At 43.8% G+C, this 142,103-nt stretch overlaps 7 protein-coding genes across 10 annotated transcripts; 1 reads left to right on the top strand and 6 right to left on the bottom strand.

The window, feature by feature from the left end:
• Positions 1 to 22,111: 22,111 nt before the first annotated feature.
• PCBD2 (pterin-4 alpha-carbinolamine dehydratase 2) lies at positions 22,112 to 44,435 on the bottom strand. 2 transcript variants are annotated; one of them, XM_068697995.1, is made up of 4 exons: positions 44,277 to 44,435; positions 42,150 to 42,281; positions 24,429 to 24,509; positions 22,112 to 23,833 (listed from the first exon to the last, which is right to left on the bottom strand). In XM_068697995.1, exons 1-4 carry the CDS (start codon positions 44,367 to 44,369, stop codon positions 23,738 to 23,740), a joined length of 402 nt encoding a protein of 133 aa, XP_068554096.1. In that variant the 5' UTR covers positions 44,370 to 44,435; the 3' UTR covers positions 22,112 to 23,737. The 2 variants fall into 2 exon arrangements, with proteins under 2 accessions (XP_068554096.1, XP_068554097.1); XM_068697996.1 differs by lacking the exons at positions 42,150 to 42,281; positions 44,277 to 44,435 and adding an exon at positions 36,736 to 36,880.
• An 847-nt stretch (positions 44,436 to 45,282) lies between these two features.
• TXNDC15 (thioredoxin domain containing 15) lies at positions 45,283 to 49,565 on the bottom strand. The gene is made up of 5 exons (XM_068698240.1): positions 49,355 to 49,565; positions 48,339 to 48,805; positions 47,683 to 47,846; positions 47,028 to 47,158; positions 45,283 to 46,238 (listed from the first exon to the last, which is right to left on the bottom strand). The coding sequence occupies exons 1-5, from the start codon at positions 49,548 to 49,550 to the stop codon at positions 46,042 to 46,044; spliced, it is 1,155 nt and encodes a 384-aa protein (XP_068554341.1). The 5' UTR covers positions 49,551 to 49,565; the 3' UTR covers positions 45,283 to 46,041.
• A 4,110-nt stretch (positions 49,566 to 53,675) lies between these two features.
• C14H5orf24 (chromosome 14 C5orf24 homolog) lies at positions 53,676 to 67,010 on the bottom strand. Of its 2 annotated transcripts, XM_068697893.1 has the most exons (3): positions 66,797 to 67,005; positions 58,042 to 58,471; positions 53,676 to 56,067 (listed from the first exon to the last, which is right to left on the bottom strand). In XM_068697893.1, the coding sequence occupies exons 2-3, from the start codon at positions 58,466 to 58,468 to the stop codon at positions 56,027 to 56,029; spliced, it is 468 nt and encodes a 155-aa protein (XP_068553994.1). In that variant the 5' UTR covers positions 58,469 to 58,471; positions 66,797 to 67,005; the 3' UTR covers positions 53,676 to 56,026. The 2 variants fall into 2 exon arrangements, with proteins under 2 accessions (XP_068553994.1, XP_068553993.1); XM_068697892.1 differs by having other exon boundaries at positions 53,676 to 58,471; positions 66,797 to 67,010.
• Positions 67,011 to 70,597: 3,587 nt separating this feature from the next.
• DDX46 (DEAD-box helicase 46) lies at positions 70,598 to 93,824 on the bottom strand. The gene is made up of 23 exons (XM_068698615.1): positions 93,661 to 93,824; positions 91,618 to 91,806; positions 91,197 to 91,337; positions 89,161 to 89,278; positions 88,045 to 88,210; positions 87,603 to 87,754; positions 87,198 to 87,311; positions 86,381 to 86,546; positions 85,762 to 85,882; positions 85,244 to 85,419; positions 84,669 to 84,790; positions 83,950 to 84,028; positions 82,043 to 82,125; positions 81,129 to 81,293; positions 80,655 to 80,817; positions 79,502 to 79,695; positions 78,777 to 78,914; positions 77,962 to 78,111; positions 77,123 to 77,320; positions 76,294 to 76,512; positions 74,091 to 74,235; positions 73,326 to 73,399; positions 70,598 to 72,603 (listed from the first exon to the last, which is right to left on the bottom strand). The coding sequence occupies exons 1-23, from the start codon at positions 93,675 to 93,677 to the stop codon at positions 72,556 to 72,558; spliced, it is 3,138 nt and encodes a 1,045-aa protein (XP_068554716.1). The 5' UTR covers positions 93,678 to 93,824; the 3' UTR covers positions 70,598 to 72,555.
• A 420-nt stretch (positions 93,825 to 94,244) lies between these two features.
• CAMLG (calcium modulating ligand) lies at positions 94,245 to 100,915 on the bottom strand. Its single transcript, XM_068698616.1, has 4 exons — positions 100,579 to 100,915; positions 98,808 to 99,262; positions 98,010 to 98,075; positions 94,245 to 96,838 (listed from the first exon to the last, which is right to left on the bottom strand). Exons 1-4 carry the CDS (start codon positions 100,736 to 100,738, stop codon positions 96,647 to 96,649), a joined length of 873 nt encoding a protein of 290 aa, XP_068554717.1. The 5' UTR covers positions 100,739 to 100,915; the 3' UTR covers positions 94,245 to 96,646.
• Positions 100,916 to 102,854: 1,939 nt separating this feature from the next.
• On the bottom strand, positions 102,855 to 125,266 carry SEC24A (SEC24 homolog A, COPII coat complex component). Its single transcript, XM_068698614.1, has 23 exons — positions 125,102 to 125,266; positions 120,627 to 121,139; positions 119,305 to 119,469; positions 118,031 to 118,108; positions 117,553 to 117,719; positions 116,779 to 116,951; positions 115,203 to 115,305; positions 114,274 to 114,400; positions 113,871 to 113,980; positions 113,366 to 113,478; positions 112,361 to 112,479; positions 111,656 to 111,711; positions 111,114 to 111,320; positions 110,676 to 110,796; positions 109,966 to 110,124; positions 109,298 to 109,471; positions 108,723 to 108,833; positions 108,162 to 108,337; positions 107,876 to 108,013; positions 107,172 to 107,276; positions 106,941 to 107,033; positions 106,279 to 106,382; positions 102,855 to 105,908 (listed from the first exon to the last, which is right to left on the bottom strand). Exons 1-23 carry the CDS (start codon positions 125,169 to 125,171, stop codon positions 105,794 to 105,796), a joined length of 3,297 nt encoding a protein of 1,098 aa, XP_068554715.1. The 5' UTR covers positions 125,172 to 125,266; the 3' UTR covers positions 102,855 to 105,793.
• Positions 125,267 to 126,486: 1,220 nt separating this feature from the next.
• Positions 126,487 to 141,888, top strand: SAR1B (secretion associated Ras related GTPase 1B). Of its 2 annotated transcripts, none has more exons than XM_068697873.1 (7): positions 126,487 to 126,677; positions 131,250 to 131,323; positions 135,541 to 135,660; positions 136,434 to 136,499; positions 137,073 to 137,176; positions 137,656 to 137,787; positions 138,518 to 141,888. In XM_068697873.1, exons 2-7 carry the CDS (start codon positions 131,266 to 131,268, stop codon positions 138,632 to 138,634), a joined length of 597 nt encoding a protein of 198 aa, XP_068553974.1. In that variant the 5' UTR covers positions 126,487 to 126,677; positions 131,250 to 131,265; the 3' UTR covers positions 138,635 to 141,888. The 2 variants fall into 2 exon arrangements, with proteins under 2 accessions (XP_068553974.1, XP_068553975.1); XM_068697874.1 differs by lacking the exon at positions 126,487 to 126,677 and adding an exon at positions 128,722 to 128,797.
• The last annotated feature ends 215 nt before the right edge of the window (positions 141,889 to 142,103 follow it).

Below are 142,103 nucleotides of genomic sequence, written 5' to 3'. Positions count from 1 at the left end.
GGCAAAGAGAGACAAAGCAAGTGGGGAAGCTCATGGGGTTGGGAGCCGAGGGAGAGCTGAGGACCCACACACCCCAGGAACGTTTGCTGAGTCCTTGCAAGTCGGGCAAGGAGGGCAGGAGCCGGGAAGCTCTTGGGAAGGTGTCATAAATACCTCCCGATACGCGCCGAGATAGCAGGGCCTGGACAGGCGCTGCCGGCCGCAATCACCCGCCTGTGTCAGAAATTGTTTGTCTTGGTCTTTGTATCGGTAAATGCCCAACCCAAACTCACTGATAAAAGCAGACACCCAAAAAAAAAAAAAAAAAGAGAGAGAGAGAGAGAAAAAAAGAGGAAAAAAAAGGAAAAAAAAAAAAAAGAAGAAGAAAAAAAGACAGAAAACAACCCAGAGACAAGGTCTCCTTGGGCCCCCAATCAACAACAAAAAGGCAGCAAGCAGACAGCCATTTAGTGAGCATCTCAAAGCTATCTACTGTCTGCTGGAGGGGCTTTAAAGACATCAGATTTGTGTGTTTGGCTCAAGCCAAGTGAATTGTAGTCTAAAGCTTTTCCTTGAATTCAAGGCTGTGTTTACTGCAGTCAGGGCAAGGGGAAGGAGGCAACCCCAAAGCCCTCCCTTCTCCTCTTCCCCCACCCTGCAAGCCCCAGGCTTGAAACTTGATTTAAAAAAAAAAATACAAGATTGAATTTCAGTTTGCAGGATTAGGGAGACGACTTTTAGGGGCTGCTTGTTGGAAAAAAAGCAAAGCAAAGCAGCTGGGAGGGATTAGGCTGAGCTGGCGTCTGCACTTTCAACTGATTCAATTTTGCTCCACAAGACATTGTATCTGAGCCTTTCTGGAGACTATTCAAAGCAAATCATTTTCATTTTACCATTTGGTAAGTGATCAGAGTCTATTTTTAGTGTCTTGGAAGCGTCGGGTTTTTTCTCTCTCTCCTTTTCTTTTCTTTCCTTTTTTTTTGCCTTTCTCCCTTTTCTTCCACCATCGTGTATCTGCATTTGGGGTATCAAGAATGGGCATGTTTTGAGGGATTGTTTACCACAGCCAGCAGCTCCAATTTATTTTATGCCTCACTTCAAGAAGAAAAGGCACCAGAGAGAGCTTGGAGCTGGCAGGTCTCTCAAGCCACTCTCAGAAAACCCAGGCTCTGCACCAGGTTGTTTTTTTTTTTTCAGGTGATTCCTTACAATTTTGGCAAACCCAGCCAGTTGCAGGCAGGTCCCTGCAGCCTGAGGGCTGCTGGCAGGGGTCAGGGTCCCCCGCACCAGGCAGGGAGAGGCTGGAGGAGGGCGGGGGGACGGGGCAGCCACTGAGGGTCCCAGCTGACATTTTTCCAGCTGATCTTCCCCCCCAGTTGATTTGCTGACCCTGTACTGTTTTGTAAGAACTGTGTTGCCCTTGCTGCGTTTGTCACTGAAAAAATAATTATATATATATATGTATATATATCAGAAAATTATATATATAATATATAATTATATATTTTTATATATTACATATTTTTATATATTATATATTTTTATATGAGATTTTTTTTCTGGCATATATATATATATAAACCAGAAAAGCTTTATAAAAATAATAAAAGGAAGAAAAAGTGGAAAAAAAATGTCCATACACACTTTGCAGGGGGCAGGGGGGAGGTAACTGAGGAAATTCTTTTCCTTCCAGTTTAAGTGTATGTTGGCACATGGTACTTTTTCTAAAATTTCCCTTTACCAAATACTGATTTTTTGCAGAGTATTATCTTTTTTTTTTTTCCTTTCTTTTTGTTCTTGGACCTGTTTGGTTCATTGCTCCACGAACCAAAGGGGCACAGTGTGACAATGGGGATGCCACAGCATCATCCTGCATGGCCAGAGCACGTTCCTTGGGCTTTGCATGCCCTCCCCAAACTTACTGCCTGGGAAAGGCTCTCGCAAGCAATGGTTAACAACAGCTCTCTTGCTGGCCCTGCCACAGATTCATTGTGTACCTTTAGGGCAAGTTATTTATTCTCCTTGCATCTTCCCTTGTACAAAATGCCTGTAGCAGGGAGCAGAAGACGATAAAACACTTGGGCGTCTTCCTCCCAGACTGTCACAAAATAGCAGCGTGCTCCAAGAGCGCCTTCCCCTGCTCCCTAACCAAGAAGTAACAGATAAAGATAACACATTTTCAAACACTGCCTTTCAGAAAGTCAACCTCTGGAATACATTCCAGGATGAACGATTTCCCTTCTCTTTTATTCTTCAGGAGGTGTTTTTCCTATTAGTGATGTCCGTAAAGCACCAGATTTGTGTAACAGCCCGCAGTCTGCACCCCAAACAGCACAGGTGAGTTTATTCAGTTTAGTTTGCCCAGCTGCAAAATAGGGACAGGCACCGTCCCTCCTGGATGGGCATCCCCAGAGCAGTGTGAGCTGTTTCAAGGGGTGCTGGCAGCATCCCCCATGGGACCACCGGTCCTTAGGGAAGCTCAGGGCTGCCCATCATGAGCACCCAGGCTGGCAAGATGCAGCTCAGGAGGATGGACTGAAGCCACAAGGAGAAAAGCAATAAACCACTGACTCTGTGCTGGGGAGAGGGCAGTGCAGCAAGTCCTAGAGGCACAGGACCCAAAACTGAAGTGAGGTCTGCGAGAAGCAGGGGCACTGGCAAGGAGAGCACCTCCTGCCATGAGAAGGAGCTTTAGGTGAGTTGGTTTGATTCTGCTTTTCCTTAAAAAGCACCAAAAAGGCCTTGTCCTGGTGTCCTGGGCTGAGAATGTAATCTGGCCGTGTTTTTGCCAGAGCAACCCCCTACCCCACAGAGCCAGGCAGTAAGAGCTGCTAGGTATTGTAATAGCAACAATTATTTATTCACAAGCTGGAGCAAAGAGGAATCTGCAAGCAGGGGGAGGGAAGGGGGAGCAAAACACAACCTGATCTTGTAAAAAAGCTCCTTAAAAATACCATACATGAAGGTCCTTGTACAAGGCTTTTATTTATCAGTCTGCAGCTAGAAGAGGAGAATGCAATAAGAGCGTGGCACACGGGGAGCGGGGGGTAGGAGGGTCTCTTATAATAAAACAGAACGGGTCTGAACAAAGCAAAAAGTTCTGCTAAACTGATGGTGGCAGATGGCATCAGCCCCACCATGTTCCCCTTCAATTGCGGGAAAATATAGTAAAGCAATTTAATGAAAACGCTTAAATAAGCAAACAGCGCAGTTAATTGAACCCATATGCATTAGGAAGGAAATCTAAAGTATACTGATTCATTAAGTTTTATATAACTGTAAACCCCCAGAACCTAAGAAGGAGTAAGAAGCCATGATGAAGTGCCAACTAGAAGGAGACCTTCTCCCAAACTTCACTTCGATCTGTTTTGTTATGACAAGAACAAGTGGTTTTAACAAGTACGCCGTAAATCAGGAGCGCGCGCGCCCCAGCCCGGAGTCTTCCAGGTACCAAACTGTGCTGCAAGCTCGCATTCCTTCTCTTCTGGTCGGGTTTTTCATTTTCCAAGACAGAAATAACTGGAATTTGGATGCTGCCATCTGCAAGGAAAAATAAGTAACAAGGAGCTGGTCCTCGAGGCTGTTAGTAGAGCTGTTATTGAAGAAAGCTTACAGCAGGCTCTAGCCGACACTCTCAGAGTCTTGTTTAAGTGAAGGCCACAGGTTCACCACGCTTGGCTTTGGTCTGTAAAACAAAATCCTCTCTCTGGCAGTGACCGTGTGCCTCTCTGGCCACCACTCCTTGTGCAGAGAGCTGCTGCAGGTGGCAGGGGCACAGCAGGTTTCTGTCCAGCCGGCTCCTCTCTTCCAGAGAGTACCCTCAGTATGAAGACTGCCCAGAAATAAGGTCTTGGGGGAACACAGCTCTGGCCCCACTGAAGCAGGTGATGATAACAAGGCCAGAATTTCACCTACAAATTGGGAAAACTATGGAAAAGTTTGGTTCTGGGCTCTCCTCAGATGGTTTGGGCCTGGAGGTACCAGCACTGTTTCCTTCCCTTGCCGTGTTCTGGCCAGCCTGTGACACCAGGTTTTCTCTGCTTTCATGGGAGCCTGATGTGCTGCAAAGAAAAGCCTACGAGCAAATGATTAAGATTTGATCCCAAGCCACAGAAACGACTGCAGGCTCCTCGTGATGCTGATTCAAGTGCCAGTGGCCAGGAAGGGGAGCCTTCAGTCCCAGCAAACTCTGGTTGGAGGTGAAGGTGAGAGACCTGCAGCCAAGAAGAGCCCAGACTGATCTTGGAGCATCCAGAAAAAAAGTCTCAGGCTGACCCTAGGGCATCCAGGCTGGCTTAGGAGGTCACTGGCAACCCATGAGGGCTTTTTCCATTCATACCTGCCTGCTGATACGCACTGCTCAGTGAATGGGGGAGGTAGTAAGAGAAAAAGCTACAAGAGCAAAAAGAGCAAAATTCAGTTTTCATGCACTAAGTCTTGACCAGAGAGGCTAAATCATTGCACAGTGCACCTCTTGGTCCTCAGGGTTAAAATAATAATAATAATAATAAAACTAATAATAAAGCAGAAAGTAAAGAAGTATATTTAAAAAACAGACAAAATATTACTGAAAAATATCTCGATTTAAAAAACAATCAAAATAAAGAGAGATTACTCCTAGGAGGGATTTTCATCGGGGTTTATGAGCATGACAGTTCCTCGCCAGGTGATCCTATGGGGCGTGGGGCTCCCCAGGAGTGATGGGGCCGTGAGGATGCCCAGGACACCCTGACCCTGCCACCCAGAGCACAAAATCGGTGCAGCCACCCTCCGGAGGATGAAAGCAATGCCAGTAGGTGACTGCAGCGGTCCCTGTTTGAGTTTCCTTGATGTCAGGCATGGTTAATGTGAGTGAGACAGAGGGAGAGCTGAAGTGTTGGCCCCAATTCAACAAAGCACTTAAGCACGAGCTTAACTGTAAGTGCGTACTTAAGTCCCTCCTCGTGCAGCAGGACATATGTTGACGCCCGCTGAAGCCCGCGCTAAGTGCCTGCTTAAAGTTAAGTGTCTGCTTAAGGGCTTTGTCGAGTCGGGGCTGTTGTTTACTTCCAACAATTGATGTCTCCTGGAATATCCACGTTTCTGGTCGCAAACCTGACACATCTGTTTTCTCTTAGCGTTATTAATAGAGCCCTTCTTTAAAAAAAGTACCCGACGAGGCAATCTGTGAAAATCTGCTATCAGGAGATAGCAGAGGAGACCGAGTAACCAACAGGTTCGTAGCACTGCCATGGACACCCCCAGCGTTTTTCACATGGGCTGTATTTCCATTTTATTCGAGGGAATTTCAGGAGAAGCAACAGGGTTACAAAACAATCTGGGGTCACCAAATAATCTGAATTTAGCGTGATTAGAAAAAAATGTGTTACTAATATGAAGAAATCTTGAACTGTCAAAGATTGCCGGTGTATAAACTTGTAAATTAATATTTGATTCTTAGCATGCGTGTGAAGTTAATGTACACATATAAATATCATAAATGCACGACTCTTCTCCTAGAATAGCTGTGTCAGGAAATCCTGAGCTGTGAGAGATTCCTGGAATATGGCTTAACACCACCATCAGGCTGCGGAGGGGACGTCTTACAGACACGAAGATAATTCACAGCCTGGGCTCTTCTCAAAGACACCCACCCGTAGCCGGAGGGATCAGCCCCCGTGGAAACAACTCCTCCCGAAGCTCCACTGCGGTGTGCCCACCACCATGCTCTTGGGCTGCTGAGGCAGGTAAGGCACGGAGCAGCATTTCGTGGTTCTGCTCATCCTTTTTTAACATTTATTTTATTCTCTCTCCTGCATCCTGCTGTCCTGTGGGAGCAAGGTGGCTCGCTCCATCACCCCGGGCGGGTGCGGATCTGGCTCAGCCCTCCTGGCCCTGCCAAGTGGTTTCCCGGCGATGCTGGAGACTTAGACCACAATAGAAGGAAATCACTAAAGCTGAATTGCTCCAAGTAAGTCCTCAGCAGGGTTTGACTGGTAAATATTTAACAAGGAGAACTCCCTATCCTCTCCTGGTACGTATTAAACTAATACATTTATTTTAACAAGGGAAATGGTTTCCCCAAGCTCCTGCTCAATTTGAGCCCCCGACTTCTACAAAAGCCTAAGTAAGGGAGGCTTCCTGGGGCTCGGTAATTCGCTGGGACTAAACGAGAGATGGCTTCGAGCCACGAACAGGGAGCCTGGAGGCAACAGGACCTCCCCGGGGTCAGGGAGAGCTTGGTGCTGGGGCTTCCATGGCCACCCATCCCCAGAGAGGTCCCCGTCCACCTCCAGCATCCCTGCTGCCACCACTTCCCAACCGCTTCAGCCATCTCATGGAGCCAGGTTGATCATAACCCACCGATGGTATCCTTGTGCTGGAAATGGTTCCTACACCTGCAGGTGGGTTTTGGGGTTGGTTTGGGGGTGAGGTCCCAGGCAGAGATGCGATGCTGCCTGCAGCACAGAGCCAAGCAGAGCCGTCCCTGCTCCGGGACAGGTGATGCTGAGGCTTCACCCACCCCTGATCCCACTGCACAGAGCAGAGGGGAACCGATAAACCCCAAGAGCCAAACACACTGCACAGACTGAGGCAGCAAAAGCTGAAAACCTGCTGTATCTCCTGCTCTTTTCCCAACTGGGCTGCACACAGGCAGGTGCCCAGTGTAGAGGAACCACTGTGCCCCCTGTGCTCTGAGCAGGAAGGGGATGGTGGGGCCGGATCAGCCCCATCTCTGCGGTGCTGGCACGACCTCTGCGGGTGCAGGCAGGCCTCAAGGCAGCAGGAGGCTCTCCTGCTCCCGCGCTTGCCATTCTCAGACTTGCCCGCGAGGAAACGAAAAGCTCGGAAAGCAACTCCCAGCTTTGCATCTTTGCTCAGAGCCATCCCATGGCTCCGGCACTTCCACTCTGACTCACGGGCGAGAGGGCAGGTTCCAACAGCTGTGGTCGCCTCTGCCAAGGCAATTACAGCTCCTGGCGTCACGGCCCAAAACTCTCTGGGAAACTTTCCCCCGGCTCAGCTTACCCCGCTTGCTGTGCGTGCGGCGGAGGCTCCAGCCCGCGAGCAGCCGCGGGCAATGCCCGGCGTTCCCAGGACGGCGCGGGCGCTTGGAGGTGCAAATGGTAGATATAAAACCTTGCTGCCTTTCTAAGAGCAAGCTGGTACCACCGAGCATCCTCTGCTCCACAGCCCATGGAGCACAGAGGCTGTGCCTGCAGCTCTTTTGGTGCCCTGTAGGTGGGTGGTGTGGAGAACCCTTGTAGATGGTGCTTTGAGCATGGAAACATCCAGAAAAAAAACACTTTGGCCAGCATCTGATCTTTTTTGGATCAGATTTGGTCTTTTTTGCATCATGGTCTAGCATCATGTCTACCCATCATCACCATCAAAAACTAACCCATTAAATGTGCCTCGAGTATCCCTTCTCCAAGTAGTGCAGCCTGTCTTCAGTCCTTTGCAACATTTAACAAACCTACCCCTCAGAAAGAGTAGAGACACGTGGAATACCTGTAAGCATTTCCTCACCCTCCTGAGCACGCAGAGACCCCGACCCTGTCCCCCATCTGCCCCAGCCTGTGGCAGGCCGAGGGCTCTCTCCCACCACCACCAGGCTCAGCAGGAAAATCCTTTCCTCTTTCTGTTTTTCTGGGACTGTGCTTCCAGCACAGAGCAGCTTGGCAGTACAGTAAATAAGAAACAGATTTCCCAATGTTTTGTTTTACCATTTTCTTCCCCGTAGCACTGGGCGCAGACGCCGAGGACCTGGCTCCCCACGGCCTCCCCCTGGCTGGCCGAGCTCTGCCCCCCGGCAGCCACCCCGCAGGGTGCAGGAGCCAGGCACGGGCTTGATTCCCAGTCAAATACAAGGGGACAGGGAGCCACCTCGACCCCCAGCTCATCAGGTCAGCAGAATGGCACAGACAAGTGCTCGTAAGGGCCCAATTTCTATGCAAAATGGAAAGGAAGCCTCTGGGCCATACCCCGTGCCACGGACAGCAGGAGATGAAATGTTCGTCACAATCCCTGCTGGGCCAGGGCTACAGCAGTTTCTGTGCTGGTCTGAGATTCTATTTTGCTTCTTATCCTCAAGAACTTTGCTCCCATGTGCTCTCACACCTCCAAGAATTAATGTCAGGTCTGAAAACTCTGGGACTGACTCTCCTCCCGTGCCAGGATCAGTACAGAATAACTTAACGGTGGTATGCTCGTACACAAGAGGAATATGAACCAATTAATTCATCTTTTGGCCAGGTAGTTGTCTCTATTATGACAAAAATATCATTGCAGGCCTTTTATTAATCTCCTTTTAACCCACCTCCCCAGTGGGTCCCCACCGAGACCGACCGTGGGTCCCACATCATTCACATACCAGAGCGTGGTGCTACTGCGAGCCTTGTACCAAACACAGCGTCCCTCTGGAGAGTGCCTCCTGTGAGGGAGGAGGCTGGACTCACACAGTAGCACAGTTTCAGAACGAATTTGGAGACTTCCAAGGAAAATCCCTCTGGGGTAGGGTGATCTTGTCCAATAAAGGCTGAATCACACGCAGGATGACTAAGTACACAAAATATTCCTCAGCCCGTGTGCTACCCACAGGTCTTTCTGCCGTGTCCACAGCCAAAAACCGTGGTGCACCCAAGTGATTGCAGAGGGCAGTGATGGTGGGGATGGCCCCGGGTGTGCCTTACACCTCCACCCCCCCACGATGCCATTACCAGGACCACTGCTGTCCCCATGTCACTGTCCCACAGCACTGTGGGGTCCTGAAGCCCCGCAGGAACACACGTCCTGAGATCCCGAGGGAGCCAACACCAGCCTCTGGTATGTATGCAAAATCCTCCAAACGTCTTTATCCTCATAAATGGATACTTCCCTTTTAAAAGCAACGTTTCACACATCGCAGATTAGTTTTCAGAATACATCAGAGCCGGTTAATGAGGCAGATTAGCCCTGCACTTGTTTCAGCTAGAGCCAGAAGTGGCAATAACAGCAGTCATCCAGCCTCTATCGCCAGCACGCCTCCGGGCACCCCCAGGAGCTCTTGTGCAGGGTTGACTTGCAAAGCAGGCAGCTAAATTGCGTGCTTCTGAGCTTGGCAATGCCGGCACTCGGCCGCTTGCCACGCTGTGCGGTAATCGCTGAGGATCACAGAGGTGGCGTTAGGAGCAGAGAGCTCCACGGCAGAGCCTGGAGGCTGCAGGAACCGATGCTGGCGTGGAGTAGTTCCCAGCTATTGCTCTCTCCATCGGCGTTTTTTGTTGGTGTTTTGGATTTTTGCTGTCACAGCCATTGCCTCCAAGTCACCTGGCGGAGCAGAGGGAAAGCAGAGCAGCAGCACCGCTGCTACAGGGGATGATCCCTCCTGTGCACCTCATCCAGCCACGATGGGAGGGAGGACCCCGAGCTCAGCACCTTCCACTGAAGGATCTCATCTCCCAGTTGTGCTTTTCCCAGTGTGGAGACCCCTTTCTGAGCCTGGAGCTGCAGACACGGGGGCATGGAGCCTATGAGCAACAGGCCCAGGCAAGGAAGTTATGGTGGGCAGGGGGTTGTATTAAATAGACACGATCCTGTTGGGTTATAAGACAAAATCAACATCACCCTGCTCAGTGACTTAGGAAGTAATTAAGAGTGGTTTTATAGGTACAAGTTCCCACTGTGCAATAGAACAGTAAAACCGTGTCTGAGGCTTCTGATGGATGCGTGCGAGGACGCGTGGGACACGCGGGCTGGGCTCGTGCCATGGGTGTGCCTGCGCCTGATCATCCCCAGCTGGTCAGAAAGGCATTGGGGACTTTTTATGGACCTAAATCCCCGTTCATGTCCATCCAGTTCACACAAGGGCATGGCTCCATCCGGGCTTTTTGGGTCAGCTTGGAGAGAGGTGCCCGGGGACCCCTCGTGTCCCTAGGGGCTGGTCTGCAAGCTGGGCATCCAGGATCGGAGGCAACCAGCAAGAGCCAGGCATTTCCCCAGATCCAAGCTCCACTCTTTAATAGCTCAACATTAGCAGGACGGGCAGGAGGACACTTCCAAAACGCCAGAATGAAAGGCACTGATGGGACCCACCAAGGCACGAGTCCCTCCTTCCCCAGGGCTCCAGAGCCAGCCTCCTGCTGGCAGAGCCAGGCGAGGTTTTTTCCACGCCGGTTTCAGCCATGAATTATCATCTCCACAAAACCCTCGCAAGCTTCCAAAGCTATGTAAACAGAAGCGAATTAAAATTATTTTTTCCATCGCTGTTTAAAACGTGCGATGTGTTCTCTAAATGGCCCCACGAGCAGAAGGCAGAGAGGGTGAGGCTGAAGCGGCCCCCTGGAGCCTGGCCAGGGCCCGGCCAGTGCTTTATATTTCACTCCGAGCTGGTCGGAGCGGAGGTTTAAGAGGCTTTGAACACAAACAGCACGAGGTTAGCCGAGTCCTGCTTTGACCAGCGCTGAGCGTTGGAGACATAAACAGATTTCATTTGAACTGGGCTTAATGTAGCTGGGTTTACAGACCCGCAGCCCATGTCGCCATACATCAGGGGTGTTGTATATTTAGCCTGGTCCAACGGCAAGGGCGAGCGCGGCGCTTTCGTAGCCGTGTCCCAGCGCCGCCACTGACCCCTGCACCCCTTGGCAATCCCGGCCCTTCCTTTATCTGCAAAATGGAAAGAGCTGACCTACTTCACAGAGCAAACCTGGAATCAATTAATGTCTAGCCTGCATTTAGGAGAGGCAAAACACTATATAAACATTATGTATCATTTAGCTTCTGAGGAAAAGCCATCGCCTGACAAAAGGGGCCTCTCTTCTTTATTTTATGGAGGCCGGCTTACACTGGTACAGCCCTCCTGACTTCTTTGGCCTGGTCCTAATTTCCACCGGCCTGAAGAGCAGGAGAAGCACACTCACAAATACATTAATTTTCCTCGTTAATATGTGGGTCTCTTTGCTGAGCACCCACAGGTCTCACTTGGTGCCCTGGGACAAAGCCGAGGCGCAGCATCATGCTGCGTGATGCTCGGCCCTTGGGCTCTGGTTTTTGGCCACTTTAGCAGAGAAATGGGGTCATTTCTGGAGAGGAGGAGCTGTGTGCCCAGCTCAGGGGGGCTGTTTGGCACAGAGGGAGGGGAAGCAGAGCTATGAAGCTGCCTGCCCAGGTGACTCCTCTGGTCTCCAAATCGCAGCCTGTCCCCTAGCAAGCCTCCTGCTCCCTGCGGGTTATTTTATGTAATTTACAGGTTGCTCTGCCCATGTACCACACATCCCCAGGTGCCATACAACATCCTGTCCACTCTCGGCCCTGGTGTTGAGGCTTTTCCCACCCAAAAAGCTGCCCACAGCTCACACCTTTCCCCAGCCCTCTGCAGCTCCCAACCTGGGACACACACACACACTCCGCACCGAAACAAGAGGCTGAGAGGGCTCTTCCCAAGCAGCAACATTTCTGGCCATCAGGCACAGCCACAAGTATTTTAAAGAATCTGAACAACTTGAAAGTGCTTTGCCTTTTCCAGCTGCAGATCAGAAACCCAACAGCAGGTTGGAGATTTTAACACTCTCCACCTCTTTGGTTGCTACCTGCGACTGCTGTCCTCTACGTCCATCCTGAATCACACAACAATATCCCAATATCTCTGCTGCACTTCCCTGGCCTTAGACTTTCATTTTCAGTTCACCGTTATCCCAAGCCATTTGTGACTGGCATCCTTTTGCACTGGTTTCTGTCCTGCAGCCTTTGCCTCCTGTGTGCCATTTTTTTAGCCCGCCTGAGCCCTTCTTATAAACACTTAAGAGGCTTAGGATTGTTTTACACGTTACACAAAAGCTTTATCTTACCATTAAAATAATGAAAACCAGGATTACACCAGCCTGCATCCCGTGCTGGGTACACCCAGCTGCTGTGGGCTTGGTGTTGCTGGTGGTGACACCGGCAGTAGGGCAGTGATGCTGTCCCACAGATGTCACAGTCCTACCCACCTTAGGGGGATTTGTTCATTCACATAAGCAAAGTTCCTGTAACCTTGGCATTATCAGCTTTGAGGCCTGCAGAAACCATCTCTCAAATGAGTGTTTGCTTCCCCCCTGTTTGGCTCTGTCCTTGGAGAGAGCACAGGAGCAAACCTGCACTTCGGATAAAATCCCAAGTGATGCTCAGGGACCTGCACAGGCACCGACGTGGATTACCTGCAGAAAAAGGGAGAAAAAAAATATAAATAATGAATTAGCAAGAGAATCTAGCTGGAGACCATGGATGCAAACACGCACATGCAGTATTTCTGGAGAGGTGAGCAGTGTGGGCACGCAGCAGGAAGGCCTGGTACCCACACTCCTCCTTGTGTCTGGGTTGGTGGAGTGAATCCCATATAGCTGTCAGGGAAAAGCAGGTTTTGATCTAGTCTCTCCCCCAAAAAAGGCCACATCGCGTACTAGAGCACCACATGTGTTTCCATCATGTTGGGGAAGTTTTAGGAAGTATCCCTCATAAAACGCAAAATTATTACAAACGAGAACATGAAAAACAAATCTAGCAGGATCTCGTGTCAGGGGTTTCTCCCCAGCCCTTTTACGAGGAGCTCCCGTTGCGGATCTGAGCCCCCTTGGGACATTTGGGGCCTGGGGCCGCTGCCTGCTGCTCTGCTGCCAATGGCACCACGAGGGATGGGGCACGGTGCTGCTGGTGCTGGTGCTGGTGGGATTTACAGGAATGTTTTCTAGATGTCCCACCCCCAAAACCCAGCACCCCCAGGTGCTTTCATCCCCCTCCAACTCTGATTTCTCGGTTCCTGACACCGTGTGCCAGCAGGGAACAGCGTGGCAGGTAAGCAGAGATGTACGAGCACGCCCTGCTCTGCTAATCCCGGCTGTCTGCACAGCCAGAGCAGGTCACGGTGGCTCGTCCCTGTCACCTCGGGCAGGTCAAGCTCTGCTCTCACCGCTGTCATACCCGGGGCAGGATAAGGAGCCGTACCCCTGACTGGTACACACCACACCGCAGGGCTCCTCTGTCCTTACCCGAGGCCACGTGGCTGGATGTGCGTTAAAACGTCCGGATGGATCCAAGCAGGTTACTCAGAGATAGCAAAGTGCATCCCAACACAGAGAGGAGCTGCTTTGTCTTGAGATATTACGACCCACTTAGCTCAGTTCTGCTTTCTGCAGCTCCGAGCAGCCCCTTAGTTCCCCCTAGCAGAGCTCTTAATTTGTCGTCTTCTCATCTGGCAAATGTTTTGCTTTCATCTCTCTCAATAAGCCAGCGAGTTCATGGTAGAGGAGCTGCAACCTGCAGTGAGAGAAGAGCAGGGTAAAAATATCCCACTGGCAGCTGGATCGCGTTCAAATGCCATGCGAAATGCCAGGGTGTGAGGCAGACAGAGAGCAGCCCCTCAAACTCCACTCCCTTTGCCCGGAGGGTGAAAAGCTCCCACTGATTCTTCAGGAGAGAATGGAGATTTTCTTTAGCATCCTTTTATCTATTTTTGTCCCCAAAATCAGGCGTGAATGGCAGAAGTGCAACCTGGGACTGGATCAGCAGCAAGTGCATTCACACAGAGATTTTAAGAAGCATTATTCCTGACCCGTGCATTCAAAATACAGGGGGAAAAGTAATATTAGGACTCCCGACAGGAACCTGGGTTGCTTGGGGAATGGGGAAAAAGGGAATTTTGGAAATAACAGTTCTGTGGCAGAGGTGGGCGCTGTGGCCAGGCAGCCTGCAGCTCTCTGCAAGCAGAGGGCAGGGGAAGCAGCTGAAAAGGTTGCAGAGCGCCAGGCCAGACCGCAGCTCGCTTAAACAATAGGTACCAAGCTGTGATCACAGGCTTGCATCGCATTAAGGTTAACCCAAGACATGTAAAATTCAGCAGTCTCCATTTGGGGGATTTGTGGGAGGATTTTCTGGTTACACGGTTTAAACGAAGTGCCTGGGGTTAGGCGTTTCCCTCAGCGGGCTGCAGCGAGTCCACTGCTGAGGCAGAGCTCCGGCCAGCCCTGTGCTCCTGCCTCCCAAACCTCCTGAATTTGGGGCCAAACACCTCCGCCAGCCCCACCGCTGTGAGTCCAGGACGTGCTCCTGCTGCTCTCCCAGGGATGCTGGAGGAGAAGCACGGGAGCCCTGCCCAACGCTGAATTTTTCAGCCACGAACTGAGCAGGTTGGTGATGGACACGTCCTGCCTGCTCACAGCCCGATCCCACACGGGCACTGCATCCTTTTCAGGCTGTCCCCAGTGCTGGGAGGTGGTGGCAGCCCTCCCAACAGCAAAACCAGTCTTATTTCTAGCACGTGCCCTATGCTGGGAGCTTCCTAGGCTCTCAGCACTGCTTGTGCTGACACCAGCAGCATTGTCCTAAGGGACTATGGTCTCAAAACCCTCACCTCTTCCGAAGGAATAACTCGGTACATCAAAAGGGCATCTCTTTTTTGTGACTTGGAGTCTCCCTCATGCTCAACATTACTGACCTGGTCATTTCGTAACCCTGGAGGCTCCGAACCACCAAACCCAGGTCAGTAAAGGAGATGCTGAAACACAATCCCCCCGTAACGATGGCATCAGAGCCACACAACCTTTTTGATGTCCTCCGCCAGCAAGCTGAACTCTATAGATGGAGTGATTTTGGGGGGTGAAAAACAACAAGCCCAGGAAAAAAAAAAATACTGTGAGCAAGGAGGAGGTGACACGGGACCATCACCTGCCAGTCCCTCTGTGGGCTTTGCCCACACCTGCACCCCATCCCCACGGTGCTGTGGGATCAGCCAGGCCATGTCCTGGTGCAGGAGGTCCCAGGGGGTCCCCAACACCCCTGCAGGTCCCACAGCCTCGGGGCCACCATCCAAAGCCCCCCAAAACCAGTGCCTTTGGCCAGTCCTGGAACCAGCAGCTCTCTGGCCCGAGGGCAGGAACCACGGAGCCATCCTGAACTGATTATTTTCAGATTACACTCGCTAAAAGCAACAAAGAGCAGAAGAGTCGGGGGAAGCAGAGAGTCACGTCGCTCCAATCATTTACATCTCAGTGACAGCTTTATGCATTCATTTCAAGTCAGCTTTGCAGAAGCCCTTTATCAAGCAGTGCAAAGCTCTCCTATAGGCTCTGCAGCGTGAGTTCCCAGCCCTCAGTAACATTTTGGATACTTGGCACCACCAGGCTGTGCAGGGAGGAGCGCGACCTCCCTCGAGCACCAGCAGAGAGCGAGTCCAAGGCGCTTCTGGACAGGGCTCTTGGCTTGACATGACCTGAAAGGATTTCTTTAACTTCTCTTTGAAGTTAAACAAACTCAGACAAAACACATCAGAGTTGATTAGGAGTTCTCCTAGACCTTTGTAATGTTTTAACCACTCCGAGCCATCGCAATACTTCCAGCTGCACATGCGACGATCCTACCAAACTGACCCACAGATGCTACAGCCTGCTTCGGTACAATAAAGGGGGAAAGGAAAGGAAAAAAAAAAAAAAAAGGAACTTTTTCCTCTGCTGAAGAGGGCTCATCCATACCTCACCCTATTAAACAGCACTGAAAATGTGCAGAGGCTGCTCCCAGCCTGCAGCTGCCCGCAGCCCACCTGCTGGCGTGACTTCGCTCACGTTCACCCTCTGCTTTCTCAGGATCTCCTTTTTCTTGGCCCAACAGGCAGCCGCCCTCTCCGCCTTGCGATTGCGTTCGTACTCCTGAGTGAAGCCCTGCCAAGGCAAACCACGGCGATGGGGCCTCCGAGCCCCGCCGTGCAGAGCTCACCGACCTCACCGGAGTTACTCACAAGTGCCACAAACTGTTGAAGAGGACAAGATGACCCAGCAAGACGAACGTGGTGATGAACAAGAAGCTATCGCTACACCCGTAACCATCCACCTCTGTCTGCAAGTCCGTCCAACCATCAGCCTGCAAATGTATTTAAGCAGACCGGGAGTTACTTCCAAACCGCAGCATAACTCATGAGCCGTATGAAGTCTTTCTCTTCTTTTTCTTTCTTTTTTTTAAATTGAACACAGTTTCTCTGTTCCTCAGAGGTTCGGGGTTAGCTCAGCTAGCACAGGCCTCGTTGCTGTTGGCTTGGGAGATTTTCCCCTCTAAGTTTGCAGCACCAGGTAGGGAAGTTTTTCTGTCGAAGGAAATTCCCCCAGGGATCTGGGACATGAGCTCGCTGGAGAGCAGTGCACGCTCCCCCTGCTGCACTCACAGGTTGGTTGAAGGCCTCCAGCAGCACTCCAAGATCCAGAGTCTCTCATTTGGCTGAGGCAGCCTGGAAAATGCTGTGCTGATGGTCACTGAACCAAACCTTTGAAGAGAGCAGCGGGGATGTTGCTGACCTTGCCATGAGTAACGCAAAAGTAAAGACATTCTGGACTTGTGGCCGGGTTGTTGGGCTTTGTGCTGAGATGGTTAAAGCAGCAAAGGCATTTTCCATAAAACCACCCCAAGCACTGTGTTTCTCCATCTACTCTTGACCTGCCAGTGTCTTCAGCAGCTGCTTTGCCCCCGTGCTCTGGCAGTCAGGATCAGGCTGCTTTAACACCCCTCCACTGCACCCAGGGAAGGCGCTCAGCAGCTCGCAGCATCCCCATGGGCTCTAGTATGGTTTTTAGCCCAATTTTGCATGAATGCCCAAGGTGTTGATGAACTCCAGCACCATATGATGCTCAGCCACAGGAGCAGCATCCAACCCAAGGACACCCCACGCAGAAACATCTCAAAATCAAAGCAGCAGCCCAAGAGCCAGCCCATCTGCTCCAAGCTCCCAGGGGATGGTGGAGCCTTGACCCTTCCACACCTCCAGGAGGGACTCACAGGGATCCAGCGCCGCTCGCCCCGGCATTTTTGCCAAGTTATGTCACGGCGTCGGGCAGGTCGGGGCCGTGGCACGTGGTCGTAAAGAAAAACAGCCACCCAGAGCTGAGGTGACGAGAGGGCCGTAAAATGCTGCCGGCAGCGGCGGTGCCTCCCGTGCGGGTCCGTCACCGCTGCCCATGGCCCCGGCGGCTCCGGGAACCACCCCGGAGCCCTCTGAGCTTTTATTAAGAAGGAGCTTTGTGGCCCACAGGCTGCACAGGTAGTAAACTACCTCAGAATTAATCCCAAATATATATATTTTTTTAAAAAAAAGCAGAGAAGTCGATTTATTTTGTTAATTTTTTCTTTTTAAAGAACAGCTCGGCGTTCTTAAAGTTTATTTTGAAATCGAAAGAAAGATGAATGGGGCCTACACGAGAAGAGGGGTTGCAGCTAACAGAACGTCTCTGTATGGAATACAACAAGGAAATTATTTCCTCAAGGTGGAAATTTATTGCTCCAAGGTGGAAGGCAGAGTGTTTTAAAGAGGTTTTTAATTAATAAAGGGAAACGTGCCAAGAATGTGTTGCATGTTTGAGCTCTCTGCCTTAAATACTGCTAACCTGTTGAGGGCTAATTTAGACTTCAATTAATAAATTACTATACACACAGAGAATAAACAGCCTCCTGCACCTTCAGCAAAATGCATTTTGACAGCCCTATCACATTTTAAACCAAATGCGAAGCCACAAGGCGCTGTCCCTTGGGACGCCAAACGGCCCAGGGCTCTTGTCCCCTAGATCAGGACACCAAGGTGGGCACCCGGTGCCCTGGGGTGGCAGAGCAGGGGCATAGCAGGGCTGTGTGCAATACTTCGAGCACCTCTGGAACAGGAAGGGACTCTGAGAGCCTGAAGGATTTTCCTCTTCAGCGTTTTTCCCCCAAATAATGCCATTCGAGGCGTTCTCGCCCAAAGTCAGGATATGGTCTCCCCACGGCCCCGGACCCTTAGGTGCTAAGTCCCGTTGACTTCCATCAAAACTTGGTTTTGCACAGCCCAGATTTTCATAGGTGTTTAGGCTCTTAAACCCGCAGATCTGTGCCACGTGCCATTTTTCAAAGCACCTCAATATTTTAAGCGCCTCGGGGGAGGACGGTGCCAAATCTTACCCTACAGCTCTTACTCTCAGTCCCCAGCTGTGGCATCTTGGGGCAGCGATTTCCACAAAGCAAATGTGCACTGCAGGGCTCAAACCAGCACACACACATGTCCTGACCCGATGCAAACATCCTCCCCATTTTGCCATACATCCGCGTGATCCCTTATTATCAGCCAGCCCAGACAGGAGCATCTGATTCACCACGCCAAAGCCACTCATTATTTCATGCACTCCTCCAAGTCCCCTCTCCCGGTGACACGGAATAATTAACATATAAAAGTCTGGTGATAAGTGAAGTTTACGATCCAAACCAGTGGAATGAAGGCTCAGAAGTGAACGTTATAAGAGCCCTGTGCCCATAAACATCCCACTTCTGGTGGGCTCCCCCGCCAATTAATCACACGCAGAAATGCTGGCGGAGCATTCATTGCCCACATAAGCTCCTTGCTGGAAAACAAACCTCCAGAGCTGTCAGGAGAATAGTAAGTAGGAGATGGTGTGCTGGAGAGAAAAATACACACCGACCAAGAGTAGGACGTGACCTGGATTTTACAGGGTGGTGGGGGGGTTTTTTGTTTGTGTGTCTGCTCTGCTGTAGTAAAAAAAAGAAAATCTCTCCCCTCTTTGGGGGAAGGAGAAACAGGGGAAATGAACGACGGCTGAGTCCTTCAGAAAATCAGGAATTACACGTTTTTCTCCTTGATTTCTGAGCTGCTGCAAGCACCAGCCCCTCTTGGGCCACAGCAAAGTGCTGCGGGGCGCTCTCTGCTAGTGGGATTGGCCAAAACTGGTCCCTCCTTCGGGTCTGGCTGGATTTATTTACACAGGGCGATTATGAGGAAGGGGAAGGGCTCTTGTGGCTCAGCCAGAGAGCAGAGCTCAAGATGTGGAGAGCCTGGAGGCCTTTGGCCACCTCCATTTGGCACCAGCAGCCGTGGCCATGGGGTCGAAATCCAGGCAGATGGCAGAGGTGAGGACGATGGCATCCAAGGTGCTGCAGCCGCTCGTCCTGTCGCTGGAGATGTCTCATCCAGCCTGGAAGGTGGGAAGCTCTGCGGTCCCCCCGTGAAGCAGCCAGGTGCTCCTCCACGGGGAATTTGCCGTCCGATGTCACCGCCTCACGAGGCCGCCCCCAGCCGAGGAGAAGACACCGGGGCCAGCTCCAGGATAAACAGAACTTCGGCACCACAGGCAGACGCTGATTATCCTTAATTAACTGGGTTCGCATCACTGAGTAGTTCAGGCAAACAATACAGCTTTTTGGCTAGAGATTTATGGAAATTGTTATTGGCAAAACTGCTTTTAATCCAGCGCTGGACCGGGGGCAGATCGCAGAGGCACTGACAGCCTCCCAGGGGCTTTGCCTCCTCCAGCCACGGGTGTAGCTTAGCTAAACTCCTAATTTGTTGAAAACAGATCAAAAATGAGAGCCTCTCTGTCTGCACAGGGAAGCTCGAGCACCTCCCCAGTGCCCCAGCATATTTCTGAGCCCGAAACAGCCCTGGTGCAACCTGAAGTGATGCCAGATCCTCCGAGGAGCATCATCACAGCAGAGAGCTGCCTCTTTTGTGGCCGGACACTGCCCAGCTCCTCAGTGCAAGGCACAGGGTGGCTGCTTGGCAGCTCCCCTTATCCAGGAGTGAGGAGCCAGGAGTTGGGGACCCTTGGCCACAGTGCCCCCAGCACTGCCCAAGCCAGCTCCGTGCTGGGATGCTCAGAAGCCACCAAACCTCCCCGCACACCACGTCCTGTCCCTGGGATGGAAACACTGGCCAAACGCTGCGTGCTCAAGCTTTACGGGGCCACCCTTCTTCCTGCTCCCACCTCTGCCCTGGGGAAGGTGAGGAGCCCAGGCACAGCCCCTGCTCGTGCTGCAGCCCCTGCTGCAGATCCGACAGCCCCACAGCCTTTAGGGCTGGCCCGGCTCGAACCAGAGCCTCGCTGGCAGCCGTGCCTGGACTATTTCCCAAGTCCGTTCGCAGGCGAGTTGTCAGCTCCTCACCAAAGGGTCCAACTCTGCAACAGATCTTCAGCATGAGCAGCGCTTACGTAAACACGGGCTTTGATGCCTGCGGGATAGCTCACATCCATGTTTGCTTTCTGCCTTGTTTCTTTGGGGAAAAGAGAAAGGGAATTAATGATTGCCAATTTATTCCAGTTAGTCAGCATCTCCGTGCCTGCTCGCCTGGCCGCGCTGCGAGCACTTGTTCCAGGACACACACGTGCTTGCCTTGTCCCGAGGCTAACAAATACTGGGTGCTTGATGCAAACAGTCATGAAAAAATGAAACTAGCTAACACGGATGATCTTGTTAGCTCCAGTTAAATGGCAGCCTCGTTAACCCGAGGTTGAAAAGGCCAGAGGAGGCGCAGGCACCTACCAGAAGCTGCAGAAAGCTCGAGGCCTTCAAAACTGTTTTGCAGGCACAGGGAGCACTCACAGGCAAGGAAGAGCCCTCACGTTGGGGCAGGAGGAGGCCACCTCCCGGCTACATCCACTGAAACCATGGCAGTTTGTTGGGCCCAGGCTCCCATTTTGGGGAGAGGAAGGGATAATTCTGGTCCTGCTCCAGGGGCCACCCTGCGAAGGTGCCATCCCCACAGGGGCTGAGCAGCAGCAGCCCCCAGACCCTACAGGACCCCAGCAGCGACCCCAAGCAAGGAGCGTGCTGCAGGCATCCTTCATGCTCTGTTCTCGGCCTTGTGGTTTAGTTTTTAATTTCCTGTGCCCACAGAGCAGCGTCACAGGGGTTCACAGGGACTGTGGGGTAGGCTGGTGGGGGACACAGTGAGGGAACAGCCAAGGTGCAGGAAGTAACTCTCAAGGAGAAGGCTGTTTTGAGATTGATTACCCATGCCACGATCAGCCATAAAGCAAAAAAAAATAAAGAAAGAATAAAGAAGAGAAAGAAAGAAGAGAAGGAAGAGAAAGGAGAGAGAGAGAGAGAGAGAGAGAGAGAGAGAGAGAGAGAGAGAGAAAGAAAGAAAGTTGGAAGGATGAAGAAAAGAAGAAGACAAGATGAAGAAGAAGACAAGGAAGACGAAAGGGAAAGGGAAAGGGAAAGGGAAAGGGAAAGGGAAAGGGAAAGGGAAAGGGAAAGGGAAAGGGAAAGGGAAAGGGAAAGGGAAAGGGAAAGGGAAAGGGAAAGGGAAAGGAAGCATTCCTCTTTCCAGAGGAATATTTGACCTGGTGGCTGCTAGCCATGCGCTGCACCTCATAGTAAGGATGGAAACATTTTCAGTTTGCAGGTGTCCCACACGAGGGTGGGATCCTGCAGGCTGATGGGGAGCAGGCAGCAGCACCAGCCCGGCTGCACTCACCTGCACTCCTCTGTGCTGTGTCTGTGCTGTGTTCATTTCCCAGGGAGCTCCAGCTGGGTCAGGGAGGCTGTGCCCTGCATCCCCTCTGTGCCCCCAACATCCTGCGCTCACCGTGCACCACCAGCAGACGCAGGTGGAGGAGAGCTGAGGAGATGCAGGAATGGGACTGGGGGGCTCCCAGCTGGCTCCCAGCAGGGATTTAGGGAACCACAGGAGAAGGAGTTGGTGCTCCCTCCCCTGCCCAGCTCTGCAGGGAGCAGCGAGCCAGGGGGGCTGCAGGGACCGGGAGTTCAGCGGGGGTTCACCACAGATTTGGGCTGCGGTTCAACAATGCTGGGAATTCTATTAAAAAAGGAAAAAAAAAATACAAAAGCACTTTTATAATAGGAGAATTCTCCAGTGCCTGCAAGGGGAGCAAACCCCAGGGCAGGGCTGCTGCTTCCCAAACTGATCCCATGGGACCGGCCCGCATGGGGGGCAGGCACCGCAGCACAGCCCAAGGGTGACTTGTGACTTGCTATTTTTATTTTATTGCCATTAGATTTGCACAGCACTGCTCACAAAAGGCACTGTCCGCTCTTCGTGATGCCCCAGAAGTTAACAGCAAGCAGCGGCTAAGCAAGCACTGACACGGAAACCACGCTGCTGTCAGCGTTTTGAAGCCCCGCTCCTCTTTTGGGGCTGTTTCTGCCTCTTCACCAGGCTGGGAGCCTCAGAACACATGGGCTGCACAGCTCCTTGCCACAGCGAGACAGTGCAGGGGAAAACTAGTCGGTGGGGATTTTTTCCTTGGAGTATGTAAATAAATATCAATATTCTAAACCAAAGACCTCCCAGTAACTAAATATTATTTATCTTAAAACTAAACAGCTTTGTCACATATGTATAATAATAAAGAAACAAATTACAAAGGAGGAATTTGATTTTATTGGTTTTATTCAAAGCGTTTGCATTATATATCAATTTCCAACAACAGAGTTTTCACAGTTCATTAGAGACATTGTCAAAACGTTGGGTGAAGCTCGTTTCACTTCCCCACCAGTAACAGGAGACATCCCAGCCTGATTGTTTGTTTTAATTGCACTCATTCCTCACAACAGCGACCGATTTCAAACCATATCAGGGAAATCAGGGAAATCCACCCCTTCAGCGGGGAAAGGCACTTCGGAGCACGGAACATCTGAGCACGCAGCCTGAATTTGGGTTTCTTTTGCATTTGACAGCCCCAGTATGGTCAGCACCGGCAAATCCCCACCTCTTCCATCTTGCTTCCCACTAACAATTAGCATGTGGCAGTATGCTCGCTAAGGATTAACAAAAAATACCTTTCTTATTTTACCGGCACGGCCATCTGCGGGTCAGCTAGTGGCATTCTGCATCCCGAATATCTGAGAGACCACACACTTCGCACACGCGCCCGATATAGATTTTGGCAGCGCCTGTCCCCTCGGCATGCACCTCATTCCTCAGCAGTTTGTAAGCTTGCCTTCGGTGCCCCTCCAGCTATGTGCTGGGCATTTCGCAGGTGTCAGGCTGGCGGCTGCACCCCGAGGGGCTCGCAGGGCACGCGGCTGCAGGCTGCAGCACGAGGGAGGCCCTGCTGCAGCCCTTCCTTGGGCTGAAATCTCCCTGCTGGCAGGGAAATCTGTCCCGGCGAGGATCAGGGGATAAAAACAAAGACTTTGAAAGCGCGGAAGAAATTATTTTCAAGCTGGTCGGAGGGATCCGCAGCTCTCGGAACAAGGCTCCCGGTGAGTAATTGCAGCTACAAGGAGGGTGAGCATAGCTTCAGCCGAGCCCAGCTTAGCAAGAATCCTGCTAATGCCTCTTCCTCCGCTGCCGGCGGCTGCGGGCGCCCGGCCAAGCTCCCCCTCCTCTCCTGCAGGTACGAGCACTGCAGCAGAAGTAACAGCTCCGTCCTGCAACGCGTGGCCATGGCCTGACCCAGCACAGCACCCAGTGCCAGGAGCTCACCGGGATGTGCTGCTATTTGCTGGAGCAGAGCTGGAATTTTTCCTCCAGCGCAGGACCCCGCATCTCAGGCCGGGGACAGCTCCCCAGCACGCAGTGTCACTTTTCCCTGACAAAGCCTGTAGGCTGGGGGCACCCCGCCTGGCCCCTATCCCATCCCCTGGAGCACAGGGGTGTGCGAACTGAGAAATGGAAGTGGGAGGCGTGGGGCATGCTTGTAGGGCAGCTGGCACCAGCCCCGACTCTCCGCTGGGCTTGGGGAATGTGGACACTTGGGGCCGGGTGCTAGCTTTCACTGCAGCTTCTTTTGCTTTCTAGGAAAGGATTGTTCCAACCCAATTTTTTGATGTTTTATCCCCTACATCCTCATGTGGTGCCAGCAGTGTAAAAGGATGAGCGCAGGCATTCAGAGGGGTCTCTCAGATAAAGGTCTTAAAAGCAAACGAAGCTAAGCCACCCTTTACAAAATCCCTTGTCCTCCCAGGGGGGTGTGAAATCAGTTACAGTCAGTGAGGAACAGCAATTAAAGACAAGATACAGACGGATGATGCGTTCAAACTCCTTACACCTGTGTTACACGGAGGCAGCAGCTTTGTCAATGAACTGAGCCAGCTTCACATCTCTCTTCGTCAGCCCACCGCAGTCATGCGAAATGAGGGTGATCTGAACCTGAAAGGGAAAGAGAGGCGTTAGGACAGCCACGCTGAGCCCAGCAAGCAGCAAGGCCAGAGCTTCATGGAAAGCCCCGGGGGCTGTGCAGGGAGCGAGCTGTGTCCCCCTGCTCACATCGCCCAGGGGAGGTGGGAGGTGAGGAGGCTCAGCAGAACCTGAGGACTAAAGCTCCACACACTAAAACTGGCTTAGCACCCCTGGGTTTCCCCAAGCAGAGGTGTCTGATAAAATAACTTGTTCTTTATGTTTGAATTCTGCATATCGGTTTCATGAAGGATTTGGGTCAAGCAGAGTCTGTGGCTCAAGTGTTTTGCTACACTTGGAGGTGACGAAATTGTTGAGTTTGTTGCAGATTAGCTCGTTGCCAGCTCTGAACCATGCAGCTGGCAGCAAACAATTGCCAAAAACGGGCTCCTGGTGCCATCTCTGTCTCTTTAACGACCCAAATCCCTTTAAAAAGGCATAGCCTCTCTCCGTTCCCTTCTCTCTTTCATTGTGTATAAGCTACAGAACAGGCACCGAGGATGTACCAGAGTTTTGGTCTCCTTATCTTGCAGTGGTGGTGACTAGGGCTGGGGGATGTGATCATTACCTTGCTGTAGACGTTAAACCATTCCGGGTGGTGATTCATCTTCTCCGCTTGTAGAGCGACTCGTGTCATAAACCCGAAAGCCTAGGAGAGAAAACAGAGAGGAAAAAGCCTTCCTCCACCTGCAAGGACATTGATGGAAGTTCCTCTAGAAGCTGATCAAGGCTCACCCCAAGACCTCAAAAGCTGCTGGAGCTGCTCCAGACTACTACACCCCATTTTGAGGTGTGTTGGAGGAGTAACTCACCTTCTCAAGCCACCGATGTGTTTCTGCACTGCCAAAAATCATCCCCTTCAGGTCCCAGTAAATCACTCTGCTCAACGTTACTTACTCCAGGACTCAAAGCCATTGCACGGGGGCAGTGATTTTACCTTTGGCATCCGACAGTGATTTTAAACATCCACCCCGAGAGCCCTCCTCCCTCGCTGCCTCTTTGCCAACGCCATTTCTAATTAAGCGCCACGCCACAGAAGTCCTGCACTGGACAGATACCATTTCCAGAACCACATCCTTTCACAGAACTCTTTTGCTATTTATTTAACTTGCAGGGAGAGAGGTGGCAGGTGGCTTTGCCTCTCTGCTTTATGAGAAAATATTTTACCTTAAGTGAGTTAAAATAGGTTTCCCAATCCTCCGCCCCTATATTCTGCACGGCGCTTTCCCCCAGGATGCAGGTTTTATCACAGGCTCAAGAAGAAAATAATAGCGTACCCTTGCCAAAATGCTTAAGAGCAAATCACTGCATTATAAAGAAAATGAGAATGTCCATGTAAATCAAGAATGCAATTACACAGTGGGGCCCAAAGGGCCTCAGTGCGTGCGCAGAACGCCTTCAAGTCAATGGGCTTTGTTCGTGCTGCGCTCCATCCATCGGGGTTCAGGACCTCAATTAACATGCAAAGCATAAGTAACATCCACGTTATAGTCTGGTTCATATTATAATACAACGATCTCAACAAAGACCTACCTGATTTAGGTAGGTTTTTAGTGCTAATTTATGGAAGAGAATGTATATAGCCCACATTCCACCAAGCGATGGCCGTTTCAAACAAACATGTGGTCAATGAATAACATATAATGGTTGATAATAGTTTCAGTCTTTTTTCCCCTCACAAATTACAAAAACCTTTAAGAAAAAAAAAAAAAAAAGAATCGGTGCCTGGATGAAGTATGACTCTGTGAGTCGCTTTGCCAGTCAAATGAATGCAAACGTTATAATCAGAGAAAATCATTCCAATGAGGTTTGTCATTTGGAAATCGCCAAACTGTCAGCAATTAAAAAGCTTTTTTCTTTGACCCAAGAGCATTCCAAAATTCGGGAAACCTAACTTCCCTTGAAGCTCTTGTTTAGTTTAATTTTGCTCGGAGTGAACAATTACTTTTAAAAATTTTCAAATGTTTCGGCAGCGCGCTTTGAAGCAGAACGCGGCAAGTTGTGCACCAGGCAGTGACAATTGGGAACACGCACGCATTAACAGTTCGAAAACAAGTTTCATTTAAATGATTTTGGAGTGCCCATGGTCTTAATAGGAAAGTTATTTCCAGCAGTCTGTACGTTTCTGCAGCAGCCTATGCGCAGAAAGGTTCCCTGAAGTTTAAAATTCCGATGCCACTGCAACTAGGCTGCCTTGGTACAAACAAACAGCGAAGGAAAAAGTAGATTAAACCTTCAAAAAACCCGACGGGGTTTGTGTGTGCTCTCCCAGCCCCCATCCACCCACCCGAGCAGCTCATCCACGTGCACACACACACACAGTTACACGGGCCAAGTGCGATTCATTTACTGCAGGACACTTATCTTGGACACGGACAGGAGGCAGGCAGGAGCTGGGCACACGAACTACCCAGCTCACTCCATCCGCTCCGCAACCTTCCTTCGTGCTGCTCGTCGGCCAGCAAACCCCTCTCTCCTCACTCCCCCGGGGCTGTGGGTGCTGGTGTGAAGGCGACGTGCCCTGCCGAGGGTCCCCGTGCCACCAGGAGGGTTTCCACGGCCATCTCCTGCCGTGCGGCCACGACTGTCCCAGCCGGGGCATCTGGCACCCTCGGGGGCCATGCACAAAGCACTGCGTGCGTGCCCCGCCGCTCTCCCTCGCTGCAAACCACCCCGAGCAGCTTACTTTTCGTATTTCAGTTTATTTTATTTCTACGCAGAACGCAAGCATCTCCCCGCTAAGAAAATGAGCTACAGTTCCAGCGGGCAATTTCAGCAGCGCAATCTCCATTAAGGTCCTAAATGCTTCCTCTGCTAATTAAATGAATTGGAACGCTATTGTTTATGAATCACCTTTGTATTTGTAGAGCCGTAACCTTGCTTTGAGAAAATACAATTGGCTCTGGAAGGAAAAGATATTTAGGCTTGATTAGATATGAAAACACTATTACATAAAATCAGTTTGGACATTTCTTCACGTCTTGAAACTTGATCGGTAATTTGGTCTAATTGGTGATCAAGGAAACTATCTTGTGATCAATTAAAGTAATTACCACATTCCGGCAACACAACCAACCTTAATTTGAGCAGGAGTCTGCACTTCTTCAACTTTAATTAAAAATAATGAAAATTATTAAGCAGTCTGCAGTGCAAGATCATTGTCAAGACTGCATTGGTGGGCAAAATTTATCAGACCATCACACATTTCTTGATGAAAGTGGGACAAGTACTTTGCTTACACCAGTAAGGCACAACATGATCACGAGCTTCTCTGTATTAACAACAGACTTCTGCAGCCCCTCAGCCACCAACGGGAACTTTTTCAGACCTTTCCTTGAAAAAGAAAGAGAAAGAGGGGCAAGAAAGGATTGGTGCATTTTCTAGAAGCCATGAAGAAGTGTTTAAAGAGAGTTTGCTGTATTAACTACTATAAACTGTGCTGACAGTTCAGTTACAGGTATATTTGGTGGGCATTTCCAGCCTAATCCTTTTAGGACATTCTGGGTGAAGTAAGACCTGGACATACAGGTTACCCTACGTAAGTTCACCACATCACCAAAGTCATGGAAGAGAGCAGAATCCCTGCAGCCAGCCAGAAACAGCAGTACAGGAGTGAGGGAAGCAACTCCGAACTGCCAAGGAGATGCCGTAGGTGTGCGGTACGTCTCTTTCCTTCGTGTCTTTTCAGGTCGTAAAACAACTGAAAACTACGGGTGTTTGAGTCGTAGCATCCCTGCTAAAATAGTTTTGAAACTCTAGCAGCCACAGTGCTTCCATGAGATAAAAATCAGAGCTACTCTCAGAAGAGTAAGTTAGCCTAATAAAGTAAAAACCAAAACAAACAAGAAAACCCACAACTTGAAAAAAACGCAGCTGTCACATCTAGCTCATAAGGGTGTTTCAGGGCTGGCCAAACCGCTCTGGAAAGTGACAAAACACGCTGCTATCACAAAATAAGACTTAACGCGACTTCTGTTGCCTGAGAATGGGAAAACCAGGGCTGGCCGCCTTGCTCTCAGCGGTGGGAGGAAAGATGAAATTCCATCCAAGGCTCTGCGCCGTGCCGCGCTTAGCAGCTCCGGGAGAATCGTGGGATCCCGGAGCTAATCTGCTATTATTCTTCCTCTCACACTTCTTAAGTGAGGAATCCATTCGTCTTAATGCTTTTTAAACGTGCTGCTTTTTTGTACGGCGCTTGCCAACATTATCTTGATGAGTTCTACATCAAAGCGGCGCAGGTCGATGTGTCGTGCTCATTTATCACCGCGCGGCGCGTCCCCAGTGATCGATCACCGCCGTGCACCTCCAGAGCTAGCAGCTGACAGTACTTGCCTCGAAAACGGAGATATTCAAGAAAAACAGCCGAAAGGCTCAACAGTGGAACCATGCAAGGTTTTTTATTTATTTGTTTTAAAATGTGCGAGCTACAAAGAGAGTACCCAGGCTTCCTAAATCCTTCAGACGCTCAGCCAAGGAAACCATATGCTAATCACGAGTACATTAAGGTTTCTGCCTCCCATCTGTCATTATAACGCTGGAGGTAGCATTAACCTTGACCTTGCGTAGTGTGAGGGCTACCTGTCTTCCCTTCCCCACCCATCCGGGCTGCGTCTGTACCATTTATCAGTGGGAAAGGAATAAATAAAACAAGTTACGGCGGTGCTGTCATACATGGCAAGAGACGACTGCTCTTTGCACATTTGCTTTCCATTCACCCAAATAAAAAATACCCCTGTGCGCAGCACGTAGCACGTGTTCTCCTCGGCAGTTTGACACTTACAACAATAAACGCAGATCATTAAGGTTCATTCCCAAGCTTGCACATAGCCAGCTTCCATTACTACCTACTGGCGAGCTATGGGTCAGCAGAGAAAAGGGAAAAGCTCTTTGATGGCAAGCTATAGGAAGCAATGTTTAGCTAGTCACGAGGCTTTAACTCAACCTCATGACGCTTTGTGGTGTGCTCACCAGAAAAACCCACGGTTTGTTTTATTTTTGTTCTACTTGCTCCATTAGGAAATACTTCTAACTTATAAATATGCAAAAATCGTCTTATAAGGAAGAGTGTTTAAGTAATGCTTGAGAAGGGGAAGGCAGCACACGAGGACAGGTATTCATTCAGTCTCAAAGCCACGTGCCCAGTCTAGGACTGGTTCCTGCTGGCACCACTGGCCTGTGTGAACCACCCCAGGGAACGGGCTGGCCTTGGGGCTTTCGTCCTGCCTGGATTCACACACGGCATGAACCAGGGGAATGCATCTGCAATGTTCTTTCCCCCTTTTACCATTGTTTCATGCAGCACCATCCCGCATAAGAACTCAACGAGACCGTGCCCCAAACCACAACAAGACTGTGCCCCAAAGCACAGCTAAACCCCAGGTGATTCAGCCCTTCCTGCAAACATGCCCTGCATCAGCACGTCCTGGAGAACTGCTCCTCTGCCCCTCACCTGCCTGCCTGGAGCCGGGCAAGCCACGTCCCCATCTCGTCCTGGGGGAGCTGCGAGCTGTGGCTGCGTGTCCCCATCCTCTCCATCCCCAGCAGGAGCCGGGAGGGCAACGGCCTCCAGCAAACTGGGGAGAAAAGGTTTTTTCTCCTCTTTAGCAGCTTGAGCAGCAAAACTTTGTGAGTGCAGGCAGTTCTCCCCTTGCCCGAGCAGTGCTCAGGATTTGGGACAAGAGCGAGCACAGCCCTGAAGGACACCGATAAAGGGAACGGGTGAAGTGGAGCGCCGCAGACATGCTGGCCTGTGCTGGGTTGCCACTGCTGTCACCATAAAGAAGCTGTATGAAACAAAGCAAAACAAAACCAAAAAGCAAACCCCTCAAAAAAATTAAAAAAATAAAAAATTCCCAACTTAATTGTCTACACTTTCCTGCATTTACAATACCCTTTTCCAACCCGCAGCCGACTGCTCACATCCCCCATGCTTAGCTGCACACATCATTTATACAAACGTGAAACGTTGCTTTGCTCTCCGAAAAAAAAGTTACCTATTTATATTCAGATGGTGGCTGTAAACACTGCTCTCCAAGCTCGCCGTTAGATCTGCGGCAGCGTATGTGAAAACCTTTACACGGCGCTGCACAAAGAACGCGGGGTCTGTCTCCCAACACTTGTTTACAATTATGTCGGTGAAGAAACTAGCTAGCCAGCTCTATATCAAACATTTTTGACAGCAAAAGCACAAACACTGATCTATTCTAAGTAGTTTGCCACTCTATGTAATCTTGGAAAAGGCATTCCTGCCTTTGATTCTAAAAATGTTTATACTTCATACATTATGCAAATAGTTTTTATATATTAAGAAATAATGCAAGCAAAGCTCAAGTTAAATTAAATTCTTCAACAATAACCTTGCCAAAGCACTGATTTTCCTATAAAAAAATTATTCCAATTTGTTGATCTTACATTGGATGAAACATACTGTAACAATCTTCATAATTTATGTCCTGTTGGGACACTATGATTTAAAGTAACATAATACAGACCAGCATCACTGCTAATCTAAACCACCTGACCAGATAAACAACAGTTTCCCCTTCTCTCTTCATCGAGGGTATTTCTGTTTATTGTCATATGATTTACCAATTTGAAGAACATGAAGAATAAATGGAGGCGAGCAGAGCCGGAGCTCTGAGGCATGGCCTTTCGGGGCGGGGGCGTTCGCTCACGCAGGTACCGGCACAATGTCAAGCGCCGCAGGAGATGACAGACGGCAGCCTCGGCAATCCCGGCCGCAGGAAAGCCGCCGGCAGCACGGGGAGTTTGGGGCGACCCCGACCAGGTGTGGTGGTGTGATGCTCCACCAAGCAGCTCCTCCACCGAGCTGCTCCTCCGAGCCCAGCATCAACCTCAGCGGTGCCAGCGGCCGGCCAGAAAGCAGGTGCAGGCCTAACCTGCACCACCCGAGGCCCTAAAATACACGTTTTCCATGGAGGCCAAGGGATACGGGGAGTCAGGGGAAGAGAAAGGGTCAGGAGAAGGTGTAAGAGCCCCGACCTGCTCCCCTGGCTCGAGCCTTTGCTCGTGTCCGCCGCCTGCGTGAGATGCTCGCCCGGCATCTGCCCCACAAATCCCGGCCTTATCTTTGGCTTAAGTCAGCGTTTTCCTAACTGCTGAGCTCGGGCCTATTTGACTGGTGACAAGATGATACGAAATGGTACATCTGTTCCCCTCTTCCTTGTCACATTTTTACTTTTCCAGCAGCGCCGGGGATCATTTTTCCCATTCTCCTTTTTTATTACAGTAAGTGATTGCACCTGGGTTTCACCACCAGACAGCAGATAATGCGCGCAGTGATTCAGGGAACAGACTTCACGCCCAAGTTAATCACCTAATCCACCAAAAAGATTTATAAACTCAACAGAGTGGAAGTGAGGTGTCTTAAACCAGCATTACAACTTCTTTCTGCGAGGGACGAAGGGTTCGAGGCTCAGCACAGCCACGTCGCATCGTGTGCTTGCAGACACATAAAAGCAATTACAGTTGCCCGTAAAGTCTACTGCAAAATGCGTGGAAGTCCCGAATTTAAAATCCCAGCCAGAGCTGGGACAAGGGCACTCCAGAACATGCTATCCCCCTGGGGCTGAGCTGATCCCCACACGTGTCACAGCCACGGTCCCATCGTGGTGCCCATCCCGACCCTACGCTCGGCACATCTCCCAGTCCCAGTAACGCTGGGTGCCTCCAGGTAGAAGTCAACTGGTTCAGGGTGAACACGGATCAATGACAGGAGGGAGCAAAAAAAAAAAAAAAAAAGTTTAGTGGCACTTTGTTCACTCGCCGCTAAATTAATCCCATTGTAGCAGCTTCAGCGTCAAACCCACAGCAGCTAAAATCAGACATAATTCCAAGGGTTTTCATACATGGCAGTTGTGATGTATTACTTTATATGGAAGCATTCTAAATAAACACCTTTTTAAAATTATTATTGCAGTTCCAGCTCCTTCAGTACTAGGCAAACATAGCCTCATAAGTATTATTTTATTTATTCAAAAATTGGGTTCAGTTGGATTTTAGAGATCTGTACCCAGTTTTAACAAGCTCCACTTGTCCTTCTCCTTAAAATCATTCTTACTTGCTCAACACAGGAAAAAGACAGAAAATAATCAGAGGTTTCAGGACTGAACTGGAACGGGGAAGAAATCCTCCAGCTCAAACAAGGAATGTGAAGGTTGCACTTAGGAGGTTTACACCAAATAAAACGGCAATTTCACAAAACGTGATTTTCCTAAATGAGCTTTTTGCACCCAGCCTGTAAACATTAAATAATACAACGAAGCCCCCATTAACTGGGCACCTGCTAAAGCAATCAGTAACTTAAAATAATAAACTCTCTTGGCTGCGCAACTGAAAGAACAATGATAATTTTACTTGTTAAAACAAATGTTTGGCCCAGCAAATCAAAACTCTAGCTGAATGAAGCTGTCACAGCAAACACTGGAAAAATAAACTAGCAGCGAGATGCCGGCAGCCCCCAGCTCCCACCTTTTCCATTCCCACCCCTGGACCCGTGCCATGTCTCTGCTCCCGTAGGGGCTTCTTGTTGCACACCAAGAGGCAGAAAAACACCTGTGCCCACGCCGTGCCAGCCCACCCCACAAAGCTGCTCTCTAACAGAGCGAATGAGAACCCAAGTAAGTGATGCCCCAACTTCAACAACGTCCCCAAACCCTCCTGTACAGAGCTCGGGTGCTTTCCCTGCTGGAAAACTTTCCTGAATTGGTGCAAAAGAGCAGGGAAGTTCACTATCCCATCGCACCGCTCTTTGGATGGAACAGACCTGGCTATAGTGGAACAAAATTCTCCTCTTTTTACCCAATGCTGCTTCTGACTTGTATGCGAAGGGATGATTTCATTCTGTAGACACGAAAATGAGGTTTGCATGCCATATATGCCGCTGATAACAATAAGAAGTGCTCAGACCAAATTTTCCTTGGTCTTTTGGCCAAGATTACACATACTACCAGTTTAATATACAAAATATTCTCTGCTGAGTATCCAAGGGCAATCATATCCTGCCGCTGATAATCCTTTAAATCTCTGCCATTTATGATCCTAAGAAAACATCAAAGAGTGATAAGAAAGGCATTGCTTTATGATGGATTAGGAAAAGCAGCAGCTGGTCTCACAATCCTATCATCCTTCACTACCCTCTTACCACTGCCCTGTGAGCTTTTTTGGTTTGGTTTGTGTTTTTTAAAGACGAGGTCAACAATTCAGACACGCGACAGAAGAAATCACGACGGAGGTGGAAGGAGTTGGAAGGGATCTCCTGGCCAAGCCAGAGCCTAAAGGACCCAAAGCCATGAAATACCACAAATAACCACTGCCTGCAAGTCTACTCAGGGATTTTACCCAGCCGAGCTGCTGAAAACATCCTCAGGTACTGTGGGAGCAAGTCTGCAGGCTTGTATGCCTCTTTTATTAGGAGAGATGTGATGAAACCGCTCTCGGTGTGATGAAACCTCTGCGGTCCGTACGAGCACCCCAACCTGCATTTCGTCTCCTGCACTTGGTGTCTGGAAGAATGGCTGGTGCAGGGAGCAGAGAAGTGGACACAGGGAGCTACGTGAAGCTGCGTTATTAAAAAAAGGATTGCTAACTGCCAACGATTTGGATAGAAGCACACAACCCGCGTTTAACACTTTCTGCTGTCCTCAGCCCTCCCTGTGCCCCACACACGTCCCTGGAGGCAGCAGGGTACATTCAAGGTGCTGTATTTTGAGAGGACCCATGGGTGCTCCCGTTGGCTGTTTGTTTCCTAAGGGTTCCCCTGGGGAACCCAACCCATTTTGTACATCCCTGCACCTGGAAACAGGCAGATGGGCTCAAGAGCAGGCAAATTCTTGGTCCTTTAGTGAACATCGAATTTCTTTTAGAAATTCATATGAGAGCACCATGAAGGGAAATCCACTGCACAGCTCTGTTTCTCCATTAGATGGGGCATTAAAAGAAGCACGCCTAAGCACAGCGAAATGAGCTTGTAAAGACAGGGGGACTTCTGCTCACTGCAGGCACCCACCTCTCGTATCACGAAATAAAGCCTCTCCTGTCAAGGTATCCCTTGGTCCTACACAGACATGGATGTGAGCACCTCCTGCCATTCTCATCGCAGCACAAGGAAAATCTCACACCAGACCCTGAAATGAATGAACGAGGACTCCGAACCTGACTCAGCACAGGGCGAGCTCTTCACTCAGCCCCACCAAGCCATCCACCAGTCCATGGTCTTCAAAATACAGGCGACTTGTCATCTTCAGCCCAACCAAGTTAAAGGAAGAAAAAGGGCAGCAGGGAGAGGGGAAAGGGAGGACGGGAAGTTCTCCCCATTTGAAGCTGGTTTACAGCTTTATGAAAGACGAATGAAAAATTATACTCACATCACACTGATAAACTGTGGGTCTGCCAGTGGCTTTTCAGAGCAGATGTAACATTTTAGCAAATGTGATTGTTTGTGAAAGAAATAATTCTGATCAAAAACGAAATTGCAGCCAGCACGAGCGCTGGGCTTCGTCACTCTAATCCGCCCTGACAGGAAGCAGCGAGTGGAGATTCCTACTGTGAGAGCAGCAGATGTGAAAGGTCAGCGCTGGCCTGCGACTTCAAAACCGTTAACGTGTAAAACAGTGTGCATTAAAGCCCGGGACGGCTAACCACCGGATTAACGGATGTCCGCTAAGTGGGTCTGATGTGCTTTTGGCAAGTAATGGTTAATTTTTAAATAGGTGCGCTGCCATCTTATTTTGGTTTATTCTGCCAGCCAGAGTCCATTTGGAATTACAGTGGCAGAGGGTAGCACCCCGAAGCACGTCTTTCCTTTGTGCTGTTTCGTGGAGTGGCTGTGAGGAAGTGGGAAAACTGCAAAAAGCAACTCACGGTCTGGAAATGTAGCCAGGCATCATCCCAGGGCATGGGGACGCAGAAAGTTAAGCAACCAAGAGGGAGAGATGTGCTACTTGCACTTAATCAGCATCTTTCCAGCACCTCTGTAAACAAACATTTTAATGCACAAGGAGTTACAAGACACGAGGTTTCCCTAAGAAAAAAGCTAAAGCGTTATTCTGGCTGAGCATCTTCTTCGGAAGAGGCAACGTGAGTCCTCCTCTGGACCCGGGGCAGGTAGTGGGAGGGAGCCCAAATTCCAGCTCCAGCACCGACCTGCTCACACTTGCTGCATTTGGGTGCAGGCACACGGTGGCCCTGCCCGTGTGGCTGCTCCAACATTTATTGCACTTAATTCTGAACCTCAGACAGAGGGGACAATCACCGTGTGCCTAACACACAGCTGAGAGGAGGGAGAAACATTTCTTCCCCTTCGGATCTACAAGAAGCCTTGCGAAACCCACAAGGCACTTGGACAAATAATTCCTATTTGCGCTTTCAGCGTAATGCCTGGAACAAGCAGCAAGCAAACGCCGTCATAATTTCTACTAAAGTGATAATAAATCCATCTTTTAAGGGAAGCCAACTGGAGAGCAGCCCGGCGGTCGGCCGGACAGACATCGGCAGGGCCTGCTTAAGTCAAGACCCAACAGGTCTGCCAGGCACAGCGATTAGAAACCCCACCACCCCCGATGATTATAAGCCATAAAACACGGGTTTTGTCTCCAGAGAGCTGTGATTTAGCTCATCAAGGACACGAGCATCCCTAATTGTGGCTAGGTCCAAGGGAAGGATCAGCGGATGCCACTCGTGCAACCCTGGGAGGTGGCACCTGGCCACGAGCCTGCTCCTGGCCTTCAAGTTCTTGCAGCACCGTGATGGGACCATGGCCGAGGAGGGGACACCCCCAGCCAGGCAGCAGCTCCCCAACACGTTACAGAACTTGGATGAAGGGGCTGAAAGGAGGGGATGGCTCCCGAGAAGCCCACCTTGCTCAGAGAAGAACCGAGGCACCAGGCACAGTGACACCCAACTGATACACACACCAGGGCTAAAACGAAGCGGGTCTTACGGCAATACCCAGGCGTGGAAGGGGAGGCTGGACTGACAAGGACTTTAAAAGACACACGAGGCAGCTGATGCACTACAGCAACTTCATTTAAAACAGAAAAAAACATTGCCAAGTGCAAAACATTCGTCTGAAAATATCCTGGAGCACAGGCTGACTTTACACATGTTTTTGTGCCCCGAGATGAAAATAAATCCGGTGTTTCCCAACTCCCAGCACCAAGGATTTACTTTCTGCCTAGACGCAACCCAACAGCACGTTTCCACCGCTGCGGCTTTGCAGTATTGCTCATCAGGAGAAAAAAACACTCGCTGCTGGCTAACTGGAAGTGTTACTGGAAACAGGACACGCTGACAGGCACCTCCTCCTCCTTTAAAGCTGAGGATGGAGATTGTTCGGCTTGCAAATGATCCACCTGCACGGCACCTCCAGGCACCAGCACCCAGCCTGGTGCAGGGGATGGATGGATGGATGGATGGATGGATGGATGGATGGATGGATGGATGGGGTCCCAGGCCCATAGCTGACCCCCCAGCCCGACCCTGGGTGCTATCCCCTCAGCCCACAGGCACCAGCTCGCTCACGCTGGTTTAGCCCACAGGTTAACCTTTGCCAGGCCCAAGAATTTCGCTATCGGTTTCCAATAAAGGAAAATGTCAGCGGGCAGATACGCCAGAAATTCATTATTTTCAGATACCAAGATTTTCTCCACTCCGTAAAGCCGCTCGTAAATAATTTTGATTTATTGCCAATCAGTTATTGTATTCATAAAGGCAGGGAAGTCAGCGACCAACGTAACTACCAAAAGAAATACTTTCATAACTTTGCAGGTGCACAAATCACGGCATATGGGAGAGGACTCAAAGGATAATGGAAAACGAAGCGGTTTAGGAAGGAGTATATGAAAACCAGCACCTACCTAGGCGGATAAAAATAAAATCGATTCTTTTCATTCAACAGGCAACCTAAGGCAGAACTCTAGCAGAGGGAGCAAGGAGACAAACACCACGTGAAAAACAGCAAATTCCCCCCCAAACAAATGAAAAGGGGCTCGTCCTTTGATTACCAAAGCTGATGAGAAGGGGCAGCTCTGCAGGCTGCTCGCTCCTTGAGGCTAACCACAACCGACATGAGCCACACCTGAAACCAATCAGTGCCCAGGCTTTGAGAAGATTCACACGCGAGGACTAAATTTGTCGCAAATGGGTTGGTTTCCGATCCTAATGTAGCCAACTTGCTTTATTCTGACCTCCATTTAACAAATCAACTTAATGGGCACTGGGAGTGCTATAAAACTTAACAATGGAGTGATTTTAACTTTTAAAATACAGTTATGAAGCAAAATGTTGGAGAGCTCCTTCAATACTGGAAATCAAATTAAATCTAGACATTTTTTAACAGTCTTGACAGATATAATCCTAGTTACCATGTAAATTTATGGTAAGCTGCTGTGATATTAGCCACAGGTGCTACTTTTAATATATGGCCCGCATCTGGCTGGGAATAAAATTTCTCAGAGGACTGAAAATGACCTCACTATCAGACAATGGAGAAGAAAAAAAAAAAAACAAGACCACTGTGGCATATAAAAAGCTGGAGATGTGGCCCACAACCGAATATTTTACATGAAATTCATTTTAACTCTGCAGACTGTAGGTTAAAGGCTATTATGTTTTCAATACGTAAAAGGCGTGGACATATTTCAGCCAAGCAGCCAAAAGATTATGTCCATAAAGCAGCAATGAAATCCACTGCCTACACATATAAAAACAAATTTTCCAATACCTTTGATCAACACAGAGGACAAAGCAACGTGCCGGAGGAGAAAAGGGAAGTATCAGCACAGCTCCAGCTGGAGCACGGGCACAGCACCGATTCCTGCTAGAGAGCTGGCAAAGCTGGAAGGGACATGCGAAGGGAGAATAATAATTTATTTAACAGCTCCAAATTTTTTGCACATCTTTAAGTAAGCTCTTAAAACACAAGGCTGCCCAACTGCAATGAAACATGTGCTTCCGCCCTCCCCGAGCCATCCTCCAAAGCGTTTCCTCACTGTCATCTCCACTCAGGCTCATCCTTCACCTGTGTCCTGCATCCCCAAAACACAAAACACGTTTAAAATAACCCTAAAAAAGTCTTAGAACGTTTGATTTCCTGTCATTTCACAAAATGACATTAGAGGTCTTACAGAGACTTCCTATGTGAAATTTAGGAGAAAAAAAAAAAAATCTTAATTAAAAACTTACCCAGTAAAAGAAAGCAGCTGTAAATACTGAACCTGGCCATCAGCAAACATGCCCACCTTCGTAATTTCCTAACTGCATTTTCTGCTTTGGCGTGATTACCTAAGGAAATGCAATCACACAGGCAGTTGCCCCTTAAGCCCTCCAGCCAAATCCAGCCAAATTTGACAAGAACCATGGAAGTCTCGGTGTTGTGATGTTCCTGCGGGTCTGGCGAAAATGAGCAGAGGGACGAGGGACCCCAACCTGCCGCAGAGATGGAGCTGGGAACACATGAGAGGAGCTGGAGGTATCGCAGAGCTGGGGCAAAAGCCATGGAGGAGAGGGGCCGGGAGGACAAATCCCTCGAAACCCAGGTCTCAGCTGTTTCACTGCTCCCAGAGCGGTTTCCTTGCTCTGCAGGCATCACCACTGCCCGCAGAGACCGTGCAAGAAACTTTTCAGGAGACTTTCAACAGAACTTTTGCATTACTCCTAAATGTACTTTGTGCAAACAGGAAGGCATGGCATTTTCAGCAGAAATTCTGCTTTTTTAAGGTCTGTCCCCTTTGACTGCTCACTCCTCCCAAAGCGTGCTGAACTGACAGACTGGGGAAACTCATGGAAACTCCTGAGATCCAGACCAGGACTCTGAGGTCTGCAGCACGCCACCCTCCCTCGATGACCAACTCTTAACATTTAGCCCTAAAGCTTCTGCAGTTTCTTGTCTGGGATCCCAGCAGCACCACCAGGGGTTGCTTGCATTTCTGTCCCTATTCTGAATGCTGCAGAGGGCTCACCCTACAGACAGGAGGTGAACGTTTTGTGTCCATCACCCAGGGATGTGCAGGCTCTGCAGCACGCCCTCCTGATGGCACAAAGAGGCCCCAAAGCCTTGGCAACTTCTTCTGCTCTTCCTTTCTCCCCACAACTGCTCTCTGCAACACATTTCAGGGGCCAGATTCTCCCTCCTACAAGAGAGAACAGGAAGAGCAGAGGAAAACCAAGAAGCGATGCGTGGGTAAGGCAGAACGGGCACATCAATAGGGCCAGCACAGCCAGACAACGTGTTCTCCTACAGCTGAGCTGCGTTTGTATTTCTTCCCTCTACTCTGCACATTCTGTATTTTCTACAAGCTTAGAGCACATACCCACCACAAGCCTACCTCACCCTAAAGGAAGACAGAACATGGATCTTTGGGGAGGATGCAGAAAATCCTTGTCTGGCGACATGACCATGCTTCACGGGCAAGCTGCAGGGGACGGGGAAGGGACATGAGCAGCAGCACCACCACGGTGGGAGAGGAACCAGCCGTGCCCAGGAAGGAGCAGGACCCAGGATCGGTGCACAGTGGGTGCCCACAGCTCGCAAACAGCTTCCAACGGGGGCTTCAGGCTGCTTTCCAGCTTGTTTTAGGGAATTGTGCCTCCAAAGCCTGTTTTCATGAAAATGTATCTTCAGACTAACAAACAGCATCAGCAGTTTCAAGCTCTGTGTTACAAAATAATTCCATAAGCCAGAAGTGTCATTAGCTTGTCAGTTGTTAAAAAGGCAGCCCATTTCTGATCGCTTTTAACCGAGCTAATCTCAGCCTGAAAGCTTCAGGAATCTAAATAACTCTTGTTTCACAGAAGTTTCATTTCATTCTCATGCTGAAAATAATATACATAAACCAAGTTCATGTCTACACATTTGCAGGACTTTATAATAAAAGTTGTGTTTATATTCTTAACATCTGTTGACATACACAGACTTTGTAAACCTGGCATAGATTTTAAAGCCACAGAATTTTCCATGCATCATGAACATTATCTGTGAGAAGCAATAAAAAAAGCAATGAATACATTAATCATACCAATATCATCTGCAAAGCATAAATCTGAAAGACCTTTCATGTCAGCTCCGCTACTCGGATTTTTACACACCTGATTTTATGCCATCTGCAACGAGCAGAAGGAAGACCACTGAGGAAATAACATTTCTCAGTGCTCTGACGTCTCCTGAACACTCACACTTTAAATATTGTAAACAGAGAACCTACTACAGGAAATAAAAGGAGTTGCACCTAAAAGCCTCGATCCTAACTGGAGGCACACAGAGGACCTGCCTCCGGTTTGCCCCCCCAGCAGAAAGCCCAGGTGGGCTCTGATGGCCCCAGCACGATGCCTGTGAAGGGCACCAAGGAACGACACAGACTGCACCAACACCTTCCAAGCAGTTCAAGTGGCTTTTTTTTTTTTTTGAGTACCATTTCTAAGATGACACGTTAGAGGTACTCATGTATACTTCTTAATTTACCGAGCATACTCAGTTTTGTATACTGGCAAACGCTTCATCAATCTTCAAGTTAGGAAGACCAAGAATATCTACCTATTTCATAAGATCAATCTGTACAGTCAAAAAAAAAAACCAACAACTTTCTAGGTTTTTACTGAAGCAGTGGGTTTTCTAGCTATCTGCTGGTGGGCCCCCCTGCCTTGTCTCTTGACCTGTCCATTGGCACACTGCCCGAGTCCATCCGGTCAAATCAACTTCTTTACTTACAGCATGTAAAAACACTTTTCATTAAGTTTAGAATAAAACTATGGTTGTGCTGAACCAACAGATTTTGACCGTGTGCTGGCAGGGACAGCGTTTCATGAATATCTGAAGCACAAAGGCCAACCCCCCACCCTGCATTGCCAAGTCTATCTCATCATGTCAAGCGTGCTGTCCTCCTCCTGGTGGTTCCAGCTCCTTGAGCTGCCTTTGCACCTCCCCAAGGTTTCATATGAGCTCCCTCTCATGGACTTCCCCATCTGCATTGCCTTATGAATTAGTTGATAGGGTTTTATTTGTTCTATATTAACCCTCAGGACTGAAGTGCGATCCAGGACAAATGTGCCCAGGGCTCTGTCTGTGCTCACCAACCAGCTCCTGGGCTGTGTTTCCCTGCCGTTATTCTCTTGTTTTCCTTCGCCCTGCTCAGAGCAGCCCAGGAGCTCTGCTGCCACCTGCTCTCTTCTGCCCCGGCTTCCCAAACCTGGAACAGCACAAACACAGCCAGCGTTACAAATCATGGTTTATCTAGCTCATTGGGATTTCCCAAAAACCTTGGTCTGGGTTTAGGCAGTGCCACATAAATTAATGGACCTCACTCAGTCACTACACACAGAAAAAGGCACAGCCTGAAGCCTGGAGCTGGCAACATCCTTCCCGCGGGGAGAAAAGGGCCACCTTGGAGAGCAATCACCCTAAGAAAACCCTGCGTGTCCTCTGCCACCAAAAAGGAAGCGCTCACTGCGCCTCAGAAATAAAGCAGAATGGGAATTGTCCTCCAACCATTCCACACTCTTACTGTTTTCTGTTATTTTTGTCATTCCCCTCCTGTCCTACTAATAAAATGTTAACATATTATAACTCTCTGCAACTTTGCTCAGAAGACTGAATTTACGCAATCTCAAGCAAAATTCAGTATTTGCAAATAAAGTTTGTAACCGATATCACAGACACGTTCTTACAATTTGAAACGTGGCCAGGACTTGGACTTCAAATACAAACCTGGCAGGGTCTGACCAGGAATCTGCTGTACCGAAGACATCACGAGATCAGCTACAACAATTCATTCAAGAATACATATCAGACTTCTGGCTTTCTGCTTAGAAGGTGAAATGCGTGCTGTTTTTCCCACCTTGTTTCCCAAAAGTTTGTGTTCTTGTATTTACCCATTTTTCTCATTTTTTCTGCACAAAAAAATAAAGAATGAACTCCACTATCCAACGTTTATGTATTTCTAGTAATAATTCAAGAGAGCTAGTAATGAAAAAAAATCAGGATTAAATATTATTTGTCTAATCCCATAATACCAACCCTGACCTTGACCCTAATATTATAATCAAGAAATTACCATGTTAGAATAATAAATCTAGTTAACAACTACAAAATGGATTTAATTTACTCCACCTAATGAGATTGGAATCAGAGACCAATTCACTGAGACAAACCCAACAGGGCTGGCCCTAACAGGATACTCCCAGCTTTCAGAATACAAATACTTTCCCATCAGGACCATATGGAAATTAAAGCAATTATATTTCCTTTATATTAAAAGTGGTATATAACAATAATTACCTGATTAAAATTTTTGAAGTTGAATTCTTTGTAGATGGCATCTCTTTCACCTAGCTCAGACCAGCCTGAAGCTTTGAGATCCAGTAAAACTTGGTTCCTCTCCTCTGTTGTTAGCCAATGAGACTGGGAAGACTATTAAAGAAAAACAAATAAAACCCATTACAGCAGTGAGACTGAGGTTCCTTTATACAACAATAAGAAAACCGCACGATGAAATGACAGTGATGTATTGTAGAGAAGTAACTATTTAAGACGCAAGAGGTGGAAAATTCACTGTAGTGTGTTTTATTTTTTATAATTTCAGAGCGCTGCTTAACTCACGGAACTTACAACACCAAGAAGCACGGCTTCTGTTTGGTCAGCTAAATTTGGATAAATGTTTTTGTACAAACTAGACAAGAGCATCAGGCTGTTTCACGGCAATGAACACGGACAGCAGCATACCTGTGCCCAGTACCTCATTCATCTGAATTGTCCAGATGCTGTAGCACTTTAATTGATTTTCAGCTATTCCACTTTGCCTTATAGATTAGAGATTATTTACATGATACGCTAAAAGTACAATTACAAGGCTAAAAGGTGTATCAGGGGGATATCTGAATTTTAAAAGGCAGAAACAACAATAATAGATAATATACACAACTTGTACTTTGTTATTCCTAGAAAAGCAGGAATAGATTTAAAAATAGCAAGCACGGTGTAATACTAAAAGCAACAGAGAGCTTCTTAACTAAGGGTGGAAAGAAATACAAATGATAACACAATTCCAAGTTACAATCTAATGGTATTAACACACGATTCTGCAGAGCACGTTTGTTCAGGTATGCCTTATTTTAAACAAAAGGAGCCCTCCTGAAGCCACTGGGACACAGACAAGGCCAAGCGTGTGAGTGGAGAGTTAGATTTGGGATCAGACTGGTCCCAAGTTCACGCTACGAAGCTAGGCTGGAAGGGGAGGATGCTCGGTGCTGGAGCAGCGTTCAGAGGGCTTGCAGGTGGGTGCGATGTGCTGGGTGTCAGGGCTCAGCACCAGCACCCCCAAAACACGCCCAGCACCCCAAGGCCACCGCCGGGGCTCTGCAGCTCGGAGATGCTGCGGGTCCCAGCGGCAGCCCCCGGGCCACCAGGTGGTGCTGTCAGCCTGGGCAGCGCAGAAATTAGCGCAATTAATGCCGCCCCAGCGAGATTTGAAGCTCTTTCTCCATTAGCAAGTGGAGCCTCGCGGGAGATAACAACAGATGCATGGAGAAAATAATTGAAACTTCTGCAATGGCCAAAGAGCAACATTTTCACCAATAATTCGGGACAGAGATACGTGGCAGTATCACTGCAATAGTCTGTGCTCAGTGGGATGCCTCATTTACAAGAGGTGGGCTTTATGCACCCCACTTTTTGCTTCAGATTTTAACTTTGGGCTTGCAGCAGCACAAGCGCTGAACGCGGCATTGCTGCAGCAGCAGGCGCAGGCAGGAATTCCTCAAGCACATGCGAGTATTGCCGAAGCTCAGCCTAAATTTGCCGAGAGGTGTTCTCTGGCAAAAGGTGAAACCCGCAGCATGTCAGAGAACTTATGGGGGGAGATTTTTGGAGGTCGCAAAGTCCAGGGCTGCGTGGAGGAGGCAGCACAAAGTCCATGCCCTGGCTGGAGGGGAGATGTCACCGGCTTGGCCTCGGGGACACCACAGCCACCTGCCCACGGCCTCGCTGGGGCACGTGGATGTCCTAAACCTGCACATGTCCCCCGTGATATAAATACGGAGCGTGATGGAGCTTTGGGTGCATGCTGATCGTGGCAGCTCCCACCATGTCCAAGCCAGCTGTGCCCACAGCCCCCTGCTTCAGCAGGGCACGGACACACAGCAGGAGCTCGGGGCGCAGCGTGAAGCCCAGGGGCCTGCAACATGCGAGGGTGCAGCAAGAATTAAGGATTTAGGGAACACACAAGCAGCAGAGCGACACAGCAGGATGGGCACAGGGGGATTAATTAGCACGCCCAATTAGCCACGCAGTCATTCTACTAAAAGAACAGCCCCAGCTGGGGCTGCCCCACACCCACACCCACACAGGGAGGAAAGGCCCCGAGATGGCGGCGCGGCCCCACAGCGCCCGGCCCCGGCCCGGCCTCACCATGGCGGCCCCGCTGCCGGCCGCGGCTCCCCGGCTCCCCGCCGCCCTCCCGGCTCCCAGCAGCAGCCGCAGCCCGGCCCCGCCGCCCCGCATCGCCCCCGGCCCCGCCGCCTGCGGGCAGCGGGAGGAGCCCGGCGGTGGGGGCGGGACGGCAGCGGGCACCGAGGCGTTTTGGGGGAGTTTTGGTCGAAATTTGTCTCCCCGAAGGTCTCCGGGGGGTTTGGGTTTATAGGGAGGGAGAGGATTGCTCGAGGCAGGAGGTCTGCAGCTCCCTCATCGCTCAAAAGTGTCAGGATTTGGGTTATTAATGAAATACTTCCCATCTTTATCTGCAGTAATACCTAAGTTGTATCGGTGCTTTTACATGCAGAAAAACATGACCTGGCCTTTCCCAAGCAGAAAGGTACAGGCAGCAGAAAAGTTCCCAAAGCATTACGACATGGGGAGAGGAGCTCTTTGTCAACAAATCTTGTGAATAGCTTTGTTGCTTCTTACTTTAATTCACACCCTAAAACTTCGTGGCAGTGTTTATATTTGGCAGATGTTTGCTGTAACACCCTGAGTGATAAAGAAAAAAAAAAAAACAAAACATATTTCTTATATAAACTGATCCATGCTAATCAAAACTCAAAAAAAAAAAAAAAATCTACATGCTTCACCTCCAGGCTTTGCAACCTGCAAACACATTAGTAGAGTTTAAATAAATCTCAAGACTTGTTTGCTAATTTAGATAGGTGATCTTCATTTCCAGTCATCTTTTCAATGCTTTAAGTGCCTTGAAAGATTACACTAAAAATTTGATTTTTTTTTTTTTTGAAAAGTAAGGACAATGAATGCAACTTCATTCTAGAGGGAACTGGTAAATAAATGAACACACACAATGAGGTAGGCCTTTAAATGGTTCTACACCTTACAAAAAACTGCCACCAAGTCAAAAGTCATGGAATACAGTGAGCACCTAACCCCCGTGTATCATAGGTGGAAAACAGTCACCTGGCAAGAGCTGTAAAACAAATTTTGGAATTTTTATTATTGCTGGTATTACTGTACCCCACAGTACAAAGCAAATACATACAGTTAATATTAAAATCTTTTTGAGACGGTGGAATAACTCATTTGAAGTACACTGTGTTTTAAAACTTATTCTGCCTCTTCGTAGTTCATTTTACTGACAAAATAATTTAGTAACATCACCATTCACCAGCATATCCCTGTAAGGTTTTATTGTTTCATGAATACATAAGCAAAAAGTTGAGTACGATCCGTGTGGGCCAATACATCCTAATTCCACCAAGCTTACCACATCGTCCATGTGGAAGCATAAATTCATACATCCATAGGTTCTGTACAAGAAGATTCCATCATTTCATCAAAGCAACTCAACTCCTGAGCCGAGCAGTACCACGAACACAGGCCGATGTCCTGTAGAAATCCTATCCTGTCTACAAAGTCTGGGGACCTCTTCAGAAGAACCAAGTAGAACTGTATCACGTATTTACATTAAAGTTCATGAAAAATAAGCAGGTCAGAGAACTTCAATAAATACTTTCTTAGTTTGTGTTTCTTCGTATTTGTTTACTTACTGCTTTAATTGCCTCAGCTGGCATTTTACAGATTCAGTAGTTGATAAATAAAGCCAATTTTGAGTCAACATTATAAATTACAACCAACAAATTCAATAGTTCATTCTTATGTAGTTCCAGTCCGCACAACTTCCCACTTAACCAACACCCAGGAAATTTTGTCCATGTTTCAGCATCTCAGGTTATTCTTGATGTTCATGCTCCTGTCCTGGGATCAGCCACCGAATGCTCTCAGTTCGAATGGTAGCATACATGATAAAGCTAGCCAGAAAGAGCAAGGAAAACAGGAGCAGCCAGTCTATTCCTTTGGTCAGGACACTTGGCAGGGGCCCAGCCCAGTCTTCCTCCGTCACAGTCACATCATTTTTAGCTTCTATACCTGAAAAAGAAAGCATTTGATCAACCCCCGTAATGATCATTAAATATAGAGAAGCTTTATGTATTTGGAGCTTTGTTCTCGTTCTCAAATTAAGGCACGTGCACAGTTAGACTCAGCATTTTGCTGACAGTCCTTGTATTTTAACACGTTGAGTATGTAGTTTGCTAATGTAAAGGCAAAATGTTATCAAAGTGTATGCAAATGTTTTTAACAGGAAAAGGGTTGTTTTGTTCTTCCACAGCAGGGCCTTTTGTATGTTTGCAGGGGGTTTGTTTTAAAATATCTCTGCTGCATTAGCAAATACAACACCTTCTGGCCTCTAATGGAGCCTGGCATAGGCCTGTGCACGGAGTTTTTGATTTTCCTTCCCAAACAGCACAGTAGGACCAGAGAGGCACAGAGCTCACAATGTGGACAGCCGTATCAAGGAAACTGGAGTCCTTTTGTCCCCTCTAGCACAAGAACCAACATTGTCTTTTTCCCCAACTGCCATGCATGGCAATGTTCCCACGGTTTACCTGCCTTTATTCCTAAATTAAATATTTGTGTGTGAATATGTGCTCAGTCCCTCTTAGCTAAACCCCTCAGTTTCCCCCTTCTCTGTGAAAGCAACCCACTAAGTTCCTGGTTTCAGCGTGCCCCAAAACCCAGTAGACTGCAGCCACCTCTGCCAGATCCTCTCAGGGTTTTCATCAAAGTCATCTTAAATAACAACCAGCAAGAGGAAGAAAGCTGCATTTGGAGGTAAAAGCCAACCTGATCTTCATGCATCAGAGCTGATTTACAAACCTGTTTGATTAAAAATGAAGTCTTTCAGTGTTTCCAGCGTTCTGTCTGTATGATTAAATCTCGCCATAGGTTTAGCGCCTTGGAAAAGGAGGATATTGGGCACAGCTACAGTTCCAAACCTAGTTGATAAACTGTCGAACACAAAGCAAATATAACGTGTAAAAGAAAAGAAATCCACTGAAGAAAGGAACAAAGATAGCCACAATGTGTCAGTTTTACTAAATTAATTTCTCCCTTCATAAGAAAACGTGTAACCACTTTGTGCAGTATTAAGGAGGTTTGCTAATGAATTATATCAATAATGCAAGATTCAGCAGTGAATCAGTATGTTGCTTCTTCACACGTGTATTGTATGCATACAAATTTTGTTATCAAAGGATATATATGGGGATGAATGGAATATTTAGCACTTTTCAGAATAATGAAACCCAAGTTAGATAACAGAACACAACTTCCGGGTTCATTATAGCTGTTGATAGAGTAGCAGTTCCTTTCTGTAAAGTTGTTCATAGGAAAAAAAAAGGAAAGAGCACAGCCAAAAATAAAAGGGACCCATAACTATTTATATTAAACATTAAAACAAAATACTCCTGTTTTTAAAACACAAAACTTGCTATTGTAAATAAGACATTAGAGGATAGGACGCGTATATTACCTGCTATGTTGTGATGCATCCAGTGCCAGGAAGCGCAGAGTTGGAAATGCTCGAGGTAAAGAATTAAAATGAGGGGCCAGGCTAACAGAAAAGCGGCACCACGGCGTGTAGAACAAGACTAAGGTACAGTCACTGCTGTTTGGGTTTAGGAACTCCATCAGATCCTTAAAGAAAGCAGAACAGACACACATAATGAAACATTTAATAGCATAATCCTACATAGAAATGCATCATTCAGCAAACAATTAGATACCTGACAAGATTTATCGAGTAGCTGCACATTTGTTTTAAAGCTTTTTAAAATAAACAGACAGGTGTTTAAGAGAACCTTTTCAAGAGGTTAAACAAATTTATTAATTAAAAAAGCATCCTTTATTACAAGAAAGAGCTAGAAATAGGCACTGGTACTGGATATAAGTGCCATTAACAATTCCAGATACACTAATGCACAGCACATGAAAGCTGACAGGCACACACAGGCTCGTGGATTGAGCCATTTCTCCACTATTTCTACTCAGAATGACACAAACAACTTTCTCACTCAGATTTTTTCCCTTGTTAATATCAGAAAGGCTGTAACGCACGGAAATCCACCAAGTCAAATACTGAAGAAACAGACACGCAGGACAGAGCCCTAAAACGGGTGGCCTGCTTACCTGGGACACGTTCAGGATCTGCAGCGTGAAGTTGCTGATCCCAGTCACATTCCTCTCCTCGCAGGCCACCTTTGGGGTCTTCACGCTCTCGGTGCTGTTGGGCTCCTCAGCAGTGCCGGGCAGCACAGTCTCCAGCACGACAGGCGAGCCCACTGCGTGCTCATGGCCCTGCGTGTCGGGCTGAGCAAGGGGAGCTGAGGGCCTGCTCACTGCTTCACACTCCCCACTGCCACCTGCTGCTGCCTCACAAGTCCCAGTCGTGGTGGAAGCAGACTCCTGCGCTTCCTTCGCATCCCCTGGCACCACCGAGAGCCCCTTGGCCTGCTGGGTTGGGAGACCGCTGCCCAGCATCGCGTCGGCCATTTCTGCAGTCCGGTACCGCACCGCTTCACCGCCACCAACCTGCGCGGAGCCAGCAGCAGCAGCAGCTGGGGGGGTCCCTGCGGCGCTCAGCTCCGTCACATCCCCTGCACCGGAATCACAGAATCATTAGGGTTGGAAATGCCCTCCAAGATCACCTGGTCCAACCACCCCCTACCACCATCACCCACTAAACCATGTCCCCAAGCACCACGCCCAGCCTTTCCTTGAACACCCCCAGGGATGGTGATGCCACCATCTCCCTGTGCAACCCATCCCAATGCCTGGCTGCTCTTTCTGAGAAGAAATATCTCCTCATATCCAGCCTGAACCTCCCCTGGCACAACTCGAGGCCATTCCCTCTGTTCCTATCACTGATTATCTGCGAGAAGAGGCCGGCCCCCAGCTCCCCACACCTTCCTTTCAGGTACCTGTAGAGAGCCATGAGGCCTGCCCTGAGCCTCCTCTTCCCCAGACTGTCCCCCCCCAGCTCCCTCAGCCGCCCCTCACAGGCCTTGTCCTCCAGGCCCTCCACCAGCGCCCTTCTCGTACTGAGGCCCCAAACCGAGCTCAGCACCGAGAGGCAGCCTCAGGCTCGGAGCACGTCATGGGGGGGACACCAGCCCCTCTCCCCGGCCGCCCGCCGCCGCCCTCACCGGCCGCCAGGGCCCCGGCGAGCCCGCCCAGCGCCAGCAGCAGCCGCCACATCCCGGCCCCGCCGCGCTCCGTCTCCCCGGACAACCGCCACTTCCGCCGGGGCTCCGGGATTCGCTTCCGCTTCCGGCGCGGCCCCCGCTTCCCGCGCCTGCGCGGTGCGCGGTGGCGGGCGGGAGAGAGGGCGGCGGGCGCCATCTTGGACGCGCTGAGGCGGGCGCTGCCCCGAGAACGCCTCACGGTTCAGGCGGGGTTATCCGCAAACCGCCGGGGCTCAGCGCTCCAGGACAATAAAGTGTTCATATAAACTGCACATAATAAAGAACTTTTACCCAATTTTCTCGCTTTTTCCCCCCGAACCGCCCCCATCGTCCCCCGGGGCAGCAGCCTGGGGCTGCTTCCACCTCCTCACGGTGGTTTGGTCCTGAGGAGCTTTTACGGACAGCCATGGGTAAAAAGCCCACAGACTACAGGCATATATATATGTGCGTGTGTGTATATATATTTACAGCTAAAAATAAAAGAGAGGGCTTGTCATACCAAGCAAAGCTTCCAAGCTGAAAGGCAAGATAAATATTATTAAAAAAAAAAAAAAATCCTGTCACAGAATTAGTTCTTACTCACTTTCAGTTTAATATTGAAGCTTCATGACTGGGACATGTCAGAACTGAGCCAAGAGCATGACCTAGGAGAGTAGGCACCACACATACATACTGGGGAGAAAAAAACACCCAGGAAAACACTGCATGCACATAAATTAATATGGATGTCAGAGCTTTATTATGGAAATGGGATTTGTGTCTGCTTTTACTGTGGGGCACATCAACTCCTTTCTTGTAGTGCACCTTTTCTTTCTTGGAAAAGTGTTTTTATTTTTCTTACCTTCCAAGTCCCATTTGCATGAATATTAATACTGAAACTATGGTAGCCTAAAGATATAAAACATAAGTGAGGCTTGCAAATAGAAAATATTTAATTAGACTGGTTGATACAGATCAAGCAAGCAAACTTGAGAGCCAACACACATAGGAATCCATGTTGCTGTGGGCTAGTCAGGAAAAAGCTCCTCCAGCCCTATTTGTGGCAAGAAAAGTGGCATTTTTAAGCTCAGCCCCATTTTCTGCCTCCTGGTGAAGGACTACGTGTGGCTGCTGCTCATGGCTCTGTGCCATCAGCCTTAGAGTCCTTCACCTATCGCTGCCCTGGGTGGTGTCAGATCTCAAACACTAGCGATGGCGTTCCAGATCTCTAACAGATAGCTTTGTGGCAAAATACCTGCATCTGAGACACTTCTCAGATTTAATCCTAACATAATATTCTTCCTACCAGAACAGAAAGCAAGAAGTTTGTGCAATATTGCGTACTTTTTATGCTGATGTTAAAAAAAGCATTAATGTAACAAATTAACTCCCAAGAGGCTTTATACCTAAGTCACAACAAATGTACTAGCCCAGTGCTTACACATTATACAGACAAGGCACATTAAGATGCCTGCCAGTTTTGTTGCATAAGTGTTCGGTGGCTTACATTTTTCTGATTTTTAATGCAAAATGTCTGTTTTAAGGAAAAACTAGTAAAAAAAAATACATTGTTTTGCATCTATTCAAAAATCTTGGATACAGTAGAATAGCTCTGTTTGTTAGGGAAGGATCTGAAATTTAGCAAAGGGGAGGATTTGCGTAACTGAGTCTTTTGTTGCATCCATGGATATACACCAGAACTTCGCGGTCATCTGTGCATCTTATATTGCAGCAGCTGAATTTCACACACTACCACAGATTTCAGTAATGCTGGGCAAGCTCCTTCACAGGCATCGTGGCAAGAAAAGGAGTGAAAGAGACTGGGACAGAGACAATGCCATGGTCTTCAAGACAAGTTTGCACTCCTGTGTAATCCTGACACGTCCTCACAGCTACAATTTTCTGTGTATTCAACAGCACAAAGATTAGGTAGGAGAAAACAAGACAAGCATTTGAGTTGGAACACAGGCTGAGGTTGCATGAACAACTTCAACCTACACCTGAATTTGGGATGTGTGCCTTTGTAATCTTTGTTTTCTCAACATGGCCGCAGTTGAATATTTAAGAACATGACCACTTGAAACAGCAAATACACTTTTTAGTTCTCAAAGGCCTACTCTAAATAATCAAACTCGCACTAATTGTTACTGTGATATTTTTTCACTAATTAGAACAAGCTTTTGTGGTATGGAGAAAAAAAAAAAAAAAAACAACATGAAAGGCAAGAAGATTTATCTGCCTCAGATCATTTAAATAACACCTAACAACTCCACAACATTTTTCAGCTTCAAAGTAGTTAAAAGTTCTTATCTAATGATTCCTTCCAGCAACCTTGCAAGATAAGCCACGTATCTATCCACTCATGGGAAAAAATGAGCCCTTGTCATCCTTAGGCCACGCAGGGAACCTGGGTGACAGCCAGCTGCAGAAGGCAGTAGCTTTCGGGCTGCCAATCCAGTATGGTCAGGCCCCACCTCTCTTAAATGTTAAACAATAAACACAGAGCCACAGGCAGAACTCTGATAAAAATAGCACACAATGCAAGTCAGCCCTTTACTTTTAGTTATTACAACTTTACATGATTAACAGTTAAAACAACTTTCATTCGTCTTGGTCCAAAAAGACACACCACTGAGCTATCATACTGCATGGGTCTGATACTGCTAATTCACGGTGTACTATTTGAGCTACTTGAAGAGATACCATCGAGACAGGTATCTTCCAAAAGCAAAAAGATGCCAGTCCAGCACCGAAGCAAGCTTTGGTGTCTAATCATACCCATAAATGGAATTATCAGAAAGATATAACCACCTTAAAGCTTCCTTTAAGACATCCAACTTGTGAAGCAAACAAGCCAACATTGCTGGTCTGTCTGCATGAATAAATCATAAACTGATTCTGTCATCAGAAACACAGCACCTGGCATCGCACACCAACTGTATACCGAGAGAGCAGATCACATTGCAATTTTTATCTTTCAGTTTATTACACAACAATCATGCAAGCAGAAAAGCAACTTCCAACACAGATAAAAAGCCTGAATTGTTGCATGGTATCATTTATCAATGACAACATCCAACGCTCAAGGTTCCATTAAAAAAACAAAACAAAACAAAAAAAACAACTCACTGCCTTCAAGAAATCACATCCAGCAACTGATCTTTAGACCAAAACACAACAGACTGTAGTCTAACTCTGTTGCGAATGTATCCAGTAAAATGAATCTGTTGAAAGCCAAACATTTACAATCAAAAAAAAAAAAAAAAAAAAAAAAAGCATGTATTTTCTGATCTTTTCTGATTAAAAGCAACTTGAAGTCTGTAAAGAAGCTTCAACTATGACTTCTAAAATGTTTCAGTACTAGAAATATTTGTGGTCTCTGGAAGGACGTGGAATAGAAAATGGATGGTGTTGGGGAGCAAGGAAAGGAAGCAGTCCTGGCAAACTGGATTGTAGCTTTGCATCCATCGGACTGCCCATCTTGCCTCATAGTTATTGAAAACCTTCAGTAGATGGGCAAAACCAAGGGGGGTCGGTTGTATGCAGAGCACATCAGCAATAAACTAGAATATTGCTAGGATGGAAGGATAAATATGGTATTCAGTAATGAATAATGACCATTATTCCATTAAAATCTAAGTGGGCAAGTACTCTCAAACTGATTCCCATGTGCAACAGAGAAAGAAAGTTAACAACTTACTACACATGCATACACAGCACTCATTCCCTTCCTTGTTTCTTCTCATATCTGAGTGAAGGGATAAGAACGATTAAGTCACTGCTGCAGTACTTTCAATTTATTGAAAAACGAGGAACATTCCTCTATTTCCGGGTACCTTGCAACCCATTCAGGCTTTTTGCCTTAATGCAAATTATGGGACTTGCCTATAATAAGCAATACACATCTCATGTGAAATTCAGAAAGCAAAGAATGCTGGAAAGGTGGGCTTCTTTATTTCATGTAATCTTGCACAGTAAGTGGTCCTGCAACTCTCACAGATCTTTGTGCATTTTTAAGTCCACACAAGCACAAACACAGTCTGTTGGAGCTAGATTCAGCTACACTTCAGGGAGGCAAGGGACAAAGCAGAACAGATCATTTGATTTTAAGCAAAATCTGTACAAGTTGTACCTTAATATTTTACACTTACCTACGACTGAGACGTCGGGAGAACAAATGGTGAAATCACTGCATTTCCATTTAAAACAGAGACAGGTTAAAGTTATTGGTCTGATATGCTGCCAATAGGAATCTTAAGCCAGAATTTAAAAAATATATATTAACAAAAGAGGGAAAAAATGGTTAGGTTTTAAAGTATTAACTTTATTAATAAATATACATCCATATGATGATGTAAATACAGATCATGAACACTACTCCATTCCCATACACATAATTGCACACGAGTAGCTCAAGTTCATGGACATAAAAACATACACAGTATCTAATCAGGCTTTTTACAGCAGAGGACAGGGTGCTGATACTAGTTATTTAACAGATTACTGTTTCCCCCAAAGTAAACCTGTGGAAAAGCAAATGATGAAAGATTAAAATATCATAAAGTGGTTCAAACTTCAGAATACAGACTTATCTATTTTGAAAAAAAATCACAAGGAGAAAGGTCTAGTCTCTACTAAAGTCATAAATATATTTAAGCAGTGTTAAAATATATGCATTAAAATAGAGAAGAATAAACTTCTTTTGTGGTCAGAAATTAAGTTTGCAGTTCAAAGTATTTACGATTATTATCAATTGTTTTAACTGTCAACTCTAGGGATAGCATGAAACGTTATTATACACACAACAAAGAACGGCAGAGTCACAGCTAATGAAGCCATCAGACAAATGACTTCACATTGCTCTCTGCCTTTTAAAGCTCTTCGAAAATGGGGGAGGGAGTTCAATTCACATCTGAATTACTCTGTGTATTGTAGTTCCAAGTAATTCTTTTCACATCACTTTTCACCGACAAGGCTTGGTTTTGTCCTGACCAAACTCTTAAGTTCTTTCAGACGAAATGAAAATATATTCATTCAGAACAGAGATCTTTAATGGCTCTCGATACATAGTTATTCTGAATAGTCTAAACTAAATCCAAGATATAAAGAACATTGCCTTAGTGACAAGGCTAACAGCTGATTTTAAAAATACTATATTTAATATCAAAGTTAGCCACTTCTGATGGTATCTGTTTTATTTCTGCCAAAATATGGTGCTAGCATCTTGAATATGTCCAGTGCAAGACTTTATAGTAGCAAAATTATTTGGTTTAAGTTTAAGTAAATTTAATCAGAAACTGAATAGTAGTTACTATATGTATATTAAACAGTGAACTTGTATAGCATCAGTAAGGAATAATAGCAAGCGAATACATTTCCTTTATGTATAAATAAGACGTTAGGAACTTGATAATTAAAAGAAATTATTAAAAAACAAACTTGACATGTCGATCTTCTGAACAGTGTTAACACACAACGGTGATCCTAGCTTATGAATAGCTGAATTATGATATATCATATAAAATAAGCAATTTACCTTACAAGTTATGTTTTCATACTATGGGGGAAAAGGCCAGTTTTCCCACTGGTACTAATAAAGTTTAGGCATTAACATGCTGCTTCAGTGTTTATCGTGGAAAGAAGAATGTTTTTTTAAAAAAAGCACAATGTATTCTCTAGATTATACATAGGCAAAGCAGAAGTATTTGAAAATTCCATTCCTTTTTCACTTTGAATCTCTTACTTCTTTTTTTTCATCCCCTCTCAGCATGGCACCAGTAAGCTACGGTCAGATGTAAAATAAACCAGAATTGGGCAATGCCCAGCAACACACTGCTGGTCTCCTTGCTAAAGCTTGGGTGCCAAGCAGCCCTTTACAGACTCCACCAACACTTTCCTACTTTATGCTCATCATTTCACAATTGACAACGTTAATTGCTTTTTTACCGGGATTATATTTCATCTGATATAATTAATAAACACTGTAATGAACAGAAATTGCTTAGATGATTTCATTATTTCATCAGCATACTTGAATACAAAATTCATTATACTAGCAGAACAGCAATACATCTGCATTATCTCCTGACACACAGCACAGCACCATTGAGTCGATGCACAAGTGAGAAATGAAACAGGAGCAAACGGGATAAACAGAAGGAGGTAAGAAGTGGAGTTTCTCCAAGGTACAGTGGTGACATGCAACACGTTCCTTGCCAGCGAGGTGTGACACTCCTGTAGTTACTACATTCAGCTGAAGAGGACTGCTTTCCCAGCTGAGTTCAGGAAAGAACTTAAAGCAGTCTTTTGTTGAAAAATCATGATTAAAAACAGCCAATACAGCACGGATCCTGAGGGTGAATTAACTCACGTTAGCATTTTGCATGTGTCAGAAGTGACATCGTTCTGAGAAAGATTGCTAAATTTCAGGCTTGCGAGTTTGTTGAGGAACAGAACGTGTAACTGGATTTCATAGCTTCAGCATGAAGAAACCATTTTAGTAGCAGTTTAGCTGCCATTAGTTCGTGTATCGACTAAGGAGCCATCCAGTACAGTTGAGGTTCATTGTCTTAGTTGCCAGTGCATACACAGTTCCCCAAAAACAATTCAACACACCTATTGTAAAGTACAGCATAAAGTCCAGCTCATTATGTGTTAGGCATCACTGGAACACCTGAAGGCTTGCTGCTTTTTTCCTGATAAAAAAGGTATGAAACATGACATCTGTTTCTTAAGTTGTCATCACTGAAATCAAGAGTTCTCATCAAAATGACAGCAGGCCAGAATAGCAATTACATTAACAAAAATTATCAGTACTATTACTCAATCAGCACAAGCTCTAATTAACCCATTTTCTTCTGCTCCCCAGATTTCCAAGCTGTATATATTCCCACCCCAGATATTTGAAGCTGCAAATTTATCATAAAGTCACATTTTACTTCAAACAACTTAAATATAAACTTTCTTCCAGGTGAAAAAAACGCTTTAATTCCAGTAAAAATAAATTTAGAACAAACAATATGCAACATTGAGGACTGATTTTTTTTTTTTTTGAGTCTAGATTAAAGTATGTGCACATGTTACACACACACACACTCTCTCTCACACTTAAAAAAAAAAAAAATTAAACACACCCAGTTGAAAAATGGAACATTTCTTTTGGAAGGAGGGAAGGTTTTAGTTTGAGTCAAGAAAGGTATTTATAGTCAACCAACAACATTTTTTTTCAGCTTGCATGCATAGATGAATTCCTATGAAGTACTTTATATCTGGGGTCTAGCAGTGCAGTAAACTGCATCCTGTTTGCATCAGCTATACAGTTTGCTTTTATAAATCATGAAAATGGTGTCCTTTGGTAGATATATAACCTTCCATAACTTAAATATAGTATAAGTGTCAAACAATGAAATATCTGTATTTCCAGGAATATCTGGCAAAACTAAGTCTGAAAACTTGGCAACAGTGTCTATTTAAAAAGTTTAATTTGTAAACATTATAGATTAATACTTTAAAAGCTATTAAACTGTCGCCACCTAAGCACAGATTTTAAAGGCAAAAAACAGTGTAAATAGCTATTTACAGATTAAGAATGTACTGTTTAATATTAACCGAGTGCGTAACTGGAATGAACAGTACTTAATTTCTTACAAAATATTTCAAATTTTAAAGAATTATTTGTGGTTTGGTGTATGTACTATCAGGCATTTCAAAATTACATAGCAGAATCATGTATCAGCATAACAAAAAGAACAGCTATCACCTAAAGGCAAACGAGCTTGTATTAATAAGGCGCTGTGAAGCTGTAATGCGCTGCACAAACTTTCAGCTTTCTTTAATCTTTTCAAAAACATTTTTGGAACATTAGTTGAAATCAACTAAATGCTACAACTCCAGAAACAAAAGCCACCTGAAATCAACACTGAAAAAAAAGGTTGTTTTTTGGTCTGTTTTTTTTTTTTTTTATAAGTTTTATAAGTATCTGTTCGAGGTCTGTAGAAGCTCCTGCAGGAGTGGAAAACATAGTTTGCTTTCTATTCCTTCCTTTTAAAAAACACACAGGAACTCAGAATTTTGCAGTTGTTACTAGTTAAACAGTCCCAAGCATTTTCTTTATCAAGTAAGAACTCATCTGGATGAGTTCCTTATTGTGAGATAGGCCACATCACGAGCCAACAGCCAGCTAATTCTATCCTCCTCATTTCAATTACTTAACGCATAATCACAAAACTAGATTTACCAGAAACTGAATGTAAAACTAGGAACACGAATATTACTCAGAGACACCATGGTATATGCATCAGTTGAGACTTGCTAATAAATTATGGTTTAAAAACAACAAAAAACCCTTTATGCCAGTGCCCTCTCAACATTGCTTTAAAAGTTACTGAACTGCACCCATACACTATGGCATTATTTGAATAAGAAGAAAATCTAGAAACTCAAACGTATGCAAATGCTACAATAAAATGCAAGAAACATGCCAAAATCCAAAGTAAAGCAGATTAGTAAGGAGTTACTAATTCCTTCCTTTCATTCATTAGGCTGTTTGAGTTTGCCACTAGTTTCACCAGCAGCATGTAAGCCTCTGTTATGCACCATAGGATAGGGAAAAGCTGCACTGCCACAAGTATAACTTAGATTTGCAAGCCGTGATAGAGCTTTAATGCTACCTGGAGGTCTGCCTGGGCTGACTTTGTATCCTGCTGCTTTAGTTGTACCCAAGGGTCTGCCTGGACTTGTCTTAAATCCAGCTGCTTTGGTGGTCCCCAGGGGTCGACCCGTGCTGGTTCGGTACCCTGCTGATTTTGTGGTCCCTGATGGCCTTCCACGTTTCCCGGATCGGTTGAGGTTTTTCTTTTTCTTTAGTTCGTCTTTTGTCTCTATATTCCTGCCGCTCGTGGTCTGCAGGTGTGATTCATTCAACGGGTCTTGTCTCTGGCATGCAATCGGTTTGTGGCTGACTGCGTGGCCGTATTTGCTTTGCTGCGTGGCGTACAAGTCAAACTGATCGGCAGACCTCACGGTGTCTTCGTTAAGGCAAGAGCTCTTGCCGGTCCCACAGAAAGCTGCATTACCGCTGGCGACAGGGTGCATCATTTTCTATCAAAAACAAGAGAGACAAATGTGTATCAGTATACAATAATGCTGCAGCGTTCCACATGAAAATCCTTGAAGAGTTACCTCTGTTTCCTAAAGTGAGCGCAAACCATTTTGTCTCTTTTCAGTAAACAGAATTGATGTCAGTAAATTACTTTTTTAAATGAAAAGTTTTAATAAGCTTTCATTTGAGGGTTTGACTGGTAACCCTCTACACACAGTTAAAAGCAACTATTTAAAATATGTATTATTCAGGTGGGTATAATTAGCGGAGAAGTACATTAAAGAACTGAACAAAAGCATTTCAGCAACCAGAACATCTAATATCCACCCATTCTGATTTCAAAACCCTTCTAACCGAATCTCATCTAACTCCTAGCTGTTCCAGTTGCAAGATCAGCCTACCACCCAAGGAAAAATACCATCTCCTCCTGATTTAGCAGATCTAGGCTCCTTAAGATTTTGTTGTAAGTGCAGCAAATTAATACAACACTGATCAGTTTTGTTGCTTCTTCTCGCAATTATGTAAGAAACACAGAAACAGGTCAGACGCGCAGCTGGGGAAGCAGAGGCACACAGTGAATCTTGCACAAAGCAGAAGATGCCAGACCACAGCAATGCCAACGCTGTCTCAGTTAGGTGAGCAGGTACAAAGTGACACAAAACTGTGCCCAGGATGTTGGGAAAAGCCATGCAACTTGTCCTGATATCCGTGTTGCCACGCACCTCCCGGCATTGTGGGGAACAAACGTGACCCACCACGGCCAAGCACCGCTTTTACACAGCCTGTGCTTTATTGGTAGGCTACCACGGCTCGAGCTGTGCTCCATTTCGGAGGCTTGCTTGTTCAAACAAGACTCATCTCCAGGAGGCTGGGAGGGAGAGGCACCCGCACGCTCCTGCATCACCCCGGGCCTAAGGGCCGGCCTGGCGGCACCCAGGCGAGGCCTCAGCCTGAACTACAGGCCGCTGCCTCCACACGGATCAGTTGTGCTACGAAATCCCTTCAGCACACATACTGGGGCAGAGTCACAACAAATAATATTACTGCATTACTGGTGGTCTACAGCTTTTTGAGTATTAACACTTGGAAAGAGCAGCTGCACACACACTGCCTCACGTTCCCTACCCGTGGAGGTGGAAGGAGGCAGCGAGGCGCACCAGGAGGATCTCCTTCCTCGCTCAATTCGCCTGTGTTGCCTCCACAGCTCAAATAAACTGAAAATACTCAGTCCAAGATAACATTTAACCATGCTGAAGACAAGATTAATGCAATCAATATCTGGCTCTTGAGAGAATTTCTGTGCCTCCCGGTCATGTTTAGGAGACTAAACATTTCTTGCTGTGGTAAATTTCTCTAGCAGATAAGGTCTGGAATATTCATGGTATTTTGCCCGCAGTAGATATGGAATATCACCTAGAACAACTACATCTAAAGTCTACCATTGATTAGGGAATTTATTTGGCAGTTGTGAAGGTCTCCTCCCAGCCAGAGGAAAAGAATACAACAGGAAGGGTCTGTTTACCCAGGAGTAAATCCCCGTGCCCTTTCCTTCTGATTATAATAGTTACAGTCCCAGCTCCTACTCCCAATTCACCTTAGCCTGACAAACGCATATTACAGCGTGTGCATTACTCCTGTGTGGATATCTGAATACAGTTTCATGACAAATAGTCAAATTGTAATAATAATATAATTTAAATAATAAAATATAATTTAAATAATAAATGGTACTAGTGGAGATTATCCACGTGCTACAGTTCTGAATGTTGAGTGGGGCTATGGTAGAACAAATACGAACCCACTGTTATTGCAGGTGTTGACTAGCAAGTGAAACAACTAAGAATACTTTGCAAGCCTGCATTTTGCAAAGAACAAAGAAAGTAAGATACAGGTCAAGAGACCAAGCAGACTTTTTGGTGCAGCAATAAAAATGAAACTTAATGTTAGGTAGCAGTCAAGAAAACATTACCTTCCTTTAACCCGGCTACAGCCCACAAAGTCACGACAAATACCTGAGATTTTTCACAATACGTAATTACAAACATAAGAGTTTCATGGTAATGTATTTTTACTGAGGACAGGGTATGCAGAGCGACTGAAAGGCTATTCAGCTGTTTGCTGATACACTTGAGGACACTCAGAGCAGTTAGTTCTAGGCTCAGTGCTCACTTAAAACACCAGAATACTGGCTTTGGCCCCAAAAAGCTGCTCCAAACTTGAGTGCCACAAGGCCAATCAGTTCAGCTGCCCGGTGTCTGAGAGAACGCACCAGACCAGGGAGGAGGCACTGAACAATGCAGGGCCCTCAAGGTTCCCACCTTCCAGATTCACTCCTGTCTATGCCAGTGTTCTTATTCGCTGCTTTTTCTCCTCATCACAACCAGACGGATTTTTCCTACTGATGAAATCATCCACCTTTCCTGGGGAGAACCACGGCAGGTCCTCAGATCCCAGGAAGGCATCCTGTTGGACCTGCCAGACCCTGGGTTTCAGCACCATACCCGTGTGTTTGTGTGCGTGTCTGCCACGACAGCCCTGACAAACACTGCTGGGATGTACAGAACTTGGCCGACGCTGGTTTACCTTGCATCTGGTGGCAGTCTGCATCACTGTCACTAACAGGGAAGGAAGAATAAATCATTAACTGTCTAACATTTCTTACAAGAGGAGGAAGCTTAAAAAAATACAGTCTGTGAAAAACTGACAACGGGTTTTTTTTAATATTTGTTTTTCTCTAGGTCATTTTCTATCAAATCATGAAAATTTCAAGTAGTATTTCAAAGCTTATGCTCTCTGATTTTGTTTTAAGACATTTTAATTAAAAGTTTTAGAAATCTTTATCTTAGTTACATTAACACAGACACCTCCAGCATATTTTTCTTCATTCTTGTTACAGTTGGGAATAAAAAGTAGGCACACTGCATGAGTCTATCAGCAGAGTGGAAGCAGGCTTCTTGGCAGGGGTACGCACAGTATAAACAAGGATTGGTATAAAATGCAAAGCTATGCCAGTTTAAGAATCCCACTCTAGCTAAATTGTATGGCCAAACGCACACAACTCTGTGTCCAAGCATTCTTCAGTAAAACCAGCCAGAAAAGTTTCCAATGAAACAAAACTTACTTGTTTTAAACCTGTAAATAGATATGTAAAAGATACTTGCAACAGTTTACTTAAATCAGTTTTAAAACTGGTTGGATGTCTCCACATAAACAAATAGTTAAGATGAGGCACTGTAGTAAACAAATTTGGTTGCATTTTGAGAAGATTTTTACTGGAAAGCGGCTGCAGAGGGTTTTCTGTTTGGATCTTTTTCTATCTGGTAATCTATTTTCATAGAAATGCTTAGGAAGGGAGGAGACAACTGGATAAACTAGCTTTGGAAAAAGAAAGGCAGCGTTAGAGCTTCCTGTGCAACGAAGCACAGGAGCTCTATGGCTGCTAGAACGAAGAAAGAAATGGGACCATCCATCTGGGACCTGCAAGGTTTTGCTGCGGGGGGACCAGAGGGCCACGGTAATGACCCCACTTTTTGCAGTATCGCTGCATCCCCACTCTTCTGAGTACCTGCAAAGTTAATTGCGTTAGCACTCTTGAGGTGAGCCTGCAGTTTTGTTTTGCTCGCAGTGCTCATCAGTCAATACACAATGTATGAGGCTGCCCTGAGGATTTTTGTAGTTCACAGTCAACCTCTTGCTCTTTTCTGCTGGGAGATGAAAACAGAAGCCATATTAAAGGCAAAGCAGACAAAAAGAATCTTAAGAAATGTCACCTGATTCCAATGATACTGTGACTCTTGGATAGAGAGAAAGAGTGCTTCCTTTTGCCCCTAAGCACAGATTAACATACAGCACATTTCTAGCTTACAACTGCTAAGGCTTCTTTTACTGGTACAGCCCATCCCTCCCTCAGCTTGAAACTATGCCAAAAAAAAAAAAAAAAACAACCACACAACAACCATGTTCTGTTTGCTATACAAGACTTTAAGACCAAAACGAGTCAAGTCTCGATGCATAAAACACCCTTCTTGGGCTATCACCCCCTTCCTTTGCCTTCCTCGTGGTTGGCGCAGGCCAGATGGCAGCTTCCAAGAGCAGAGAAAGTACAAAAGCTGACTGGAAACAGGCACTCAAACATCAAGTATTTTATAAAGTCCTGGAGCTGCGACCTGGTATCTGCATTAAACAGAACAACCCATTCCAACAGGGGAAGCAGGCAGCCCCTCTGGTCTCACCCTCGCCTGCTTTCTGCAAGGGCAGCCTGGCTCGCACCGGAGCAGACCTGGCTCTCTGCAAGCGCTGCTGGCTGCTGCTGAAATGTGCTTTGAATCAAAGCCTCTGAACAAAACTGGAAGCACACCTCCAGCTTTTCAAATGACGATACCAGGAGAGGTAAACTCCTACTGCCAACAGGAACAATTTTGATTTTAGTAAGAGCGAGCGTAGAAAACCCACTCCTATTTCTGCGATTTTCCACAGCTGAGGTTGCAATGGCTTCAACAGCACCGACGGAGCTGTAGGAGACCGTACCAGCACCTTTTCATCATCCTGCAGCCCTCCTTACAGCAAATCCACATAAAGTACATGACATCGCACTCAGCAACAGAAGCATTATTTCTGTACTGGCACCCTGCACGTCACTCCTACCAATTAAAATAGTTGGAGGGAAGCACAGGACCAACTCTGTTCAAGCTCCCTGCATAAAGAGAGCTCTATGCCACGTCCAGCAGCGCAGGGGCTGCAGGCTCCGGGGAATGCCAAAGGGCTCCTTTTTGCTGCGGGGGGAAGCTGAAGAAGCCAGAGCACAGACATTTTGCCTTTGCAGACTGCGGCAGAGATACAGTATTGCTTTCGCTCCTCCCTCTCAGGATAGTGGGTGGGAGAAATATACTTTCATCAGTCAGTAGAAAGGATGAATTATATCACATTAAACAATTTTCAAGTGGTGCTTTTATCGTCAGCCCCTTTCCTACGTGTTCACTATCACTAAAATATGGCCTCGCCTGATTTTTAAAAAACCCGCAGCTGCTTGTTTTCAAAATACTGCACCTCGAGTATCCCCATAAATGTAAATATTTTAAAAACACTAAATAAGAAACCCTATCAGTGTCACAACGTATACCATAACATCTGAACCTACATTTGAAATATAATCTACTTCTGACACTAGGTAAGCGGCTCCTCTAACCCGTGCTTATGAAGGGCTTCCCAGCGTTGATCACGTAATAGGATTTTTCTCATCTGATGAGGTAAAATATATTAAAATCAGCCCCAATATAAGACAATTTCTTTACACAAGTGGTTTGCTAGAACCGGTGCAATAACACGAGGCTGCAAATAGGAGAGAAAACGTAATTTTGGGCACAATGTCTGTCTCAGTTACTCTTTGTGCAAAAAGATGGAGGAACAAAGGATTCCCCATGCAACACGAGAAATCACAAGCACGGTCCTTTCTCTGATGACCAAAGGCCATTTTCTTACATAACCATGAAGAACGGCCAAAGGTGGGTGACGGAAGCTGAGGGAAGAGCTGTGGGGGCACACAAACCATCCCCTCACAGCCCCCGCTCCAGACCCCAAGCAGCAGCCCCCGAGGTGCCCTCTAAGGGAGCTCCGCGCACAGGCCCGGGCCAGTTCCTGCCCCCTGTGAGCACGCAGGGATCAGAGGGCCCATGGCCTCTCTTATCAACACCAAGACACCCTGAGGGCCCTCCCTGGAGCCGAGAATAAATAACGTGCACATGGGGAACCCCGGCGTGAGCGGTGTCCTGGTGGCAGCAGCTCTGGCCCTGCAGCTCTGCCCCGGGCCTGCACGGCGGGTGTGGAAATGCCCAGCTGAAAACACGGAGGTAAAGGATCGGCACACTTCTCACACGTGGAAAGCTCTAGATGTGTGACTGGAGTCAATGAAAGCTGCTTTTGTTTGCTACAATTCGAGCTCAAAAGCTTACAATACCCGGTGGTAAGAGGAAATAAGTCTTGGGGACCCCTGGAGAAGCAGAGCTCCCCAGAGCCCGAACACCACCCTGGTGCCATACACGGAGGTCAGCGCTGCCCCCACAAAGATCAGATAGTCACGCACCAACGAGGCTAATGGTGAGCTTTTAGATACCAGGATTTGATTGCAAAACCTGGCAAACAAGTAACTGTCAGGCTCTTCAGCCTTAAAAACCACTCGAGGCATACCTACGGGCTGTTTCGGCACATGCCAACATCAGCAAGAACGTCAGCTGACTTTTTTTCCACCCAGAAATTAAGGTCAGGTAACCACGGAGCGATGTGACGAGGAGAAACAGGACACTTAAAAGGGTAAAGACGGGTCCACAAAAATCGAGGAGGGCCATGTCAATGATCTCGTTAACCATGCACCGCCAATTACATCGACACAACCGCCCGCTTGGTTTCATAATCAACAGAAACCGCTCTGAATCCACAGCTTTTCTGAACAGGATAATCTTGCCCTTTCCTCCTCTCCCACATTCCCATTCCTTGTGCCAACACTAACTATTGTGCAAGAGCAGGACGAGCCAATACCCAGGTGAAAAACAATCCGGCGAGGACGAAAAAACAACAGTTGGCTGGCACTGGGGCAGGAGAGGAGGAACAGGAACACAATTTTCATCGGCACAGAGAGACTGAAGCCCTAGGTTAGCCTACACCGCGTTACCTACTGTCTACCCCCTCAGCCCCATTAAGTTAAAAAGCTAGCCAGACCTCAAAAATTTGACTTTTTGACAACACAATGAACTCAGAAGGCGTTCATGAAGGGTACGGACAAGTCCTGAACACAGCACAGGGAGCGGAGGCTGAGGAAAAGCAAAGCCACAGCTGGGATGGGGCCGCAGAGGATGGAGGCAGCCATCAGGCCAGACGGGCTGGCTTGGAGGAGCGAGGTTGTGAAGCTGCACCCTGATTATCCTGCGGTTCTGTAATTACCCAACTTCAAGGCAAGTCAAATATGCATATGAATGACGGGGCAGGTAGAGGTACATCTTTCCTTTTTTCCAGAAAGAATTACGGGCGTTTGTAAAATTGTCCGTTCATCTGGAGGAGCCGTTCCCAGGTAACACGGCGCAGAGCTCGCCATCGCCTACAAGCAGGGCTTTGAGGAGCAGGAGGTGGTTCTTCATCTCCCTGGGTGTTCTCACCCACCCGCTCCTCTCCCCAGGGAACAGAACAACAGCTCCGAGAGGCAAGAGGTGCTCATTCATCTCCGTGGGTGTTCTCACCTACCCTCTCCTCCTTCCCCAACCTCCTCCCACAAAAGGGTTTAAAGCTTAGGAGAGGGCTCAGACACCTCCTTGTCCCGGCGCTGAGGTCCCGATGGGCACCTCCGTGGGGTCAGCGCAAAAGCTCCGGACCCCCACCAACACACCCAGACACTGCCACCGCAATGCACGAGAGCAAAAGGACAAAGTCCACTTGTTGAACCTCGTCAACAGCGGACACTGGACAAAGATGCGGGGTTTTCTGGTTACGGCTGCACCTAAAAATTAAGAACATAGACCAAAAAAAAATATATAATAATAATAATAATAGTTCTACGAGAAACCCTGGTATTTAAAAATTGAAATAGGAATGGGATGTAATTTTAAAAATGGATTAAGCAGGGATTCCTCGCCTTCCTTTATTTTGAAAAAAACACACCGCATGGATCAACATAACTGTTGCTTTCTTTAGCCAGCCAGCCAGGGCGCACCGCACGCCAATTAAAGGCGCAACTCCTCGCTAATTAATTAAGGGCCACGCAGCGAGCAGGATGCACCCAACTCCTTGCAACTCCAAGCACAGCGCACCGGGGGCTCCACCCGGGGGGCTCCAGCCCCCTGCGGGGAATTGAAGCCCCCGGGGATCGGGGATTTGGGGGGGGGGGAGGCGAGGCCGGAGCCCGCCGGGGGCCGGGCGAGGGCTGCGGGGAGACAAAAGCGCCGCAGCCCCGGGCGTGCGGGGGGCTCGGAGGGGCTGGCTCCAGCCACCACCTGCCGCAGGGCGCTGCCACCGGCCCAGTACAACCCAGTACAACCCAGTATAACCCAGTACAACCCAGTATAACCCAGTACAGCCCGGTATAACCCGGTATAGCCCGGTACAGCCCGGTACAGCCCGGTACGGCTCCCCCCTGCCCCGCCCGGCACAGGGCGGCGATGGCGCTGCGGGGCCGAGCCCGTCCATCCGCGTTCCCCCCCCCCCCAAGGTCCCCGAGCACAGCGCGGCCCCGCTCCGCTCCTCTCCTCTCCGCTCCCCTCCCCCCGGTCTCCATCTTGCCCGCCCGCCCGCACCGGGCCGGGGCTCGCCGTGGCCGTGGGGGGGGAGCGGCCCGCACCTACCTGCGGGGGGGCGGCGCGGCCTGAGGCGCCTGCGGGGCTCCGGGCTCCGGGCTCCGGGCTCGGGGCGGTGGCAGCGGGCGGCCGCCGGCCTCCCCCCCACGCTCCCCGCTGCAGGGAGCGGCGCTGCGGCGGCGGCGGGCGCGGGCACGGGCACGGGCGGGCGGCAGGAGCGCGCTCCCGAGCGGGGCCGCGCCGCGGGGGCGCGCCGCGAGGTAGCGCGGGGAAGGGAGGGGCGAGGAGGGAGGAGGGAGAGGGGCGGGAGCGGCCCCGCCGCCATTTCCTGGCCGTGAGGGGCCGGGGATGGGGCTGTGAGGAGGGGGGGGGAGGTCGCCATAAAGGCAGCGGGCGCGGGTTCAGCCTGCCTCAGAGGGGATCCGCGGGCACCTCAGCACCGGCTGCAAAGAAATGCTGCTGGTTATTAGGTGTTGCACCCTACTTCATGCGCCCGGACTCTAAAAGAGTTTAATTAAGAGTTTTAAGGCTTTGTAAACGGGGCTTTCTGCCTTTGAGCAGCTCTACCCAAAGGGTTCTGACAGAAAGAGGAGGTGGAAGTGCCCAGCACTTCTCCCAGCCTGACCTTCTGCCGTCAAGGTCAGGTACAATGACACAGTGCCATAGCCCGCTTTTTGGAGGGTTATCACCAACAGTTGTTTTTTTTTGGTTTTGTTTTTAAATCTGCATCGTTAATGGTTGTAACAGCAACAGTGCCATTCAGCCCAAACCTTCCTGCCCCCATTAGTGTCCTTGGGCCCCGATAGCAGCTTCCAAATCCCAGGTTCTAAATCACCGCGTACATCCCCAAACAGCACCCGGACGAGTGCTGTGAGGTGCTCTGTGTTACTCAGATGGAGTCTTAGAAAGACCAAGAAAGATCAGACCAAAACAAAACAAAACGGCAGCTTTTGCAAGTGTCTAATTCAGTTTTTCTAAATATTTTCCTCTCCCGCTGCTGTTTGAGGAGCTGAACGCTGTGCTCCAACCCTGCGATATTCCATTCTTACAATACTCAGAGCTCTTCAGGCCAAAAACTGCTGTGAAACATCCTGCCAAGATGCTGGCTCATTTTTTCACCACTGCTTCCTAACGCACACAGGAATTCTCACTTTCAATATAAAAAAAGCAGCAGGGAAAACACCCTTTAATTTAGCAGATGATTCAATTTATCGATGAACATCTTCCTGTTTTTAACTCGTTTTGGGAACACCGCTGCAAATCCAGTGTGGTAGTTTGAGAACCTCTGTTATTGTAATATATTAATACGGACGGCGAGGGGAGTCAGGCCATGCTCGGGCTCCTGCTTTATTCAGAAAAAATTGTGATCTCCACAGAAATGCTCCTATATCACACACCAGTGAACCTGTAATTCGAAACAGGGAAGGTTTCCTCGCAAGGAGCTGTGAAACCCGAATCGGGCGGTGGTTGGGGCTATCGCTGGGAGAGCCAGTGCTAAACGTTTGACCTCGGAGCTGGAAGCGCCTTTGTGCGGGGCCGTGCCTGCATTGTGCTCTGGGCAAACTGATTCCAGATGAGGCAACGCCAGTGCCCATGGTGCTCAAATATTAATTTGGTAGCTACAGGGTCCGGTTTCCTCATCTGCACACCGCTAATAAAAACAGCAACCAAAAAGATGATAAATTTGTCTGTGATTCGTTTGGTGAAATCTTCCTGGGGCCTGAAGCATGGCCATTACACAGACTGGGAATTTGCTTCCCCCTTTTTTTCCATAATGGACTATTATCGCTAGCAATAGCAGATGATTATATTAATTACCTCTAAGGTAGAAGATGCAATGAAACACTGCCCTCCCTACAGCCAGAGTGCAAAATCCCCTTCTCCTCCTCCTGCACCAGGTCCTTTGGTGGAGCCAAATTCTCAAGGAGAGGAAAGGCCCGAGGGCACAAGTTCCTCCTGCTGCCAGCGCAGAGGCTCACAGGAGCTTGGTGCCATCCTCAGCAACAGGGGATGCCAAGCAAGCTGTGACATTGCAGGAACTTTACTGCCAGGACCAACAGCCTATTAAACAATAAGATGTTGGAGCTGGTCACTTCTATAAATTCACTTGCTCGCTAACATACACAGTCAGAGGAAATGTATGTTTTAGTTAAGATTAAGGATTTTCCGTAAGTGTAACAGTTTCCTTGGTAGGCAGTTAGTTTCAGAGCACTTACCCAGTCCTATTGTTCTGAAAAATGTTTGGGATGATAAACTTCATATTTAGCACGGTCAGAGTATATAATAATTTAAGAATCATATTAATAACCTGCTATGGAGGGAGCATAATTTCTTAGCTCACTACAGCTAATTATTTCTGAGCTACTAATTAATTTACCTCTGTTTATGCTGGTCAGCTTGACAATTTGGTATCTCGGTATGAATAAAGAAAAATATTTAAATTTGTTTCAGATGAGAAGCCTCAGCGAAGCAATGTTTGGGTGGCAATCACTCAGAGTAAGAGTCATTTATTTAAAAACAATTGTTTCCACTGTAGCTAAAAATATCAAAACAAATCTTCTTGTCCAGTATTGTATAAACATTTTACAAAATGTACATTTTTGGGACAAATTTGAGTGCAGCTGGGTGCCTTTTATCTTTACATTTCTAAGTTGTTCTCCGCCTCTGCTCCCCCCGTGCAACCACAGTTAGCTGGAGCCAGAATTTCTTCTGCAAACGCCTGAGCTCTAAGAACACGAACTTGTTTAAGCCAAGACCATATTTGGAAGAGATCTGGGTCAAGAAAAATAATCAAAAGGAAAGTGCATTCCTTGGGCATCACGTGAGGTCAGCACGCGCGCACACATCCCACTCACAGGATCAGAAGCAGCGAAGGGACCGCGCACGACGCTCACAAATAACTCACCGCGAGAAGACTTGTGGCAAGGGCTGGTTTTGCACCAGCATTCACATGCTGAGAACCACCTCCACGTATCACTTAAAGGGCATTCAGGCTGACTTAGAAAATGCTGTAAAAGAGGTGCACAGCAACAGAGCACCAAGAGCCTGAGCCCATGGCAGAAATTTTAAACTAACTCTGAGAGCTCCACAGGCCACATTCCCAGATACATGTTCCTGTTTCTCTAACCCTGGCAGCAGTTCTACTGAAGTAACAGCAGTCCCTCATAGGCAAAAACTCATTCATGACCCAAAATCAAATTATTTATTTCATTTACCCACCCAAAATACTGCTCCCTGTTTACTGAAGCACTGGAAGCACTGGGTAACCTACAAAGCCAGGACCATATCACCTTGGGCAGGTGACAGAACAAACTCTGCCCATACATATATACATATATATGTTAAGAAATACATAAAAATACAGCACCCCTGTGCTCTTCCAACAACTGGTGACAGGAATCTGTCCAGGGCCACTTCCCTGGAAAACAGCGAAATGGCAATGTTTCTAAAGCTCTCATCTATATTCCCGGACACACATGGAAAGGTAAATAAAATATAAAAATGTAACATTTTTTTAGTACTTAAAATTCTCTCTTCTCCCAATTTTCATTCTCATTTGTTTCCACTATTTTTTTTCCTTGTGTACTTGTTAATTTGGGAGTTTCTTTCTCCTGGCTTTTGGCTTTTGTTTTCATGTATTCAAACACCTTTACTGCAACTTCTTCACGGCAGCAGCTCATTAACTGAGTCTGACATGCATCTTCTTGTATTTCTAGTAGAAAATGACAAGTGATAGTTACTATACATTCTTTCTACTCCAAAAAGTGTAAGGCTAACTCATAGAAAAATGCAGAAGCAAGATAAGAGCATAAACCAGAAGTTATTCATAAAGACAGTTTCTGAAAAATATACATTGAAATTATTTTTATTTTTGCTGGAATTTAAAAAACATAGGAATATTGACATTGCATTTAAAAACCCCAGGAAGATAAAGATTACACATCGTTTCATCTCTGAAATCCAACAGTGCAAAGCTGGAAATCATAAGAATGTCTCCATCATGCCTTTTGTTTTTTTTAGGAGATACCAATATATATATATGAACATTTTGAAACAAGATTTTAAAAGAAATGTCAGACTGTCCAAACTTGAAAGTGCTCTTCACTACATACATCAGTATCTGTCGCTCTTCTGGGGGGATGCTGTCAAAAAGACAATTCACCAAACTAGTTGTATGAAACATATCAAAACCCACTTTTTAACAGAAAGAAAACTGATGGATTTAAAGGGAACCACAGATTTTTACCTTAGAGATTCCTGTTTGAAATTTTGAAATACATTATTGTGTGTGCTTCTCTTTGTTGAACTTAAGGACTTATTTGTATTAACATTGTCAAGTACTACATTACGGGTGTTTTTATCCTCAATGCGTACTGCTGATTTGGTACAATCATTACTTTCCTGTATTGAAAGTAAGATACACTCACGCTAGAATAACCGACAGTTGTATGCAAACAGAAATGGCCATTTAAATTACATGAAGTTTGGAAACAGAAGTTCTAAATTTACACAGTTATGATGCAGGTTGGCTGATTTGTCTTCACCAGGGGTAAAGCAGTATATACATGGCTATTTTAAAATGACACATTTCTTCTCCATGTGTCAGGTAAGAAAAGCTTTCTACAAAAGTCCTTTTGAAAGTCATCATCTCGAAAGTCTTGCAGCTGCCAGAATAAGACGATTCAAATTGCTACTGCTTATGCTCCAGGTAAGTAGACACATGAAAGTTAAAAGAGCAAGAAGTCTCCATCATGACTACTAATGGTTATGGGGATGAGACCTCAAAAAGAAAGGTCTTGCCTGTCCCAGTAACGTGGTAGCTTATTGACTGCAGTGATAGTCAATATCTGCGGAATTGACTCAGAAATAGTTATCAATTTTTACTTAAAGCCATGTCCTAACAGTAATAAAGACAACAACCCTGGGGACAATCACGTTAAATGTATATATAAGAACACTATAAAAAGTGACAAAGTCCTATATTAATTACAAAAGAGGTTTTCCTTTTTTTTTTTTTCTATTTCTTTTTGAACTAAACAGGCTTTCGTTCTTATGTCAGAGAATGAAGAAAAAATTCAAATCCTAAAATTCTGATGTTTAGAAAAGATGTGGAAATTATTTTCATACTAAAAAACATTTCACTTTACAAAAAAAAAAAAAAAAAGGAAAAAAGAAAACAAAAGCAAAGAGTTATTCTATTACCTGGATGAGAAACACAAAACGGGAGCTGAAAGGGATGAGTAGATCTTAAAACCAGACCTCAAGTATTTCTGGATAAAATTCTCTACTCTGATCACTGCAAGACTCTCTGACCTTAGAGGTACATTTGTACAGGGAATGAATGTGTGTGGAACCAGCCAGAGAGATGCTAAGGATCAGGAGAAAATCCTGCCTTTATTTTGGTGCTTTACCATTATTCCAGTATAAACTGATATGGTACAAATCATCCCCACAATATGAAGCAGGTACATTCTAGCAATTTCCAACACAAATCCCAATATTGTTTAATTTACTTAACAGTATAGTCTGTCAGGAAAATTAAAATCTGTTTTATTTTATATTCTTCATGGTGTAAAGTATATACTGCACTTTTAAATTAAATCATGCTCTGCCCAAACTGGTCTGCTTTAAGACTGATAACCTTAGTGGAGAGAATTAAGATGTCTCAGCAAGTAACAATTTTCTGTTAAAAAATGTCCGCAAGACAAAATAAAAAAAATCTTAATTTACAATAAGCAGTGTAAACAGCAAAAACAACAGAAGCCACAAGTTTCACACACCAGCCACCAGCAGGTAACTCCAAATACTCATAGCACTTTGTATCTTCCTTTGTTGGTTGGTTGGTATGAATTTTGCTGCAAATAAAGGAGAGGATAAATCACAGTTAAAACGGATACATGAATTGCAAGAAAACCCCACTAATAGTAAATTCCAATTGCTAAGGAACTGCTTATTTAAATGTAATCTCCTCCTTTAGAAGACATCATTAGGCAGAGGCCAACAAATTTGAGAAAAAAGGCATCTTAAGAGGAAAAAGCCAGAAAGACACTGTTCTGCATCTAATGTAGTATTACTGAAGGTTATTTCAAGAGGAAGCCAAGGTGTCTTCAACCAGAGAACTCAGAAAAACTGTTTTTCAAGGCAGTTTCTTTTATGTAAACAAAGTTGAACGCAGCTGATTTTTAGCTGGGTATACTGTAGGGCTATGGCAAAACAAATCTCTCAAGACATATGAAGTATTAAAATGAGGGGAAGGATTCTCCCCCCCCCCACTGCGTGACTGCACTGAAATTAGGAAATTAATTAGGAGCTGACTATTTATTTAAGGGGTATTCAGTCAAAAATCTCTGTTAATGTGTTATCTCCATCTGCTGGCTGGATAATAGCCGTATGCCTAGTTGATTGAACAAAGCAATATATTTTCTGGGCTGTTCAAGGAAACAGTTTTTTTAGATCTACAGGTTCAAGTCCCTGGTATTAATAAAAACGTATGTCTGAATGCCAGCATTTGTTGAAATTAATTTCATAAAGCACAAGTTAAGGCACCTTCACTCTGCATCCTGAGTATTTCACTTACCAATCTAATAAGCTCCTCTTTTATAAGTCGTGTGATTTCTGCCTTTGCTTTCTGTACAGCCAGTTCATTGGCACCTGAAGGAAAAAGAACAAAAAATCTTAGATTTTCTATCTGTGAAACCTATGGAATAAACAATGCTGACTATTTTCACAAACACTGTAGAACAAGCCAAATATCCACAAGCATTTACTGAAGAACACCCTAGTATTGCATAGACTGCCACAGGTAACAGCAGTTTGTTTTAAGGAAAATACTTAAAACAGATGTTTGTAAATTACAATGTTCAGAAATACCTAAGTGGGTTTTTTTTGTTTGTTTTTGTTTTTTAAGAAAGACTCTGTTCAATCATCACAAAGTCAAGCAAAGCTAACTTGTTGTTGATGTAACTTCTTATACCTTTAACAGCCATAACCCATAAAATCCCATTTTCTTCCTTATTTCACACGAGCACAGACAACATCTTTGTGCTTATGCTGATTGTTTTTTTCCTTTTCTTTTTCTCCTCCAAAATGATTCCCTAACTGTTTATTGTTGTTCTGGGGCAGGTCAGTGTTCTCGGGAGCAGCATGTCTGTGCTCCCCATGGATCATTTGCCAAAGTGAATGGAGACAAATGAGCATTTCCTTAGTAATTATATTTATTTGCAAAGTAACTACAGTGGGTCTGTAACTCAATATCCAAACACTATGACTTTAGAGATTCCACATCTGATTACAAAACCAGAGTAGCATCTTTAACTGAAATATTTAAAGAAAGAATACTTACTTTCTATAGCTAAATAAATCTTTCGCTCTCCTTCCTTGGGTTCTTTGCCTGGAGGGAAATAAGTTCCTCTGATTGTAATAGCAGCTTCAGAATATTCACTGATTCTCTGTAGTGCTTCTTTGGAGGTAACTTTCCATCTGGCAGTCTGCAAGGTAAAGGATACAGGAGAATCAAGAAGTAGAAAGGCAGCACACAAAGCAGCAATCCAAAGGTTAGTTGACATTTTAGACAAACAAGAACATTGCACTGTGAAAATTGATCAGGGCATTCTACTTTAAAAATAACTGGCTAGAATTTCAATCTACATTTTTATTCAAGGATATTTAACAAAACCTGCCTCTTATGTCAGCAAAATAAAGTTACTGAAGGAGAAAAAGAGAATGGATGCACAGTACCACCCAAACAAGAACCCTAAAGACCTTCCATTTCACTACACTGGAAGTTTAAAAACTGTAATTTTTTCTCGTGATTTCCTGAAACAGCACTCAAATATTTTATTCAGCACTTTTTGCACATGAATAGACTTCAAGGGCAAACATATACTGGGTACTTCCATTTAATAATGCTATTTACTTCTACACAGTTCATTGGTTGAAGACAAAAATTAAGTGAACCTTAAAATCTCTGTAACTAAGGCATAAACACTGTCACTTGTTTTTCAGGACCTTGTAAAACTGTCATGAATCTTCTCTAAAATATCCTCAAAAATCCTTCCATGTGATAAATGCATCCAATTCATTTAGACTATGAAATTATTAGAAAATAAGTAATAAGATTGCTGTAAGAGATAGACCAAGATGTTTTGTTTTTCATATGTAACTCCTGGTGAGCTCTGGCATTCAAAGGTGAAGACCTTAGGACAAGACTGGAGAAGCTCCAACCGTGTTCATGCGAAGGCAAAGCTACTTCTGGCAGGAGGAACAACCTCCATCTGGACTGTTCCTCAGTTCTGGTAGGCTGAGCATACATGTATCCGACCTTAAACAACCACTTTCCCAGAAGCCAGCTTTGAACTATGACCTAAAAAGGCAAGTTGTACGTCCCTGGATCAAAACTTTGCCTGTTACATATTCTCTCGACAGGAAGAATCACATCAGCATTAACCACACTGCAAGAAATGACTGCACCCATAATCAGCAAGGCTACACTGTGCACATGTAATGGTACTGAATGGTGGCGTAGCACTGCTATAAGAAACAGCTTATGAAATCAGCTATCATTCTTGCTTTAGGTACCTTTAGGAGATTATTTTATCTTACATTATTTATCTCTGTCGTCTCAGACCTGCATGTATATGCATATGCTGTAAGATGAGTCCCTCTCCCAAAAGGCTTATAAAGATTTTCCAGGGACGTAATCGGCAGCGATGATTCACCCCGATGAACTGCCCTTTTTACATGACTGTTTCAGAGGAGGTGTTACAAAACATTACAGAAGAAAAAGAGGACCTGGAAAGAGGTGTTTTTCCAGGTGTAGCTCTACAAAAAAAAATCTGAAGATCTAGGATTTGTTTATTTGCAGAAAGAAATACGCAGAAACCAAAACCCCTGTCTAGCTGTGATGGGTAGGCAATGTTCTGTACCTAGCAAGCCTACCTTGGAAGGGTTAGGAAGTAAAATATCCTCAGCACATATTATCAAATCTAGAACGTGGTCTATGAATGAGCAGTTTAGAATAAGAATTAAGAGCATTTCTGAGAAGAAAGGTTAATAAATTGGTAACACAACAGCTTGATTAAAAAGGCAAAGTTTTTTTTTTTTTGTTTGTTTGTTTTTTTAAAACCTCAGAGGTAAATACAAGCAATTTGTGCTTGGCACTGGGGAGCAGAAATCCTCTGAGTAACAGATGAGGCAGACTAGAGCAGCAATATTCCAAATGGCAAAAATACTCGGTTAATCAAAAAGCAAGGAGCAGTACTGGAGTCACAGCAGAATGGCCTTTCAAATAAATAGAATTCTAGATAGCAAAGATCTGGATATGGGACAAGTCAGTGGCAGAGGGTCAAAAGATTTTTGTATGGTAAGGAATGGAACACGTCCAAAGCATTGTTTATCTATAACCGAGAAGTAACCACAGATGCAGTACGTTTGTCTAGATCCAATAAGAAATAGAAACAAAACATTTTATTGGAATAACCACAGTCTAACTTGTATTTGTTAAACAACAGTTGTTTACATTTGATTATAGCAAAATAGTTACTTGCCTGTGGAAAGTCATTGATCTCTAATTCTTCTTCATATCTCTTGAAAGATTCATTTTGTCCTCCATCCTGTTTCTCTTCCTCCTGCTTCTCTATAGGTACATAATTCAGCTTAGCATTTATTTTTTCAGCCAGTTGCTCTGCAATGGTCTTGGCAGATACAGTAGGAGCTTGAATTGTGCCTCCTCTCAGGATAGCATTTGTTGCCTGCTGCATCACATCCTGTAAAAAACAACCAACCAATCAAAACCAAAACAAACAAAAAAAGCAGGTCCATGATGGAAAAAAAAGAGAGCCAAAAGAAGTCTTATATAAGCCAACACTGGTTTCATTAAAACTTTGTAGTTATTAAAAACATCCACATAATAAACACATATTCAAAATTCCCCGTTTTTTCTTTTCCTTTTCTCAAAATCTAACCCTCACATCTGCACGCAGAAAATCTGACCGGTCTTTTGAACCCTCAGTTCAAAATACCTTTGGACATTCCACACCACATTAACCTAAGTCCAAACCATGTATTACATGGTTCAGCAGAGAAAGATATTCTGCAACTTTGCTAAACCTGACAAAAACCTAATCAATTACTGATAAAATTACACAATTAACTTTTTGCCAGGGCTGACAAAGCATTTCGAATTCTGTATTAAATTAGCTCAATTACAAATCCTACAACTTGTTACTGAGTTAGCCCAGTACAAATGTGCTAATTAACGCAGTATTGTATTAAAAGTGAAGAAATGCTACATAAAGCTACATCCAGAAAACAAACTGAACACAATCTAAACAACATTTAAATAAATAAATAAAATTTGTTCTGTAAAGATGTTACCTTAAAGTGGAAGGGGACAAATACTTGTGCCTCTGCTCCAAGATTCTTCTGGGCGTTGATTCTCAAAGCCAATCTTTTAGCAATTTCCAATTTCTCTGCATTACCAGCTGATGGTGTAGGAGCATTCGATGATCCTGGCGTGCCCATGTCTTTTACTCTTTTCTTTGAATTGAACATGCTTTCAATTTGTTCATCAATCTAAAGAAAATAACAACTATTAGATCACTACATTTATCGTTAAATTATCATCTTAAAGGTGGTGAGCAGTAAGACGCAACTAGTTTACATCCTTTTGAAGAAATAAATCTTGTATAAATGATAGAAGCATGCCCAGAACTACAAATCGACAATCAGAACAGATGATCAGGAAAAGGTCTGACCACAGTATTTACTTTCAAGTTCATGAAAAGGAGTGTAACAAATATTAAGACAGAGACCTAGAACAGATTTAGAAATAGTAAAAGGCTACTATGAATTTCTTTAAAATGCTACAAGTAGAAAAAGTTTATAATTGAGGGCAATTACTCCATTTAATCCATGCAAGATTAATATTACAAGGAAAAGAACTTTCTGTAACATGTATACAACTATATACACACACACACTATTTTAAGTATAAAATACCAGTCAGAAACAGACTTTCAAGAACTTGCCATGAATCTTTTCTACGAAAGAATACCTATGGATCTACTCATGGAATTTTAACTTGTTAAATCAGCAGCGCAGGACATGGAGTAACAAAAAACCATGCATTCTGCAACATATTACATGATCTACCAGAAAATAAAAACAACACATGAATATATTGGAAATCCTTAATACAAACTTCAGGTACTTACATCAACAGCTGTATCTTCATCATCTGAGTCTTGCAAGCCAAGAGCTGCTTTCTGTAGCTTCTTTCTTTCATTAGCCAAAGCCTGTTCTGTTTCATCAAATTTAAAACCTTTGCCAGAGAATCCACTGCTTTTTTTAATCAGCTTTCCCTCCTAAAAACAAAAACAGTGCATTTTTACATATAAACAAAACTTTTAAAATCCACTTCCAACAGTCATGAAATAACTATGGAAATATACAAATAATTTAAGTAATTTATTTAACAAAGAAAACCCTAGGGTGTCTAGAAAGCTCTTCCAATTTTAAGTACTGTATTTTACAATGAAGTGCAATAAGAAATGCTGTGTTGAGTCATCAGATAGAAACAGTACACTACGGGGATTTTGTATAAGTATACATTTTAAATGTTTTTCAAATGCAGTAAAAAAAAAAAGATCTGTTCTTATATTGGAAAAAATCTGAAGTTACACTTTTCAGCATAAACAACAACGTCCAGTTGCAAGGGCTCTAGAAATAGCAATACACATTCTATGAAAGAGCTTCAGTATCTGGTATGTGCATTTTGATAAAAGCCAAAGCACCCCTTGAACAGTAGGCGTTTCCATACCAGATGACAATATTTAAATTCTCAAGAACAGTCTTGTAAATGACAGTCAAGATCCTAATCTTGAAAACACTTCTATACTCACCAAGGCATATATCTGTTCCCAATGAACTCCGGGAGATGACTCATGTACGTACACAGTGTACAACTGGACCCACGTGCGTATGCATTAAATCCAGAGCAAAGCCCACTACAGAAGAAAGGATTACTTACAGCCTTCTGCTGGTCTTTGAAGTCAGCCCAGAGCTTCTCCAAATCAGTAGGAATTGGATTCCCAGACAATTCCAAAGCCTTAATGATATCACCAGCATATCGTGCCTGATCCTCAGTAATGAAGGTATATGCAAATCCCTAGTCAAAATTAATTTAGAAGATGGTAAAGACAAACCTTTAAAGAAACCTTAAGTTTACTGTAACACTTTTGCACAGGTTCTGCTGTTCAGGTCAATAAAAGTCACTGTGATACTCATGTATGTTTTTTTTTTTCTTTTTATTTATTTATTTCTAATAGGAATGTAGAATGAATAATGTGATTTCCCAGGAAGCTGATACAGATGTAATCAGCCACAGATGGCAGTAACTGAAGCTTTTCCTTTCAATCTTGTCATGGTTGGAAGTTTGGAAAGTAGAATTTTATAAACTTAGTAGGGCTTATTTCCAACAGTGAAAAACACCAAACTTTCAGCCACAAGTAAAATTTAAAAGAACATCCATTTATCAGACAAAAATGCAAGTTCCAACTTCCACAGTGCCAAAATTCAGAACATATTTTACACATCATCTCTCAAAAACCTTTATAGGCACTCTAGAAGAAAATCCTTTTCCCACCAACAACATAAAATACTCCCTCTGTAGCTACCCCTTGGAACACCTTTATCGAGCAATAAATAAGGCAAATTTTTCAGTAATAACCAAAACAGGCAACTGATTGTACTTACTTTATTGCCAGCTCGTCCAGTTCGGCCTGCTCGGTGCACATAATCTTCATAATGGTTGGGACAACTATAATTGACCACCAGCATCAACTGTTTTACGTCCAAGCCCCTCGCTGCTACAGATGTGGCCACTAGAAGTTTGCAAGTTCCATTCTTGAAATCATTAATTATGCTGTCCCTGTCGTACTGATCAATACCTACAAGAAACCAGACAGAACAGTTGCTTATAGAGCTCTGCTCTTTATTAATTTTTATTAATTACCTTCTGACTTTGAGTCAAAAGATTTTGTACACAGGTCAAAACACCCTCCAACTTCAAACAACCCAGAGCCCATGCCAAGAACATTTCAATACACTTACTCCCAGGCACCATAAATTATCCAGAATAATAAACCTCTCAGTCTGCTATGCACAGTAATGAAACCTTTAGCTTTTCCAGTACAAAAAGATGTTTTACCATACTAAGATTTTCAAGTTTCTTTAATAAGATTTTCTATTTGACTTATGTTCAATTCAGTCCTCATCTAGAGGCTTTGTCTGTTCTCTGAAGACAATGGAAATCTCAGAAGAATGAGGGTATTTTTCCCTCTTCCACCACTGCACTACACGAACAGTGGTTTTGTACTTATTGGTGACTGTATTTTCAAGAACTCTCTATTATATAAAAATTTAAAATACTCTGTGATGGACAATATTCTAAAGAGATATCCTCTTCTTAGTACGAAACTACTTCCATTATATTATTTCTTGATGGCAGAAATGTGAAACAATAGCTGCTGTTATTGTGGAACATCAAAAAAAAGCTAACATAATACTTTCCAAAACTGGTATTCACTGCTCTACAGTATTACGCAGCTAGGAACATTCCCTAAGAGGTGTTACCATTCAGTTCACAACCCCATTGCACAGAGACAAGATTGGGCATCTGTGACACCTCACATGGAACAGTAATTACAGAAAACTATGGTGTCTATTTCAAATTAAGCAGCAAATATCTTTCCCGATTACAAAGCAAAAGCTGCTTATGAAGAAATATTCTAATCTGGAATACAGGAACCAAGCAAAACATTCCTACAGAAATTCCTAGAGAAAAACTACAGAATACCAATTTTCAAGTTTGGAGTTCTTAATTTAAGGCCTTAGGATCGCATATTACCTCCATGAAGAGACAAGCAGGGATAAGAAGCTCTCATTAAATCTTTTAACAACCCATCAGCATGTTCTTGTTTGTCTACAAATATGATAACAGATCCTTTCTCCTGATAGTGTCCCAGTAACTCTAGTAACTTTAAAAACTTGTTCTCCTCTTCTATGACAATCTGAAAAAACAAACAAACAAAAAAATTAAACACACTCAGGGTACATAGAATAAAAAATAAAAATTGGGAATAGGAGACGGCCTTTTCATGCTGCTTCTGTACCTAGTGGTAAAACTGCTGCTCAGCTACAAAATCAAGTAAAGAAAAAAAGTGATCACACTGCATTTTCACATTAAGCTATGTTTTCTTTCTGAGTTAATGTTTAATAAACTCACTGAAGATCTAAAAATAAAAGCTCCCTTTACATTCGGTACTGCTGGAAATGTTTTGTAAGCAAAGGAAGATGAGCAAGGCATATGTGTGATACTTACAACATGCTGCTCCACATCAGAACAGACAACGCTTCTGCCTCCAACCTGCACTTCTATAGGTTTACTTAGGATTCTCCGAGCTAATGCCTCCATGGCTCTGGGAAAAGTAGCAGAGAACATGACAGTCTGACGGTCAGGCCTGACGTTGTCTACAATGCGCATAACCTGGTTTAAAAGAACATTTCCTGTTAATACCCAAGTGCTATAACTGAACTTCATACACATACCGAGCTGTCTTCCTTCAAGTTGGGTGGTATCTGTATCATACAGAATACAGAACATTTCTTTACAGATTTCCTCTTGGGACTTAGGTGATAGCATTGCAAGACAGGGAAACCTTGCTGAAGTCAACAGGAAATTGAGTGGTAATATGCAACCCCACAGCAGCCCAACAAAAATCCAAAGATTTGCAGCAGAAATCCTATAGCTCAGGAGACAAAATAAAGGATTTTTCCTAATTTTGGAGGACAATATGGCCTGAAGGTAACTGAAAGAACCCTGGATGTCCAAAGCTGCAAGAAAGTATTGTTTCTGTCACTGATATTTTAAACATTCCATTCCTGTCTCCTGCAGGATGTTGCCAGGAGGCATGACAAAGTTTATTAGTAGGCTACAACTACTACTATGACACCTACATCAAGGAATTACAAAGGGCCACAGATATCCAAAACAAGCATGTAAAAAAAAAAAAAAGTATATTATAACATATTTTTTCTCTAATAACGGATTTATCAAAACCACAACATGTGAGGATAACACAAAATTTAAGGAGTCAGTTTAAACTGTCATCCACATACAGCACATGTCATTGAATGGTTACTGGCAGTCTAATAATAACATAGCACAGATTCTTGCAAAATCCTTTAAGTGAGAAATAACACACTGTGGCAGTATCAGGCATGTCGTTAAGTTACCTGAGGCTCAAAACCCATGTCAAACATTCTGTCTGCTTCATCAAGGACAACGTACGTGACTCTGCGGAGATTTGTCACCCGACCTGTGAAAGGAGAGGAAAAAACACATGGGAAACAAAATCAAAAGGAAATCTAGTTTCCCTCAGGAATATATATATATTTTAAAAGTTATATATTCTCACTATCTTCTATCAAACACATTAATTACTTTAAAAAAATTCACTAAAAGTGAATTTTAATGTTCTCATTTTAATCTCAATAAACATTCTGGGAAAAGTGTAAGTATGCACTAGGCCCTTTATTTTGTCAAACTCTTCTCTTGCATACCATCATAGGGCCAGAAGAACCTGTAAAATTCAGAAAACAGCCCTCGCCAAAACACATCATAAAACTAAGACTGAGATGAAGCAAGGAGCCACATCAGCCATTATCTGACAGCGCCACCTAGAAAAAAACATATTAGAGATTACAGCGCATGTGTGGAAGGCAAAGTCCAGTGCTAACTGTTGCAGCCTCAGAAAAATTCCTTTTACACATATAATCTGTAATGCTTCCTTGGAGCTAGAAATATCTATTTGAGGGTAATCACACTAATTCTAGTTAACTGCTAATAATATGCATAAAACAGACTAAGCAGTCTTTTCAAAATGAATATAGAATGACTATAAAACCTACCCAGTATCACTATTAAATTGGAAAACAAGAACCACCCCAAACTCTGGGACAGCTGGAAACAAAATTGTTGTATATCTGTGAATACTTTGAAAGGATGACGGACAGGATAATTAACACCCTTCCCAAACAAAACAGCTAAGAAGTTCCCTTTCATCAGAAGGATTTAACTCAAGGATTTAAGAATCATATACTTAAAAGATACAAATACATGAACATATTCAGTTCCAAACAACTGTATACTGACACTGTCGAGTGCTCTCGTAATGGAGCATAATTTTCACATTTTCGACAACCAAGACTCAGACTTGTGCCTGTCAAACTACAGCAGAATTTGGTCCTTACAGCTCCAGCAAATTGTAGCTGAATCTTCAAATTATTCTGGGGGGTGATTTAGCGCTGCCTCTTTTTTTTAATAAAAGGTATGGAATTCACACTTAAGTAACAAAATAAATATTTCTTAAAATCTACATATCTATTTAACACCTTAACACTTTCATCCCCAAATAATAACTTGGTAAATTTACTTGGGAACAGCATTAATGTACCTACCTTTGACGATTTAAGTCTTGGAAGCCCAGTTCTATATCTCTTGAAGGTACTTTTTCCACAGAAGTTAAATAATGTCAACAGTTTAGTAGAGGTTTTGATGTGGAATAATTTAATAATAAAACTTTATCTAGCAAGCATGCAATGGTTACACTAGGACAAAACCTCTTAAAGCTGCAGTGTCTCAGTTTAAATCAACCTGAGTATTTGATGTAAGGTCAGTTTTACAGTTATTTAGGGAGGGCTTTTTGTCAGGTGCTTTTTTTTTCCATTTTAAATCAACAGATAAAGGCAGTCACTCTTCAAGTAAAAGCAAGTAACTGCTGAGCTACGCTAAGAATTGTGATGGATCAACAGGCAGACACAGTAAGCAACTGTTACATAACCTTTCTCTAAACGACTTGCAAATTAGAAAATTTGAGACTACATTTTATGTTTAACTCTCATAAACATTCTCAGAAACTCTTCAAGAATGCAATGTTTCCTGTCCTCCCCCAAAAAGTCAAACCAATATATGATTAAACCTGTTACTAGTGTTATATATTCTCAGAAGCTAGATAGTGCAGCCTGAAGAGATATAAGAAAATTCCATAAGACCATTTATCAAAATACATGATCTTCTGAATTTGTTAGAATTACACAACAAATAAAAAAAAAATCTCCATAGTTAAAGGTTTTCTACTCACCATTGTTAGCTGCTAACATGTCAATCATACGTCCAGGTGTGCAAACAATAATTTCAGCACCTCTTTTGAGTTCAGCTATCTGGTTTTAAAACACAGTAGAATTAATTTAACAAACTATTAGTAAAAAAAAACAAACAAACAAACAAACAAACAAAAAAAACCCATAACTTTACAAAAATTAAAGTTACACACATTTGCAGTTACTTTCATAAGTAATTCATATTAGTAAAACAGACATATTTAAAAGATTTTACTCAGCAATTTAAATCTTTGGAACGTTATGCTTTCTAAAAGAGTAACCTCTGAAAAACTAAGTTACTACCACTTGAAGTAGTTACAGTGAAGGCATAGCTTCTGTACAGTTAAGGGCCTGTATGGAATGTCACGTTACATCAGGGACAAATGATGTATTCACAAGTGTAAATACACCATGTTCCAACACATGTAGTCATGTAAGTACAAATCCTGTGGCTTCCATAAAGGTGGGGTAGAAAAATACCCTGGAAATTAATCTCCAAATGGCGCTAACATGTAATATTTGATAATGCAACAAAGCAAATTTAACAGTTTCTGATTCTTGTTTGAGATAACTCTTGAGGAGAACTGTAGTAGAAATAGAGCTTCTGAATCAATTTCGAACTAATTATGCATCACAAACAGTTTAATTGTTTAACTAATAATATCCAAGAGTTATTTGTCAAGGTATGTCATTTGCATACCTGTTCACTGATTCCTGTTCCTCCATAAACACAGACAACTCGAAGTCCAAGGGTCTTTGAGAACTTCTTACACTCCTTGGTAATCTGCAAAGCCAACTCGCGAGTAGGTGTCATGATGACAGCTGAAATACAAAGCATTTTCATCATACGTTGTAATATAAGAGATGATGTTATTTATACAGTAAAAGTTAATCTTTAGTAATGAAGTATAAGCACCTCTGAGAAGTATGTGCAACTTACTACACAATTTACTTTTTTTTTCTTTTTTTTAAAAAAAGTCATTTCAAGAAAGAGAGCTAAGACAGTATGAGGATGGGTAGAAAACGTATCAAAGTTTTAAAATCAAAGGAATAAAGGTCTCCCTTACAGATATATGGATATGCAAGTACTCTTGAAATAACGTTAAATAGCATGGTGACCACAAACAACAATAAATTCATTAACTAATGCTGCTCACTAACAGATGACAGTCAGTTAGTATTCCTCCCTATAAGTAGGAGAACAGAAGACCCCTCTCAAGTGTATGTTTGAGCTCATTTATTTGAATACCCATTTTGAAAATAAAAGCTCTGTACCTATGGGACCTTCTCCTTCTTCTAAAGCTCTCTGATCCATAATATGCCTGAACATGGGCAACAGAAATGCAATTGTTTTTCCACTTCCTGTTTTGGCAATGCCAATCAAGTCGCGACCATTCATAATCGCTGGGATAGCCTGGCTCTGAATGGGCGTGGGCTTTTCATAGCCGTGCCTTAAAGAAAGGAGAAAAAGAAAAAAAATATTATAAGGACAACATAGGATTTGACAGGCATGAAACACAGTCATGCTAGAAATTTTCTTATTCATATTTATATGTATGTATCGGTGTCACTCAAAAAACAGCTTAAAGCTGAGGAGCACTAACATTACATAGGAATTACAAAAGGAATGTTTCTCAGTATTAAACCATTATGAACTATTCTGATGATCATATACATAGCATCTACAGACATCGACATGCTGCTTTATGCAATTAAAAAGGGTTTTCTCCCAAACATTTGACAAAACACTGAACAAAATCAAGTATGACATGATTTGAAATTTTCTTGCTTACTTTTTGAGAGCAGTGAGAATTTTCATGGAAATACCACACTGTACCCAGGTTTTTATTGGTTTGGGGCAGCCTTTTCCCTTGACTGTTATTCCCTCCATCTCCAGTCGGTACACATTCACCTCTGAAACAGAGTTTGCACTACAATGAAATTTCATTTCTTGACATTTCTCTACTACCTTGATCTATATATTCTTGATCTGTTCCTGAACATTAAATACTTCTTTTATCAGCACCAGAAAAAAGGTTTTTAGCTTGCTACACATAAATATAGAATGTAGGTGGAGAGAACTCAGGTACATTCTTCAAAGTCTCATCTATGATTATATGAGGTTATCAATAATAGTGATCTGATTTTTTTTCCATACCAAGTTGCTCAAAAGTACTTCCCCCTCACCTCCAAATTCTCTTCCAAATTATTCCAAAATCATAAAATAATTAGAATCATAGAACCATTTAGGTTGGAAAAGACCTCTAAGATCATCTGGTCCAAAAGTCTTGAGCATACAGTATTTTTTTGCTTTCTTCAAAACAATTCTACATTCAAACAGAATTTGCTTTTTTCTTGCACATCAAAATCTGCAAACATTCATTTCTTTAACAGTACGTAAGGTGTTCTTACCTTCTTGAGTCATTTTAGCAAGTTCAGGTACTTCAACGTAGAAGTTTTTCCTGAAGGGCTCATATTCTATCTTTCCATGATCCACTGGTTCTAGAAGCTTTCTCTGCTTGGTCTGATAGCCAGTTAGGGCAGTCTGAAGATCAACTTCCTCCTCTTCTGAGGAATACTGTATAAATTATAATTACCGTGTAAGCTATTATGTCTTATTATTAATACATAACATATTAAATAGTTTATTAAGTCTTCTGAGATGCTTTTTAATTTATATAGAAACTTTACTCAGAAGCAATAATTATGCCTTATTCCCTTAGACCAGACACTGAAAACCTAAGCCCTTCAGGCCTCACCATACACAACCCCATTTAGGACTCAACATTCCTAATCTCCTGAAAGCATTTTATGAATACAGTTTGGGTATGAAAGAGTAATTCTGAGTAAGTTCAGGTACAATCACTGAGCAAGATGGCTCTGTGAAAATCCCAGAGCACTGTTCCATAAAATTCAATATTCATGCTGATCTGCCACTGTGAAAAATGCAAATAATTGCACACTGTATACTCTAGAGGGACAGCTACCAGTTCGCTGAACCCACATCCAGAGAGGGCAGCTGACATTTATGCACTTGTAACAACTCTTCCTACTACAGGCACATTTGCTATTTACAGCCACTGTGTAACCATGGTTCTGCAAATTAAATAAGCAAATTCCTAGCTTGTAGCAGATGGAAAAATCCCAGAACTATCCTCATTCTCATGCCTCTTATAAAAGGTACGTTTATAATTTCTTTCACATTAGAAATACAAGACACTTCCATTACCTCCATTGCATCTTGGTCATTCTCCATGAGCTCCCCTTTTTTCTTTTCTGTCTCTACAGCTGCCTTTTTGGTTGTCACCACAGTTACTACTTTGGTAACAGTTGGTCCAGTTTTCTGCAAAAACAGGTGAGAGAAATTATTGAATGCATTACATAATGCAATGTACTTCTGAATGCATTATGCTGTTGGTTTTTTTTTTTTTTTTTTTACATCCTCCAGTAAAATTTGATCAGGATAATGATCCTACTTATTAAGAATACCATGAAATTCACATTAAGGCAGTCACTAAATACATCCTATTTCTTGCTTTTTTGCATTCACCTTTTTTTTCAAAACCATTTTCATATTAAAACACAAAACTAATTTTAAAAGACAAAGTTAAAAAATCTTACTATTTGATTTTACCTTTTCACTTCCACCTCCACCTTTCACACTTCTCATATTGAATTTCTTGACTTCTTCTTTTACTTCTTCCATATAAGCATCCAAAGGATCTAACTCTTCATCTTCAACCTCATTGCCTTCTTTTTCTCCTTCTGCGGTTTCCTCTTCATCATCTAATATCAGAAAGATGGGAATAAGAGAGGAGAAGTGTTCACATGTGTTCAATTATTACTCTGTCCAAGTAACTACAGTCCACTTTTATTACTGTATCATTTTTCCTCCTTAAAATCTCTCCAGTTTGTTATCTCAATTGTATCTTAAACTATTTGAAGCCATGACAAGATTTAGGCTGTGCTATTCTGTATTTCACATTATGAAAAGTCATTAAATGCTTTAAAGATAACATAATAAGCTATTATTAGGAACAAAAGTGTTTTAAATGTTATATATAAAAATTAAATACCATCATCATCTTCCAAACTCCATTTCTTTCCCTGTTTCATCTCTTCAATTTCTTTTTTCAGTTCTCCAATGTTTTCCATAGCCTTTTTGCGTTGTTCTTCCCTCCATTTCTCCACTCTTTCTTTTCGTTTTCTCATTTCTTCTTCCAGTTTGTTCTGATCAAAATTCTAAGAAAAACAACACACCAAATTGTGAAAATTAATGGCCACTGGCATTAGTCTATGCTTTTTTAGACAAACTCTCTCTTCAAACACATTTAACTGAGCATGCAGTAGATCACTGGACATACACAGACCTATCACAACATGAGTAAATAAAAACTACTAACAACTCTAACACTTTCGAGTAAGAAATTCATTTAACTTTTTTTTTTTCCACAGTAGCAGCTGGTATACAATGTTAAAAGTAAGAATGAATTAAACAATATTCCCTAATGAATTAAGCTTTCTTCTTTTTTTCTAGACCAAGATATTATATTCCAATGAGTTTCAATTCATTTTAGCCATTTACGCACACAAGACTAAAGAATTATCATGTTGTCCTCTACTTCCAGAAGTCCTCCTATGACAAAAAAAACACATTATTGATTTATGCACGGGGAGCCCTTGCTGACAGTGCAGTCACTATTAACAAAGGAGGGTTACTAATGACAAGCTGTTTTGGAAGAGTTAGCGAAAACAGCTGTTTGGGGAATTCTTCATCTAGGCACATCTTTTCACGATATGGAATAAGGCAAAGCATGCTTCCTTCCCCCTTTGTTCTTTGATTCCTGCCTGGTTCCAGATGCCAAAAGATTTTTCAGCTTCCCTACTGACATCTAATAGATTAAAAAGGAAAGATCCTTCACACACAACTGTGGCTTGTGGTCTGAGCAATGTGGAACCTTGCACTGAGAAGGATGTTTCTAATGGCAAGAACTAGAAGCATACTCTGTGACTGAAGTCTGTGTTACTGAAGAGGGTACTCTTTCATTCAGCATGAATTGTGTCCAACTCTAGGAATAGTTTTTCTTTTGTTAATGCAGTAATTAATCTATGTTAATGCAGTAGTTAATCTATGGCTAGCTTAATTCTTGGTTTATAAACTTAAAATATAGAATTTGGAAAAAAGCTTCTACCTCAGTGGCCACAGTAGATGCAGTAGCATCTTTATCCTTCTCTTCTTCTTTGTCTTCTTTCTCTTTCTTCTTTTCTTTGGAAACTTCCACACCTTCTGTCTTTTCTTTAGATCTTGATCTGAAAGGTAAGAACAAAGATTTCTTAGAATATTCCAGATTTTCTCGGGGGAGAATAGATGTGCCAGACAGAGACAAAACTGTGAACACAGTTACATTTTCAAACATCTTACAAAGCACTCTTTGTTCCTCAGAGCCTTCCTGTTTCATGGAAGTAGGTTCTATAACTGCCAGAAATGCACAATGTATTGTAATCCACTGATTCACATGCTTTGGTTCTGTTCTTCTCATTTCTTTACAGGACGAAGTTGCAGACTTCATTTCCAGAACACTTACTGCTGGTACTCTAGAGGTTCCGCAGCATAAACACTCCTTGAAGACAGCAGTTCATATGAGATGCTAAAAAATTCCTGTTTGTTCTATTTCTAGAGGAAGGTAAAGTAATCCAGCTCCTTGCCATGGAAATTTGAACATTCCCCTGTTCTGTACTGGCTGAAAGTCAAAAGAACACCTCTCCCTGGGAAAAGGTACCTACAGAACTCAAACTAATGTGCAGATTTGCATTTCACACAAAACCCATTTATCACAGACTTTACTTTCCTAATGTACTTCCTATTAAAAAGAAATAGTTGTATCTGAACCAAACTCCTGCTAACCCATAACAGTAAATGTAAAATTCACTTTAGCCTATTAAATCTCATTAAACTTTCTTCACAGTCCACTGGACAATTCTAATGCAAACCATATGCTCATTCCAAGAGACTGTCATTCCAGCTTCTCACAATTTCTGGACTGTTGTCAACCTACTCAGTCTTTATATGGACTGCTGTTACAACTTCTGGACCTTCCACTCATTTTACAGTATACCTGTTGTAATTATGTCTGAAAATCCACTCAAGCACATTTAAAAGAACATGACCTGTAGTTAAATTTTTACACATTTCTGAAGTCAATATCTAGAAGAGTAGAAGTTTCAATTCTTGACTAAGTCTATTTACTAGACAGTTTATCTGACTGTAAACCCCTAAGACTAGTACCTGTCCAATCCTTATTCACTAAGCACACCCACAGAATTCAACAAACAGCAGGTAAGAAACAGGCAGTGGCTTTACTAAAGCAGACTTCTCGACTTCTCTGAAGTGTAACACTATATGCTTTACTTTTCCACACAAATATCATTTAAAAAGGCAGATTCCAAACTTCATTGGCTTATATTCTTAAAAACACCTTTTATGTAAAGAGAGATGAAACACTGAGCTCAGATACCATCACTGGCACTGAAAAGAGCTTAGAAGTTCCTGCTACAAATGTCACCACGATGTTGTTTATAGATCCCCTGCTGCTACCTTATCCAGTATTTTTAAAAGCCCTGCTTTTATCTGAGAGAAAATGATAGAGCTTATCTCTGAGAACTCTGCACTCAAGCACATCTGGTAACTAACACTTACTGTTCTCCAACAATTTACACGTCTAAAGACAGGCTTCAATTTAATGTCTCTCATAGACAGCACCTGTATTTCACTAATTTGCTCATACATGCTGAGACACAAACTGTTCCTTATTGATACTGGAACCTGGGAAAACAATGCAGCACTACAAAATTTCAGAATGAGATTCAGTTTTAACTTTGAAGTTAACAACTGCCTTCTACTCCCCACCCACGTGCCACAACTTCAGTCTTAAATTAATGCTTGGATCTTCTTTTATAGAACTGTTCTCACAACAAAGTGTATTAGAAATAATAAATACACACACACATTAGTATTTAAACACCTTGAAGTAAGAAATCTAAAAATATTTGATGCATCAAAGCACATTAAGTGATGGGAAAAGATCAGAACTGTACATTCATCGAATATTCTCCTTGTTCTACAAAGCAAAGCTTTTGGTAGTTTTTCCTGAGGATTCCTTCCATTATACCAATAGTTTTGCAGTACTTTGTCACTATGATATGGACTGTAATTCAAGAACACAAATACCTGTTTTCTGTTTTCCTGTTCTTGCTTGGGCTGGGGGATCGAGACCGTCTACCTCTGCTTCTGCTTCTAGAGCGCCTTCTCTCTCGGCTGCGGGATCTTCTTCTCTCCCGACTTCGTTCCCTCTCTCTACTTCTCGAACGTCTGCCCCGGAACAAAATTGTATTTATTTAGCATGTGATCATAACACAATTTTAGCCTGCTATTGATGAACCCTTGTAAAAGGAACCCAACAATCATCAAGACCACAAAGAGCTAACAAAGTCTAGCACCAAGACATCATCTAACAAGCAAAAACATTAAGCACAGTAAAATCTACCACGGACTACAACAAAGTAAATAACTTTGATTTGATTGAGGAAGAACGTCAGTGTTCAGATGACAGAATTTTTTATGTGCTGTGACTGGAATTCGTAACTCCTACCTTTGACGCTTCCTGTCACGCGATCGAGACCTTCTCTTGTCCCTGCTGCGTGACCTCTCACGTCTGCGCTCCCGATCTCTGCTCCTAGAGCGTCTGTCCTCGCCACGTTTTCCCCTTTTGTCAGAGGGAGAACGACTTCGAGACCGGCTGCCAGAGCGTCCCCGTGACGCGGAGCGCTTCCGATAATGCCTGCATTGCAAATTTACAAAAAAAAAGAAAAAAAAAAGATGAACACGAGCTCAAGAATAACTCGCAGTGAAAGGACATATTTGTCATACTCGGATGGACAGGACAAAAAGAATTATTTACTACAATTTGTTGGACTTACTAAATTCCTGAACATTTTCAATAATCTTGCAAAACTGATTAATATACGTATACTCCTTACAACGCTGAAACCAGAGGAATTAAATGGTCATATTTTTGTTTTATTGTTGGTGTGCAAAAAGAAGTACCTCAAGAGAACACCAGAACATCAAGAACAATTCCTGTTTTAGGAAATCCACAGATTGCTATTACGTTTAGGGAAAGACCAAGTCTTTTTGAAACTATCTCACCAAATCTGCCAAACACTTAACAATTTTTGTTGCTTTTTCTATAATTTTCATTCAGGAACGCTATGTAAATTGTGCCTCTGCTCAGTGGAAGATCTGTCAAACAGCAATTAAAGAAACATAAAACCACAAGCATATATGATACAGCAGTGATCAATGCTGACATCAAAAGAAATTCCCTACTGCCATCAAACATCACAAAACATTTAAGCAGTTAGCAAGGCCTCAGAGGTGTGTGATGGAGATGGGAGACTTTCTCCCCTCACTAATGCTCTCTTACCCCAGCCAAACTCTGGGAGAGGGTAGGGGTAGGAATTTTCCCAGAGACTTTTCACCTGAGTGTACAAGTTGCAGAGGGACCTCCACTGTGACTGTATCATCTTTTCCAATTCCTGACTGTCAGTCACAGCGCCAGAATCATTCCTTTGTTCATCCTCCTGCAGCCCAGCGACCACAGACCCTACAAGCTCCCTACAAACCTAGTAGCTGGGCTTGGGAAGCAGGAAGAGGCAGAGAAAGCAACTTTTGGAAGGCATAAATTAGATTATAAGTTTATAATGTAAGTTTAAGACCACTTTTTATGTTATTTGTTGGTTCTATGATCCAGGTCACTACACAACCCCAAAAAAGACATAAACTTGCAGAAGGGGTCGGTGCTCCTGGGGATGAGACATGAGAGCGGGGCCAGCAGGAGCCACGTGTACAAGGCTCATTCCTCAGAGACTTGTGGCCTGCTTTGACCGACGTGTTTACGTGCTTTCTGTAAACAGTTCCGTTTGTTATGACCACGGAGCCCGATTAAAACTGGACGCGTTTTGGGGAGAGAAGCCGTGCTGTGAGGAGCGGGATCCTGCCAGCTCGGGCGCCAGCTGCTGGAGCTCAGCCCCCAGGGGATTTTGCAGCCCAAGTCCCTAACGGCTGGGCTAGGTGGCTTGAAACCAATTTAGGGATATCAGTGAGGGTTCCCAGCTCTTCACTGAGTCCCCAGTTTAAGTCCAAGCCACTTTTTAAAACCCAAACTCGTGTGCCTCTCTCGGGTTATGAATCCGGGAAGCTGTTACGGCGCAGGGACGGCTGCACACAGGAGCACAAAACACGCGCTGTTACGGTTCCTAACGCCGTTTTAGCATTAAAATCCGCTGGTTCGGTTAAAGCAGAGGGCACTAACACATGCCACGACAGCAGAAGCGAATTAAGGAGCTGGTTTCGAGCCGGAGGGGGGCGAACTGCCCCGACCCCGGCAGCAGAGGCCCGACCCCGCGCCGCGCGGCCACCCGCTGAGGGGGGAACAAAAGGCACACGTTTCTACACAAACTCGGCAAAAATAAAACCTATGAGGCAAAATACAGCCCGCCGGGACACCACACCACCGTTACTCTGCGTTAGAGCAAACGGGGGGCTCGGGGCTTTTCACCCGCAGCCCCTGCCCTCAGGGGGCCCCTCTCAGCCCTGCCCGGCCCCGGCCCCTTTGTTCCCCCGCTGCCCTCACCTGGACTCGCGGCCCATGGCGGCGGCTGACGAGGACGAGGACGAGGAGGAGGAGGATGAAGAAGAGGAGGAGGAAGAAGAGCAGGAGGCGGTGCAGGCCCTGCGCTAGGCGGCCATTCGGCGCCCCGGGCCGAGGCAGGGGGGAAGCGGCCCCTGCCCCTTCCTGCCCGCTGCCGCGCTCTGCCGGCCGGAGGGCGCAGCGCCGGGCACGGCGGAGGGGACGAAAAATAAGAAAATATAAGGAAATGGCAGCAAAAAAGCCGGGTGCTGCTGCTGCCCTGTTAGCGCTGGGCACTGGGAAGGCCGCAGTGAGGCGCGGGGCAGGATAAGCGCAGGGCCCAGCAGGCTGCTCAGAGAGCCCGCTGCGAGGCCTGTCCTGACCCAAAATCAGCATTTTGGGGCTCAAATGTGTTTCAGGTGAAAGGTGCAGCTCACACACAGACTCACAGCAACCTTGCTTCATGCCCATGGGACTGCACCCTGCTGTGGTTTGCAGCCAGTGGCACACAAAAATCTGTTATTCACCACTCAATAACCCGACTTCTGCAGCAGGCAGCGGCGGGGGGACACAGTCAGAGCATCACGGAAGGGGGTAACAAATATAATTTTAATAGAAAACAATAAGTTCAGCAATATACAGTAAATAACATACACAGAGGAAGATGAGGGAAAATGGAATGAAGGAGGTTCGGCTCTCGTCCAAGGATGGAGTCGTGCAGCAGAAGTCCCACCCAGGCTCGCTTTGCCTTCCCCAGCAGGCAGGCAGGCTGCTGCCCAGTCCCGTTTGGAAGTTGGTCGGGTAAAAACAAGTGCTTACAGACCGAGTTCCAGATCAGCTCTCCTGGCATGATTTCTTTCACCACTCGAGAAAACAACCTGCTTGGTCTTTTTTCGCATGAAAGGACTGCGTAAGGGGTTGCGTGAAAATACAACGGGTGCATCACCTTTATTTATTACTATCTAGGTGGTTTGATTATTTTTTCTTTGCCCAGGATTAAAAATGTATTGCTTTTTTTGCAGATGGTAGTAGATGGTATTTTTGCAATTTGTTTGTATTACAGTTGGGCATATAAACAGAGGGTCAGAACAATGGTAACTTTTGAGGAAACTCATTATTTTAACCTTAATTTGAATGTCAGCTATTTCAATTTGCTGAAATTCTTTTCTTGTCTAATTCTGAAGCTTTAAATGTATTTACATTTGTACTAACAGACCTAAATCAGAATCTTTTACAGCCAAACCCTGGACACCCGTAATAAAACATTCACTATAAAATAATCAGTAAAAAAATAAAAAATTGTCAAATCCAAACATAAGCTTCTTGCTTTCATGGCACAAACATACCTAACTCAGGAGTCAGAAATGCGGTGATAAAATTACAGCAGGAAGCTATAACAGGAAAGCTTATGCCAAAAGCAGGGCCATATATACTTTCCAGAAGCATAATCAAGCACTTCTGCTCCCTAAAAAAAATGCTGCAGACTAAACTACACTAAAATGCTGCAACTGAAAAAGGGGCATTAGCCTACATTACCCGAACATCTAGATTCTAAACAGAAAACTACAAGGTGAAAATAAGTTTAGCTTCAGCAGAAACTTTCACAGATTATCAGCATTTAGGGCTGACTATTTGGAATGATACCTCCCTCCTCTCACTGTACAAAATTAGTATGAGACTGAAAATAAGAATGTTTAGTAGCTTGCTGCTTTGCCCAGTGACAGGATTCACTTGTATCTGTCTTCTTTTTGGCTCTGTGGTTGAACATCCACAGAAAAAACTCGCTATTCTCTCTTCAAATGTGGATCTTTATGTGTGAGTCAATTCAAAACATCACATTACTTCTTATTTCATCGTCACTTGTAGTATGTAGGATTTAAACAGGAATAGCTACTGTAATTTCACTGGGGCAATTTCAAAACTACAGAAAAGTCAGCAACTCAGTTAACATAAATAGCTGAGCTGAACCAAAGAGCACATTTATGCAATTTGGTTGTAGTACTATTATGCAGCAGCAGCAGAACACCTTGGCAACTATGATCCTGTTTGCATGCAACTGTCTGGTAACAGAGGAAAAAATGCAGAAATGTCATATTCAACGTTGTCTTATGCAGTCCTGGAAAAAAAAATGTTTTCCATATAACAGAGCAAATGTTTCGTATTGCAGGTTGGTTGCATAACTTTCCCCTTATGAGGTGAACTATTGTTAAAAAAAAAAAAAAGGCATCAAAGACGTCAGAAAGAAGCACATTTACGAGCTATGCTAGGATGAGGCTGTTGGAAACTCACAGATGTGATTAACAATTTTGTTTCTTCCTACTTATTGATTAATGACATTCATAAGCAACAGGACATTTGGCTTGCTTTTTTTTTTTTTTTTGCTTAGCTGTTTCACACAATAACCATCAAATGAAATAAACAACAATCACAACAACGTATGTAAGGCAAGGCTTAGGACAACAGTGCCATGTTTTGCCAACATTCTCCAGAAGCAGCTACTCAGTTCAGCAATCTGAATTTGAACAACAGAATACAGGGAATTTTCATTTAGTTTTCTTAAAAATAGGAGCAACACAAAATGAGCAGTTCTTGTTAGCTGTAGTCATTCTAGATATATATAAATGGTTCTGCTGAAAGGAATTCTATTCTCTTTGTTCTCACCAGGAAGAACAAAGGCAGCTTTGTAAATGTTTATGAAGGAGGGTGGGAAGGGTATCATCTTCCTGAACAAAAGAAATCATCCACTGACACTTGTATCCTATTCACATTTGTAGTGGGCAGACACAGTATTTAAATAAACCAAACCAATACAACTGGCAGCCTGGGACCCTGCTGTTCTATTCCCCAAATTATTGGATTTAAGGCTCCTTTCAAGCATTCCAACAGGTAAGAATTTTAATTCAGGTTTAAACCTGTCTGCACAGTCAGACATTAAAGAAATACAGACCAGAAAGATTTAGTGTAACTACTGCATTGAATTCTACAGCCATCAGGGTACTTCAGAACCAAAAAACAGAGCAAGTTCATGGCAAAAGATAAAAGTAAAGAAATAGACACAAAGGTCTGTGAAAACATCTCCCATTTTGCTGTAGGTGTCCATGGAGCGACTGATCACTTCTGCAGGGATTCCAGACAGTAAAAGAGCAGCAGTTAATACCGTCGTTTTCACCTTCTTCTCACTCTAAAAGAAAAACAGTAGCATGTTAGTTCTTTGGTTATAATCCAGTTCTGTTTTACATACCACAGATGTGTCAGTTTCACACACAGCCAGGAACATTCCAAATTCATCGGTAAGAACAGCCTGTTGGACTGATTCTCTCTAGACATGCTGCAGGATTCACACCACCTTACTTATCCTAGCCACAGATTCGTGTTGTGATGGATCCGATGGGGCTGAGCGAGAGGCTGATTAACAGCAGATAAAATTCCTCACAGCTGTTATGCCTACTTCGTACTGGCACTTCGAGCAGGCTGTGAAGTGGGGCTGTGCAGTAACTTCTGCATGTGTAGGAAGAGTCCCAGACAAGGGCAACCTGAGCGTAAGAATCCAAGCCAGGCGCCTCCACTGGCAGAACAGGACTAATCCCATCACGCTACTTGGCAAAACATACCGTTGCTTTCCAACACAGAAAAAATGATGTAGGATTGAAAAGCAACTGCTCCTTTCTATTTTAGTATTTACTCCCTTTGGCAATTTCATCCTCTGAACTCAGAAATGCCCCAAAGGCCTTTTGAAAGCCATTCTCTCTGTAACATGAGGGATCCTGAGGATGCAAGGAAGCCTGACAGGCAAAAAAAACACAGAGGTTGAACATTTTGGTAATTTGATGATACCTGCTGGACACCTTAATTTAATCCAATCTAAATTAAGCGTTTGAGAATCTATCTAGGTTTCATGAAAGAAAAATTCAGGAGAGCAAGCTGATTAAACTCATCTCGGTATAACCGAAGAAAAAGCAAATTGTGGGAAGGAATCACTTCAAATTCTGAAACTGAAAAGCTGATAGTAAAACCAGCAGGAGTGAGACCAAAAAGAACTAGCAAATGAGCTAGTGCAAATCTAAGACTAATTCCCTTTTTACGTTTTCACACACCAGCCTAGAATGACTACTATGAAGTTCAGTTTTCAATGATATACATAACTTCAAAAGAACAACCACTGATTTACTCTGATTTTCTACAACTAATCTAGTATTCTTTTTAAAATGCAGATGCTAAGCTTTAGATAACTTAATTCTACAGTTTAAAACAGCAGAATATATCACACACATTGGTCCTAAAACAACACAATCTAAGAACAAGTTTAAACCAAAAACATTTGTAATTAACCTGATTTTGAAAAGTTATTTTACCTTTGGAAAGTACTTGGACAGTCCCATGTAAGCAAGTTGTAGAGTAAGAAATGGTGCAAATATTGACTGGAGGAACAGAAAAGAATACATGAAGATTATCTTATTGGTAAGAAAAGCTAAGAAAACACAAGAATTTAATGCTTCTCCAATCATAAATTAATATTAGGCAGGTATTTTGTGGAAAACAGCACTATTCTTGAATACTAAACACCTTAACAGCCAAGTGAAAAATATGGTTCTACCCTAACTGCTTTGGGCCTAAAAACTTGAAATTGCACAACCACAGAGCCCTGTGTAAAAATGAGCCCAGTGATCCAGAAGGTGGCAGGCTGTACCAGCCACATACTTCTCTATGATGTATGGGCAGATACCTGGATTATTTAAGAACTATTTTTCTCAAAAGGTTGATAAATGAGTAGGATGTACTTATCATGCTACAACTGTTGTAGTTTTTACTCTATTATTCCTTTGTAAATTCCAAACTAGAAGAGCAGTTGACTCAAACTTGCAGGGGACTGAAGCAGCCAGTGTTTCGGCTCCTCAAACACTACGGACTGAATGTGTGCAACTCTCAGCTTTTACCCAGTAGCTGTCCTAGATAACACAGATTTTGCCATAGTTATCATCTCAAACTGTTGTTGTTTTTTTTCTTCCACTTTTATACAGCTGTTTGAAATGTAGAGTGCCTGAAGTTCCCAACTCACTTGGCTCTAGATAAGCAATATTTCATGAATGGGGTCCTAAGTTTACAGTAAAGTAGCAAAAAGAACAACAGATTGTTTGCTTCCCTGAACTCACCAAGTACTTGCACACAAAAGCCCTGACCGCAATGGCAAGCAGAGCACAGCCCACTAATCTAAAAATGCGGAAAGAGTCAAACTCCTCCACTGCATTCCCATTCTCTTGGCTTGGCTTCTCATGCATCAGCTGGTTCCTCAGCTTCAGAGCTTCATCAAATCTGGATAAGTATTGTTCTAATCCATGTCTAGGTGGCCGTGGTGCTGCTTCAGATGGCAACTCCCCTCTGGTACGGTGACGGAGCTCGCTTGTGCCCTCACTGAGGAGCTCTGGGGTTTTACTGAACAAGTCCTTATCCCCTTTGAGGTCTACCATGCTGCCTGCGTGGTCAGCTGGTCCGGCCATATTGCAGACAGAATCACCCAGCACAATTCGCTTTGAAACTGAAGGAACAGGAAGGGAATTTGATTTATCTTGTTCATGTTGCAGTTTTGATTCTCCGTGACTGTCATCATCTAAGGAAGAGAAACAAAAATCCAGAGTTATGCACGCTGGGTACTTAGAAAACACTTTAGCCATACTGGATCGAGGTCCAGGGCTGAGATCTCCACTTCTGAAGTGAAAACACAGATTTGTGATTATTAAATGTGCTAATTATTAAACACAAACCCAGATGAATTAGCTGAATACCAGTAAGCCTGTTTTATATAGAAATGGACTCAGATGAGAAACGACCTATTCAGAACAGATTTACGCTCTGGCTTGTATTACGCCACAGATCATAACAAAAAAGGAAGAGCACAGCATGGGCCTGACTGAAAACTCTCATCAGCTTCACCAAAGTTATGCGTTTGCACAGCAGGACTCAGCACACTCCTGGCTCCCTCCACCAGCCTGCAGAGACCCCTACGTGTACCACACGCTCTGCACTGTAGGGCACTCCTGGGAGCTGATGCTAGACCAATGGGTATGCAACACCAAGCAGAAGTTGCAGCTGTCAGTCAGCAGAAAAAGGGAAGCATGGACTTAAGCAACAACACTGTATGCGCATGAGGAAAGGTGTTATTCCACATACACAGTGCAACATAAAAATACAGAGATTCAAAGACAGCGAATCGCACAGAAAGAGCACTGAAGACTGAAGTTTTGAAGAAGACTGAAGACTGACAAATGAGCAGGTAACAGAAGTGTACTTGGGCTTGTTTTTCTCTCCTGTCAAAAGCAAAGCAGCAAAAACTTGCTCTGTATTAAACCTGAAAAGATGCTACAGTGACAGTGGTGATGACAGCAAACACAAACCAAGTCGAGAGGCACGCAGAACAGCTCTGGTCCTGCTACAGAGGGTGAACCAACACTGAAAGAGTATTCAAAGAGTATTTTTCAGTACTAAGGCAGTTTAATTCATAGTTTACGGCCACCTTTGTAAACTGAAAGATGAGGAGTCTGACAGTCAGCTCCCTTAAAGTACGTACATACGTTTATAAACGACCTGGCTGTGCATCTGCAAGACACCTGCACGCCCACCACAGACACCGAGTGACCGATTGATATCCAAATGTCAGACAACTGCTCCGTGCACACACTGCCACCAGACCTTGCAGTGACAGCCTGAACACGCGGGCACGCTTCACCCCTCCTCCAGCTACGGAAACCTCCCCGCGGGGCACTGACAGCTCGCTAGGGAAAACCCAGAGGCCGGAGGGCCTCATCCCTGCGGATTTGGGGCCAAACCCGCATTTCCCCGCTGGGAGGAGCGGGGGCTCCGCGCTCCCCTCAGCGCCGCCCGGCCCAACGGCCCCCCCACACCTCAAGGCGGCGGCGCCCGGCTCACCCTTGGCGGGCCGGTGGAAGCCCATGATGCGGTTGATGCGCTCCTCCGAGTTCATCAGGAGCTTCCTCCGCCGCAGCTCGGCCCGGCGCTGCGAGGCCGAGAGCCCCGAGGGGACCCCCGGGGTGGCCGCCGCCGCCGCCCCGCCGCCGTCCTCCTCCATCCCCTCAGCGCCTCACAATGGGGCCGCCCCGCCTCAGCGCGCAGGCGCCGCGCCCGCTTCCAGGTGCCGAAGCCGGCGGCGCCATGTCGGGAAAGGGCAAGGGAACGGGGACGAACCCGGCCTTCGTGGTGTCTCGGCGGCACCGCGCCGGGCGCAGTGCCCGCAGCCAAGATGGCGGCGCCCGCCTCGGAAATGGCGTCGCGGCGGGAGGCAGGCGGGAAGGGAGAGAGCAGAGATGGCTGCGGGCGGCTTGAGGGGGCCGCGCCTCACAGCAGCCCTGGGCGGCCTCACGGGGGGACGCGGGCAGGCCCCTGCCCCGAATTTGCCTCATGCCCTGGTCTCAGGCGAGCTGGCAAAGCCATTTTGCATTCCATGAGGAACGTCTGCTCAACAGTGCAATATAGAAACACGTGTGACGTGTTCCTCAAAGAGATAAAAGCATTTGCTGTATAACTGAGCATAAGCGCTTCTAACCAAAGTAGTCACCTAACACTCAGGAATTGGCAGTGAAAGAACTAAGTTCACATCATCCTCGTTCAAAAGCAGCACATCATTCACTAAGCTGAGGTCAGAGAAGTGTTAACACCAATTTTAAGGCTGCTGTGTGACTTTCAGCACAATGTTTTAAACCAGAACACCAAAGCCAGCCTTTCACCCTAGCTCTCCAGCATTCCTCACACAGAACAGCTTTGTGCATTTAGGTGTAGCTCACTATTTTTTTCAGGTTTTCTATTGAAAAAGCTGCTAGTGGTGCTATGTATCTGAATTTAGAATTTCTGGGAACACTAAACAAGAAAAAAGAACAGACCGTTTATTGTAGTGCCAGGAAATAAGTGCTCACATTTACATGAAAGGAATACACAATATAGGAAAATCCCACGTAGGAGACTGCTTAACAGCACAGGAAGCTTCTCAAATTGTATTCCCAGGGGATGTATCTGGGAATATTGCGCTGTTAACACGATCAGCAGCTGAAGGGATCAAATACACAAAGCACAGACAAACACAAGGCAACATGGATCTCCCTAGGATTTCAGAATTACCATAAGATTATAAAACAGGGAGCATCTTCAGATCCTTCTAGCCAGGTACAATTGTTATTTTTATGTACAATAAAAAGTCCATCACACCTCTATTGTGTGACAACGTGATAAAACTGGGCCACAGTTTCTTCCCTCGTAGCTGAACATTCAAATAGCAAGCATGCATAGCATCGTCAGAAGTACCTGAAAGCCAAACCAAACGAAGGCAGTAGCATGGATTCTTTCTATCAATACAATTACCTTCACCATCCCTGAAAGACTTTACACTCCTTAACTCCTAGGGACTGTAACACAGGGACTCCAACCAGAAGCAGGACTCATCTTCAAGATGCTGTACTTGCACTTCCAAAGACCAGCAGCTGGGAGCTGGACACTGAACCACAGCTGGAGCGTTGAATTCAGCAGTAGAACAAAGACAGTTGCATTCATTGGGGAAAATGTAGTGCTGACAAGTCCAATCAGTAATATATCTAAGATACTAAGTGATTTAGAGAATGATAGAATTCTGTATTCAAAAATTTAAGTCAGAGGTCAAAGAGCCAGGCTCGTGCATTACCTTATATATGATGAACCAGAAGCAGTGATGAGAGCTCGTAAAAAAAATTGGCAAGCATAAGATGGAATGACTCTTACAAAAAGGTGTTGAAAGAGGACATTAAATGAAGAGATAAGATTACCTATAATAAAATTAATCACCATCTTGGGAACACTGCTGAAGGCAGGCTAAATTCCAACCATCAATGTCACTGGCTTGAGACCAACTTCCAGCCAGATGGCAGGGTACAAATATGCTGGAGTACGGTACAGATGTGGGCTTACTGGAATAACAAACCCCAAGATAGTACTAAACAATAATGCTGACTGACAGAGATGCTCTGGGAGGACAAAAAAACACCAATGACAGAAGTTTTATTCAACTGAAACTAACTCTCCTAAAAGTTCCCTCTCAGTTTGTATCACTAATGTTAAAGTTTTAGCTAAAGTATGATTTATCTCTTGCTAATACATGCTATTTATCTTGATTGATCAAATACAGTATTTTATTTTTATAAGAAAGGACTGATGGACTTGCATGAGTTCTTTCAATTAATTTTATTGAGTAGCCAAATCTGATAAATTAGCACAGATAAAATAAGCATTTGCATGTGTTACAAATGACTTTTTACAGGAATAAAACAGTGAAAATTACAAACTGTAAAAAGGAGGACAAGTAAATCCTGTCTCAAATTCAAAATGGGGAAGATTTATAACTTCATACTGAAGATCAAATGTCCTAGTTCAGAAAGCAAAGATTTAATATTACAATATTATACACTACTTTACAAAATTAAATTTACTGTAAGGATTACATCCATAATAGTAAACAGAAGCTTAAAATCACATTTAATGGTCCCTTACTTAATAGCCATTTTGCATCTTTGATTAAATTCTGTTAAGAAATTAGATCTAAATAAAAGTGAATCATTCTAGTTATTGCAAAACAATCTATGTGGACTTAGACTCAAATATATTAAATTAAAACAATAATGAAAGCAAAGTAAAATGGATGGTAACAATGTTGGCCGAACACTAATGTGTCAAATACAGAAATAAGTTTAAAAAAAGTCCTCAACTAGAAAAATAGAATACATTTGCAGTGGTAGAGTTGTCTTGCTGAGATCTAAGTACCAGAGCCACTCCTGCCTGTTTTTGCAGTTCATCTTCAGTGTCCTTGTTTTCCAACGGTAGGTTAAAATGACACATCATAGGTAGCTTGTGAGTTCATCTGTCCTGTATTGCCCTTACAATACAGCAGGCTTTTCCCACTGCGAGGGAATAAACTAACAAAGTTCAATACAGAATTTCTTCCAAGATGAAAACAAGTGATCCACTCCAAGAGGGTTCATCTGATTCTTGTTTATACCATTTTGCTCTGTAAAACTTAGGGACCCTAATTAAAAGTTAATTGCCACAAACACTGATATCTTTAGCCATTAGTCTGGTGTACATAAAGTAATGAAGTCATCTCCAACATTTATGTTCTTTAAAAAATTACAGGATTATTATAGCAAAATACAGTCAGAGTAAGAAACAGACTTGGGGTAGGCTGGTAGATGCAAGGATGACTTTCAACATCTGAGCAATAACATACCCAAAATGCAAGTTTTAAGTGATAAACTATGCAAGTGCATAGCTTCCATTTAAATGAAGAGACCCCTTCTCCCAGGGAAAAGAAAAAAAAAGATCATACTGCCAAAAAACTTAAAAGAAACAAACCCATCTCTCCATTCTGACTAGAAACTGTGCAATTTTCTGAAAAGCTGTTCAAGTAAATATACTCCTGTTTGCTACAGATACAGCAAACAGGGAAGCTTAAATTGGTTCTACAATAGTCTTTTCACACTATTTTAGACATTCTCTGAACTTTACCTTCTTGTGCTCAAGTGAAAAGACCAATTCCTCCAAAGAAACTCCTCCCTTGAAGTAAGGCAACTCCTGACAATCAAGTGTAGCTACAGCCTGTAATGGTAGCAAATGATTACCCTACAATGTCCTTTGACATTTCTATCGCCAACTGTAAGCTAACTAGCCTAGTCACAGTATGTGCTTGACCACTTTTATAAATGTTTTACCTGTACGCTTCACTTGCCCCAAGAAGTAGATTTTGCAAGAACTATATCACCATTAGACAAAAAGCTAAAACAAGATTCTTCCATACAAGCGTCTTTCATGGGCATACAGGTACAGCAACTTAAATACTTTTCATGATGCTAGCTATTGATAACTCTTTTGGAGATCACTGATACACTTTTATAAAATTATCTAAATATTCTTGTATATAAATTTTCACTTCAAGTCCAAGGCCAACTTCCGTCTGTAGCTCTGGCAGGGATGTGAGAGTACATTTAAAGCTTTCATTTGGTGCACACTGGCTTTGGACCTAGGCTCATTAGGCAGCTGCAGTAAAGAAATCTTGGAGAACTTCAAGTATGTCTCGAACCATAAAGAAATCTTTAAATACAAAATAATGTTTTTGTCTTTGGAAAAATAATTTATCTTCCAATTTTAGTGTCAGAATATTGAATGTGGTCTCAAACCACTAGGTTTGAAGTGCCATCACACAAACGCACTTTGTAAGCACACTAAATTTCAGGGGCTTAACATTCAGCTATGTAAACAAGAGCCCAAAGTCTACTAAACATTTATCCTGGGATAACCTTACTTGCCATTCCCCTCCCATACCATTCACAGGCTGAAAGTAAGAAGAAAAATTTTACTGAAGAAAAACGAAGCTTGCCATCTACGTAAGTCTATTTTTGCTGCTGACTCAGCCACTGACTTTAATGTATCCCATATAGGGCTCACTCCTCCCCACTATTTTTTTTTTAAAATTGAATACTGACTTATTAAAAGCTTTCAAATATTAAGCCATCTTGTCCATGTTAAGCTTACCTTGAATCCTATTAGCCATAATCCATTCCAAACACTGGATTCTAAGTTCCATAAATTATTTGTTCGTTTCACAATGAACAGTTGTTTCATTGCTACTTTAAGCATTTTTAAGTTGAACATTGAGATGCTCTGATCACTGGATGCACTTACAAAGAATTTCCCTGCAAATCATGATCAGTATTGTGAGGTTTTTATATCTAGCAGCAAAAAAAAAAAATGCAAAGAGTTACGGAAATATACATTTTGAACAACAAAGAACTCTTTATTTTACAAAATGTATTTCACCTTTTCAGTATTGCCTTTGTAAATGTACTTCATGCTGCAACTACTTACAGTAAAAACATGATTTGCAGCAAAATAAAGGTGCTCAACCAGTTCCAATAGTTTGATTTTTAAGGTATAATGTATAGTTGCACGTTTGATTCTCAGATGTGGTCCTTTATTTGCTTTAGTTCGTTGAAATCACAGTGAGAACTTCTCATCGACTGCCTCAGGCCACAGATTTAATGAGGATATTATAAGCACAAGTGTTCTTTACTGCAAAATCTTTCCTTAAAGAAGTGAGCCAAAGGCTAGCGTTTCATTTATTCACTTGCTGCTGTATATGAAGGAGGAACTCATAGTATGATAAGGCTGATTCTGTTCTGTCTTCAATCATATTTTGCAGAAAACTTGATTTCAATGGGCTGTCATCCCTTCAAAACGAAAATAAACATTTGAGTGAAATAAATATTCACCAAGATCCACCAATGCATTCAGAAAGTTACAGATCAAGTGCAAGATGTGCTCAGAGCTCAAGGACTTATGAAAAGAGCCCTTGTGATTAATCCCAACAAGTACTCTTATCACTATTAACTTCATCTGACATTAAAAAAAGGCTAAATGTCACAGAAAAAAGTTAATCTGTGAAAGTTATAAATCAAAGATGATTCATACCAAGTCATATCTACTGCCAAACTAGTTAGGCACAACATGCACCACTGATAGAACTTCACTTCAGAAAGTACAGTATATGATATCCAAATATGTACTGTAAAAGGTCTCAAAGACTGTTAAAACACTTACTTTATTATATATAGGATAGGAAAGAAAGGTCTCTGTTCTCTCAGCCAAGAAATGAAAGCTATTGTTCTGATGGATTCTGCAGTTTCAAGCTCTGGCAGATGTGTCTAAGAAGCAAAGAGTATCATTAATACACAGCAGTATACAATACCAGCAGTAAATTGATCACTTAACAACAAAATAACTCAACTCTATCCTAATCAGGTGTAAAGAAACCCTGGACAGAGGAGGCATTCTGCGATGAATAGTTTTACTGTGGTCTCCTTCTAAAGGGCTTGAAGCAATCAAATGCACTGAACAGGTGCTGGCAACTGACTATCAGAATAGTGATGGCTGAGTTGTGATCAGTACTGCTTTTTTCACAGAAACTGAAGGTTTTCCACTAATCCCCTGTGCTTACTATTCCCAGATATTCTCAGGGTGCTCCCACTCTTCTGAGAAACTTAATCATTGCCAGCCTGGTCCTACTGTGCTTTAATAGGAAGATCCAGATTAAAGTTCAGCCTAGAGAAACTCCAAGAGACATAACATTTTGTTTCCCTTGGACCTGGATTTACGGCAAATAGCAACCAGAGGGCTAATACTTCAATATAGTATTTCAATTCCCATGAAGATAACATTTTGGCTGCACTGTACGATTGGTATACAACAAAACAAGCACGTACCATGTTCTGTGGTATTGAGCCGTAATTTGGAACTCCAAGGACTTGGCTGATAAAGCTCTGTCCACAGCTCTTCCCAATCCACAGAAACATTACCTGAAAGATAACCAGCAATAAGAATAACCTAAAACAAAGCTACACCTCATCAGTCTTCTACACATTTTGAATTCTCAGAAGGAACACAAAGTAAATATAAATTTGGAAAAAAAATTAAATCACCACCACCCAACTTACAGAGCCAGCATCCATAAGGTAGGCACCATCCCTACTCAACTTCTCCACTGACAGCTGGAGAATGGGTGGCTGAGGTATAGTTCTGTCATTTATGTTAAGAGCTCCCTAAAGGGGAAAAAAAAAAAAAAAGTACAGTTCACATCTCAATGCAGTGAAAGTTACAAAAATAGAAAGTTAAGTAAGATTTGGCTGTCCTATGCTGAATATTGAAGCTGAATCCTTTTCCTCTAAGTTTGTTATAATTCAAGTACATAATTTAATAGTAAATCTCTTGATGTTCTATTTAGAGAGGCGTACTTCAAATTTATTTTGATCAGTACTGATGTGATTTCTGAAATTATTCAGGCTCTTAAACACACTGTTCACAGAACTACTTTGACATTTTAAAATAAAGGAAGCAACGAGGGGGGATGACAAAACATCTGTTGTACTATCATTACATACATACAATTTATAGTGCAAGATAAGACAGAGCAGAAATTAGTTAGAAAAAAACCTTCCCCCTCCACCCATTGCCAAAGCACAGCTTCACACCAGAATTCATCAAGCCTATCCTCAAGTAACAAAGACATAAATGAAAAAACTGGGAAAATTTGAGCTTTAACGTGGAAGACTTGCAAGGTTTAAAACACAAATTTATTTTCACATCATACAAATCTATGGGACCAGACACAATCAGACCCAATACCAATGCAAATACTCACCTCATCTGTGAGGTTATCAACTCTGTACAAACTGGGATGTGTCATGAGCATGAGGTAAACAAGGGGCTGGTTTTTCACCTGACACATGGTAAAAATGCGTTCGTCTAAACGTGCGTTTGTCCCAGTTTGAAATGCTTTCTGCAAACAAACAGGCATTTAATTTGACCGTTACAGAAAAGTGAGAAACTAAATTCAACATAGTTTATTTTGCATGTCGACGACATGCTCTTTTACTGCAGGTTGACATTCCAAGCATAGAAAACTATGCTTCTCTTGTATGGCTTACCTGTTTTAAGAGTGCCAGTACGTAAAGTGGGAAGAGCCGTAGTGAACTGGGGGCCATTAGACCAGGCTGTTGAATGCTTAGGACTGATGAACGGTAAGCAGATAAAGAGTCTATCACTGCGTTGACCAAAGCATCTCGAGCATCACTCAGGGTAGCAGAAACTGATCGGTCCACAGCTTAAAAAAAAAAAAAAAAAAGAGATATAAAGCTCAAGAAAGAGGCTTTTCCTCCTTGTGTAGTAAGTCATACAGGTTAACTCTTCTCATTTCAACATACACTCTCATGCAGCTTAAATTTTTACAACACTACTGTAGAAATCAAGTTAAATGATTCAGAAAAAAGCAAAGGACCAAGACCTTTTTTGATTTAAGTATTATCAACCAAAAGTATGATGATGCACTAGACTAAGGCCAGGTGACTACATAGAGCTATACTGATATTTTACCTAAGCCAAGCATTAGAAGTAGAGAGAATCGTTACTTCTAACTTCCCAGAAGATTACTGGATAATATCTCTAAAGCTTTTAGTATACATATCCAGACAAGCTCTTATCATTCTTACCCATATTGGCTAACAGCCCTGTGATAGCTTGCACATCTGCCCCTGCATAGACGTCACTCAGTGTTGTTACAACAGGTAAGCACATCGTGTGGACACGAATTCTTCTTTCACCTGTACAAAAAAGGGAAAAAAAACACAACTTTGGTTTTTATGAAGGAACACAAGAATGCCACTGTTTATTCAGTAAATTCTGCCACACTTAAATGCTTTTTATTAATTGGATAGATTCCCCATTGACAATATCAGCTGATCTGTGTTAGACCAAATAAGCAAAAAAAATGATTCAATCCTATTTATAATACAAACAGTGAGACAGGCTGTTTTAAGTATCTTTTAAAAACTTAGTTCTCAGTTTCTAGGCTAAGGCCACCTATTTGAAGACCAGAGTAAGTTTCCCATAAAACTTCTTGGTCTGGAAGAAGCAGTAACATCAACATGCAGTAACATCACATCTACTGTGTCTTGACATTTGATAAAATGACTTGTGACTCCAACTGAATTACAGCTTATAAATGTACACAAGAACACTTATCTGAATATAATTAGTTTCAGCCAACACTACCTATACATCTTACCTTTACTGGATGTGTACAGAAGAGCTGACTGAAAAGAAACGACCTGCATATCAGTAAGGCTCTCTTCTACTGACATTTGCACGGCATATCCTGCATCTGGGTTTACATTGGGTAATGACAACAAGTCTGTAGATCTTACAAAGAAGTTCCCATGGAAGGTATGAATGGAAAGACCTACAAGATAAGCATTATACCGAATCAATTCTTTTTGTAGTCAGATGTGAACTACAGATGCCATTCACCCACCCAACACCCCATTCTGTATCAGAACGTTAAAATCCTTCTGAATAAAATAAAGCATCTTCAGAAAGGTAAATATTCCAAACAGATTACTAATCTGTAGAATCCACAAAGCCTAGCAGAAGCCAGGAAATCAATGTAGAATAAAAGCAAGTTTCTACACTATAAAAGAAAGAGCAACCTGTAAAAATTTCCAGTTTTAGCCATTATAAAATACAGAATTTTTACTGACTTCTAAATTCCAAATACAGTCATAAAAACGGCCCAATTCCTGGTACTGAGTTTTACTTTCCTAATCCTTGTCCTTTAACCATTTAAGTTTACATAAAAGTCAAAGTATCAAGCATATGAATCAAAACATTCCCAAACAACAATAAACATTATCCCCTGCTTGCTCCTGCCCCACCCTCAACAAAACACGTTCAAACCTTTGGTGCATCTTATCCTCATGACAGCCTCAAATCCAATTTTTCTAGTTAAGTATCGTTTCAACTCCTTTTGCAATTTCTCCACTTGGACAGGGTTGTGTTTATGATGGTAAGATTGGTAGTAATAGACACTACCTGCCGAATATCTTGATATACAACCTGAAACAAAACCATACAATAGCAGAGTGAATACAGTTGCCTTTAAATATACCAGAGGAATGTGACATTACCTTTAATTATTAAACAGTTCATATCTGCAAATAGCTTTGTTACACAGTCATAGACCTGCATTCAGAGACAGAGACATAATACAACTATATATTCAATTATGTATAGAGGCATGAAATGGCCTGAAATTACGGGTACTCTGTCACTTAGAAATCTGGTTAAATGAAGAAAAAAATTATTAAGACACTAGTAAGCCTACCCTAATGGTAGGCTTAACACTGATGGCTGGAAGGCAGAAAGGAAGAAAGATTTCAACCACTTATACCAGGACCACAAAAATCCTGACTCACTAAGGGGAGAATGTGAAAACAGTTATGCTAAATCAGGAAAGACTGAAATATTGCCTTCTGTTCAGTGTCACTGCTCAAGGATGAATTTTCATCTTGACACATTAGATTTGTTCATATTCTAAATGCTAGATTTTATGTATTTGTCAAGAAGTTTAGAAGTTAGATGCCCCAAAACAACTTCGCATGGCTTACCTAGAGAAGCTAAGTCAGAATATTGTCCACTAAGAAGAAATAAATCCACTGCAACCTGTTGTCCTGAGCAGTCCAAGGCTAACTTCTTGTAAAAGTCAGTTGATGGAGTCAGATGTATCTCCTGTTAACGCAAGGGAACATTACGATATACAAAGGAAATTCAAGATTCACGTATTTATCACTTGTTTGCAGTGACACTAATAAATGATTTTTCATCACTGATTTTAGCTACATCTTTTAAAGAATCAGGTCACAAATTTACATTTACAGTAGTTGTTTCCCATCCCCCTTCTCTTCACTAAAGTAGTTAAAAGGTTAACCCAACAAAAGAACCAAAAAATTCACCTAGAACAGGGAATTCCATAGCCACGCACATGTACAGAACAGGACTGGCAGTTCTGATTTTATTTAAAAAAACAAAACAAAAACTTTTCTAACCTTTGCAGTTGCTCTTTGGTTTGGTTCTTCTCGCGATTTCAGCGCTCCCATTCCCACTGATGGAAGCTGTGTCTGGAAGACAGAGATTCTACCTCCAGTGGGGGACATCAGTTTAAAGGCTGCCTGTAATGCAGGTCCAAGAGCACTCTGAGTTTCCAGGGACTTGGTAAACATTTGTGGCAAGGTCCTCAGTAGATCTTGAATAAGCTGCAATTTAGGAAATAAAAATATTAAGACTAGAGTCTTAACAGTTTTTTCTTTATAGGGAGGATTGCTGACTGTATATAAACATGTACTAATACTGCCAATATTAAGGTAGTAAAAAAAAAAAAAAAAAGCCCTAGCAAAAGTTAAGTATTGTCTTGTTTCAGGTTGTTAATTTTTTACGGTCAAATAGATAAATTTAAAGACTTTTTCCCCTATCCCAAACTTGTTATTTAAACATAGATATTAAAGAGTATATATTATATATATAATATATATATCCACAAACTATCAAGCATATTATGTGAATGTCACCAGTTATGTAAGGCAGTTCTTACCTCTTTATTTTCATTTAAATTTACTAATAAGTTTTCTGGCATTGGTATAAATACATCTGGAAGGAAAAAAAAAGTGTTAGTTTTTTGTCCTTGTGGTTTGCTTAAAAAAAAAAAAATCTTTCCTGAATTGTATTTGCCAATCATTACACCTATTGAAAAAAATATAGTATCAATGTGTAAATCCATTCAAACATTGATCCACCCCCAGCATACCTGCGGCTAGAATGACATTTTAGAAGAGCAGTCAAAAAGCTTTAAGGATAATAAAGCCTACTGAGTAAAAATGCATGGAAGATTGTCTAGTATTCATTCCACCCTGCCCCTTAACATAAGTGAAAGGTAACTTGACAGTGATGGTCTTTTTTGCCTTTACTAAGCATTAGTCACTAAGAATCTACTGCAATTTACCAAGCATCATTGCAATTATGATCCTAACGCAAGTTTAGATAATTGTACAAAAAACTAGAGGTTCAGAAGGCCATCTTTGTTTTTCAGAAGGCTGTCTTCATGTTTTAAGTCATGACCAGTCACAGCATTGCTCAGACATCAGGAGCTTCAAAAGAACCCAGATATATGCTACTTCCACAGCCATAACTAGAGAGATTAATGATCTGATCTAGAAACTCCCACCAGATATATTTTAAAAAGGCTGTCAAAACCAGCAGTTGTTAATAGGTACTAACCACAGAAGTTTTTTCTGCATACCTTCAATATCTGAAACTATAAGCATCTGAGGCTGAGAGAGACCTTCCTGAAGACTGTAGAAATGGATTGTGCTGTCAAATGTGATGAAGCCTATTTTTGTTCTAGTATTCCCAGGAAGCCTAGAAATCAGACATATGGTGTTCAGCAAGATGAAATTTCATTTCTACAAGCTTTTTTTTTTTTTTTTTTAAATTTAAAACCACATCCACTGCACCTGTCGTCCAATGTTCTTACCAAGAAGTCAGCTTAACAGCTATATTGCAATAGCCTGACTAAATCATTCTGGATGAAAAAAAGGAGCTCATAGTAGAATCACCCAGCAGACATCTGAGATTTTTTTTTTTAGGAGGGTAATAAAAAATGGATGAACAACACTTAGAAAGAATAAATGTGTTTGCAGACACAGCAACAGGTGTCTGTAATTTTTAAGTTTAAGCCTTATTTAGAAGTTCAGCATAGAAGCCCCTTCAGAAAGGAATGACACACAAGAATCCCAAAGTGAGTTATCTTTCACCATTTTCCAATGTTAGTGAAGTAGAAAGCTAGACATCAACTCTCCTATATATCAAACAAAAATAATATATAAAGATACAGGAAAGAAACAAGCTGCAAATACTAAGCCAGATTTATGTACATTCAAATAGCACTTCCTTAAAATGAAAAGTTAATTAGATGCATGCATACATTCCAGTGAATACTGATCTAAATTTCAGCTTTTAGAAGAGATAATTCAAAACACATCATTAACATAATGCTTATTCCTCCTTGGGGTTGGTGAAGAAGATAGAAAAGACCCAGCGTGAGAAGTGCCTCAAAATTATATAGTGGTGCAGCTGTGATAGGAAAAATGACTACAGCTTTATACTAAATTTCCATACAACACTGGCCATGGTGAGCTAACACCAGGTAATTTTTCTCACAGACAGGAAGCATTAGCATGTTCATGTCTAGCATAAGTTTCATACGACCAAAAAAAATAAAGAAAAGGACATTCTTTCTACTTACAGGTCAAGATTGTCTAACAAGGTCTTGCAGACTGTATTCAAGTATCCTGTCTCTATTGCATTATGAGAAACATCAAATACAAAGAGGTACACAGGTGGCTGAGGTGGACGTAGCTGAACAAAGAAAAGATTGCCTTTAATTTTCAAAGTGACAGTTATTAGATTGGGTTTATTCTACTGCAGGTTTGAACTCTATTAGAACAACACACAGATGACAGATAAAATTTCTAGATGCATTTTCCTCATCGGGTGATTCTATAATTATGGTTTTCTTTCAAAAGACCCACAAACACCTACCTATTCTAAATACAGAACTATGAAATCATAAATGTTTATAAATGACATCCTATCTGAAGTAATGCTTGAGACTTCTCAGATGTACTCCTTGAAGCAGTAACTACTGTACTAAACTGGAAAGCACCCACTATAAAAAGTTTGTGTTTTTTTTTCCTCCCCAACTTCTCTCTGGAAATAAAAACTAAGGGAGAGAATAAGTAAAACCTTACCATGTATTCAGATGGAGCCATAAACTCAATAGTAGCATTCTGGACTTCAGGTCTTTTATGAGGTTCTCCATAAACTCTTGTCACAGGATTATACATGAATTCCTCAGGAACTGTGCAGGTAAATTAATACATTATTACTTCAAACTAGCATTAGCTGTGCTACATTTTAAAACAAATATATCAACTCTTTAGTGCCTGTTGGGCAACACTTCTCGGAAAACTATATATACTAGGTAGGGAAGCAACTTTGTTACCTGTCCTACCTTGGGAGACTGTGTCAGACTTAAGCATAAGAAATGATGAAACCTAGCACTGATACAGCCAACGATATTGCCATCTCAAAGGTCAAGGTGGGAAAGGATAGCTCTAACAGTTCAAACCAATGAGCGCATTTAAAACCTACCATCATTCACTCTATAGCACAAATTGCATTTCCATCTCCTTTGGTCTAAAAAGCTGACGAAAGGGTTAATATACGTCCGGCAGGAACGACATCTCACAATAGTGCTTGAAGTGACCACTGGCAATTGCTGGAAAAGAAAAGCTTCCTATTTTAAAGCGTCAACACTACAGCCATTCAACCACGATAACAACAATCTACACTGTGCTTCCTGGTTAGCTAGCTAGTCAAAGCATACTTGTTTAAGGAACAAGTATTTCTGCATCCACACAGCACTCCTACAAAATTCCTTAATAATAATACTGGTCAGAACCTAGCTCTAATCTATTTGGCTGCAAATGCTTCCCTTTCAAGCCTCCACAGTCTTGAATTTTGCATTTCTGGTGCAAAAACGAACTCCACATTCAGTGCAGGGCAAAGATCCCAGGAAAAAGACAGCAATATGTATTCGGAAAATCACTTAAGTTGTGAAAAACAGGAACATTTAAAAGATGCACTGCCAAATTCAAGTCTCCTGGGTATCTGTGGACAGCCAAACCCCTTTAACTTTGTTAATGCTTAACTACATTAAGAATCAGTACTTGGTTTGGTATAGGAAATTAATAACTACAACTGTTATGTGACAAAATACAGCTATTCAAGTAGGAGTGATATTTACATGAGTTGCCTTCTGTCACAGTATGACTTCTGCACTGCCTCTGAGCGTTGTGGGTTTTTTTTAGGTTTAGAAAGGCAGTAGAAAAATCTCAGATAAATGACAGCAATCTGTATGGACCTATGGACCAGAGAAATGTCAGTCACCAAGGCAATTTTTCTAGGCCAAGATCAGCCAACAGAGCTGCACTTTTCTAACCCCTCTTCCAACTTTGGACAGCTTTTAGTGAAGGTATAGCTGATATTTCAGCATTTAAAGTTTTAGATGTTTTTCATACCGATAAGTCTTTGAAAGGATGAAGCAGGAGCCCCAAAGGAAGTTTGGCTTTATTCAATAAGGCCTGAGTTTGAGGAATGTTGGTCAGGGTACAGCGGAACAACCTACACAGAGAATAAAGGGTTATTTTCAGTGACTTTCAGGTAAGGAAATTATAATTTCAGTAGCGTATAATATCCTTTATATTTTCCAGAGCTGGTGACATCCATTCCCACATAAAATATCATCTCAAACTCTGTCACATTGTTCTGTTTTAGTCTGAGCTGGATACAGAGTACATGCTTTAGTTATGTTACTTTATACACACACTTTTAATGCAGAAAATGGTGTCATTTTAGTCAAAGTCAAAATTAAGCCTAACAATGCTCAAAGTTGCACCAAAATCTTTATACACAAAGCGTTATTTTGGGGTAACTTTTTGAGCTGGCCTGTATACTGATCTGAACCAGCAAAGTTTAAAATAACTACTAACAACCCCAACAGCTGCAACTTCAGACACTTCAGAACCCAGTGGTTTCTGCGAAGTGCAGTCATGCACAGTACTTCTGCAAATTTTTACACAGATTTTTATTAGTAATGCAAGTATTTTGGTTACTTTCAATACAGAGGTCATTCATGCTTCTGCATCCACAGCCTTCTTGATCTACCTGCCTTTAATGAGTTAATTCCTATTTTAAATCTCAGTCATACTCATCACCAGCTATATTGCAAACTTTTTGCATTGTACTTATTTGTAACTGCCTTGCAAACATCTTATTTTTCCTCATATTTTCTATGCAATTTCCTTGTACACCGTGAAGCAGGTATAGAAAAAGCACTTAGTAGCAGCTGAGAACCCTAACAGGAGGATTATGAAGGTTATGTTATCCTCTTGTTATGGAGAACTGTTACTTGAAACACATCCCAGACTGAAATGAAAATAGCAGGTCATCCAAATTATAGTGTGTGCACCAGATAAAGAAGAGGGCAAGCTCTGCTAACTGCCTCGATCTTGGCTCCAGAGAAAGGAACACAAATCAATGAAATTTTGTAAACAGTAATGAGGTGCTTAACTGATGGAATTATCTAATTAATCCCATACAACTATTTCTAGATTCTAACAAAAAGCAACAGCAAGTGGAGACACGTGAACACCTGCAGTAGAACATACCTGGTTAATTGACGCTGTGGTACACATTCAAATACCACATTTCGACAATCTCTTAAGGCATTAAAAAAATGTTTCCTAAATAACTTTTCTAAGGGATGCATGTGAGACTTTCTTAATTAAAAGAGGAACGTTGCTCAAAATTGCATCAATGGCATTGGTTATACTCTGACATCAGGAATTAATGGACTGCTTCAGGACTACAAAGTCAACAGCTAATAAGCAGATGATATCAACAAGCTGAAAAGGGTAATTAATATTCTACACTGTCTTCCTCACTTCAAAATTTAATCCACTTATCACCTTTATCTTAACATGCTGAAGCCCATTTTCAATGCTTTATACTCGCAAAAATAAGGAAATATTTTTGAAAGTTATGTTTACAACTAGGAATTTATTTTGATGAATTATAGCAAATTGATAATCTTACTCCGGATTACAATTGAGCTTCTGGATGTCTTCATGCAAGTTTGGGACAGGAGCCTGTAAGATGGTTGTAGGAAGAATATTTCTTTCTTGAAGAAGATTCACAGGTCTTAATCCTTCTTGCTGGAGGCTCAGGGAACCCATAGAAGCAGTTAAGTGATTAGTGCCTAGGGGAGGCTAGAGTCCAATAAAATTTCACAATTAGCATTGATTATTTGGATGAAACCCAGTTCATTTAAAAAGCAAACATATCTACCTTTCATTTTTTGTGCACATTAACTGCAACTGTATTAAAGTGATATATTTAGAAATACTACTTGTTACATAAACTTGGACTTTAGCAAGTAACATACTGGAGGTAAAAAATAACCCATTTGCTACAAAACCCTTGAAATACAGAGGCCCAGCTGGCAAAAACGTCAGTCAGTTTGCTTTGAAAGTTCAGAAAAAAAAAAAACAAACTTCAGCTAGCAATAGTTACCTGAGGGAAGAAAAACACACCCAAAGCAACCGAAAATTTAAGATAAATATTCTGAGCAGATTTAAGAATAAGAAATTTTAGGGAAGAGCTGGCACAATTTTTCCAGGCTGGTGTCAAGTTGACAACAAAAGCATTAATTTCTGGATACACCTATCACTGTGAACAAGTGGCACAGAATGGGGAACTACAGAAGCAGAACCCCACTGACACAACACAGATTGCTGCATTATTATTATTTTTTTTAATTTTGTATATTCAAGTGCATTGGGGCAGTAATGAGAAAAAAAGAAAACCTACCTGGTGGAAATGTTTTGATCCATCTGGATATTGCAAAGCAGATGCTTGCATTCCTGGTGCTCCAGGTGGTGAAGTATTTTGGTAGCCTGGTGGCAAGGCAGGGTAAGAATAGCCAACATTTCTGTTCATCTTAAGATTCGGGGGTGCAGGAGAAGGATGTGGGGTTGCTAGAAGTAGAGAAGACAAATATTTAAGATGAATTGAAGAAGCACAGCTTGGTCAAAGCATTATCACATCAGGAGGGCTTTTTGTTATTTAAGTGTAAGCAAATGACAAGTGTCAATTTCACAAAATGTTAACTGCTCTACAATACTTGCATGCATATACAGTCTGTCAATGCTTCAAATATATTTAGTTTCAAGACAGACACTGAACAAAATATGCATGTCTGTACATAAATAACTAAACTTCTATCTTTCCTAAACTGTTAGAAATGTTATGTCATTAATGGTAAGCATTTTTAATTCCAAAACCTTACCCATGAGACCACCTCCTTCTATTGCATCATAGCTATTTTGGACCGCAGACCCATCGCTAGCAGCAGATGTAGCATCACCTGTTAAAAAGGTCCCAGTTAAAAAAAAATTAACAAGTTACTAGGAAGTTGCAATGAGGTAAATGAAAAGAGATTCTCTTTGCAGGATGAATATGGAGATTAGCGTAGTTTGGATTTACACTGTCTCAAGACAAAACTTAACTGTAAATATATATCTTAGCTATTTCTCTCATGTACTTCCCCTGCTGAAACGACCTCTAGGGACATTCATGAAAACCCACAAACTTTTTGAAGGGAAAACAATTAAGTGTACATTTCTGGTTGACTGATCTGTTCAGATTACTTTGAATTAGGTATACTCCATAAATTTCAAGCTAATAGTCAGCAAAGCGTGTCAGGGGACTCATTCTCATCAGAGGAAGGGTCTGTATGCTAGCTAGCTGCAGTTTTCAACGCATCTTGGAATGTAGGTACAGAGCTCCCTGAAATTCTTTTTCCATCGAAATCACATGGAAACAAACTCCCTTCGCTTATACACTTTGTCCAGTCCTGTTTACCAAACACCAACAGTTCTGATATGGTCACATACCAGTCAAGATACAAATTCCACTTGAGATAAGAAAAACCTTGAAATTGAGAGTCCTCCCAAAGGACACCTTATTCTAAGCTTGCTATGTCTAAACGTACAAAACCAAATATCAACTGTTAAAGGGAAGGAGGTACTCGATCTACATTATATTATCATTAAAATCTTCAAAGATGACCCAGTGGAAGGAACCTATTACATTATCAACAAGTAAGAAACAGTCAAACTTGCTTCAAACTAAACATTTCTCTCTCCAGAGCCCTGGAAACGTCTCATTTCTTTACTATGAAAGGAGACTTTCTAAGCAAAAGCAGTTTCTAATGCCTTTTGTATGTTCAAAACTAAGCTAAATCTGAACTGCACTATTCTTGCACTCAATACAGCTACCACATACAAGAAGCTGTCAATCTCAACATGCAAGGTACCAACAGTTTTGACAGAACAAAGTACCATATATATATGTAAAAATAAAACTGCCAACTACCACATCATCCCATCTAACACGAGCTCTAAGTGCAATACAACTGCAGGTCTGTTTGATACAGAGCTCTGATGAGTTCTCAAACAACGGCATATTTGTGCAGGCCCCACAGGAGTCAGAGAAAATCAGATATGTCTTCAACAGCTGACAGCCTTCACAGCCTCTAGTTGAGAGCAACTCCTTTCTTACCTTCTTGATTTGCAGCTGAGTTTAGCAGAGGCTGTGCATTAGGTGGTCCCGCTGTCAGCGTTGATGGCCTAATTAAAGGTGGACCACCAACCGGTGGGGGTCCCAAAGGTGGCCTTGGGGGGTGGAGAGGAGTTAAAGGCTGAGTCACTGGTGGAGGTGCCGATCCTGTAAAGAGATTAATTTTTAGTTGAACCCCAATGAAAAAGTCACTGAAGACTTTTCTTAACAGACCATATTGATCAACACATTCCTTATTCAAGCGGTAAGCAGCATCAGACAAATCCTAACCCATGTAGAAGGTTTAACAACTCCAAGTTGTTTCTGTCACACTGGGGTCCTGTAGCTGTTATTTATGATGTTATTTACTTATGTTATGCTATTTACCCCTTTCAGTTATTTATTACAACTCCTGGTAAGAATTTTAGGAGGCACAGAAGGCATCCTCATTTCAATTATGAATTCTGGGCTTCATAAAGTTATAGTACAGCCCCACATCAAGAATATAATGAAATAGAAGAGTCTAAAACAGATCCCTCCAGACAGGGTGCTCATCTTCAACAAGCTGATGCAAGACAGTAACATGCAGATCATGGCTGAGAGAGGCTGTCCAAGGCCGGGCATGCAGCTGGCAGATCTTTGTGCTAAGAATGAGCACCATCAGCAAAATGAGCTAAATTCATTTTAAAAGTGATCGCTGTTCTACAAAAACTTTGCTGGGAAACTGTTCAGGAAGGTTCACCACTGAATGTGCACAAGGATTCTATTCCATACGCCCCTTTCCAAAGTTTCTCATTTACCATCTTCATCATGAACTCCAGAGTACTAATTGCTCATTCCAATCAACTGTAATAAAATCACCCCAGCATAAAACAAAGAACTGGAATCAAGAGAAACATCTAACGGGGCTAAAAGCATTTTGTAAGATAAAAAGATTTGCTTTAACATTTTTCAACTGTGAAGTCCAGAAGTCCTCACTTGACTGCAGCACACAAATGCTTCAAGCGCCCCAAGGAACGGCAAAGGCCACAGAAACATCACCCACACGTAGCTCCCCAAAATACCAAGCTGCCACTAAGGAATTACCGGCATCAACCACCCAAGCAAAAACGAAATGTTACACACAGAATTTCCCTTTCTAATCCAAAGAAGTTACCCCAAATTTTGTGATGCGCGTTTTCTCAGATCATCTGTTTTGACAATCTGGTACCCATGAGCAAAAGGCTGCTGCAGAGTGAATTCTATGTACCTTTTTTTAAAAAACGATACAGAAAAGTTGGCACTGGGAGCCAGTTAAAAGAAAAATATCAAGAACTGACGGTTACCTGGCTTCATATAGCTGTTCTGAAGCGAGGGACCTCCCGGAGAAGCAGCATACTGATAACTTCCTGGAGGATTTGTATTTCCTGATAACGAGGGCGATGGCTGAGCTGACCCTGTCCCCGTCCCATGAGCCAAGTGGCTTGTTGGTGTCCCAGCCGGGTGACTCAGGGTGCTCTGGCTGTACTGCCAGTTGGAAAGCATCGGGGGGCCAGCTCCAGGAGGAAAGCTACCAGCAGATGATATAGCAGCTGAGTTTTGCAACGCAGGCGGCGGCACTTGAGGTACAGGACCTGTTTGCTGCACTGGTGACCCAGAGAGAGGTGCCACTGGTGGTCTGTTGAGAGTCTGCCCAGGCCCTTGATAACTGTTGAACTGAGAAACATTTGGGGAGCCGCTGTAGTTGTACTGTCCGGAAGGCTGATGGGGAGGAACCTTCTGATGGGAGTACGATCCTGGAACGGCAGGGTTGTATCCCTGGGCATCTGAAGAATGCATCATCTGATTTTGAACAGGACCTAAGAGGAAAAAAAAAGCTTTAAAAAGTCAGTGTTGTGTATTGCTGCTGAAAATAAAATGTGTTCCTGGGAGCCTCCTTCCTTAGGATGTTATTAATCTCCATGTTACAGAAATCTTTTTTTGTTTAGAAAAACAGAAACAGGTGTAAGTGATGGAAGGAGTACTACAAGGGAAACGACAGTATTTTGCTATCAACACTTAGATCTTTCAGTGTTTTTGTTTTTACAGTAGCCTCCCAAGCATGCAGCTCGCTAAGCAATCCAGTGCCTGAGCAAACTCCACCCTCCCGCACCGAAACGCACACCCGCTGCTATTTCCATCTCCAGCAACACCCCAAAGCCAGCGGGGCGAGGAGGAGGGCACTGCCACGCGGCTGCCAGGAGCCGCCCTCACCCAGCAGCTCGGCTCCACTTGAGGCTTGACACCAACTTCAACTTTAGCTTACGGCAAAGAGCCGAGCAGCCAGTTTCAGCATAAGTCACCCTGCTATTTCTCAAGTGACAGAGTTAATCCGTAAAGGTTCTGCAGCTAAATTTAGCAGGAGGACTATTCCTGCACATACGGCTCGCATCAACAGCCAGCTGGCTTGAGAATACGGAACGAAGAGCGATTTATCATGGCATAAGTCACCCATCGAGAAAATAAAGCTTGATAGGCTAATGGTGCTGATGTGTTTGTTGGGTGGTAGAGCTGAACTCAGCATTAATCACTTGGAAAAAACAAATGAGGTTAATAAAACAGTAAACGGCACTGGAATGGCTTCATCAGATTTCTGTTGTACACAGGAACATGAAAAACGTTGGGGGGTTTTCAGTGCACTGAGAGCTCCAGCAGGAAGGCCACCACTGCCCCAAAAAGGACAGCCAGCCTACGGGGAGAGAAATCTCCAGGTGGAATCCTTCTGAGCAGAAAGCACTGAGTAATTCATGCCACAGCCAGATACAACTCATACAAAACATTAAAACGCTCTCTGATGCTGTATCATTATTTTGTCACATTGGTGTGGCTTTATTATTTCCCCAAACATCCAGTATGAACATTGGAGACTTTCCACTTACATGGTTCTATGCCTGAAATCAAAAGAAATCCTCCTTATGGTTTATGATTCTTTTACTCCCAACCCTATGCTACTTTCCAGAATTGGTTAAGTTTCTGGAAAATAAAACATTGAACCCAGAAAAACAAAAGCATTTAATTCTCCAGACCAGAACCCCCTGCAAGATTCAACACTTGCATTTTCAAAAGCACGCCGCAGAGATGAGCACGCAGAAAGACATTTCGCATACAAGTGCTGCAAAGCGCTGCCACCAGAATGAAATCCCACAATTTCATTTAGCAATAAAACAAAGGCAGCTGGTTTCTGAGCTATTGAAACGTTCTGGTTAAACTTGAAAAGGGGAGAAGTTCACATTGCCGAGTTCAAATAACTTGGAACTCGGGCACGTACACAACAAACAAAGCTAACCAAGGAACACTGAAGTACCTCGTTAGGGCAAATATTGGGACTGCCACTCAGCTCAGCACTCCCTAGAAAGCCTCAGGTGACAGCTGACAGACAGCTGACACCCCCCGAGCACTGTGTGCATCTCCACACCGACTGCTCGGCCAAGGTAGCAGCACTACAGTGCCACTGACCTCGCCCTGCCTCTGTTATTTGTGCCTCAGAAGTATATAGCATAAGATTCTGTACCCATTAATCACAATATGCCCTTTGCCTTTCAGTTAGGAAACCCGCTTATAGCCCACCATCCCTACAAAGCTGCTCACAAATCTTAGCAATTAATAAACCTCCAAAACTAAGGGTGTCGAAACCAAAAGCTTGCAAACATGCGAATTCCTATGGTTGTGACTCACCTCTGAAAATCACCCCGCAGCGGATCCATCAGGTGGGCTTTACACAACTGATTTACCAAGTGACTTGTAAATTCAGTTTGCCAGCTCTACAAGTGACTAAGGTGTCTTATGTAAGAGCTGTATCACATGCGTATTGATATAACGTTACCCTAAATGGTACAGAAGATACAGAACAAATACAGATTAATTTTATAACTTGGTTATTCACCTCGGGGCATGACTCTGTAGCCCAGCCAGGAATCATTTTTATGACACTTTGTGTCGTGATGAGTTAGATTTTTAAAGCAATCTTCCAAATTTCAACTTGGTTTTTATTTTTTAAGTCAGAAGGGCAATGAAAAGCCTTGATAGCCTTCGCACAATTCACGCTTTCAAGGCAAGCCTGCATAAAGCTGCCAACAAAACCAAAGCGACAGCTCTGAGGGGCGTTAACCCTTCTCAAAGGCCTTCAGAGTTGCACAAAGACTTCTCAGAACTTGCTTTTTGCTGCTGTCAGGTGCCCATCTTGACCCGACCCCTTTTGGGAGGCCCAGCGGACAGCTCGTAAGCTCTCCAGCTTCCCCACACGCTGCTGCTCCTTTCCTGTGCCGCTCCCTGCAGCTGGGGATCCAGCAGGAGGAAATGATGGATCAAAACATGACCATGGGAGGCTGCGATTCAAGCCATGTTCTCTGCCACACAGAAATTCAGTGCCACCTGCTCCCCGTGCCCACGACGCTGCTTTCACCCATCACAACGTCCCCAGGGGGTACAAGGACACAAACCCCAAAGGCTGAGCTGGATTCCAGCCGAGCCGGGCGGCAGGAGACCCCCAGCACCCGCTGCAGCTGAGCCCACCTGCGGCTCCCAAAGCACCTCGTGGCCTTGGAGCACCATGCCAGCACACGAGGGGAGCGTGTCCTCTCCGAGTGCGTTTCTCCTCCTTGTTTACTCTCCACATCTGCCAGCCGAACAGCAAATCGGCTCTCACAGCGAGCACTGCTCCTACTGAAACCCAGTGAGGGGATGCAGGTTGTTACCAGGCAACCCGCAGCTCGCTGCCCAACCATTTCCAGGTCAGCAGCGTGCGGCACCGCTGCCACGGCCGGGCACACGCACAGGGAGCTGGGCACCTGCAGACAGCGAGGGGAGCAAGGCATCGGGAGGAGAGCTGGTGGCTGGAGTATGATTTATCGCTCTGCTGACAGCTCCCGTTCCTCACGGGCCATTATAAATGCCATAACGGCACTCTCGGTACGCTCCAGATGGCTTTGAGGCAATGTTGTTTTTCCTGTAAGGGCCAAGGCTCGCAGCACCTTCCTGACAGCGCTGAGAGTGGCCCACCCCCCAATAACCCCATTTATTCAACGGGGCAGCAACCTGTGCCCTCTCCCAAGCACACCGTAACTGCTGCTTCATTTTATTACCCTTCCTTTGCGTAACTCTAGCTTTCGGGTCTGGTTTTCAGACACCTGGCAGCCTGACGTCTCTCCTCCTCCGGCCGCCTCCCAGAACTTCCACCGTGTGCTCGAGCCACCCACAGCCAAACCAGCTGAGACAGCGCGATGCCAGCGTGGAACTCATCGTGACCAGCACCCCACGAGCTGACGCTCCTCTTGGACGCTCCCTGCTCTGACCACAAGCTCGAGAGGACGAGGACTCTTCTCAGCCTGCGTTTATTTTTCAGCCTGCATTTATCCGCTTCCCACACTGCTGACCCTACAGGCGAGGGTGCAGCCGTGTAACACCGCGCTGCGAGCGATTTTTGAGAAGTTATAAACACGCTGCCAGAGAAGGAGGAGGACGGCGAGGCAACCCGTTTAATTACTCACAATTACAGCAGAAAAACTGAAGGATCTCCTTAAAACCACAGCCACGAGTCCCCAGAAGGAGAAGCACGGAATTGGGGAACGGAGAATGAGGGAAAGGGGCACGGCGAGGGGGGGGGGTGAGGGCTGAGGGAGGGCTTCCAGCCTCGCTTCCCGGTTCTAAAGGTCCCGCCGGGCCTCACCCCGCGGGCCCTCACGGGGCGCGGCCCTCACGGTTTGGGTACAAAACCCCCAAAATCCGCCACACCGCCCCCCCCACGAGCCCCGGGACGCCCCCCACCCTTATCCTTATAGCTCACCGTTGCTGTAGGGCTGCCGGCCGGCGCCCTGAGCTCGGCAGGCAGCGGCGGGCCCTGCGGGCTGGGCCATGGCTCCCGGAGGCTCCCTGAGGCGCCCGGGCCCGGCTCCGCTCGGCTCCGCGGCGCCAGAGGCGGGGCCGACGCCGCACCGGAACTACCGGGGGCCAGCCCGGCGCATGCGCGCTGCGTACACGTGGCACTTCCGGGCAGCGCCGCGCTGCGGCAGGGGGAGGCGCGGGGATATGGGGGGGGGGGGGGGAGGTAGGTACGGGGGGGGATTTTTGGCCCTAAATGTAGGGAAATGAGGCTGGTAGCCCCAAATGGAGTGAGATGCAAGGGTTAGCCGTAAATGTAGGGAACAGAGGCTGTTAGCCCTAGATACAGTGAAATGGGGCTCTTAGCCCTAAATGTAGGGAAATGCCAGGATTAGCCCCAAATATAGTGAAATGAGGCTGTTGGCCCCAAATGTAGTGAAGTGCCATGGTTAGCCCTAAATGTAGTGAAATGAGGCTTTTAGCCCTAATTACAGTGAGATGAGGCTGTTGGCCCCAAATATAGTGAAACGCCATTGTTAGTCCTAAATACAGTGAAATGGCGCTGTTGGCCTCATGTATAACAAAACGGCGTATTTAGCCCCAAATGTGGTCAGATGCCACCGTTCTTGGTGCGTGACCCAGCTAACCTCATGGTCCATACACATATGGGGCCCCTACAATGACAGACCAACACGGAGCCTGTCCGCACAGAGGACACCATTTATGTCACTCCTAACACATTGCCTTGGTGAGCTGTTTTGGGATGCCGGCCCTCCACAAAACACACACAGCGGCATCCCCAGGGCAGAGGCGAGAGCTCGGGGCTGAGCCTGGCACCGTGCTGTGCTGCACCCACAGAATCCCCTAGGTTGGAGGAGACCTCCAAAATCACCCAGTCCAACCCCTGACCTAACACTAGCAAGCCCTCCACTTAAATCACTAAATCTAAACATCTTTTGAAGACCTCCAGGGATGGTGACTGAATGATGAGCACCTCTTCTGCGCCCACAGCCAAACAGAATCATAGAATTACAGAAATGAGGCCCTACAACGGCCCCAGCACCATGCCAAGCAGGTGGCAGGGGTCTGGGGTCCGGTGGCTGTGGCAGGGCTGCTGTGGTGGGTGAAATCCATCTGTGACATCTCCACCACCGGTTCCTTCACAAGCCCGGCCGGCTGCTGCGTGCTCCGGGCACCCCCTGGGCTTTGGGGTGCCCCTCAAGCACGGTTTTCCCCTAAAAACCCTAAAAACCCTCAAAAACCAGCGACACTGCCTCAAAAAACCAGCTGCTGCGTCGCGGGGAGGGGGGGGGGGGGGGGGGGCCGGGGAGGTCCCGGGGCTCGCTGCGGGGCCGGGCCGGGCGGAGCTCCGAGCCGTGCCGATCCCAACCGTGCTGATCCGATCCCAACCGTGCTGATCCCAGCCCAGCCGAGCTGATCCGAGCCGTGCCGGGCCCGGAAAGCACCAGGCGGGGGCGGAGCGGGGCGCAGCCGCGGGGGCCGTGTCGGTGCTGCCGGAGCGCCCGGAGCTGAGCTCGGCGGTGAGCGGGGCTGCGGGGTGGGGGGGGTGCCCGGTGCCAAGTGCCCGGTGCCCGGTGCCCGGTGCCCGGTGCTCGGTGCTCGGTGCCCGGGCCCGGCCTGGCCTCGCCTCTGAGCCGCCGAGGCCGGGGCGTTGGGATGGGAACGGGGCCGGGGATGGCTGCGGCCTGCTCGGCGCTGCGGCCTCCCGGGGCTGCTCCCGGGGCTCCTCCCGGGGCTGGGGGTGTCGGGGAGCCCCCGGGGGCTCGGGGCTTGGCCCCCGGTGGTGCTGGAGGAGGAGGACGAGGCCCCCCCCGGGGAGGATCGGGGCTGGTTTGCCGAGCTGCGGGCGGGCAGCAGCTGGGAAGGCAAAAGGCGACGTGGACGGAGCTTTGTCAGGCAGCCAGAGCCCGGCCGGGGCGTTTGGGGCTCGTTTATGGCGGAATCTGCCTCGTAAATTTGGCGTTATTCGAAGGGAAATGAAAAAGCGTGCTTGGGAATAGGATTTGGGGTAGTTTACGCACCCTCTGAAAGGGCCCATTGCCTCTGAGGGCTGGGAATCAAAACCCCTCTAATGATACTCATCACCCCTCACCTGCCTGACTGCACACATTTATTTTAATTTCTTCTTTTTGCTCATTCTCTGTCGAGAAGCACTACAGCCTCCTGATCTCTGGTTCGTAGAGATGCCAGCCCCTGTGCCTGTTGTCAAGCGCATTAATCTTTCAGGATTGCTTGGCAGTTTCTTTCGAGTCCTGGCTCACGTTTCACTTCGGTGGTGGTGATTTGGCACAGTGGGTTGTTGTGTCGTGTCCTGGCCGTCATGTGCCTCACAGCTTCCTGATGTAGTTGTTTGGCGGGTCGTGATGATCTGTCGAGATTTGTGCCGAGCATTGCTTCTTCAAAAATAATATCCTCTAAGATCTTCAAAAATAATATCCTCTAAGATGAAGAATAATTATATGTTCACGCTCCAATAGGTTGTGTTTTTGTTTGCTTGTTTGTTTTAAGTAAGTATGGAAATTGCTGCAATAGGCCCTATTTTGAGCCTGTGATCCGAGAACAACTTGTGTGAGCCAGGCTGCGACTGAAACACTTCATCAGTTGCTCTCAGGACCTCATGTGCCTGCTGCAGTGCCGTCTTTACAGATAAACTGTTTGCTTTGCTGTTTCAAAAGTACTTGAGATCAATGCTAAATTCAGAATAAATGATGCAATAGAACTAAGTGTATGTCATACAGTATATAATCTTTCTGTTTTCAACCCAGTAAGTAACAGCACTATGTGAACATCTCCCTGAAATCTCAAAGGTGACTTGCCAGCTGATTAAAATAGAAAAGCTACACCGCTAGCTCGTTCCCAAACTCTCTTCCTTTCCTCAGCTCTTAAAACACTGCATCAAAATGCACTCTCATGTCATATCATAAACAGACAGCAAGTATCACCTATTTCAACCTAAGACAGCAAACGGTCTTAGGTGAAATAAACCCTTAACAGTGCACTTCAAGCACTTGTTTGCAAGTTTTTAGCAGAGCCTGTTCTCAAACTTGCTGTAGCTCAGGGAGCGTGGTTGGCTGCGGTTATGCTGGATGGAGGTTTCTTTTCTAGATTTTGGTGACAGCACCCACCCAGGCACAGTGCAGAGACTTCTAGTTATTGCAAGACAAGAGGTGTTGTACTTGGGTGTCATTGGTTTCTACTTCCTATTTCTTCCATCAAGGGAATCAAAGGTGTCTTTACAAGCCTGATATCCTTGCTTATCTAAATCTTCACGGTCTTTGGAAGTAAGAACTATTTGGACTGATTCTGGAATGGAATAATGAACTTTTAGCCAGAAAAATTCAGATCCAGAGTAAGAAAAGAATCCTTGCTTTTCATAATAATAATAAAAAAAAAAGGTGTCTCGAGGTGCTACCAAAAGTGCTGTGTGGGAATTCTGCTCCCTGTGGTCAGCAGGTGGCCGCTAGGATGCAAACCAGTTTCATCAATCCGCAGGCTGGCTGGCAGGGCTCCCCAGGAGCCACAAGGCATGCTTTGCTTATGAAATAACGCTAGCCAGGGTTGGTAGACACATTTTGAAGTGATAGCCATCAGCTGTTGATGCTGGGAAGTCACTTTCCTGTTTCTGAGAAGACACGAGAAGGTAAGTTGGCGATGCCTGTAAAAATAGCTGGTATCAGCAGGTTGCCACGTGTCTGTCACAATTTCTCATTAAAAGTCTGTGTCAGCTCGCAACTGGCTATTTATGAGGGAACCCTTGAGATACCCTTAAAATAGTTTGTGGTTTTTGTCTCCATCGTGCCTTGGGAGCAGTGATTGCCAGAGTTTTCGGTGTTCTGCTTTCGTGGTGGCTTTAGCAGGGGTCGGACAGCTTGTGTCTGCCTGCTGAGCAGCCCCACTGCTCTGCCCGGCTCCTCACAGCGCCGAGGCTTGGAGCTGTCAGCAGGCTCTGGGCATCGGTGTGCTGCCGGCTGGCTTGGTGGCCCTTTGCTCGGGCATTGCCGTGAACCGGGCAGTTATTTTTACCGTGTGATAAGAGCAGATTTAATATCTCTGTGCAAATATTGCTAGTGTGCCTTTACCATTCGCCGTCCATTTTTTTCCCATTTTCAAAGTAGCGTTTTCCTGCACGCGCTGCCAGCTGATACCACGGTTGGCTGTGGTGTGTTTGGACAGCCCTATGCCGCTTTTTCTGCGTGTAGGGGAATTTACGCCGTATTGCTGCCACTGCAGCCGTGCTCACAGAGTAACTCCCTTCTCTGCTCCCTTTTCATTTTAATATTTTGAATCTTGTCCCTTTAAGTGTTTTCAGCAGCACATAAAGACTTTTTTCTTCCGTCCGTGAGGTTCGCAGGAGGAACTGGATAACCCAACTAAACTCTGAAGTTATTCTCACCGCGGTAACACGAGCACTTCTCTTACATCACGCTGTTTGCACTGATTTGCAGGTTATTTGAGCAGATCATTTCTCTAAGCCCCACAGAGGCTTTTCTCGATTGGTGTTTTGTTCAAGCAATAAATAAATCTGCTGACGTGTACGTCCTGCCATGTTTGCTTATTCTTGACCTTTGCTTTTTAGACATGCAAGTGACAGTTTCAGTCATGACATTGTGTAACTGGGTGTTCATGCATCGACAAGCTTATTTGTTTTTTTATTCTTAAAAGTTGCAACTGTGACAGCTCAAAGTAACACAGGACACAGGCAAGGGTTTCAGGGTTAGTCCTGAAGAAACCAGGGGTTCCTAACACTTCACTGTTGTCAATCAGGGAAGGCAAATATGGGCTGAACAGATTTTGCTCCAGTGCAAGCAAACATAATTAAATAATAATAATCTCTCCTCCTCTTTCCATATTATTGCTGTGACATACCTGTTGCTATGCAGCAGAAAACCTCAGTTCATTGCCTGAGTGTAACTGTTATAACATATACCTGGATTTTGGTCTGGTACTAACCTGTGTTTTGACTGCTTTGGGCTCTGCTCCAGGTCTGGAGCAGTCCTAAAGTTATGCTGGGGAGGGCCAGGACGTGGCTACAACGTAGAAAAAATGCTGTGGGAGAGCCTGCACTGGCACAGGATGCCTCTGCAAGCTGCCCCTAGCAGCCCAGGCATTGTCTCAAAGACTTGGACTCGGACTTCCCCGTGCGTTAGCAGGAATTTATTGATCTAGCAGGAATTAGCTGGCTGGATGCTTCTGAGGAAGTTGCCCTTTAGTCTTTCGAAAGATTTTTTTACGCTGAGTGCTAATTCCGTATGTCAAGCTGGTGCTTTCAGTGTGACTAACCTTACATTAGATAATGAGGAAATTAAGATGAAAGTTAAGAAAGTAATTGTTCGTGGCTGCACAGTTAACCTAGTGACAGCGTCGTTCTTGCACCTCAAGGCATTGCTTCAGAAAGGGTGGACTTGGCAGTGTTGGGTTGATGGCTGGACCTGATGACCTTAAGGATCTTTTCCAACCTAAATGATTCTGTGAAATCCTGGTTGTTCCCCGTCTGGGCTGCCTTTATGCTCCAAATGCTCAAGATTTGAGAAAATGCCCTCGGCTGCTGCTGTTGTGGCTGCCTGCTGGAGGTCCCGTACCCCAGGAGGGCTCCATCCCTTTGGGGACAGGAACAGCAGGACTGTTTTTTTGTGTGTGATCCCATCCTGTCCACTTGCTCACCCCCAGGCTCTGACAAAGTGCTGTTTTTACCACACCACAAGCAATGGGGGCTTGAGGAGTAGGGGGGCTTCATCCTGCTGCCAAGGGGTGTCTGCCCGGGGCTGGCTGTCCTCACCTCCCCCTTCTGCTCCTGAACCTAACCTGAAAGAATTCAGTGAGAAACACGGTGTTCCTGAGTCCTTACTGAAATGAGTTTTATGGTTAAACTTCAGATGGTGAAGCCTCTATGAGGCAGTACAGGCGGGGTTGTGGCCTTTACACGGCGGGCCTGGTGCTGAGCGGTCACCGCCCGGTACAAGGCGCACAGACAGGCGATGTGCAGACAGCAGCGACTTCTGTGTCATAAAACTTCCTCAGCTTCAACTCGAGTAAACATCTTACAATGCTTAACGTGCTGTTCTAACGGAATTTAAATCTTCTTTTTATTTCAGACTATAAGACCCAGATATGTCCTTCATATTTGATTGGATTTACAGTGGTTTCAGTAGTGTATTACAGTTTTTAGGTAAGTTTTATTGTTTTTAATTATGCTATCTGTTAACCTCTGCTATACCAACTGGTTAAGTACATTCAGTAGCACTCAAAATTAAAAAAAAAAAAAAGTTCTACTTATCACTACTACTTCACTATCAATACTCATCCCCGAGCAGAGCAGGCTGAGGGGAGGCCTCATGGCGGCCTGCAGCTCCCTCACAGGGGAGCGGAGGGACAGGCGCTGAGCTCTGCTCTCTGGGGACAGTGACAGGACCCAAGGGGACGGCATGGAGCTGGGACAAGGGAGGGTCAGGATGGGGGTTAGGGAAAGGTTCTGCACCCAGAGGTGGCCGGGCACTGGGACAGGCTCCTCAGGGCAGCGCTCATGGCACTGAGCCTGCCAGAGTTCAAGAAGCATTTGGACAATGCTCTCAAACACATGGTCTGATTTTGGGGAGGTCCTGTGCAGAGCCAGGAGTTGGACTCAATCCTTGTGTGTCCCTTCCAACTCAGGATATGATTTTATAAGTATTGAGTATTTCTCTGAGTATTTCCAGAGTGTGCTCTTCTCTCAATCTTACATTATTCCTTTAACCTCTTGAAAAACTGGATTTTCTTTCATGAACATAATAGATTTGATTTTTTTTTAATTGCACCACGTTTAATCTGGCATCATTCGAGAATTCAAATATGAGCAACTATCTACAAAAAGTAATGCCAGCTATTGAAGTCCCTGCTCATGTCCAGCAGTGCTTTATTGTGTGACTGATATCACTGAAATCAGTGTGAACCCCACTGACCTCTGATGAAGAACCTTAGGAAAGTGTTCCCTGGCCAAAAGCATCTGCAATCTGTGTTGATCCAAGGTGAAATATTAGCTTGTGCAAAACAGGAGAAAAAAAAAAAGGAGGAAAGAGAATGTTAGGATACTAAAAAGAGGAAGAGGAGTTACAGATAACATAGCTAAAAAAGACATTTTACAGGTTCTGGGGATTCTACTGCAGTAAATAAAAAGCATTTGAGATTAATGGATCATGGCACTTGCCTTTTATCAGTTGGAAGTTTAAACTTTTTCACTGAATGTTAGACCCTTGGCCTACTATTGAAATATTAGCCAGTGAAATTTTAACTAAGTTGACTAATCTCCCTTATCTCCTATTACTTAGTCTAGCAGCGATTACTGCACGTTAGCTCACTTTCCTATATCTGCGCATACAAAGTCTAATTCTGGTGAAAGATACTGAAGCTTGCAGTGGAAAGGAGGATTGCTGTCCATATGTTCCTTTAATTCTAGAAAAACAACAACAAAAAAACACACTTCTGCACATTTTATTCATTTGAAGAAGGCCAATGATAGCATTTGAATCCTTTTATTTATTCTCTGGTTTCAATGTAGCTAATAGATGAAGTATCACTGCTTGTTCACCTTGCATTTGTATGAAAGACACTCAGAAAGTATAAGAAGTTTCAGAGAAAGTGGGAGCATTTGTTTTGGGAGCAAATGTTCCCCAGATGTCCAGTCTGTGAGTAGCAGCAGCGCTATTGTATTAATATAGTTTACTAGTGTTTCATTTGACTTGCAAGGTAAGTGTGAACTGGAGTTTCTCCTGTGACCTAAGTTTTAATATATGAAAATGTTTGTTCACTTCTCTCTCTGTAAGCATCAATACTTTCTCCTCGACCCTGTTGTGTAATAGGTGGTGTAATTTGGGCATATGAGAAGGTGAGTTTGGGAAGAGTTGTATTTGTAAAAAGATCTGTGAACACTCTCTACACTACTTACAAAAAGGTTATTAATGACATAAGTAGAGGAATATGAAAGAGTATCCTTTCCTGCAGGTTATAAAACATGCCCTGGTGGAATGCGATTCCAGAGATTAGCTTAAAGGTAAAGGTAGGGGGAAAGGTGAGCAAACAGCAGCAGTGTAAAGGTCGGGCAGATAGAGGCACATGTGACTGTGCAGCACTGCGGCATCCAGGGGGTGGCCAAGGAACCCCCTGTGTAATGTCATTTAAATCTCACAGAAGAAAAGAGCTACGAGGATAAGAGTTGATAAGAGGTCACCACCAGTTCAACCCTCACCAGGCATGGACTGGGAAGGATCTCTCTCTCATCAGAAGCCTTCCTCATTAGACTAAGTCCCGTATGTGTACCCATAAACTGGTATCACAAATAATACAGAAACTGGACAGCACCTGGGGCTCATCAGCAGTTCAGATGCATCTGCTAAACGGGCAAAGCTGTGTGCTCATGGGGGGATTCAATAGAGCAGAGACCCCAGGGTGCCCTGTGCCTCAGGCTGGAAGGGAAACAAATAAAAGCTCCAGAAATGACGTGGCTGGGTCATTCTGCTCATCACGTACAGTCCAAGGGACTGCTGTTAGTGTGACCTTGGAATGGCTACAGGCCTCTTGTTCCTGCGGCACTTGGCACAGCACATCTTGGCAGTAGGCAGCATTTTGGTACCTAGTTTGCAGATCAGGAGGGTTAGTTGTTCTTCGGGGAGAATGCGTGGTTAAGCAAAGTGACTGCAACAATGGGACAGCCGAACCTTAATGGTAACATATACTTCAAGAAGTATTTCTGTATCATCGAGGTGGTTGTAAAATAAACCTTTCTTCAGTATATTACAAAGTACCACAATACTCTGACATTATGTAGTAAAAGATCCTGGTGACTTAAAACTCCCACATTACAATACTTGGCTGCATTTTGCATTTCTTTTTAAATGGGGGAAAAAAAGAAAATACTGTTAGGAATGTAGCCCATTTTTGTTTGTAAAGAACTGTTAATTTCAGCATATATATTTTTTTCCCTCCCTTCTTCAGCACTCTTGAGGATGGCGGGGTCAATAGTGGTTCCTAAGGAAACGTGTGTGTGTAGCATCCAGGACACAGTTCTTTAAAAACAAATAAGGCAAAGCATAAAAGGTGCAAAGTTAGGAGATTCTTACTTCAACAGTTTTTCAGTACAGGATGTGTTTTTTAAAATAAAATTATCTTTAGAATATTTTACTTTGAACATTGATCGGTGTGAAGCAGTGCAAAATAATTCTGGCATAGGTTATGGTCTTGGCAAGTCTGAGGGAATTGTCTATTGACAATCTCAAACTTCAGGAAATATGGTGCTAATATTTTACACGTCTTCTGCTTCACATTTGATGTATTTATTGGGGTTAGAACTGGAGAAATAAAGAGGAAAAGGCGTTTTTATAAAGACAATAGTGAAAGTAACATTTCTTATTCCTGTTATTATGGCATTATCACAAGACAGCAAATGTGTCAAAATGGCACTGATGATGCCATTTGGGTCATAACCACACAATTTAGCTGGGGATCTGGATGAATATTACTTCTGTCAAAATAATATGTGAGCCAAAACAGAACAATTCATATATATGCTAATTATAGCTGTTGACATTGAAGCTAGGTTCTGTATAAAATACCTACTGAGGTCTGAAGTTTCTTTTTGTTTCAAACATATTTTTTTTGTCATAACTGGAGGGAGATGAACAAAACACTCTCTTTTCCATGTCTGGGGTTGCTAATGTTTTATAATCTGTTGTTAGCACTGTACCTCTCTACGTCCCAGGCAATCCCGCTGTCTGTGAGTGAAATTGTTGATTTGCTAGGGCAGAGTGGGCTACCCCAGCGAGGTTTAATCTTGTTTGACTTTGCTCAAATAACATAAATGCATTGATGATATTACTGACACGTCTACATCAGTCATGTGCCTGCCCCCCAAAATGCCACTCAACATGATATAAGCTGCATGGAGCAAGCCTAGCTGTGATAAGCACATGAGCGTGTGAATGTGGCTTGTACAAGTAGGAGAGCACTGATAAAGGTCATCGATAAAGCACACTGTGGAGCTTGGCAGGTCTGTATTTCGTACTGTGACCATAAAACTTTGCTCCTGGGAGCAAAATCATTGCTAGCGTTAGAAATAATGTGACTGCATATGTCTGCTTTAATTAGCAATCACACTCCCTTTCGCTGCTGACTGTCAGAGCTGTGCCAGCAGAAACCTGTAGGATAACCATGTAGGAAGGTGTATTGGTCTTGCTGATTAGCAGACCCCACAGGATCTGAAAGAAGCTTATGCTTCAGAATGCTCAAGTATGCTATTGTCACTCTTAAATGTTCATATTTTTTATGTGTGCGATGTGGGTTCCTGTTGGACGATGTTTTTATGGTAATACCTTTGCTGATTTAACTGGCTATTCAGTAGATTATTCTTTGTTGCAGGACTGTACAAGAAATCAGGCAAACTAGTTTTTCTTGGATTGGACAATGCTGGAAAAACTACGCTGCTGCACATGCTCAAAGATGACAGACTGGGACAGCACGTCCCCACACTACACCCCAGTAAGTTAACACTCCTACTTCCCTAGGCAGGATGTATTCACAGGATTGCAAGGAAAGCAGTACTTGATTATACATCATAAGTAACTGGGGAGAAACAAACGAACTTTGGGGATCACAATCTGTAGGTAATTTGAGTAATACTCAAAAAAATTCTTTTAGGATAGTTCAATGTGATTTATTTAGAATTAAGGGGCCAGTTAGAAGCAGGGTAATGGAGCTGAGAGTCTAAATTACAGAAGCTGTGGGAAATTGGGGCTTGCATTTATGTACGCTATTTTGATTTTCGTTGCTTAGAGGTTTCTGTGTGATTGTTATTGTGGTAGCCTTGCAGGAGAAAAGGTTTAGTGCAGGTTAAAAATGTGGACTGGTGAAGTCTAAGAAGGAGGTAAGCAATTAAGCAAGGACACAAAGAGTAGAAACCTTCAGCAGTATTGTACATGAAATTCCATCTTTGTGGCAAACCAGAGCCACCTACTGTTTTTGTAATATGTAGGGATAAGTAACGTGTGGGCCTTCCCTGCTATTCTCTTAACATTGCAGATATTCTATATGTCTTGTAATGGTTAACCACATTTATTTTGTTACACAAGTGTTATTGAGAGAAAATGTATTGTGCTGATTCGTTTCTTGAATAACAAAATACTGAAAACAATCAAGAGAAAGTAAAATCTGTACCCTCGCTTAGACTATTCCGTTTAGCGGAATATCGTGTAATATGTATATAATGCTGTATAATCTTCACATGCAGAGAACATAATTCTGTGTATTTTTAGCTTCAGAGGAGCTGACAATTGCTGGCATGACTTTCACTACCTTTGATCTGGGTGGACATGCTCAAGGTAGGAGAATATGTTGACTCATTTAACTGCGGTGAATTAAGTTAGACTTGTTTACAGTCAGTTTGTCTCAGATCAGGAATACAACCATGCTGCAGAGATCAGCTTCCCACACTCTCCTTGATAGTGTTAAAAACATTCACTGCTCTGTTGCCTGTCTCCATCACATACTGCACTCCCAAATACAATTTGGCAAGAGCTGCACTAGAGCAAAATTTCTTGACTGATAACGTGTGTTTTGAGGAGGATTAGGTAGCTCTTGTTTCACTACTTCAGATTGCTTATACTTACGTTTAACCTTTATGCTTCAAACTTGTGTTTCTTGACATAATTCTTGGGGATACACAAAAGGTTGAGTACATCAGTGTGCATGTGGGATAGAGGGGTGGTAACACTAGAGGGAATGATACTTTTGCTCCATTATCGCAAGCTTTGTAAAACATAAAATTGCATCCTGAAGGCTGGCAGTATAAGCTAAGACTTTGAAAAAAAAAATGTTGCTTCCTAATTACTGATGTACATTGCTCTAAATTTTAGGATAATTTCCATTGTTTTTCATTCATATCTTCCCTGTAGCTCGCAGAGTGTGGAAAAACTACCTGCCAGCTATTAATGGCATTGTCTTCTTGGTGGACTGTGCAGATCATGAAAGACTGCTTGAATCAAAAGAAGAACTTGATGTAAGTTTAAATATGTTTTTGAAAGTTGAACTTTAACTTCTAAAAAATCAGATCAGTATCCAACAGAGCTCTCTTGCCACCTGGTCATGAGTGCTAGTAATATCACCTTCTGTGTCATCATTCCTAGCTAGTTGTATTCTGGTTCTGTCACCCTCTTCTTACTATTCATTACTGTATGCATTAAAGGTAGGTGAACATGTTATTTTGCCAATAAATCAGTTGAATGAATATTGCTCTAATTGTGATATTTTCCATTCTGTGAGTGAGTAATTTCATTTCTTTTATCCCAAGCGTATTAAACAACTCCCATCAATTAATTTTGATGCACCAGTGAATTTTGCTACCCTTACTTCTTAAAAGGCCAAGCTTCACCAAATGATTTAATGGCACTACGTTGTTAACTTTTTATCTTAATGTGAAGCTCTAAGTCAAAATATATCCTGAAATAATCTCTTCCCCCTTTCTCTTTCCCTTTGTAGTCACTAATGACAGATGAAACTATTGCTAATGTGCCTATCCTAATCCTTGGTAATAAGATTGACAGACCTGAAGCCATCAGTGAAGAGAGGTTACGAGAGACGTTTGGTCTGTATGGCCAGACAACAGGAAAGGTAATACTTTTTTTCTTTTAATTTGTTAGGGATCTTGTGTTGGCTTTATATATCTGTGTTGGTTCCAGTCCACTTCAGCTGCACAAAACAAAACTTTTTTTGTTTATTACATACTTAGTACATTATAGACTTATATGGAATGAATGCTGAAGTCTCTTTGTTTTGTGCATGTGTGTGTTAGATACACCTCTACTGTAACTTCTATAGACTGTAAACAGTTACTAGAGATTCTTTTTTTTTCATCTTGCCCTGTTTTTTACAACACTGCACATAGTCTATGATGTATGAATCCTGTTGTGAATCTCCAGTTGAGCAATAGCTCTGTCACACTGTGATGCTCTTGGCAAGCAAGCAGCTCACCCTCTGACTGCGGTCAGTCCTGATTTGTAGCAAATGCTCTCTTTATCATATTGGAAAGCTATTAAAACCAGAGCAGGGAACTGCTTCTGAAAACTGAGTATAAGCTCTCTGTGCACATGCTTGCTCTTGTACTCAGGTTCATATACTTTATGCTCTCCAAATGTGGCTGCATGTGTAAAGATGTTCAGTGTATTTCCTCAGTGACTCTAGTCCTACCAAGGTGTGCAAATGTTTTAGAATAGTTTATTTTCTAAAATTCTAGTGCCCAACATGAATTAAGTAACGGCATTCCATAGAAACAAATGTTGGTGTAGAGTAGGCATCTTCTTTTAAAGATACCATAATTTGGAATATTTTTGTCTCTTTGCAGGGCAGTATACCATTGAAAGAATTGAACGCAAGGCCACTAGAAGTGTTCATGTGCAGCGTGTTAAAGAGACAAGGCTACGGAGAAGGATTCCGTTGGATGGCACAGTACATTGATTAACGCCAAAATCACACTAGTACTTTCTGTCCCATGTCCAAATATTAAGTCTGCTCCTTCTTTGATCACTCAGTGTACGTAACTTGAATTCATTTGACTGTTTAGTTATATAAGCATACATTTTTACATAATTATACCACCTATGCTAAATTGTAAGTGTGAGGATTGAAAAATTATTTCAAGCAAGTTTGTAAGTTTAAGTACCACAACTTTTTAGCTTTCTAATCCCATACAACATTCTTTTGCAACTTTTAATTTAACAAATCTCCAGCACCATTTTTGGACAGAGCAACTTTCCAGTACAGTATGTTTGAATGCACTTTTTAACAGCTAAGAACTACAGACATGTGAAAAATATTTAATGCTTATCATGTTAAATTTTTTTATGTACTTTTTTGAAACTGGTTTTATAACTTTAGAGTATATAACCATCTTTCAACAAATAATAAATAATTAGCTGATGGATAATTGCATGATGCCTTACAGTTTTCAATAATATACTTTCTTATGCAACGTCATGCAATAAATTTAAATCCAGTTTTTGGCGACTTTAATGGAAAATGTTTCATTTTAATGTGTCTTAACTAGTGAGGCTGTCTAATGATCTGAATATGGGGGATATTTTCCTGAAACACAGAAGGCCACAAAGTAGTTTCGTTGTGTGTTAAGGAGTAAGATGTTTCTTTCAGACTACCAAATTGCATTTATTTTAGGATCTTGCATTACTAGAAGAAAACTCAAATCCGATGCCCTTATAACTACCACCTTTAAAAAATACAAAATCTGTGTCAATGCAAATCATGAACTAATGTCAAAAGTGGTCTTACTTTACTGGTACCTTGAATTAAACCCATAAAGTGACAAAAAATACAAATTTACTGAAGAAATTAAGAAAGATACTGCACTAAATTATTCTGTTCTCAATTTAATTAGATTTGGATTCTGCCAGAAGATTTATCAGTGAAATTGCCAGGAAAAAAAAAATTGTCATTGTTGCTTGTGAAAATTTATCAGCCCACACCCAGTTGGACAATTCTATTTTTGGTGTTTTGATTTGGATTAAGGTGGATTGTTTTCTACAGTTTTGCCCCGAATCCTAGTCAATATAGCAGTTGTTGGATGCCCAAGTGGCTTGTTTCTGGGGTAAAACTTCATTATCTTCAGTGCTTGTTTCCAGACTTCTGACTGTTTTTTCCCCATCTCCGGGTGCATTAGCTCCCTGAGGAGAGGACAGGTTATTTTCTAGGAAGGAGTGGTGAAACATGTATCCATCAGCTTCTTGTTGACACTAGCTGACATTGCCATGGAACTGTTATTTGTGTTTCTGTGTGCAGCAGGATGTGTTCCTCTGTGATGTAGCTAATGAAGGTAGGGTTTCAGCCTGGGAATCGTTGTTTCACTGTGTTGGGTTTGACTTTCACCCTGTAGTGCGTTTCACCCTTGTGAAACTAAGAACTGCTACAAATGTTCCTACTGAATCCCAGGACCGGGACTACTTTTACTCACAATTGTAGGTCTTTAAAATACTCTAGGCCCTGTGTTTTCAATATCTGTAGCAGCAAAGGTATTTGTCTGCCTTGATTTCATAAAGAATTTTCTCTCTTGAGCTACTGGGCTTGTCTCTTGGATTTAAAGCCTATAGGCTTTTAAAAACATAGAAATTTGGACCTTTTCAAAGCCTATGGTATAAAAGAGATGTACTTTTTGCCCAGATCTGGACTTGTATGATTGAATATTGATGATCAGTTCCCCACAGTCCTACATTATGCTTCTGGATAAGATCCTTAATTCAGAACCTAACTAATGTAGATTACAGCTGACATTTGTTACAGCAGTCTTACAAAAGTGTTAAGCCTAGCTTGTTCATGGTGAAGTTCAGAAGTGAGGATATCTGATAGCTTTTCCAAGAGACCGATGTGAAAGAATTCTGCATTTAAACTCTGCTGCAGAGTAGTGCCTCTGTATTGCTTAAGACAAAACTGTAGATCAGAAGCAGCCTCTTACCGGTGTGGACAGCATGCGAGTTGTTGCTACCTACAGCAGTTACACCTGGGGACATGCCTTTTTTTCCCCCTCGCTAGATTTTTCTGATAACGGTTACAATGCAACAGCTAAATCAGTAGATGGTGTAAATATTAAAAATACTTTTTGCAGTCATACAGTGATATTGATATGGGAGACTTGGGACTGTGCTGCCTGTGCTGATGGAAATGAAGCTGGAAGTGGTGATGTTCTGCTGCCCTGCTCCTTGCTTGGGGTGGGGAGTGCCTGCAGACCACTTCCCTAGGCTGAGCCATTCCGTGGGCATTGGAAGAGACTGGGGTCCTCTTCAGCTGCTGTTCAACCAACTGTGAATAATGTGAGCAGTAAGGAAAGGGATGATAGTCTTAAAGTGTTAAAAAAGAACAGAGGTATACTGCTTTAAAAGTGTGTATTAAGGGTAATTTTTAGTGTTATGGAACTACTCAGATTTCATGTTTCATACTGTGAGATGCTAGTTTAAATGTGGTTGTAATAAGGGCATGAAGAAATTGGACCTTTTGTTTTTCTGTCTTGGTATTGTAATGGTTCCCATTGTGGGAACAGCTGAACAACACTCGGTTAAATACACAAATAATCTCACTGTTCATTCAGTAGAGGAAATATTTCTTCTGTAGTTTACATTCTGCTGTGCACATGAATGTGAATGGGTGTCGTGTGTCTTTGTGTGAAGACTTTATTAATACAAAAATATACTGGTGAGAGTTTTTCTGGTGGCTTTCATCCCCACCACCTCTACATCTCCCCGTTACACTTATTTCTAGAGGTTATTACTTATTCCTATGATTGCGACCAGTCTTATTTATAAAAAAAAAAAGGGAGGGGGAGGGGGCAACGTTCACATCTGGGTCTGACTCCTATTAATTTTTTTTGCACTCTTGACTATGCAGACTTCAATTAAACATCACTTTAAAGAATGTGGAAAAGAAAACTCATTAATAAAGACGTTATTTATGAAGTGTCTCAAATTTGTTTTTACATCACCACTTCAAGAGACATGAATGCAGATTTCTAAGATATTAATGACTAGTACTGACAAAACGGCCCGTATTTCACTGCAGTGACCCCATGCAGTAGCATCTGTGAGTCGAATAAGATTTATTTTGCTTGGATTTAATTAAACTTTGCCTTTAGTATGTACTGTTTATCTGAGAGGCATTGCTATATTTCAGTCTTGGTTTAATAAATTCTTTAGAAACAATTATTGGCATTGGAAATGCGAAGGATCTTTGAGTTTTCTTATTCGTCCTCTTGCCAGACCAAGATTATTTCATGAAGTGTGTTATCTCATGCTGTATTCAGTGTTCAGGTACTGTCATATGATGTGCCAAAGATGACCTGTGGCATTCACTGGAATATAATACTTGCATGTATGTGCGCTTTATTGTATTTAATTAATTGGAATTGAACATCAAATAGAGCATTTGGCATC

This window comes from Anas acuta, chromosome 14, assembly GCF_963932015.1.
Source record: "Anas acuta chromosome 14, bAnaAcu1.1, whole genome shotgun sequence".
Taxonomy (NCBI): Eukaryota; Metazoa; Chordata; class Aves; order Anseriformes; family Anatidae; genus Anas; species Anas acuta.
Note: the sequence above shows the minus strand (reverse complement) of the source record. Positions and strands in the feature narration are given on the sequence as shown.

Coding starts and splice junctions, on each gene's coding strand:
- SEC24A (XM_068698614.1), bottom strand. CDS start 125,171: ATGGCCCAGCCCGCAGGGCCCGCCGCTGCCTGCCGAGCTCAGGGCGCC. Junction 118,109..119,304: donor CTCAGCTGCAAATCAAGAAG/GTAAGAAAGGAG, acceptor CCTTTTTAACAG/GTGATGCTACATCTGCTGCT. Junction 110,125..110,675: donor TTCTGACTTAGCTTCTCTAG/GTAAGCCATGCG, acceptor GTTTTGTTTCAG/GTTGTATATCAAGATATTCG.
- C14H5orf24 (XM_068697892.1), bottom strand. CDS start 58,468: ATGATGCACCCTGTCGCCAGCGGTAATGCAGCTTTCTGTGGGACCGGC.
- DDX46 (XM_068698615.1), bottom strand. Junction 85,420..85,761: donor ATTCTCACTGCTCTCAAAAA/GTAAGCAAGAAA, acceptor CCTTTCTTTAAG/GCACGGCTATGAAAAGCCCA. Junction 78,915..79,501: donor CTGGACGAGCTGGCAATAAA/GTAAGTACAATC, acceptor AATTTTGACTAG/GGATTTGCATATACCTTCAT.
- SAR1B (XM_068697873.1), top strand. CDS start 131,266: ATGTCCTTCATATTTGATTGGATTTACAGTGGTTTCAGTAGTGTATTA. Junction 131,324..135,540: donor TAGTGTATTACAGTTTTTAG/GTAAGTTTTATT, acceptor TCTTTGTTGCAG/GACTGTACAAGAAATCAGGC. Junction 136,500..137,072: donor TCTGGGTGGACATGCTCAAG/GTAGGAGAATAT, acceptor TCTTCCCTGTAG/CTCGCAGAGTGTGGAAAAAC.
- PCBD2 (XM_068697995.1), bottom strand. CDS start 44,369: ATGCGGGGCGGCGGGGCCGGGCTGCGGCTGCTGCTGGGAGCCGGGAGG. Junction 42,282..44,276: donor CCGGCAGCGGGGCCGCCATG/GTGAGGCCGGGC, acceptor TTTCTTTAATAG/TCTTCCCAGTCTCATTGGCT. Junction 23,834..24,428: donor GGTTTAACGTCTACAGCAAG/GTAATGATCACA, acceptor TTTCCCTTTCAG/GTTCAGATCACCCTCATTTC.
- TXNDC15 (XM_068698240.1), bottom strand. CDS start 49,550: ATGGCGCCCGCCGCCCTCTCTCCCGCCCGCCACCGCGCACCGCGCAGG. Junction 48,806..49,354: donor CGCCGGGGCCCTGGCGGCCG/GTGAGGGCGGCG, acceptor ATTCCGGTGCAG/GGGATGTGACGGAGCTGAGC. Junction 47,847..48,338: donor AGATCCTGAACGTGTCCCAG/GTAAGCAGGCCA, acceptor GCTTTCTTTAAG/GATCTGATGGAGTTCCTAAA.
- CAMLG (XM_068698616.1), bottom strand. CDS start 100,738: ATGGAGGAGGACGGCGGCGGGGCGGCGGCGGCGGCCACCCCGGGGGTC. Junction 98,076..98,807: donor CTTTTGTGTGCAAGTACTTG/GTGAGTTCAGGG, acceptor CTGTTCCTCCAG/TCAATATTTGCACCATTTCT. Junction 96,839..98,009: donor TGTCCAAGTACTTTCCAAAG/GTAAAATAACTT, acceptor TTTTTCTTTTAG/AGTGAGAAGAAGGTGAAAAC.